The following is a 144,179-nucleotide window of genomic DNA, read 5'->3' as shown; positions in this document are numbered from 1 at the left end:
CTCAGGGCAACAGGACAGTGTTGCAGTATGCTCAGGCATTTAATGACCTGTGCCAGTATGCCGGGTATCATTGAGACACGGACGAGAAGAAGAGAGACAGGTTTAGTAGGGGGCTCAGCACTAAGCTCCGTGACCGTCTCAACACCGTCAGGGCCAACAACTATAATGAGTTGGTCAACATGGCCATCTCCCACGAGGACTGTATCACAGCTCGTCCGGCAGAAAAGAAGAGGAAGACCCCTGTGGCAGGACCTTCAGCTCAGCCACAACGTTTCAGGATTGTGTATGACACTCAGAACAGGGGGCCTCAGCAGCAGCAAGGGCGATGGGTGATCCGACCACAACAGCAGCAACAGGCACCCAACTGTACCCAGTTTCCAGCTCAGAGGAACAATCAACAGCAGCAGCAATATCGCCAGGCAAATGACAACAGGTGTTTCACATGCGGCAACACCGGACATTATGCCAAGAATTGCCCCAGGAACCAGCAGAGGCAGGGGCAGAATGTTAATCAGAATCAAGGCAAGAGACAGAAGGTGCAAGTGAGGCAAGGCCGGCTGAACTTCACCACTATGGCTGATATTCCAGAGGGGGCACCCGTCATGACTGGTATTTTTACGGTTTTGAATTATCCTGCCATTATTCTTTTTGATTCTGGTGCATCGTATAGTTTTATTAGTGCCAAATTTAGTGCCAAGTGTCAATTGCCTTTTCACCACACCAATGGGGGTATCACAATTTCAACACCAGGAGGCAGGGTTGCCACCTATCAAGTCAATAGACATGTGCCCATAAGGTTTGGTAGTCTAATAATTAAAACCACCCTCCTCATTTTGGGTTTGGATAGCGTGGATATCATATTGGGAACTGACTGGTTAACCAGGCATCAGGCAGTTATTGACATTGCAGCTAGGGCCATCGAGGTGCACTCACCAACTTGTGGTGAAACCACACTATATTTGCCCGACCAAGGTTGTACCCGTTCCTGTGCCTTCGTTATGCTAGAATCCCCAGTAGAAAAGATCCCAGTGGTCTGTGACTACCCAGATGTTTTTCCGGATGAGTTGCCGGGAATGCCACCTGATAGAGACATTGAGTTCGCCATTGAATTGCAACCCTGGACTGCTCCTATCTCCAAGAGACCCTATAGGATGCCTCCCGCGGAATTGGCAGAATTGAAAAAGCAACTGCAGGAGTTGTTGGACAAGGGGTTTATTCGTCCAAGTACTTCACCATGGGGATGTCCTGCTTTATTTGTGAAGAAAAAGGATGAGAGTTTGAGAATGTGTGTTGATTACCGCCCTCTCAATGTGGTGACTATCAAGAACAAATACCCACTGCCCCGCATTGATGTTTTGTTCGATCAGTTGGTGGGAGCCAAAGTGTTCTCCAAGATAGATCTTCGCTCGGGTTACCATCAGATCAAGATCCGTACCAGTGATATTCCCAAAACGGCTTTCTCAACCAGATATGGGCTTTATGAGTTTTTGGTAATGTCTTTTGGGCTGACAAATGCCCCGACTTATTTTATGTACATAATGAACTCAGTATTCATGCCAGAATTAGACAAGTTCGTGGTCGTTTTCATTGATGATATTCTGGTCTATTCCAAGAATGAAGACGAACATACTAAGCATCTGCACACCGTGCTTCAGCGACTGCGCGATCATCGTCTTTATGCTAAGTTGTCTAAATGTGAATTCTGGCTGAAGGAAATTAAATTTTTGGGTCACACAATTTCTCAGGATGGGATATCTGTTGATCCTGAGAAGGTACAAGAGGTGATGGATTGGAAACCCCCGACTACAGTGAGGAAGATTCGGAGTTTTCTGGGTTTGGCAGGGTATTATCGACGATTTATTCCGGATTTCTCCAGAATTGCCAAACCAATGACTGAACTATTAAAGAAGGGAGTCAAGTATAATTGGAGCCAAAAGTGCGAAGATGCTTTTCATACACTAAGGCAGCATTTGACAACAGCCCCAGTGCTGGCTCAACCTGATAACACCAAGCCCTTTGAAGTCTATTGTGATGCTTCCGGTACTGGATTGGGCTGTGTATTAATGCAAGATAACAGAGTAATTGCTTATGCCTCCCGAGCACTCAGACCCCATGAGCAGAACTACCCTACACATGATCTGGAGTTAGCAGCTGTGGTTCATGCTCTCAAGATATGGAGACACTACCTGATGGGAGCTCACTGCAACATTTACACGGATCACAAGAGCCTCAAATACATTTTCACTTAGGCAGATCTGAACATGAGGCAGAGGAGATGGTTAGAATTAATCAAGGACTATGATTTGGAGGTGCATTACCATCCTGGCAAAGCCAATGTCGTGGCAGATGCCTTGAGCAGAAAGGCCCAGTGCAATTGTATGAACATGGATGCAAGAGTTACCACCCTGTGTGATGAGTTGTGCAAATTGAACCTGGAGGTTGTTTCTTCGGGTGATTTAAATTATATCTCGGTGGAGCCCACACTGCAAGAGCAAATAGTCAGGGCACAGATTGAAGACAAGGGTGTGCAGGTTATCAAAGAAATGATCAAGCAGAAGGCGGAGAAATACAAGTGCTTCCGACAGGACAAGGGAATTCTATGGTTTGGAGATCGATTGGTTGTTCCCAAGGACCCTGAGCTCAGAAAGAAGATATTGGATGAAGCTCACCTTTCAAAATTCTCCATGCACCCTGGTAGCAACAAGATGTATCATGATCTCAGATCCTTATACTGGTGGACCAGGATGAAGAGGGAAATTGCCAAGTATATATCTGAGTGTGACACCTGCCAAAGGATTAAAGCCAGTCATTTGAAGGCAGCAGGCCCTTTGCAACCCCTTCCCATACCATCTTGGAAATGGGAGAACATTTGCATGGACTTTATCATGGGATTGCCCAATACCTCCCGGCACCATGATTCCATTTGGGTCATTGTGGACAGATTGACCAAGTCAGCTCATTTCTTGCCAGTACACACCACCCACAGGACAGAGAAGTATGCAGAAATCTACATTGACCAGATAGTCCGTTTGCATGGGATACCAAGGACTATAGTATAAGACAGAGGAGCACCATTTGTGGCACGATTTTGGGAACAATTGCAGGAATCACTTGGGACCCATGTAGTCCGAAGCTCAGCATACCATCCTCAAACAGATGGCCAGACAGAAAGGGTAAACCAGATTTTGGAAGACATGTTAAGGGCATGTGTGCTGCACTACGGAAAGGATTGGGACAAGTGTCTTTCTTTGGCAGAGTTTTCTTATAATAACAGCTACCAGTCCAGTCTAAAGATGGCACCTTTTGAAGCCTTGTATGGGAGAAGGTGTAGGACCCCGCTGAATTGGTCTCAAGCAGGAGAGAGGGAAATATTTGGGCCAGATTTAGTGCTTGAAGCAGAGGAAAAGGTCAGAGTTATTACAAAGAACTTAGAAGCTGCTCAGGCCAGGCAAAAGAGCTATTATGATAGGAGGCGGAAGCCTCTACAATTCGAAGTGGGAGATCATGTTTACCTTAAGGTGTCACCCACCAAGGGTGTCCAGAGATTTGGGATCAAGGGCAAGTTAGCTCCTCGCTACATTGGACCCTATGAGATCAAAGCAAGTTGTGGACCCGTGGCCTATCAATTGGGATTGCCACCTCACATGTCAGCTGTTCATGATGTGTTCCATGTATCTCAGCTGCGGAAATGTGTCCGCCTACCCACTAAAGTGCTACCTGAACCAGACATTGAGATAGAACCAGACTTGTCCTATCAAGAGTACCCCGTCAAGGTATTGGATCAGAAGGAGATATCAACACGGGCAAAGTCGATCAGAATGTATAAGGTTCAGTGGAGTCACCATTCAGTAGAAGAAGCTACATGGGAGACTGAGGATTTTCTACGCTCTCGCTTCCCCGACTTTCTGCCCAAAGGAGTCGGTACGTATCTTAAAACCCCACCCCCACCTGCCCTTTGAATACAATTATAAGAAAAACTTAGATAACAAGGATAGTCTAAGTGGTGGTTTTAACTTAAAAAGGGCTTCCTTCTAAAGTTGCAAAGAGAATGACATTCGAAGAGCAGTTAACAAGAGAAACTTGGATAAGGGAAGGGTAGCACACCAGCACACCTTCACGGCACCCCTCCAAGGGACTCTACCTAAAATCTCGGGACGAGATTCCTTTAAGGGGGGAGGGCCGTAACACCCCAGGTGTTACCTAGGTGTTGGCTTCTTCTTGGCACATATACCCATTATCACATGTGGTTAAAACTTGGAGGAGAGGGAGTGCTTAAGACCTTGGAAGCATGAGTGAGTTAAGAAATACCAAGGACCCAAGTATTACCCAAGCTTTTAGGCAATGATCACCTAGGGCAAAGGAGGATTGAACCTTGGACCCCCCCCCCTCTCTTAAAGCCTTTAGTTGAGAAAAAGATCAAGCAAATGCACATTTCATAAATTAAACCTTAACCAAAGTTTAAGAGTACCAAAATGTTTACAAAAGCCAGCAAAGGAACTTTACAAAAAGACCCCTATAAGACCCCTAAATCAGCCCCAAGTGGGGAACACTATGGAATCACCCCCATTCCCTCTAAGTCCAAAATCAGCCCTAATCTAGAGATCAGGGGTGTTCACCTAGCTAATGGCACCAAAACCCCAGGGTCTAAATAACAAAAAGGAGCCAAATTATCTAAGGAACCCCCTGGAAGAGTTTGAACCCAAGCCAAGACCGTTTGACACGAGATGGCACCTGTTTTGTCTCGGGTTGAACAGTGTAGACAGACAAGACTTGGCGCCACCATATCTTCTCAATCAGACCCGATCTTCCCTTGGAACTTACATGAACTAGGTAGCCCTAGGTGCAGGGAACAAATCTTACACAAGCCGTAGGGCGAGATTCGCACGTTTGGCTGCTTAGCAGGCGCAAGAACAAAGGCAGAAATCAACGGCCACGTGTTCGACGCGCTCTGGACTCGCCAGAGCACGCCCGACGCGCGCCCCGCGTGCCCCACGTCGCGCCAAAGCCAAGCCGGCGCCATGGCTCGCGCCCGCGCCTATAAAGCACCCAGGGACCTTGATCGTACCCCTCCGCACGCGCTCGACCTCACCGGAGCTCAAACCCACCGGCGTTTGCCCGTGCACGGCGTGTCCACGGCCGCCCGATCCCCCTGCCACCATAGACCGGCCAGCAGACCCCTTCCCAGCCCCGTCCAGCCCTCGGAGAAGACTGTGCACACCTCGGTGAAGCTCCCCGAGCGAGGAATCGAAGTTTGCTTCGCCGGAGAGGCCAGTCCACGGACGTCGGACTCCACCCGACCGCCGGCGAGCGTAGACCGGGTAATCCTCTGCTCCATTCTTTGATTCCTTGTGAACATAGCCTCTACGTCACCCCATGAAGCTCACTGTGCCGTTGGATTGAACTAGGTCGCTGTGGTTTGGCCGGCACACCCGCCGCCGACGAGAGCACCCGCCTGCGCACGTGGACCGGGCGATTCCGGCCACCCCCGCCGTCGAGCCGTACACCGTTGTGACCGCCAGAGCCTCCCAGAGCCAACCCCACCCCTCGCCGGACCTCTCTCGCCGCCGGTAAGCCGTGCCACCCTTTTATTTCCCGCGGGTACTGTTTAAACCTAGGGAGGGACCGTGGGGGAGAAGAAGAGAAAGCTAGGGGGTCTTGCACAATGTCAGTGACTCGGATGAATAGTAGTGCGGGGGTATAACTGAGAGAGTTAGTTTGGAAATAACCCGAGGACTTCGGTGCAAAGTGGTTTTCCAGGAAACCTTTTATTAAATCTAATTTAAAATTTAAACAGAACTTGAATAATTCATATCTTCTGTTTTATTCACCCAAATCAAGTCAAACCAATTTTGCCAAGTCTTAAATAATGTAAACTACCTAAGAAAAATATAAAACCCCTAAATGTTACACAAAACTTTAGGGTTATGATTTAATTATTGTTTTGGCCAAAAGCTAAATAATAGGAAGAGAAATAGTTGCACTATTTAACTGAGGTTAAGAAAATTTGGAGAAGTACATGACCACCTACTGACCTATTAAAAAATGATAAACCCCTTTGTCCACCCCATTAAGTTAGACTTTGCCATTTATTTTACATTATGCTTAAGGTTAAAGAAAATACGAAAGGTAAATTAAATAAAGAATCAGATAGCCCCCATATTTTTGTTAGTCTACTTATTCAGTATAGTTCACTAGAAAAATTTATTATACTCTGGTTTAGTACAAAGTAATTGGGATACCTTTTATTTTAAGAAAACAAGGAAAACTTAGAAAAACCCTAGAAAAATAACCCCAAGGTGAAAACACCCCAACCTTTGGGATAATTCATGTTTTGTTATGAAGAACATAGGAAAAATATGAAATCTGTTGTTTGACATTTTTCAAATAGCAATGCAGTAGAAAGTGCCTTTTTGGCATTAAACCTTAAAAAATCACAACTAAATAACCATCAATTAACTTTCTGTGATTTTTGGCACAGAAGCTTGTTATTACTGTTAGATGCCAACAAAATAACCCTTAGGACAGAACCCACCCATAGTTAAAAGTTATAGTACAAAGTGGCCCATTTACACAACTTTTGTTATTTTTGTCTAAAGCCTAGCCTTTTATTTTTGAACCTCAAATTCCTAGAACAGGCTATATTGACCAATGGCAACCCACTATAATTTTAACAGAATTTTTGGAAAAAGTTAAACCACTATTGTAGTTCAAACCCACACTAGAATTCATAATTAGAAAATGAAAAAGGGGAAATTGATAATAGAAACTTGTGTCACCCTAGCCCAACTAACAAAACCCTTTTTAAATTGCCCACTGAAATATGTAAGAAGAAAAAATACAAATCCACTATGCTTATCCTTACCAAAACCTAAACCTAGAATGATAAGTATAAACTACTAAAAGCCACGTATGACTAGAAACCCTAAGTTACTCATTAACTTAGTTTTTCTTCCTTTAGCATAATGTTGTTTAATCCTGCATAATCATGACATACATATTCATTGCATTTCGATAGACTGTAACCTCGCTGACGGAGAGTACGTCCTCGTGCCGGAGCAAGGAGCTGCTCAGGAGGTAGCCCCGGACCTAGCACCAGAGCCTGCAACAGAGGATCTGCCTGCCACTTCTTTAGAAGGCAAGCCCCGGTTTATGCATAACCTGTTATTTATGCTATTTTATTACACTTAATGATTGTAGGATTGATTGTGCACTTAGGTGTAGGAGTTATTTGAAACCCTAGTTGCATGATCTCAGGAATCCTTTTGAGATGATTACTAGTATGCTAGGTCGAGGTAGCTGCTTTATTAATTAGGATCTCGGTAGAAGTTGAGTGATTTTTCTAGCACTCGCGCGAGGTCAGGAAATTGGTTGAATCCACTTTCTTCTCATAATGATGCTGGTTGTGGACAACAATCCATGGGGATTGGTTGTCCACGAGATAAAAATTGGAATAAGGATTAAGGTGTGGTACCGTGAGTCAAGCGCTTGAACATACTAAGCACATACCGAGAAATATGGTAAATCGGTAAGCCTAGTACCTAATTGAACCTGGCAGTGGACTTTACCCCTCACGCGACCTGAGACGTGGTCTCCCATTCCGGTTATGGTGGGTACAAGTGCGGTCACTGCACGACGGCAGTCGGGGTCAGTGAGGCATTGTACGCCAAGGCGGTGAGCCCTGATCTGCTGACGGGGAATCGATGGGGACGGTTGATGTGCGTGGAGACGGAGTGCCCCTACACGTCGTGTGTTTAGGTTTACCTTGCAAGGTTTAAAAACTCGATTCGAATCGTCTGCTTCTCGCAGCTAATGAGACTGCTTGATCCATGCTGCTACATTGAGTAACAAGTGGAAATGTGATGAGTTGACATAAGATGTTGATTTCTAAATATGTTTGATACCATGTATGAGTAGATAGTACACATTTAGCCTTAAGAGAGTCACACTTAAACTTGACAAAGCTAAAATTTGATTTACCAACTAAGCTAGTGCTTTTGGCAACCAAACCCCACAGCCAAACTGCATGTCTAGAGGTAGAGGAGTAGACTCCTCACACTGGGTAAGTCTAGCTGAGTATTAGTATACTCATCCTTGCTTGTGGCATAATTTTTACAGGTTCTCTGGAGGACATGGTTGCTGGAGTGACTTGGCCGTCCATCTTGCCACCGGGTTGGACTGTTGAGTGGGACCCTGCCTCGGCTGAGGAGGAGCATGAGGAGTGATGGGACAGGCTTCCCCATCCCTCCATTTATTTATCGTTAGTTTTATTCCGCTGCATTTCGAACAATGATGACTACTTTTGCAAAACTCCGATGGTGATGTAATAATTTAATACTCCTTAATGTATGGTTTTATGCTTTATTGTATTTGCTCTGTGACTCACCATCGAGTGAGATTGTGGTACTTGATCCTGTCAGTGGCCTCGTCGGACTAGATCCGAGGTATTGACGGGTTATTCCCATTTAAGTGTGGTCTAGCCTCTAAGGTGGGACTTAGGCACTTAAGTCGGAATAATTCGGGCAGTTCCGCCACACTTAACTTCTGTCAAGCCGAAGATATAAATGTAATTTAATATCGTCAATGTTTGTTCAGGATTATATAATGAGAATATAGATAATCTAATGAATTAAATATGATTATTCATATTATTTATATGTCCCATATGTTCCTGCTTTTCATTACATATTGAGATGATGGAGGTATGTCCTTCATAACCTTCGTCTGAAGATCATTATATCCTAAGAGAGATAATGCTTCAAAGGACGAAGGTCTACAACGATTAACATTTGTGTTGCCTTGTTCTTAACTCGTAGCATTTGAGAACAAGTGACCAACAAGACCCCTGACTTTTAATTAAACAAAGATTTAGACCTAATTTTGTATTTTGAACTCCAAAATTGTTTATTTCATATCTTTTGCATATGAACTCCAAATTGAGTGATTCAAATTGCAAAATGTTCATAAGATTATTCCATGTCTATGTAAATTATAATCATTCACTATCTGCACATATTAATTTTATGCCTAGACTATAGGTTAGTTTAGGTAATGCTTTATTTATTAATAAGAAAAATAAAAAGGAAAACCCTAATGGTAAATACATGTTTAACCTTGTGAGATTAATAATATGTAATGTATGAGTCTATCCCTGGTATAATTTTTGTGTCTCATTAAAATAAGTGGAATTAAATTATGTAAACTATGGAGATAGATAATATTTAGGGAATCACAAACTTCTAAGTGTGTTAGTTCACCCTAGAAACTAAGTTTACCTTTTGAGTTTACACTGTTCTGTCAAACTTGTGTTGAATTGATTGTATATGTTTGGTGTATTGTTCATTTGTCTTTATCCAAATGAATTGTATGCATGATCGCTTTGTTTAGACAACTAGCAGCTCGTGGTTCCTGAGTGTGTTGTCGAAGATCTTCTTGAGCAACAACCTGGTGAACGCAAGTGTCCTCTGGCCCATTATGTCCTACGTACTTTATAATTCACTATCCCGCATTACTTTATTGAAACCTAAGGATTTACTAGTCTGTATTCACCTTATCCTTGTTTAACTTTTGGGTTATGATGGTTAGCTTTATGCTATTCCTTTACCTTAATCAATGAGCATGATGTGAACATATATGATACGATGATGTTATCCCTATGATGATCTTGTGATACTTTAGGGGACTCAGGCTATTTCCTGAGTACCTCTTTGTAAGGTCCTGTCCGTTGAGTGACCACCCGGGATAACAGTACAACCATGAGGGTGGAATGGGACACCCTTAGCTGAATAATTAGAGGAACTCGAGGTGTAGTCGGCTTCTCCATAGGGCCGTCAATGGGGTCCGGGCACAGAACTTGCTCTGTCGAGGCTAGTTGACGAGGTTCTTTCGATTTGGTTTTGTTAGTCACCCTTCCTGTGGGGAGAAGTATTGTGTTTATCAAACTATAGAAACCTAATGGGCAGCTATGACCTCTGGGGAATCTTTGTAAAGGCTACGTAGTGAAACCTTGCCTACTCACCTTGGTAGTGTTTGAGGGTTTGATCGACCCGAGGCAAAAAGGGATCACGACTCGTGGGTAAAGTGTGCAACCTCTGCAGAGTGTTAGAAACTGGTAGTATATCAGCCATGCTCACAATTAAGAGCAGCCTTAGGATCCTCTTTGATTAGAAGAACTTTGGATACTTTTATGATGATGATTAATATTGATGGTTATAATTCTAGTATCTGGTATTTCCTCTTGGAGGGAGTACTTTTGGGTAATAACTGGGTTTATTACTAAAACTTGGCTATATTATTAGTAATAACTACTTGACCAACTAAAAGCAACTGCTTAACCTTAACTCCACATACATCTAGTCCACTTTAGCCAAACGGGACATTTGCTGAGTTCGTTGATGTATACTCACCCTTGCTTTAAAAACCACCCCCACCCTAGGTTGTCCCCACTGTACTCAGTGCTCAGGAGGAGATGCAGGCAACATGGAGGACTTTGAGGATTTCCAGGACTACAACGAGTTATAGTTATGTTAGTGGCAAACCCCCAGTCAGCTGTCTGTGAAGGCCATATCTCTACGTTTCGTATTCCGCACTTTGATGGTATTAAAGGCAATGTTGTGTTAATAACTTTGTGCATGTCTTGGTCATCTTGATGTAATAAAGTACCTTTCCTCTATTTACTTTGAGCAATTTGTGATGATGTTCAATTATGTAATCGTTGTGTATGTGAGTTTCTGATCCTGGCACATACATGGTTCGCATTCGATTTACCTTCATAACCGGGTTAACAATCGATGACCTCGGTACACTGCCATGGTTCCCTCACCTAGCGGTGGTGCAGCTCCATCACGGCGCCACCGCCTGTCAGTCAGGTGGCCGCTGGAAAAAGTGCTAGCTAATCATTTGCTAGCGATGGACAAAGAATTGGTTTTATGTGCGATGCTCTGCAGGTGAAGCGTGCTCGCAAGCAAGTGCACTTAGCCCATTTCAGTTTGAAAGTTTCCCTCGCTTTGCAATCAAGGAGGGGGACCCCTACGATCGGGCCTTCAAACACACCGATATTATCTGCAGTGGCTGGGATTTGGTCGACAAATACGTGGCGTGGGGGATCTTTCCGCTTAGCCGAGGCTACACCATTGGTTCGGTTACTCACAGGGACTTCGAAATCTTTGAGAGGCAGATCTTGAGTCCTGCCTTTGCTATCAAGCTTGGGAAACATGCTCAAGATACGTTTGTGGCAGAGATTGAGTGGGAGATTGAGGAACTTGTCGGTCTTGTTTTTGAGCAGGAGATTGAGAGAGGGGTTGAGCTTCATCGAGGCCATTTGCGTTTGAATCGCGTGTTTAGCTAGATGGGGCTTTCCTACAGGGAGCAAATGTCGTGTACGAAGAGGTGACAAAAGATGTTAAGGGGCCCTACCCAATCACAAACGTCGGCGGTGACGCCGTCAACTTGCTCATTGGGTGCTGGCGCAGGGGAATGTTCCGTGGTCTTTATTGCGTATCTTGTGGAGACAAGTGATCCTAATGGATTGGTGCACAATAATGTGGCCGATATTGCGAAGGACTGTGTCAACCTCATTACCGGGTGTAAGATGGGGAAGGATCTAATTCCAATGAGAGTTGGTACTGGTAGTGCGAAAAGGTGGGTTGTGTGGGAGGCGACTGTGGTGTGCGGGTGCGAAGATGTTGAATTGGCACACATGATGCGGGAGTTACTTATGTTTCCTTACTCGAATAACATTCCGAGTGTGATTGCTGCAGCAATGGAGAAGAAGAAGAAGGCACCCTTGCCGATTTACGGAGTGGTCAACATGAAGGACTGGGGAGGAAGCTGAGCGTCGTTTCCACAGGGCTCTCAGACTCTTGGAGGTCTTCAAGAGAGGCAAAGACAGGGATGACCATTGAGGGAAAAGGGGCCGAGGAGATAGCCTCGAAGGGTGCCGGGGGCTCCGCGCTTGCATTGAGCATGGACGATTTCGACATGTCTAGTATGGAATTGGAGATGAAGTCGCCTCTGAAGATGGCTTCGCCAGTAGGATTTTTTTACTCTTGTGTGCGCATGTGCAGGGGAGGGGTTTATTGCATGGATGGCTCTGGGTCTTAATGTGTTGAGGAACGGGTCGTGGGGTGCTATGCACTCTAATATTGAGGCGGTGGGAGGGTCGACTGCTCGACTATTATGAGGGTGGTGCTTAGGGATTCGGCTTCACACCTTCACTCGGTAAGAGTCTTTGTGTATAGTTTGATGTTTTCAGGGTGTGCTTGGGGCTGACTTCGTACTTCTTTCAGTTTGCTGCTGTTGTCGATGCTCTAGCCCACTTGGTGGAAACACAGGAGGCGGGAGCTACGGTGAGGGCTGAGTGTTTGGCGGTTAAAGATGAACTTAAAGACAAGAAGCAGTAGGCGACCGAGTTTGAGCAGCAAGTGGAGTCTGCTGAAGCTGAGGTGGGCTTCCTAAAAAAGCAGCTTGATGAAGGGATGACCAAGCTGTCATTTTAGCGCCTTTGCTCAGCGGGCTTCGCTCAAAGCATTCAGATGCTTGCCCAAGATGTTTTCAATGATTTCGGTAGAGTGTACCAGGAGTTGGGGCGGCAATCCATCCGCTGGATATGGAAGGTGAAGGCCTCTTTAATCGCTGGGTGGCGTGGTTGAGGATAGAGACCATAGGGCTCTAGGCTATCATCGAGTTGATGACCTTTTCCGCCCTTATAACTTACGAGAGTGGATTCGTGTCGCTGATCTGCGAGGGTTGCGACCACATGGAGCGTTTGACCTCGGCTGAGTTTGAAGTGAGAGAGAACTTGTATGACAAGGTTAGCAAAGTGGCTGGTGTTGTGGCAGATGACATGCTCGAACGCATGTGGAGCCCCTTCGGTGCGAAGGCCGCCCGCAAGTGTTCTATAGCAAAGTTGGAGCAGGTAACGGTCTCCACGTTTTTTTGTGGTCGTATTTTTAACTTCTTGTGCAGGACAGGGTGGTGTATGAGGAGAAAGCCAAAACTATGTCTTTGAATGCTACTATTGCAAGGGCTAACTCTGGTGTAGGTGTAGTGGTGTTGCCGCTACCAGAAACCGCGATACCACTGCCTTCGCTGCCGTCCATGGGATCGGCTACTCTTGTGGTTGGAGTGCAAGCAATGGGGCCCCTGCCTAATGCTGCGTTTAATGAGAGCAAGGTGTAAATTTGTTGATAGGCTTTATTTGGCGTAATAGTGTAGCGAAAGCTGACTCATATTTTGCGAACAATGCTTTTGTGCAGGTTCCTCTATGGGGCCTACGCAAAGTGATTCTGCATTTGTATTGATCAAGGAAGAGGACCCGCTAGACAATGTATTGTGTGTTACTCCTTTGGCATGTAGGAGTCCCTCAGATTCAGATAATTCAAGCAATTGTTTCGATTCTCAGTTGTCGGTGGATGACGAAGATTTAGGTTCTTTTTACGGAAATGGATGAGTCGTCCGACAAGAACTAAGACTTTTTTGCCGCAATGGATGTCGCGGCTTTAGAGGCCTTCGGGGCAGCAGGGAGTGTTTCAGTTGAGTGTATGTCAAACTCGTGCTGGTGCCCCTGAGTGAGGGGCCCCCTCGCGATTGGAAGGTTCTGGTCCATCGACCCAAAGGAGAGGTGGGGGTCGATGCTTGGAATATCTCAATTTAGTTGATCCCTTGTCGGGAAAGGCTATGTGCATTAAGGCCAGTGAACTTGGTGATGTTGATTTGGGTCCCCGTCGAGTTTTCGAGGGGGGCTGTTAGTGGTAGTCATGCTTTTGATGTTGTGTCTGCCCTTGGGCTATTTAGTGAGGGCTGGGAGCTCGAGATCATGTTGCGTGAATATAGGGAGGCTGGTCTTATACCGAAGGAGGATCCCCCGAGTCCTTGATTGCGGGGCCTCGTGAATATGTAATGATGATTGTCAAGGCTAAGAGCAATTTGTACTGAATGTATTCTGGTAACGCTTGCGGTTGTCTCCGATAGACAAAAATAAAAGTGAAATCTTGCCCTCTCCCCCCTTTGCCGATTGGGGACAGGTGCCAACCTTAGAGTAGACTCATTTCTCTATGTTCATGGGCGCCCCCACGTCGCAGGTGTTATTTGGCTGTAATTCATTTCTGTGCTCCTAAGAGACTTCATACCTCTGATTATTGTTGTAAATGTTTTGTTTTGATCAAGGGTCGTCCGTGGGCATCTATTTTGCATGCAGAGGCATTTTTGCAATGATTTTATTTAGTATGGTGTGTGCATGGGGGTGTGTTCGTCGAGATTTTATTTAATATGGCGTCGTGTTAGTTGCACATTGGGTGTTTTCGCACCAGGAGGTGGCTTTTTGCGCCCGAAGGTGTCTTCGCCTAGATTTTATTTTAATCTGGTGTTGCCCTCTGGCGGCTTTTTTGCCTAGAGGTGTCGTCGCCTAGATTTTATTTAAATTTGGCATTGCCCTGAGCTGGTTTTGCACCTGGAGGCGGCATTTGAGCACTGAGGCATCTTTGCTTAGATTTTATTTTAATCTAGCATTGCCCTGAGCGGGTTTTGCACATGGCATTTTATTTTAATCTGGTGTTGCCCTGAGGCGGTTTTGCACCCAGAGGCGATTTTTTCACCCAGATCCATCTTGTCGCACACCGTGAACGGGCCCTACCTGTCGTGGCAGTGACTGCCTTTGGTGCTGACTGTTAGCTTTAAGGAGCCTTTAGGCCATGGCATTGGTTGGGGGATTTTCGCTACTTTATTACAAGGCTCCGCCTCATTTAAAACCTCGCCTTTGCTAACTTAACACGATGTATTTGAGAAGGTCTCACTACACCATGACACATTATTGCCCACAGACTGTCTGATGGTAATACACCTGAATAGCGTCACACAGTCTGCTGGCAATGAGTTTTGTTGACAGACAATGTGTGTCGCCAAAAGTCATGTCGGCAATAATCTTTACCGAGAGACATAGCAATACCAACTGACTATCTATCGGTAATGTGTTTGTTATTGCCGACAGACATGTCTTTCTCGTCGCACATATTTTTGGTGACGTAATTGTTGTATCAACAGCAACTGTGTCGCTAAAAGTCTATATGATGACAGATTGTTTGACGTTGTTCTTTGTGTCCGGTAAAAAAAATACATGCATACAAATATATTCTAATGAAACAATTAATAAACTGGTTACAATACACACTGTGAGGCAACTTGAATAATATGTAACTTAGAATATAAGAAATTTGATTACTAAAAGAGAGAGATCCATGACTTAGGATTCCCGCATATATTTGTTTGGAACATAATTTGTCTGATGAACATATAAATATAAGTAGTATACATGTTTTCTAAATTCCAAAGTGACCTTTCAGTTCTATTACATGCAAAAATCTCTAGATTTATCTAGCAAACTAAAATCTCTCCAGCAGTTGGGTGTTACCAACGGCCACCATACATGTGAATAATATTTTCTCACACACTTCAAGCATCAACTCCGATCATTTGTGCTTCCAGCACCTTTTCCTACAGCAGATATGAACAAAGTTTTCAGAGCTGAGAAAAAATAAGATGACATATAAGTGACACGGTAGGTACATTTGAACTTTTATAAACTGTAAATCCGAATTCATGTGTAACTTTGTTCTGGTCCTAAGTCCTATTGAATTAACACATTTTCTACAAGGACATAGAATTTTGTTTCCACCTATAGAATTGCTAAACGCAAATTCAATAAATCTAGCTACCCCATCTATGTAGACCTTCGTGTGCCTATAAATATTAGGTACAAAAACTATATGTTGGTCAAAGGTGATTACTACAAAATAATGGTTTATAGTACATTGTTAGAAATATACCTAGGTTCATTCATCCACCTTTTATCCATGTTGTACCTTAACAAATAATAAGATGAAATGTACCCTTATAGCTTCATAATGCAAGTGCAAAAAGGGTGGAAAAGAGGGAATCATTACTATTATCAAAGAAAAAAGTTGAATCAATTAGTTTCTATGTCGAAGGTTAACTTCCTTGTCCTTTGTTGCTTGGGATCAGGTTTGGTTGCCTGCTTGCCCTCGTTCAAGAGTTTGGATTGTTGACCGATGTGTTGGCGTTCAGGTAATGAACGTTTCACTGCCTGGGGACGAAGTCCCTTTCTATGTTCCGGGCCACTTGTTGGTCACCAAAAATTTTGATGACTTCGCTGGGACCTAGGATCTTCATGCATAGGTATAGTCCATGAATTACTGCTTCGAATGCGTTGATGGCCCCCTTCCCAAGATTGTGTTGTATGGGTAGGCCATGTCAATGACATTGAAGGTGATCTACTCTATTTGTACATTTGTGCTGGTGCCAAAGGATAGAGGCAAGGTAATTTTTCTGAGAGGTAAAGTGGCCTTGCCTCCGAACTCGAACAGGGGGTTGTCTGTCGACTTGAGCTGCTTTGGATTTATGCCCATTTTATTGAAGGCGTGGAAGAAAATGATGTCGGCTTGACTGCCATTATCCACAAGGGATTTGTGAATCTCCCAACCGACCACATTGCAGCTGACGACCATGGCATCATTGTGTGGGACGTTGTGGAGGTTGACATCGTTTGAGTCGAACATCAAAGGAACGTGCGACCATTTTGTCTGGATGGTCAGTCCGCTGATGGTGATGTGGTTGACACTTTGATAGTATCCTCTTCACTGTCTCCAAGTCTCGAAATTTGAGCTTGAGCCTCTGCTAAATACGTTTATGATGCCATGGACTGGAGGCTGGGGGTAGCCCTCCTCTACTTTTAGCGGTGAGGGTAACTACCTTTGCTAGTGGATTGGTTACGGAGGGGGTGGGGTAATAGTAGCCTTTCTAGTTGTGTTGGTAGTTGTTGGTAGTTTGGCTGGTACTGTTTGTACTGGTATGCTTCTTGCTGGTTGTACTGTGGTTGGAAAGTATGGGCTATAGTCTTCACTAGCTACTCTGGGTAATCCATTTTCCCTTTTTCTTCGTCCATTCTTTCTTTCACTTCTCTGTAAGCGCGATAGTCTTTGGTTGAGTACTGAAGCTTTCATGGAATATGCAATATGGCTTGTATTCGCGAGGTGGGCCTCATCCGCGCCCCCTTCCCCTTGGATCCTTGCCACATCTTAACGACTGGTAGCTTTGGTCTTAGTTGCGGTCAGTGTCTTCGGGCCACTGTTGGTGTTGGATGTTGTGAACCTGGGTCTGCGGCGAAGGCTATTGTGTTTGGGTCCATGGTTTGGAGTTCCTTGGATGTGGGGCATCCTTTGGCTTGCATTGCGCCTCAATCTCATCGAAGGTGCTCTAGTGCCGAAGCTTCTGCAATAATTGGCAGCATGTTGATAACCAATGGTTAAACATGTTTTTGAGGACCTTCAAAAGACGAAGGCCCTCAATAGTAGCCCCTTGCAGTATTAGTTTGTTTCTTTGTAACAAACTCAGACTGCGAAATGAACGAAGGCCTTATGCCGAAGGTCCGAAAAAACACCTTCCCTTCGCTAGGATACCGAAACTTTCTTAGTTGTGGGGGCCACTTTGTAGTGGTTTTCTTGTATATAAATATGAGGGTCATGATAAAACATTTGTTGTGCCATCGACTTACACTAGTTTTTTTCTAAGCCATTGCAATTGCATTCGTTTTCTAGCTTTGGTTCCTTGCTTTGTTAGAGCTGAGGTGGCCGAAGATAAAAGGAGCGAAGACCCCGCATTGGCTAGGTTTTACGAAGCTATGGAGAGAACCAATGTTGAAAAAATAATGAATGAGATTTTGGCTGAGCTATCTGAAGATTCTGGAGACAACGAGAATTTTGATGTTGATAGTGGAAATGATGATGCCGAAGATCGGCCATGGAGGCCAAGTCACGTGGTCTTCGGGAAATCTACCGTGAAGAAACGACATGTTGAAGCCATGAAGGGTAGGTTTTTTCATGACGTATATATAGTGAGAATCGGAGGTGAAAACATTGTTCCTCTTTGTAAGAAAGATGAGGTGGTGGTTTTTCAAAGCTTCATGAAGCTGGGCTGCGCTTCACTCTACACACGATGCTAGTTGAAGTCTTAAAAGGGTTTGAAATATTTCTTCATCACCTTACTCCTGAAGCTTTGATTAAAGTTGGAATCTTCCTCTAGGCAATAAGGAACCAAGGACTGGAACTAGATGCTGATTGCTTTTGCAATATTCATGAGTTGTCCTATGAGACGAAGGCCACTGGAAAAGAGCATTATCACAATAACTTTGGATGTTATACCTTCATGTACTAATCAGATGTCAGGTATCCCGTGCCAACCTTTTGGAAGAAATGGTCAAGGTCATGGATGAAACAATGGTTTTATGTGAAGAATGACTTGAGCCAGAGAAGTGATGTTAGGGATGTAATCCAGTGGCCCATCCGATCCTGCTTCAGAATAAAGAGGCAAGTTATTGTGAACACAGAAAAATCTCAAGCCTACCTGGCAGCGTTCAATGTTGTGTGCAGCTACTTCAGCACTAGGGACTTAGTGCAGGAGCACATAGCATTCAAGGTGTGCCCCCTAGCTGCCGACTGAGAAATGCCAAAGGATACTAGGGCTGGCTCGAGTCAAAGTGCCGAAAGAAGTAGTTTGATATATCTGAAGTATACTTATCGCTAGAGAAATCAATTTGGTGAGCCAAATGACGAATGGATTAATGCTATCGAAGCAACCAATGATGAATTGTTAGGGGCCTACACCAAAGCTGAGGACGAAGCTATGAATGTTGCCTTTGGTACCCGAGGAAGAAGATTAAACACGGTTTTCGTTGCCATTGGGTTTATTTACCCTGATTATTGTTTCCCTGCTCGAAAAAAGGGGCTAAAGAGAACTGAAGGCTTTTCTTGCTGCGTCGAAGCAGAAAAAAGTAAAGATTCTCACTCATTGTCCGATGTCATATTATGTGGAAAGGGCAACAGAACTGCCTGCCTTTCTAGTTACTAAAAGTATTTTGCCTTCGAAGGTAAAGGTTTTTACTTTTTAAATTCAACTTTGAACTTTCTTGCTAGCTTCATTATTAAACCTTTTGAATTTTCGGACAGGAGCAGGAGGATATCAAAAAATCATCTGCTAAAACATCTAAGGCTAACATGGAGCCGAAGATGCCAGAACTCCCGAAGGTACAAAAGCAGCCAGACAATATCTGCCCCGCAGGAACTCCTAGGAAGGGAAAGAGAATGGCCAATGTACTAGAAGCCGTTCTGAGACCTTCAAAGATGACACCATCTGTAGCTCTGAAGGTTTTTGTAATTTCCGAAGATGTAGTGGAGGAGCCAAAGATGGCTACTAATGCTGAGATTAGTGTTGGCTTGGAGGGAGCTGATCCCTTGGGATCCATCTTAGAATGACGTGATTATGATAAGCTGCAAGAAAAAGAAAATTTGTCAGCACCCGAAGCATCGTCACTTGAAGATCTTGAATATATTGTTCATCATGCTTCGGGGAAGAAATTAAGTGAAGAACAAATTGTCGAGGTGCAACACTATGCCCAAGACCTAAGATATCCTCGAAGCTCTCTAGTTTATGGAGGCAATGACGAAAATGACTATCTGTACTGCCTCCTAGATAATAAAGAGATAGATGTCTATCGTGAAATAATGGACAACATGGGTTATTCGAAGCTTGAGCTTGGATTATCTACCATGCCAAAGGATTAACTTGTCGGTTGCTTGGTGTACAATAACTTGAAGGTTTCCATATTTTATCTTTCTTTTTAGTTTACCAATTTAGCATAATGTTTTCTATAGTATTCATTATTTTTACTTTGTTAATATTAAGAACTTATCCTAAGTAAAGCTTTGAAAGCACAAAAAGATGCCAAGGACGAAAGTATCTGGATAGCCTTCGGAAATCTACGATCCGAAGTTATAGACCTTTGGCACCAAGCTATTGAAAAAGACAAAATCATTTTTCTTTAGTTCAAAAGCTGAAGAAGAGCCAAGCAAATTTGGCTAACTTTTTTAAGGAGGCTCGAAATCCTCGAAGATGGAAAAGAAAAAGAAGCTGATACAAAGCGCATAGCCAACTTAGAATATGCACTATCTACACAAGTGGAGCTTCATAAGTTCGAAGTGCTAAGATTAGAAAAGAAGCTTGATGAAATGAGCGAGAATTTTGAATGTGAGAAAGAAAAGCGTGAGATAGCTAAGGCTGAGTGGAATAGAGTCCATAAGAATGTTGACGAGCTTCGTCTATCAAAAGAAGAAGGTTTTTCTGTAGCTATGCAATGTTGTGATAAGCTGAAGAGTATGTTTGCTAAAGTTGGTGCATTCTCATATGACCAAAATTTTATTCGCGACGATCCCGAAGGGACAATTAGATGGATAGAGGGTGCAGTCGAGGCTTTTGACGAAGTCCTCACTGGTCGAGGTGATTAATGTGCCTACGTAGGGGCCCGCGGAGCACTGTCACTGCTTGAGAAAGCTGACTGCGAACATGCGAAGGATGTAATTCAACCGAATTTCGTAGTGTCAGCCGAATAGGTAAAAGAACCCTCTGTCGAAGCTATTAGTCTAGGAGGGAATTTTTATTCTGAAGTTTGGCTCAATGGTGGGAGGGAGATAGTAGATGAAGCTATCAGATGAGATGAAGAAGAGGTCATTCCAAATTCTGAATTCTTACTTTTCGCATTTGCGACTGTCACAACCGGATTTAAGGGGCAAACCCGGGCGTGAATAAAATGTGTGCTAGGATAAAGTCTCACACATATGATGACTCATGGTACAGAAACGAATGTCACATCTTTACTTAAATAATACGAGTTATGTACAAAATAACTAAATAATTGCATCATATGAAGACAACGATCCAGCAACCATAGTTGACCGGGAGACAACGGCCTAGGCCTCTCATGAACTCATTGAGGCATCCTTCATGCTCCTTTTCTTGTGGTACCTATCCTTGACATGAGAGGGATGTGAGTACAACAAGGATGAGCTCACATACGTTCATCGTTCAATAGGTTGTGGGGAATAATGTGCATGAGCTCACTTATAGAGGGCCCATGTGAAGTGTAAGGCTTACCAAAGGAGAAGGATAAAGCTAAGCGTTGCTTTTAAAGATGGTCAAAGTTTTATTAGTAATTACTAAGTATAAGTAAATACCAACCCAAATAAATAAGAGATCACAATTAATAATAACGCCCACAATACAATGCATATGACAAATTAAGTTTAGTTCCATAAATTACTCATGTGAGGCTCCGAGCTGCTCATGACCGTGAGCATGGCTGATATACCAGTTTTACACTCTGTAGAGGTTGCGCATCTTTACCCACGCGTCGTGTTACCCATTTGCCATGGGGTCATGAATCCATACACCTCTACCGAGGAGGCGAGGCGGGGTAGCAATATGAGGCATTTACAAAGTTCCAGTAGCTTCAGAAAACCCGCTACGAATTCTGAGAAGGGTGATATAGGAATCCCTCGTCTGAAAAGCCATCGCAGCATGATCGACCCGAGAACCTCCCTATACCACAGCTCCTCTACCGCCCTTGCCCCTTTTAGGTAAGTTAGTCCTCCACTAGCTTTCCTAATTAGTCACCAAGGGCGTCCCATACCACCCTTGTGGTAACACTGTTTTCCTGGGTGGTCGCTCCATGTTCCGATTAACATAATAATCTTATCATGAACAATAATTAAAACAATAGCAAAATTGGAACATGATCATAATATAACATTAATTTCCCGAAACCAGGTAGGGCAAAAGCAAATCTACCCAATAGTTCTTTTGTTTGCAAGGTGTGGGGTAAACAATACTAGGGAAACCTATTAGGTCCCATCAAATTAACTTGAGCATGTCCTAGTGATTAATAGGAATATTATTAGGTAAAGAAAATTGATCAAGGGCACAACTTGTCTTAGACTTGAGATCCCAGGTACCAAGTTAGTCTTCAAATTCTCGTGACCTCACCGCTATTCGTAGCAATACATACAAATAGACAAGAATCACATAAAAATAACAGTACACCTAACATGAGAACAAACAACGTAAAAATATTCTATGCGATGCTACGAGAGCATAGGTTCCGGAATCACTAAAATTGGAGTTATGGTTGAAAAGATATTGCTTTCTGAAGTTTTAGATGATTAAATAGTAAAAGTACAATCTATGTTAATTAATAATAGGTGAAATAATTATTGTAAAGAAGTAACTAATCCTAGTTATAACTTGATTAGAAGTCATATTTTAGTCAAATTACATATATACCCAGTTAACTGTGATAGATAATCTAGTCAACATAGGCTAAGCCAACTAGTTATCTATTTTTGAAAATATGTTATATGACAGTATAAGGTTACTAAAGTGTAGGTAAGATTATTATGAAGACAATTTGAATGGACTAAAATGGAGTTAGAATGGAGAAAATATGAATATCTAAGTTTTCCCATAATTTGTTTTTGTATTATACATTAATTTCCATATTTTTTTTATAAAGCAGGGGGGCTGTTTTGCAACTTCCATGGACCTATATGTAAGAGATTACCACATGTAACCAGTAAGATGTGTATATTTGATTGTAAAGTAGAATAAACCTCGTACCACCCCTGCTCTGTAAGACAAATAAGGAAATAAAGATGTGACGTGTTTCCGTTTCCATTACTTACCCTAGAACCTTAAATCTCGGGACAAGATTCTTTTATGGGGGGAAGGATGTAACACCCCTGGTGTTACTGGCACTAAAACTTGGGCATAACATCATGTGCATTCACATCTCATGTTGTTTGTTACACCAAGAATGCATTCACTAGGTAAAACTTGGGCATAACCTTAGGGTAGGGTACTTGACCCTGGAATTAGGGCCTATGGATGAAAGTGAAGCCAAAATGAGTAAAATGTCAAAAGCCATCAGGAATGTTCACAAGATATCAAATTTGATGTGCTTTAGTGGCACAAAAACCCTAGTGTGCCCAAACCCTAAAGACAAGCCCTAGAAAACCCTAATTGGAACCCTAGGGGGTAAATGTAAATTTTATGCACTTTTGGACAAAAGTGCAAATATCAAAGTGATAGAACACCACAAACCAAGTAACTTTCACATTGGAGAATTTTCAAGTTGAATGATGAAATTTGGACTTATTTGCAAAAGGGTCACATGAGCACTATATGACTAAGTCTAAAATTTAGTGTACTAAAGCAAACTTTGGAGCTCTATATCTCTAAATTCATAAGGAAATTGCCCTAAGTCAATGCATCAAACTTATATAGCTATGTTATGACTACAACTTTGGTTAAGTAATTAAGCATTGGTGTTGTACAAAAATAGGAGATAATTAGGCTTGAAGTTGGGATGTCAGTCAGCCCTTGGACTGAATTGTGATCACCAGTGAAGCTAGAGGAACTTTGAGATTGAATTCGAGTAGGATACAATGATTGATTGGGTATGGTTACTGTAACAAAATTAAAGTGGGATTATAGGACAACAACTTTGTTATGGATAGATTAACAAGTCGCCGCACAAAAATTGGAGAACTAAGCGCCTTGATTTGCTCTGTCAGAAATTCTGATGAAGATTACCATGGTACAGTAACTGAAAAAGATCTTCAGATTCATCGCACCTCGTCGCCGGTGACCCCCGCGCTCAGATTCACGCCGGCGCCGCGATTCGTGCCCTCTGTGGTGTGGATCACGATCGGCAGTAGAAAGATCTTCACCGTGGATGAGTTTGGAGCACTGTTCTGCCTAGACGTCGTACCCACTTGCCGGCGACGTGGCCGAGCGGCCGTCGCCGAGGTATACACCGTTAACCGCGATTGCGCCACGCCGTGACCCTTTCACCACGTCGTTGCCAGCCGAAATAGCTCACTAGTGACCGTCGTAGCTCTTCAGCCAGTGACTGCCACGGTAACCCGCGCAAGTGAACTTCCCCTATCTCCGGCCGCCAGCGCGCTTTCTTCAAATTGGACGCCACCGCCGATGGAGTCTATAAATTGCTGCCCCAATGAGCTCTGCTAGGATATTACACACCCAATGCACCAGCTCGCACCTCTGATCATCCGCCAGAGCCTCCCAATTTCACATTTCCCCCAAATCGGTCGGAACGCCACCGTGAAACATCTCACCGTGGCCAGTCGTCTACGGGTTAGTTCATGCTCTTCTGTATAATGTTCTAGCCTCCCTCATGTCTCCTATTGCTCGCAAACCCATTTGATTGAACTAGACCGCATTGAATCGCCTAGAACACCTTCGTTTGTCTCCGGTTTTCATCGTCGTCATGAACAGACAAAACCTGAGCCGGATTTGTGCAATTCATGGGGGAATTTGTGTCGCCGAGGGTGGAATTTGGTGTCGGCCAAGCTAGGGCTCTGGTCGTTCAGTGTCTTGGCCGGTACAGGTTCACTGGAAGGCGTGCTCACCGGTGATCACCATCGGGGACCCAAGTTTGCGAAGATAAGAAAGAAGAAGGGGCTCGGTGCATTTGTCAGTGAGACAGAGAATAGTAACTAGGGACTCTTTGATACACCCAGCCCAGGTGGGGTTGTCCGAGGCCCAACAAATTAGGGTTGCTCGGAGCCCAACAGTTCATTAAGCACACCCAACTCAGGGAAAGGCCCAATCGCCCCAAAAGACTAGTCCAATGAGGGAAGGGTGGCTCTCCCTTTTAAAGTGGCTTCCTCCTCCCAAGTTAAGCGAGGTGGGATAATTCTGAGGCTCACATGGTCTCTGTTCGACTACAATTGGGCCAACTGGGCCAATTGCGTCTTTGCCAACGGGTAAAAGTGGAGGATGTCCTCATCATTCCACCTTCTCAAAATGGGCCCTAGCTCTGATACCAGATGATACACCCAGCCCAGGTGGGGTTGGCCGAGGCCCAACAAATTAGGGTTGCCTAGAGCCCAACAGTTCATTAAGCACACCCAACTCAGGGAAAGGCCCAATTGCCCCAAAAGACTAGTCCAATGGGGGAAGGGTGGCTCTCCCTTTTAAAGTGGCTTCCTCCTCCCAGGTTAAGCGAGGTGGGATAATTCTGAGGCTCACACGGTCTCCGTCCTACTACAATTGGGCCAACTGGGCCAATTGCGTCTTTGCCAACGGGTAATAATGGAGGATGTCCTCATCAATCTTCATGAGATCTTCGAACAGTCGGGGTCCTCGGTACAAAATTGCCAGCGTGGGCGCGCGGGCGGGTGCGTTTCGCCTGGACGTGGGCCGACTCAGGCTGGTTTCAGCCCATCACTATTCATCATTTTCCCTTTTCTTTTTTTGCCAGACTTAGGGAATTTATAGGAAGTTATAGAAAAATGGTAAAATCAGGAGACCAATTTTACCGGACTCCTAAAATCCCCTAGTATTTAATAAAAATAGTTCCAAGATTTTTAGTCCCAACCATGAATTATTTAGCATTTAAGAAGGCCTAAACCTAGTCTTTTAGAATTTTATAAATTACTTGATTGCTCCAAAAAAACATAAAACTTTTTGGGTTAACTTAATATGATAATTGGAGTCCTTGGGTGAAGTTTGACATGTTTTGGACATTGTTTGATCCCAAAACCCTAGTTTCTTTGAATAAAACTACCTAACCCTACTAGGGTGTTAACCTAGAAGACCCTAGTAACTTAGGTATACCGTGAAGGAAAGTTGTATTCAAGATACAACTTGATGTATCACTAATATAACTGCATATTCATAACATCACATTAGCATTCATGTTTATATATGGTTATGTATAGAAAACAAAGAAGAAGTAAGTGTCGAAGAAGGAGAGAGTGCACCACCAACTGAGACTCCACCTACTGGGAATAGTTTTTATTTTGATATCTATGGAACAGATCCCGAATCCCCTACAAAACAAGGCAAGCCCCGGTGCATTTACCTTTCCTTGTGATTTTAAACTCTTTATCACTTGAATGATGCATTAGGTGATAGGAGTTGAGTGCTACACAATTGCTGCATTTCCTTCCTTGAAGTTGACTACCATTCCTTGATTACCTGTTTTGTTAAAAGGTTTCTAATGCTTAGTCTTGCTTCAGAAAAACAAAATGTTTTGTTTTAAGCAAAAGATGATGCTTTAGATGGACTGGGATGTTTTCAAAAATAAAATTTGATGGTGGATCCATCATGGCCGTGATGGGTTCAACATCGAAAAAGATGTACCTCCGCTAGGTACCATTTTGGGATTGAAAATGATAAAGACGAGATCGGGCGAGTGACTTGCACGAGAAGGAAGTCTCAGTGTAGTGTCTCCGTCTGAGTCGATTAAGGACCGTACCGATGTAGGCTTGATGATCGAGGACCTTTTAACTGGCCGCATGCCTCGTCATGGGTAAGCTTTACCTCGAGTAGACCAATACCAGAAAGGCCAACACGCAATGGGAGTGGAGAGATGGCGAGAGTAGCGTGTACCCACCGTGGAAAGAGGCTGGACAGTGGTGTATCTGTGCTCTCGGTTGGCATGAACCCGGTCTGGTCTTGAGAACCCCGGTGGCGAGTTGACATATGCAAGGGTTAAGTGCTACATATGTCGTGTGGTTGGAGATCCCCAGCTGGGTATAAATCGATTCGGATCGCCGTTACTTCTCGGACATGAAGACTTGGTCACTAACTTACACGTAGCATTCCAGTGAACTAAAGGGTTGATAAAAGACGGCTAGTATAGGCCAAGTGCTTGAACTAGGGTAGAAAGTACTCTAGATGGAGGTAACTTTACTTAAACTGATAAGTAAAAATAGATTTTTAAGGATCCACTATTAGTAAGCATTTCTGCAAACAGAGTCTTTGATTTTTGATTAGCCTTACCTTGACTCCCTCAAGCCAGCATATCCTTGAGAGTCTTTTTCTTTTGTCGGGTAAGACTTGCGAAAGTACACTCTGTACTCAGGGTTTTCGAAGCCATGTTGTTGTAGGTGAGGAAACAGTAGACTTTTTTTGTTTTTGTTCAAAGGTGGTACCCAAGGATGAGCCCCAGTAGTGAACTTGGTCGCGGGAGGATGTTGGCCTCCCACTTTAAAAACAATAAACTTTTGTACGGGAGGGTGTTTTGCCTCCCTGGTCTGTAATAATACTTTATGCACTCTTAATACCCTAGTATTGTAATAAGAATAATAATGTCTCTATATATTTGATGAATGTAAAATAAGTTATTGTAATTTGCTTTCGCTTATTCTTTCCTCCGATATGATGTAATATCTGCGTGAGTTGTGAAGCGCTCTTGGGCGAAATGATGAGGATACAGTTACCGAACTTGTCGAGTGATTATGTGCATCTACATAGTTGTCTAAGGTCCTTAGGACAAGGACAACTGTAGGTGGGCCTAATACCTTGGGAGGTTCCGTCACACCACATAAGGGGGACGACGGGTTTATTTGAACAAACCAGGGGAACTCTTATGCAAAAGTGCCTCGATCGAAGGGGTATCCTTCAATACTGGCTGGCCGATCATAATTCCTTGGCCAAGATTAGATCCTGAACCGAGATGCAATAAGGACCATGGGATCTAGGATCCACGACACAGATTTAACACTACTCTGTCTAATCTAGTTCGTTTTACTCGGATCAGACGGTGAGAAATTACTCGTCGGAGTTGTCGTTAGAGTTTGGGCGGGAGTCAAACTTCGACGAGTTGATCATGGAGGCTTATGGCTGCAAGCTTAACTGGTGGTGGGTTGTTGTGGCTTGGATGGCAGTGGTGCTACCGCGAGGCTATAGAGGAGATGAGTCTATGATTGATGGCTTGAGGTGTTATGGTGGCATGTATTTATATAGGCTGGGAGGTGGGTGGTTACATCATAGATCTAATCTAGTACTTATTTGTTACAATCCTATCCTATCTTTTAGGAACTTAAACAAACTCGACACTAAATCTGTTACATGACAGATCTAATCTAGTATTTATCTGTTACAATCCTATCCTATCTATTACGAACTCTAACAAACTCAAAACCAAATCTGTTACATGATTGATTTAATCTAGTACTTATTTTTATTACAACCCTATCCTATATGTTAGTGTTGGTGACTTGTTCTCAAATGCTAAGAGTTAAGAACAAGGCAACATGAAAAGTGTTAAGTGTTAAAGTCCTTCGTCCTTCGAAGCATTATGTCCCTTCGGGAAATAATGAGTTTCGGACGAAGGTCGTAAGAGACATACCTTCGTAAATATAATAGGTAATAACGAAAGACTCATATAAAGCATGAGATATAATATAAGCATCAACATGGAATCATTTCTATTTTATTAACATGGGAAAATAGAAATGATTTCAAATTACAAATGTACCTTCGGTCCTGAGAGAAGGTAAAAAGTACAGGCGTGACGCAAAAGCAAATGTAAAGTCAGCGTGAACAGTACGGGAGTACTGTTCATCTATTTATAGACGCGGGACGCAGCCCACGTAAAATTACATCCATGTCCATTACATTTGTTAACGGTTTATGGAAATCTATTGAGGACCCCGAAGTCTTTTCATCTTAAGGTCGGTTCCCCCTTGTGCCATCGCGCCGAAGCTTCCCTGCGTACAGCTTCGGCTGCCCCCGACCTTCGTCTGGCTCAGCCTTCGTCCTGGTCGTGCTCCATATCCATAATTCTGAATCCGAAAATACCTGTTCATATAATTCACTTGGAAAACATTGTCAAATCATGTTTTTGAGGACCTTCGGAGGACGAAGGCCCCCAACAGTAGCCCCTCGCAATATTAATTTGTAAATAATAAATTCAGATTGCGATATGGACGAAGGCCTTGAGCCGAAGGTCCGAAAAAACACCTTCCCTTTGCTAGAATAGCAACATTCACTGACAAGCGGGGCCTTTTAACTTTCAACGCCCTAGGCGTATAAATAAGAACACATCGTGAATTCATTTGGTACACACGCTTGCCTTTTGCTTCGGCCCACTAAAAATTTTTAGCTCTTGCTCATTGAGATTTGCTGGTCTTTTTGATTTCGAAGCTTCGGCCTCGGGAACAAATTTTTAGCGTTTCCGAAGATGTCTGAAGACAAGAAGATCCCTGCTGAGACGAAGCTGAGTCTCGAGGAGGAGAAGAATCTGGGGTTCCTGATAGCGATGGCAGAGACTAATACAGAGAAAATCACGAAGGAGATTCTCGAAGATTTGTCCGAAGATACTGATGACAGCGACAGCTATGATGTGGAAAGTGATGGGGAAGAGGCCGAAGATCGACCGTGGCGACCAAGTCACTCAGTTTTTGGGAAAACAACCATCAAGCAGAGTCACATTGATAATATGAGGGGGCGATACTTCCGAGACATATCTATTGTGAGAGCTGATGCCGGGGAAAAGACTTCTCCCACCCCTGAAGAAGATGAAGTTGTGATTTTCCGAAGCCTCCTCAAGGCTGGGCTTCGATTCCCCCTGAGCAATTTTGTTGTTGAGGTACTGAAAACATTCCAAATCTACCTTCATCAACTCACTCCCGAAGCTATTATAAGAATGGGGATTTTTGTCTGGGCTGTGAGAAGCCAAGGTTTGGAGCCAAACGCTAAAAGCTTCTGCAACATACACGAGTTATTGTACGAGACGAAGCCCTGGGGAAAGGAGCAATACCACAACAACTTTGGGTGCTACAGCTTCGGCGCCCGCTCCGGGTCAAGCTACCCTGTGCCAACCTTTCGGAAGAGGTGGCCCGGAGCCTGGATGTCTGAATGGTTTTATGTGAAAAATGATCTAACAGCGCAAAATAATGTCAAAAGTATCATTATGTACCCAATTTGGCAACGCTTCGGGCTTCGAAGGCCGAAGGTTGAAATGGATGAGGCAGCCGAAGAATGCCAAAGAGCCTTCGGCGCAGTCTGCTCCTTCATTGGGTCAAGGGACTTGGTCCAGGAGCACATTGCCTTCAGGGTATGGCCACTTACAGAAAAGTGGGAAATGCCGAAAGAAACCATCAAAGAGTCCGACGAAGGCGGACTAGTCAGATTAAAATACACATTCAAATATGCAGATAAATTTATTGAACCTGATGATGACTGGCTGAAAAGCATTGAAACATTAAGTGATGAATTACTTGGGGCATTCTCGAAGGCTGAAAATACTGCACTATCAGCAGCCTTCGGAGGCCGAAAAAAGAAGAGACTGAACCGAGTGTTTGATGCAATCGGGTTCTTCTACCCTGATTATTGCTATCCCATTCGAAGGCATAAGAGAAAAAACACAATCTCTGCAAAAGAAGAAGCTGCAGCTGCTCCTGGCGAGCCAGAACTAAAAAGGAAAAAGATAAAGGTTCTTACGCACCGGCCGCGTTATATTGAACCAGCTTCGGTGCCGGAGTTTACCGGGAAAACTTCTTCAGCCACCGAAGCTGAAAAACTAATCGAGCCAGCCTTGTTGCCAGAGATCGCAGAAACGGCCGAAATGCCACCAAAGATGGAATCAGAACACTCAAACATTTTGTTGCCAGAAACAAAAGAGAAAACCGAAGCGCCGCTCACAGAAAAAATTGAGGAGGTAAAAGAAGCAACTGAAGGCTTCAAAATATCAGAAGTTTTGAGTCCTACAGCAATCATTGGGACAGCAAAAAATGAAAAAGTGCCAGGTGCAACTCCGAAGAGAAAAAGAATGGCTAATGTGCTAGACGTATTGGAAACGATCAAATCTTCGAGCACACCTCCGAAGAAAGCTGCTGCTACTCCTGAAACAACAGCTGAAATCTCTGGTTCTACAGCTCCAGAGCAAGAGATTTCAGCCGAAGCTGGACCCTCAGAGCCCGCAAAAACTTTGGAAAGTGAGACAGAGAAAATAACAAAGCCAACTATTGAAGAATCTAGTGTTGTTGCCCCCGAAGCATCCCCCAAGACTCGTGATTATATTTTTCGTCATGCTTCGGGGAAAAAATTATCAGAAAAAGAAGAACAAGAGGCCCAGCATTATGCCCAAAAACTGAAATATCCGAAGGGAGCATTAATATTTAATGGCAGTGGAGAAGAAGACTTCTTGTACTGTCTTCCCGACAACAAGGAAATTTCTGTCTGTCGGGAGATAAGCAGAAGCTTCGGATTCCCAACTTTAGAAGATGGACTTTCGGTGCTATCAAAAAACGATCTGGCTGACAGCCTAGCTTATAACAGTTTAAAGGTATGATAAATGAAATCCTTGTATTTTTCCGTTCATTTAAACCCTCTGACACACACGCATATTCCTTTTTGCAGGGCTTGATTCTTAGCAATGCTCTCAGAGCCCAGAAAGATACTGAAGACGAAGGGTGTACTATAGCCCTGAGCAACCTTCGTTCCGAAGTAATTGAACTGAGGAACGAAGGTCTCGAAAAAGACAAAATATTATACTCATTGATAGATAAAATAAAGGAGGACGAAGCTGCTTTCAAAAGTCAGGCTGAAGCTCAGAAACGCGAAATTGAAGACCTTCGGAAACAACTGGCCAGAGCCACAGAGGAACGTATACTTGAAGAAACAAAGCGTGAACTCAGCGATCAATGGGCAGATCACCTAGAAGTGACTGTTGAAGAGCTTCGTTCATCCAAAAAAAGATGCTACAATAAATCTATAGACTGTGTTAAAAAATTAAAGGCTAGCTTCGCCAAGGTCGGCGCATTCTCAAGTGAAGAAAATTTTCTAAGGGGCAATCCCGAAAGTGTCATTGAATGGATTGACCACGAAGCTGAAGCCTTCGAAGAAATTTTAAATAGCCGAGGAGATATATGTGCCTTCTCTGGCGCCAGAGGGATTGCCACTATTTTAGAGAAGAAGGGCTGTGAACATGTGAAAATTTTAGCACAGTCCGAAGCCACCTTGTCGACTGAAGATATAAAAGATCCTTCAGCCGAAGCTAGCGCGGCTGGGGGAAAATTTTTCACCGACATCTGGGACAACGGTGGCCGAGAAATGGCAAGAGAAATTATTCAGAGAAGTGAAAAGGGCATCCATGATGCTAGAGAAGTGGCTAAGGCTGCTGAAAAGAGCACGGAGCCCGAAGGTCAATTAGGTACTAAATAATAGCTTCTACCGTGTTGTAATCTTTAGGCTTTTAAGATCTGTTTGCGATTTGTAATAGTAATGTAGTCGTGTCCTGCTTCAGATCCGACTAAAGCGCCTTCGGGCCCTCAGCCGAAGGGGGACGACGAAATTAAAAAGATGGCCGAAGATATTATGGACGAAGTCGTCAATCGGCTTCTGAATGAAGCTGCAGGAGTCGTTTTGAGAGAGGATTAAACATTTTTGTAAAAAACTTCGGAAATGTAATGTAATGTAACATTTTTGTAACCCCGAATGTAATATATCTATTTTTGCTACTCAATTCTTTACGATGCATGAAACTTTACACACGTACCGTTTTTGAGTTTGGCGAAAAAAACACCTTCCCTTCTTTTCATGCTTCGTGAAGAATATCCAAACTTCGTGAAAAAATTCTCCGAAGCTATACTTCCGAAGATGAAGATTGATTCTCTTTTCGACCATGATTTTCACTCTTTCAAATCATTCTTTCGAAAATCAATATTGTGTCCCCCTCTTGGGACCACGATTTTCACTCTTTCAAATCATACTTCCGAAGATCAATATCGTGTCCCCTTCTTGGGCCATATGCAACATGATGTATGATGCTTATGCTATGCAAAATGATGTAATGATGTTATGCTACGTAGATGACATTTGTTCCGAAAGATACACACATATCCCCACACAATATTTTTGTATCAGCACTGATTCTTCGCTGTAAGCTCTGCATTCCCTTAGGAACGTCTTTGGAGCTTCTTCGCCTCTTACTTAGGCGGTATAAGCTCTGCATTCCCTTAGGAACGTCTTTGGAGCTTCTTCGCCTTTTACTTAGGCGGTATAAGCTCTGCATTCCCTTAGGAACGTCTTTGGAGCTTCTTCGCCTTTTACTTAGGCGGTATCAGCGTTGACTTTTCGCTGTATGCTCTGCATTCCTTTTGGAACGACTTTGGAGCAGAAAACTTACGCTGCGCTCCCTTCGGAACGACTTTTTGTGACTTCGTCAGACTTACTCTGCGTTTCTTAGAACGACTTTTCGTTGCTTCAAAGGATTTTCGATAGTCCGAAGGTCCTTTTTATTGTCGCAAACCTGTGAAGAAAACATATTTTTCTTGTAGGAATCAACGAAACTAATTACATGAAAACAATGTCCTTTATTACAGAGAATAAAACTGAATGAAAAAGATTGCTATTAAGGTAGGATATTTGTCAATAGATGTGCTTTGATTCTGGCACGGTGCTGTTGACCGTGCGAGCTTCGGACTGTTCTCTGAAGTCCCTTTGATGTGGAGCATATTGGCTCCCTTCTGGCTGCTGACCTTGTTGCAACGGAGGTGGAGGCGGAGGCTGTTGCCAGGAAGCTGAAGGCTGACTTGCCGAAGCAGCAGAGACTACAGGATGATTGCCCACATATTCTGGGATGTAGGGCGAATGATACGAAGCTGTATGCATGACCTGCTTCGGCTGGGCTTGTTGTGCTGCTGCTTCAGCTATTTCCTTTTGCTTCTATATAGTAACATGGCACATCCTGGTAGTATGGCCTTTGTTCTCACCACAGAATAAGCAAAAGATTCTTCTTGGTTGATCGCCAAATCTTCCTCCGAAGCCCCTGGCGCCTCTGCCTCTTGGAGCTGGTGGTCGGAAGGAGCTTTGCTGTTGCCCCGAAGCCTGTGAGGAGTACTGTGGCCTTTGCTGCTGGCTCCCTTTATCATCATTTTGATTGGAATTATGAATTGATCTGACATGCCTCGGATAGAGTCTTCCTCCGAAGCCCCTGGTCATCTCAGAAAATCTGAAGGCCTCCTCCCTTCTTTGGCGAAAATCATTGTCAGCTCGAATATATTCATCCATCTTCTGGAGCAGCTTCTCCAGCGTTTGAGGAGGCTTCCTGGCGAAGTACTGAGCTGACGGACCTGGCCGAAGCCCCTTGATCATGGCCTCAATGACAATTTCATTGGGCACCGTTGGTGCCTGTGCCCTCAAACGCAAAAACCTTCGGACATATGCCTGAAGGTATTCTTCGGGGTCCTGAGTGCACTGGAACAGAGCCTGAGCAGTGACCGGCTTCGTCTGAAATCCTTGAAAGCTGGTTAACAACAAGTCCTTCAGCTTCTGCCATGAAGTGATCGTTCCTGGTCGAAGGGAGGAATACCAGGTTTGAGCAACACTTCTGACAGCCATAACGAAAGATTTGGCCATGACTGAAGCATTGCCACCGTACGAAGACACTGTTGCTTCGTAGCTCATCAAAAACTGCTTCGGATCAGAATGGCCATCAAATACGGGGAGCTGAGGCGGCTTGTAGGACGGAGGCCAAGGCGTAGCCTGCAACTCAGCGGACAAGGGAGAAGCATCATCAAAAACAAAATTCCCATGATGGAAATTGTCATACCAGTCATCTTCGTTGTGAAAGCCCTCCTGATGAAGGTCTTGATGCTGAGGCCTTCGGAGTTGCTCATCCTGAGCAAGATGACGAACTTCTTCAGAGGCTTCATCTATCTGCCTCTGCAGTTCAGCTAGCCTGGCCATCTTCTCCTTCCTGCGTTGAACCTGTTGCTGAAGGATTTCCAGATTCTGAATTTCCTGATCTAGATCATCCTCCGGATGTGTTGGACTGGTAGCCTTCCTCTTCTGGCTTCGTGCCTCTCTGAGAGAAAGGACATCTTGATTGGGGTCCAGCGGCTGCAGCGTGCCAGCCCCTGGTGCTGGAGCCTTCTTCGGCGGCATGACGAAGCTGATGCTTGCCGAAGGTGCCGAAAAACTCAAGAAGTGGAAGTGAGTTCACCGGAGGTGGGCGCCAATGTTGGTGACTTGTTCTCAAATGCTAAGAGTTAAGAACAAGGCAACATGAAAAGTGTTAAGTGTTAAAGTCCTTCGTCCTTCGAAGCATTATGTCCCTTCGGGAAATAATGAGTTTCGGACGAAGGTCGTAAGAGACATACCTTCGTAAATATAATAGGTAATAACGAAAGACTCATATAAAGCATGAGATATAATATAAGCATCAACATGGAATCATTTCTATTTTATTAACATGGGAAAATAGAAATGATTTCAAATTACAAATGTACCTTCGGTCCTGAGAGAAGGTAAAAAGTACAGGCGTGACGCAAAAGCAAATGTAAAGTCAGCGTGAACAGTACGGGAGTACTGTTCATCTATTTATAGACGCGGGACGCAGCCCACGTAAAATTACATCCATGTCCATTACATTTGTTAACGGTTTATGGAAATCTATTGAGGACCCCGAAGTCTTTTCATCTTAAGGTCGGTTCCCCCTTGTGCCATCGCGCCGAAGCTTCCCTGCGTACAGCTTCGGCTGCCCCCGACCTTCGTCTGGCTCAGCCTTCGTCCTGGTCGTGCTCCATATCCATAATTCTGAATCCGAAAATACCTGTTCATATAATTCACTTGGAAAACATTGTCAAATCATGTTTTTGAGGACCTTCGGAGGACGAAGGCCCCCAACAGTTAGGAACTCTAACAAACTCGAAACCAAATCCGTTGTGTAGGTGAGAAGTTTGGCCGGGCGGTTACAACAACTACGGTGGTTAGTTTGTTACGAATAGCAAGGGATGGCTGATGTCATGGATGATGAAACAGTGATGCAAGATCCGTCAAATGGCATAAAATAGAAGGAAAAACTCATGTGGGTTGTGTTCCTTAAGTGGCCGAATAGATAAGCCTTTTATTTGCTATTCTTTTTTCCTATTTTTTATTTCCAGATTTAATTATCCCAATTCAAATCTGATTTTAAATTTTGAAAACATATTTATATGCACAACCAAAACACCAACATGAATCTTTAGGGAAGATAGTCTCAATTCATAACTTATATGCTTGAAATTTTAAATCTTTAGGGAATTTTATTAATTCACCATGATACGATTTTGGAGTGTTACAGCGACCTACTGTCTGTGCTCATCTTACTCTTACGTTTTTCTCAAGCTCATTGGGCTAAGGAAGAAGCTAAGAAAGCTAAAGAGGCTGCAGAACTTGAACGGTGCATAGGTATGTGTTTTTACTTTTAAATTGTGTCCTCGTTATTCCTTACCTTCGTCATCTTGTCACTAAACAATTTCATTATGTAGCGGAACTTTCTCCACCACCTGAACCATTTGACCCTGAAGCAGATCCGTTGTTAAAGGGAATCCTTGATGAATTTAGGGTGGTAAACGCGGCAATAGACAAAACTGTCAACACACTACTAAACAAAGTTGCGGAGAAAGTTCTAAAGGAAGACGATTGAATTGTTGTAGAGTAATTTATGTGTAGAAACTATGTACAAACATTCTAAAGTTTGTGTGTTGCTCTATGTAAAAACAATTGTTCTCTATATATCATTGCATTATATATTATTTTTCTTTATGTAGCGTGAAATAAATGTACATACCGTTTTTTAGCCGAAGGCAAAAAACACCTTCCCTTCTTTTCACGCTTCGTAAAGAAAATCCCTTTTCAGCCGAAGGTCTTGTAATGTCATAAAATATATGTTACCGGAGTCAAAGCATTGGCCCCTTCTTTGTTCTATTGATGACGATTACTATTGAAGATGTAGTATTTTCCCCTTCTTTTCATCCTCCTATTTTTAGTCTATGATTTCTCAAGAAACATGTAATTAGCTTCGTAGCGAAGCTTCATCTATGGATGAAGGAGCAATTTCCCTTCTTTCGGTTAATGCAAGATGATATGATGCATGATGGTATGATGCATAATGATGTGATGATATGATGCAAAGATGCTTAGATTGATATGATGATAGAAAAAATTATAATAAAACTCTGCATCCCCTTAGGAATGACTTTGGAGCTTCTTCACATTTACTAGGTGGTATTTTAGCTCTGTATCCACTTAGGAACGACTTTGAGCTTCTTCACCTTTACTAGGTGGTATTTTAGCTCTACATCCCCTTAGGAATGACATTGGAGCTTCTTCACCTTTACTAGGTGGTATTTTAGCTCTGCATCCCCTTAGGAACAATTTTTGGAGCTTCTTCGCCTTTACTAGGTGGTATTTTAGCTCTGCATTCCCTTAGGAATGACTTTGTAGCTTCTTCAGTACTTTTTGTTACACTCAATGGTGTAAGCTCGGATTTATTATAGAGTGTCTAAGGATGTACCTTCTTAAAGTGTTTTTGAAGCAAAAATGTAAAGCAAAAGAAACAAAAATTACAATTGATATGATTCGGATTCTTGATCTAGCCCCTCTGGTGGTTTAGTAGATATGGTTGGATTCCCGAACAGTGTTGTTGACTGTTCAAGCTTCGAACTCTTCCCTCGCATTACGTTGTTGTTGATCCTGATATTGCCCTTATGGCTGCTGATTGTAAGACAAAGTTGGGACTAATGTGGGTGGTTGAGGTAAGGCCCACCTAGCAAGAGAGTGACTTGCTGAGGCAATTGAAGTTGTAGGCTATGGAAGTGGTTGTTGGTTGTGTACATACTCTAGGATGTATGGAGAGTAGTACGAAGAAGTATGAAGAACTTGCTTTGGCTGATTTTGCCAAGCTTTGTCCTCAGCTATTTCCTTCTGCTTTTGTATTGTGACTTGGCAAGTCCTTGTTGTGTATCCCTTATCCTCTCCACAGAACAGGCAAAATAGTCTTCTTCGCTGAGAGTTGTATCTTCCTCCGAAGCTTTGTCCTCCTCCGCCTCTTAGGGCTGGTGGTCTGAAGGAATTCTGGGGCATCCCTATTGATTGGGAGTTACTCTGCTGTCCTTGATTATGGTTGTTCTTGTCTTCACTTTGGCCTGGGTTGTGGATTGTTCTAACATGTCTTGGATAAAATCTTGCCCCAAAGCCCCATGTCATCTCAGAATATCAGTAAGCTTCCTCTCTTCTTTGCCGAAATTCATTATCAGCTTTGAAATACTCATCCATTTCTTGGAGAAGCTTCTCTATAGTCTAAGGGGGTTTCCTAGCAAAATACTTTGTCGTTGGACCTAGCCGAAGCCCCTTGATCATTGCTTCAATGACAATTTCATTTGGAATCGTTGGTGCTTGGGCTCTGAGCCGCAAAAACCTTCGGACGTAAGCCTGTAAATATTCCTCATGGCATTGTGTACACTAGAACAAGGCCTGAGCAGTTACCGGCTTCGTTTGAGACCCCTAAAAACTTGTGATCAACATGTCCTTCAATTTCTACCAAGATGTAATTATTCCTAGCCTGAGAGAGGAGTACCAAGTTTGAGCAACACTTCTGACCACCATGATGAAGGACTTGGCCATACCAGTTGTATTGCCACCATAAGATGATATGGTTGCTTCGTAGCTCATAAGAAATTGCTTTGAGTTAGAATGGCCATCGTACATGCGTAATTGGGGTGGCTTGTACGAAGGTGGCCATGGTACTGCCTGCAGCTCTGTAGCTAGAGGAGAAGCATCATCAAAAGCAATATTGTCATAGTTAAAATCTTCATACCATATACCTTTTTGGTTGTGGCCTTCCTGACGAAGGTCTCTTTGTTGTGGTCGATACCCTTGTTCAGCATCTTGTGCGATGTGTCGCATTTTCTTAGCTGCTTCATCGATCTTCTTTTGTAGCTTGGACAACCAAAGCATTTTCTCCCTTCTCTTCTCCACTTGTTGTTGTATGACTTAAAGGTTGTTGATCCTGATCTAGCTCCTCATCTTGTGGGGTTGGGCTAGCAGCCTTCCTTTTCTAGCTTTGGGCTTCTCGTAGAAGGATTCCGTTTGGATTGGTATCTAGAGGAGCAAGAACAGCCCTTGGCACTGTTGTCTTCTTCAACGGCATGACGAAGGTGGTCGTTGATGAGTTCACCGGAGTTGGGACAATGTTGGTCACTTGTTCTCAATTTCTATGCACAATCAAAAACAAGGCAACATAATGTTAAAAAGATAATCAACCTTCATCCTTAAGCAGTTATCCCTTCAATATAACTCCTTTGAAGACGAAGATTAAGACTTAAATGGATAAATCATGACTTAATTTCATAAATAAGTAAAAAATGTAAAGGAATTTTAACATTATAACTCATCTCAGATGTATTAATACCACATTTCTCCTCTTTCCTATAATGAATTTATAATTGTACCTTCAGCTCTACAGAATGAGTTAGAACGATGGTGCTCTAGAGAAAAGATTACACACAGTAATAATCCAACCCTTCAAATGGTACTTTATGTAGGGCATTGTTCATCTATTTATAGGGAATCGTACAACTTCGTACTTTACATTTACACCCACAAGGATTACACATAGGATTTATAAATAATACAAGGGCAACATTGTCTTTTGCTTTCAGCATTCAGGATGACACCTTCTCCTTGCATTGTCTCCCTGTGTTGTTATGACAAAGTTAGCTTCGTCGCCCCTCCATCATCCTACATCAAAGGTGCTCTGGTGCCGAAGCTTCTGCAATACTTGGCAACATGTTGATAACCAATAATTAAATGTTTTTGAGGACCTTCAAAAGACAAAGGCCCCAACAATCCTGATAGAGACAACGACTGTGGAAGCTCGGGCCACAGCACTGCACTTTCTGAGGAGCTGGAGCCAGAAGGATGGATCGCCCGACCCATCACCCATGACGCCGCCTGCGGTTGTCACTTTCACGACGCACTGGACACCTTGCTCTGTCAGGCTATGGATCGACACACCTAGTCGATCGAGTACCATTGTGTAGTCTACCAGCATAGTCGTGGGACGTACCCGAACCGCTAGGAGGCTACCTATTTGGTGCGCCATCTAGAGGATGATCTCCGGAGTGCAGAGGTCTGCTCAGAGCACTATTCTATCTCCGAGAGGGACACTAAAGAGGCAGCCATGCAGGATGATGCACGGTGTGCACTTTCAAAATATTGCTCATTGTTCAGCGAGGTGGCTGACAGCCTTAACCTGAAGTACTACCCCCATCGCTTGACTGATTGTACTGGAAGGGTGATTCTCTCACCTATAGGTGAAGGCAATCGTAGGTTGAACAACATAGTCAACCGACCACACTCTTGACGAGCTGAGTAGGGATCGTGCTGAGATCGCGGAGTTGTGGGCTTAACGTGTGGATCGCCGTCATCAGTAGGATAGTTCTCCCGCCCCCGCTGGGACTCAGCACCCGTACCACTCACCGCCATGAGGGTACCATGCTTACGACACTCCCGACTGCAGAACCAAGATAGATTTGGATCATTAGACCGCTAGCGTCGGATTTTGTAATAAATTCTTAAGTCAAGTGTCATAGTCTTAGTTAGTCTTAGTTAGTCAGGATAGTTTGCTTATCATGTGTGTTTCATGCTTATCATGGTAAACCTATGATAGATTTGGATCTTTGTAATGTGCGTCACCAAAATGTGGTTGTTCCCTGCAGTTTGGTTTAGTTAATAGTGTTAATAAAGTTAGTTATTTAGTTGGGCAACCTTTTACTTCTACTTTCCTCTTTATCTGAGAAGTTGTGTTTGGCTGTGTTGAGAATCAGTGAAGATGTTTGTTCATTCAATGTTGTGAAGATCTCTGTATGCCTTTTCTTATGCTGAAAGATTGCAAGATCAAATCTTATGTGTGAATGCCTTCCACAGATGTCTGACAACAGGCGTCGAGGAGGGAGGCGTACTCAGTAGGAGCAGCTTGCCCCGCAGGATGAGGCACCCCATTAATTGCCTCCACCGCCACCTCCAATGACAGTGGGGCAGATGTTCTTCATGCAGACCTAAGCAGTGCAAGCAATTAGGCAGACTCTAGCAGCCATGCAACAAGCACAACAGTGACCTCAACCTCAACAGCAGATGCAGATGCCTCAGATACCAAGGGACAAGCATGAAGAGTTCATGAGAGGTCATCCCCTGTCTTCGCCCAGTCTACCAACCCCTTGGACACACAGTGGAGCGGAAGCTGCACACCTCCTAATGCAATGACAGAGATAAGGTTCTGTATGGTCCCCGTCTGCTAATTAAAGCAGCTCAGTCCTGGTGGGAGTCATATTTCGCCACCCATGTCGACCCAAAAGCAATCACTTGGGAGGAATTTAGAGAAAATTTCCGTCGATATCTTGTTCCAGAGGGCCTGGTGGTAGTGAAGAAGTAGGAGTTCCTGACACTGAAGTAGGGACCCATGTTCGTCAGTGAGTATCGAGACATTTCTGCAGTTGTCTCACTATGCACCCAAAGATGTCAAGACTGATGCAAATAGGCAGTACCGATTCCTGAGAGGTTTGGTTGATCCCCTGCATTACCAGCTGATGAATGACACCTTCCCTACCTTCCAACATCTAATTGATAGAGCTATCATGACTGAAAGAAAAGTTGAGTAAATGTCACCTGAGAGAAAAGTTGAGATTGTCATAGAGCTTATGCTAGGCACTATCCCATTTCTAAGAGAGCCTACAGAGTGTCCGGACCATAATAGATGGAACTTAAGAAGCAGATGGACGAGTTGTTGAAGGTCTACATCAGACCCAACACCTTGCCTTGGGCCGCTCTAGTGTTGTTCGTAGAGAAGAAGGATGGTACGAAGAGGATGTGCATAGGTTATATAGCTTTGAATGAGATCACTATCAAGAACGAGTACCCCTTGCCCAGAATAGAAGATCTGTTCGATCATCTGAGAGGAGCCAGTTTATTCTCGAAGATAGATCTGAGGTCAAGTTACCATCATCTCAGAATCTGACCTTGCATTGTACCGAAGACAGCATTTTCCACCAAGTATGGGTTATATGAGTTCATAGTGATGTCATTTGGTCTGACAAATGTGCCAGCTTTCTTCATGTACCTGATGAATAGCATGTTCATGGATTATCTGGACAAGTTTGTGGTAGTGTTCATTGATGATATTCTCATATATTCTCATTGTGAGGAGGAGCATGTGGACCACTTGAGAAAGGTGTTTATATGCCAAGCTGAGTAAATATGAGTTCTGGATTCATGATGTCCTATTTTTGGGTCACATCATAAACAGAGATGGATTAGTTGTGGATCCAAAGAAGGTAGCAGACATTTTTAACTAGAAAGGACCGAAAGATATTCATGGAATCAAAAGTTTCATTGGAATGGCCAGATACTATCGGCGTTTCATTGAAGGTTTTTCAAAGATTCGAGACCAGTGACATCCTTGCTAGCAAATAAAGTTGAGTTTAAGTGGACCCAGAAGTGCCAAGAGGCCTTTGAAGCGCTGAAAGAGAAGTTGACTACAGCGCATGTCTTAGTTTTGCCCAATGTTCACAAGTCATTCTTAGTGTATTGTGATGCTTCCAACACTGACTTGGGATGTGTGCTAATGCAAGAAGGAAAAGTCATTGCGTATTCGTCCAGATAGCTAAAGGTTCATGAGAAGAATTATCCCAAGCATGACCTAGAATTAGCAGCAGTGGTCCATGTATTGAAGATATGGAGGCACTACCTATATGGACAAAAGTGTGATGTTTACACAAACCACAAGAGTCTAAAGTACATATTCATACAGTCAGAGTTGAATATGAGGCAACGAACATGGCTAGAGCTGATTAAAGACTATGAATTGGAGATACATTACCATCCGGGGAAAGCGAATGTGGTTGTAGATGCACTAAGTAGAAAAAGCCAAGTCATTATGATGGCTGCTCACCCAATGTCGTATGAGTTAGCCAAGGAGTATGCCAGACTGAGTCTTAGATTTCTGAACAACACCTAGGGAGTGACAGTTGAGATGGAACCCACCTTAGAGCGGGATATATGATTATATTAAACTATACTCGGTTATATATGTTAGAGGATGGAAGACCGTGAGTGGATGTACATGGGCCACGACTATAGGGGTCAGGTCACTAATGAATGGATTAGAAAGATCGAAGATTTCGTGGAACAAGCATTTGGCAAAGCTACTAAAGGAGCGAGTCTAGTCCCATGTCCGTGCAACAAATGTGCCAATAGGAAAAGAAAACAAAGAAGGCCATGGTAGAACATATTTGGAAGAATGGATTTACGCTAGACTATATTCGACACTTTTGGAAGATAAACCGAATGCGACCATGTATGTGCCAGGATCAGAAATTCACGTACACAACGATTACATAATTGGACATCATCACAAAATGCTCAAATAATAGCGAAAATAAGTATTACTTTATTACATCATGATGTCCAAAACATCCACATAGTCATTAATTTAAACATAAATCAAAGTGCTGAATGAAACGTAGTAAGATAAGGCCTTCACAGGCAGCCAATTGGGGATTTGTCACTAGTCTAGTTTAGAATTACTCGAAGTCTTGAAACACCTGAAAATCCTCCACATTTCCTTCATCTTCTCTTGAGCAATTATTGCAATAGGGACAACCTGGTGTTTGGTGTTTAAGCAAGGGTGAGTACACATCAACGTACTCAGCAAATGTCCCGTTTGGTTGAAGTGGACTAGATGTATGTGGGGTTAAGCTCAAAGCGGTTGCTTTTAGTTGGTCAGGTATTTGTCATTAGTCAAAGACAAGTTTTATCATAAAACCCAAGTTGATATTCCCAAAAGAAAGCACCTCCTCCAAGAAGAAAGTACCATATATCATAAGCATAGCCATCATCATTAAACCATCAACAAAAATGAATCCAGGGTATCTTTAATCAAAGAGAATCCCAAAGCTGCTCTTAACCGTGAGCACGGCTGATATACTAGTTTCTAACACTCTACAGAGGTTGCACACTTTACCCACGAGTCATGATCCTTTATTACCTCGGGTTGATCAAACCCTCAAACACTACTAAGGTGAGTTGGCAAGGTTTCACTATGTAGCCTTTACAAAGATTCTCCTGGTGTGTAGCCGCCTGTTAGGTTTTGCCAGTCGTATAAACATAGTACTCCTCACTAAGGTGGGTGACTTACAAAACCAAATCGAATGAACCTCGGCACCCACCCTTAGCAGTGCAAGCACTATGCCCCAGCCCTATTGATAGCACAATGGCGAAGCAAACTACACCCCAAGTTCCTCTAATTAATCAGCTAAGGGCGTCCCATAGCACCCTCATGGTTGAACTGTTGTCTCGGCTGATCTCTCAATGAACATGTCTTTACAGAGAGGTACTCGGGAAACAGTCAGAGTCCCCTAAAATGTCACAAGTTCATAATCATAATCATAATGAATCATAGTATCAAAGTAATTCTCATCATGTTCGTTGATTAGGGTAAAGCACTAACATGTAGCTGATTATAATAACCCAACCCAAAAAGGTAATCAAGGATAGGATAAATATAAAGCTAGCCAATCCTTAGGTTATTCATAGTATGCAGGATAGTGAATTATAAAATAAATATGACATAATAGCTCAGAGGACACTTGCCTTCACCAAACTGTTGCTGCTCATGGGCTTCTTCTGCAACTTCCTCGGCCTCCACGGACGGATTGTTATCTAAGCGAGTGTGAACACACATTCAACTTTCTTGAAACAGAAAGGAACAGTACACCATACTAGGGAAAAATATGTGCAATACAAAATAAAGCTCGCTTTTACGGTCACACGAGAAAAAGAAACACCGAGATATCGCATCTACATTATACAAATATGGAATAGAACATTTAATTCGACATACTTGCATCAATCGACATATATTAAATGTAATCTACAACTATCGCCTAGTTTAATTAATCTACTACACTAACATCTTTCAGTTAGATAAGTAATTTAAATAACATTAGCGACTCTAAGCTAGACGAATTAACGGCGTGAGACAAAATAAGCAACACGCGAAACAACAAGGCAGCACTCGCATGGCGTGGACCAACACGACACACGAGGACTAATAAATAGATAGCATGTTAAAACTAAACAATTATTAATAAAGAATATTTCAGCCAAGGTTAACCATGTTGGTGTTTATTATAAATGCGCAAATCGAAACTCTAAAATAGATTTAAATTAAAACGGTTTTCTAATAACCATCAAATGTTTGAATAAATTAAATAAAAGGTGTAATAGTATAGAATAGTACTTCGAACATGTATACAATTTTAATACGAATCTAACGCGACTTGAACGGAGTGAATTGGATTTAAAACGCAAGAGTTATCGCAGTTTTAAAATTCCCATGGGGTTTTTCGCAAAACACCATCTTCTTCCTCTCTCCTTCTCCTTCCTCTCACCATAGAAGGGGAGGAGAGGGAGAGGCCGACCGCGTGCAGGGGGGGCTGAGCTGGCCCCCCGCCGTCGCCGACGGGCAGAGGGGGGAAAAAGGCTGCGTCGAGTGGGTGTAAAGGAGGGGGAGGGGGCACCACCGCCAGGGGAGGAGAGGGAAGCGAGGGGGACGCGTTGCACGAATGGGAATCAGAGAAACAAGAAAACTCTATGTGCAACAATGGTGGAGAGCTCACAGGAAAAGACGACCTCGCTGGAGCTGGTGACAAATTCGCCGATTGATGACGAACCGTCGGTCGGATCGACGAATCGAAAGCACCGGGATGAAGCTCTCGACAAGACGAACGCAGCGGTACCCTCGGAGTCTTCCGATGACGCACAAATCAAAAGTAATTGTTCACCGGAGTTAGAACTGTCCCGAACTTCGGCGAGTAATTTTGGGAGTTTCAGATCTAAACTGGGGAAGGGGTTTCGAAATTGGGAAAGGGCTCGACGAGAGGATTTCAGCCATATATATATCTAGGGTTTTAGGTATTTTATTTTTCATAATTATCCCATTTTTAAAATTAAAGATAATTCCGAAAAATGATGAAATCGTTTTTAATGCCCAAAAAATATCTCGAAGGCTCAAAAAATTCTAGGAAAATTCCTAGACATGATTTGGCACCCAATGAACTCAAAAAACTTATTTAGAACTTTTGAAAAAGTTTTAAGTTCCTCAAATAAATAGATTTTGAATTTTGGAAAATAGAAAATATTCAAAAAAATATGAATATTTACTCGAAACACTACTTGCACTTAGAAACACTACGCAACAGCATGAATGCAACAACCATGACACTTCTAGGGCTCATGCCAACATAGAGCAAAAGAACTCGCCCCGAGATTTAGGATGTTACAGACCTATCCCGCTTAAAAGAATCTCGCCCCGAGATTCAAGGTTGGCTAGCAAAGAGTTCAGGATACTTGCCTTTCAGATCATCTTCGCGTTTCCAGGTTGCTTATTCTTCAGAGTGGTGACCCAATTTGACTTTGCACATTCTGGCGGTGTTTCTTCGGGTGACTCTGTCTGCTGTCTCCAGAATCTACGTTGGTTTCTCCTCATATGTTAGGTCTTCTTGGACTTCCCATCCTTCCACTAGCAACTGCTCCTTGGGTACTCGCAAACACTTCTTTAGCTGAAACACATGGAAAACATCATGCACCGCTGACAGATCTTCTGGTAAGCTGAGTTGGTATGCCACTTCTCCATGCCTTGCCTGAATCTATTATGTTCCAATATATCGTGGTGCTAACTTGCCCTTTACTTCCCTTCTAAGATTAGCTGGCGGATCTCACTGATCTTTTCATCATATTTCTTTCCAATAGGTGAGGATGGGTCCTAATACCACCCGCGGTTGTGTAGATGGGGTTAGTTTCCATACTCTACTCCAATTCGAGACGGAATTTCAGTAGCACCTCCCTGTTGTTCTCTGGATACACGTCCTGGCAGTGAGAGGGTACTATCTAGACAACAACACGTAGGTGACGCCGAAACTCTATCTTGGATCGGAGTAGAGCATGGAAACTAACTCCATCTACACAACTGCGGGCTATCCAAAAAAGGAGACAATTCGAAACATATACATTTATAGATATGCAAAGATCCACATATCTATATTGTATCTCTTTCGAACGGGAGAGGCCTAACTGGGTTACGTGATCGACGACCATGATGTAGAAATAGAGGTTATACCTAGGGTGGTGGTGAAGTTAGGCTAGCAATGTTGTGGCGGGTCGGTGTAGTGGCGACGTGACGCAGTGCAAACAGACCCACAACGGCTAGCAAGACGATCGTGTGGCCTAGGTACTCCGGCTTGGCTATGACGCTCTCTTCTCTGCAAAAAAAGAAACACAAGCATGTTAATAAAAAAATTCGACAGCACCTCCCCTGTACGTGGGGTTTTAAATCCTAAAGAATAACAACACGATGGCTGACATTCACATACACAGGATCTAAAGTAAACATCTATAATATATATAACTTGCATTTTGTTGAACATTAAATTTAATGGTCAAAGCTAGGAAAGGTTAACTTAGGAAAAACACAGTTTTCCAATTACAATGTTGATTTAGCCATAACAATAACAATACCACCTCCGATTCACAAGACCAATAACAATATGTAATTTTTCCATTACAATTTGATTAGTAGCCCAATTACAATGTTAATTTAAACATCTTAAAATCCACAATAACATACTCAAACTGTAATTTAGCCATTTAATCAACATATATAAGAGTTCAAATCCACAATAATAATCTAAACATGTAATTTAGTTCAATCAACTAACCGAGGGTGGGGATGGCCAGCGTGGTGGGCGTCGATAGCGGGGATGGCCGTGGAGGTGTTCGTCGGCGACAAAGATGGCCGGGGAGGTGACCAGCAGCAGGTGGCTGGAGATGGCAGCGGCGCTGGGCTAGCAAGGGCGAAGGCGCGGAGGGGATGGCTGCGGAGCCGCGGAGATGATGTCGGGGGCTGTCGTCGAAGGCTAGGAGCAAGGCTGGCGCGGTGGCCGGAGGTGGCAGGTCGGCCAGAGCTAAGGCGTGGTGGCGGCGCTGGCATCAAGTAGAGAAACAGTGAAGAGAAGACGGTCGGTTAGGGATATCTACACCGGATTTGCCGAGTGCCCGAGATCTGGCACTCGGCAAAGTTTTTTTAATTTAAAAATATACTTTGCTAGATGTCCTAGATCTGACACTCGACAAATATTACTTTGTCGAGTGCCCATTGACAAGAACTCGAAAAATATTCTTTTAATTATTTAAAAAATATTTTGTCGAGTGTCCCTTGTGAGACACTTGGCAAAGATTTTTTTTCCTTTTTTCACCAAACCTTTTCTACTATGTTCCTACACTATATAGACCTACATTTTCTATTTTAGCACAATTATCAAAGTGTTTGCTATAACTATTAGATTTAGTTTGTTTAATTGAATTTCTTCGAATTATTCAGATTTGAACTACAAGTCTCGAAAAATAAAAAATAGTGAACGCAAAAATGATATTCATAATATTTAGCACAAGTACAACATATTTCATGAACAAACCAGAATTTTCGAACACCATGCTCACGAAACATGACTAGTGAACTTGTGATCCAGTTGTTTTAAAATTGTATAAAACACAAACAACGTTAGAAAATCATGATACTTGTCAACATGTCATGATATCACATGTAGAGACTCTTATAAAAATTTGACATCGTTTCGTGAAAATTGTCACGCACTATGTGTAGAAACCTAGTCGGTCTTCATAGAAGTTTTATGATTTCATGTGAAGGTCGGCTAGGTTTCTACATATAGTGCATGAAAACTTTTATGAAACAATGTCAAATATTTATTAGTCTCTACATATAATATCAAGACCAACAAGTTTCATGATTTTTTGACTTTGTTTGAGTTTTATTCAATTTTAAAACAACTGGATCGCAAGTTTGAGGTCATATTTCGTGAGCATGGTATTCCAAAATTCCGGTCTATTCCTCAAATAGTTCGTAGCTTGTGCTAAATAACATGAATACCATTTTTGTATTCACTGTTTTCTATTTTTCGAGTGACTTGCAGTTCAAGTCTAAATTATTCAAAGAAATTATATTAAACGAACTAAATCTAATAGTTATAGCAAACACTTTGATAATTGTGCCAAATGGAACATGTAGGTCTGTATAGTGTAGGAACGTTGTACAAAAGGTTTGGTGAAAAAAATATATATACTTTGCCGAGTGTCAGGGAAAGACAATCGACGAATAACTAACTTGACGAGTGTCTACCAGAGGACACTCGGCAAAGAAGTTATTATGTCGAGTGTCAACTTCTGCACTCGGCATAGTAAACGACCGTCAACTATAGACGAACTGATGGTCCTTTGTCGAAGGTCACGTTTTGCCGAGCGTCATAATATGCTGAGAGTTTTGTGCTCGACAAAGGCGTTATGTGCCGAGTGTTGTCGTTCGCCGAGAGTGGCACTCAGCAAAGCATGTTTTGCCGAGTATCCGATAAATAGCACTTGGTGGAGATGGAGGCACTCGGCAAAGAGCCGGATTTCCGTAGTGGTTGCTAATGGATGGCACATAGGTCTATATTGGATGCAGACAAATGAGCAACTCCAAAAAAACTCTTCTTTTCTAAATTCCCCAACAACTTATTTAATTATTTACCCAAATATATGTAACACCCTAGGTGTTACTTAGAGTTTTCACTCAAGGTTACACAAGTAAGCCCATCATCACATGTGACTTAAGTTGGGAGAGTACACCAAACTTGGAACTCAAGATCCTAAGTAAGTGCAACCCATCTTAGAAGTCATACCTTGGCTTGTCATGCACATATAATGGGGAGAATTGCCCAAACCCTAATGCAAACCCCTTTGGACAACTAGAGCACTAGAAGTAAGTATAACCAAAAGGCTATGAAAACCACATGATCATGACTTGGGCCAATTATAAAAGATGTAGTACACTTAATACCCTACAAATGATAGTAAGAAAGTGACCCCAAAAAGATTTCAGAAAAACCCCCAAAAGGTTCACCAAAGGGTTCAGCATAAGAGAAAAATCAGAATTCTTCTAAGTCCAAAACCACCCCTTTTCCAAAGATCAAACATGTTCACCCTCATTCAAACTTCAAAACCACTTGACCCAATTGACAAAGTGGCGCCTAAAGACCCCTAGAACACCCTGGAAAAGTTTGAACCCAACCCTAAGTTGTTTGACATGACTTGGCACAAATTTTGTCTCGGTGTGGACAGCTCTGACAGAGCCGACTTCCCACCCCCGTATCTCTCTAACCCGACCACATCTCCCCTTGGAACTCACATGAACTAGGTATCCCTAGGTGCAGAGAAGAGATCTCTCAAAGGTCTTAGGGCAAGATTCGCACGTTTGGCTGCTCAGCAAGGGGTAGAAGAAGAGTAGAAACAAAGAGCCACGTGTTCGACGCGCTCTGAGCTCGCCAGAGCACGCCCGACGCCCGCCCCCGCGTGCCCCTCGTCACGCCAAGCTGAGCCAGCGCCGTTGCCCGCGCCCGCGCCTATAAAGCCACCAGGGACTTTGACCGTATTCCCCCACGCACGCTCGACCTCACCGGAGCACCAGATCACCGGCGTTGCCCCGCGCACGGCGTGCCCGTGGCCACCCGAACACCCGCCACCGTAGACCGGCCAGCAGAGCCTCTCCCAACCCCGTCCGACCCTCGGAGTAGACCCTGCGTGCCTCGGTGAAGCTCCTCGAGCAAGGAATCGAACTTTGCCTCGCTAGAGAAGCCAGTCCACGGTCGCCGGACTTCACCCGACCGCCGGTGAACGTAGACCGAGCTCCACGGTGAGTTGTTTTTCAATTCCTTGCACGAGTCGACTCATCAACACCCTGTGAAGCTCCCTGTGCCCTTGGATTGACCTATGTCGCCGTGGTTAGGCCGGAGCAATCGCCGCCGACAAGTTCACCCGCCTGCGCACGTGGACCGGTCGATTCCTGCCACCACCGCCGTCGAGCCGTACCTCGCTGTGACCGCAAGAACCTCCCGGAGCCAACCTCGCCCCTCGCCGGACCTCCCTCACCGTCGGTAAGCCGCGCCACCCTTTTTACTCCCACGGGTACTATTTAACTAAGGGGAGGGACCTCGGGGGAGAAGAAGTAAAGGCCAGGGGGTTTTGTGTACTGTCAGCGACTCAAGGGAATTGTGGCGCAGGGGTATAACTGAAGGGATTTGTTTTAAAAGAAGCCCAGGATCTTCGATGCAAGTGGATTTCTAGAAAACCTTTTTAATATTCTGATTTGAATGCAAACAGAACTTGAAAAATTCATAACTTCAGTTTTGTTCACCCAAATCGAATCAAACCAATTTTGCCAGATCCTAAATATTGTAACTACTTAGGAAAAATATAAAACCCCTAAGTGTTGTAGAAAACTTCAAAGTTTTGATTTAAATGATTATCTGGTCAAAAGCTAAAGGAGATAAGGAAAAATAGCTACACTATTAGACTGGGATTAAGAAAATTCAGAGAAGTACTTAATCACTTCCTAACCTGTTTAAAAATAATAAACCCCTCTGTACACCAAATTAAGGTAGAGTTTGCCATTTAAATCATTTTTAACTTAAAGTTAAAGAAAATATAAAAGGTAGTTTAAAATAAGAACCAGGGAGCACCCACATTTTTGTTAGCTCTCTCATTCAGTAAAGTTCACTAGAAAATTTTGTTAGACCCTTGTTTATTACAAAAGAAATGAGATATCTTTTATTTTAAGAAAACAAGGAAAACTTAGAAAAATAATCCTAAGGAGAAAACATCCCAAACCTTGGGATAACAAATGTTTTGTTATTATAAACATAGAAAAATTATGAGTTCTATTGTTTGACATTTTTTAAATAACAAGTTAGTTGTAAGTGTCTTTTTAGCATTAAACTTTAGAAAAGCATAACTAAATAGCCTTCTGTGATTTTTGGCACAGAAGCATATTATTACCTATAGATACCAGCAAAAATGACTCTTAGTGCAGAACCCACACCTAGATAAGAGTTGTAGTGCAAAGTGACCCCTTTGCCCCAACTTTTGTTATTTTTGTCCAGGGATTATTCTAATTTTTCTGGACCTCAAACTTATAGGACAGACTATAGTGACAAATAGTAACCCACTGTAATTTTTGCAGAATTTTTGGAAAAATTTAAATCACTGCTGTAGTTCAAACACACTCAAAAATCATAAATAGAAAATGAAAAGGGAATTTAATGGTGGAGACTATTGTTACCCTAACCAAACCAACAAAACCCTTTGAGTGCCTACTAAAACATTTAAGGGGCAATCCAAGTCTTAATCCATTATGCTTATCCCTAGGCAAAACCTCAAACCTAAATTGATAAGCATAAACCCCTAAGAGCCTCTTATAACAAAGAAACCCTAAGTTATTAACTAACTTGGTTTTTCTTCACTAGGCATAATTGTTAATAAATTTTACATATCATAGCATGCATATATCTTATTCATTGCATTCGATAGATTGTAACCTCGCGGACGGAGAATACATCCTCGTGCCGGAGCAAGCAGTTGCTCAGGTGGTAGCCCCGGATCCAGCACCAGAGCCTGCCCCAGAGGATCTGCCTGCCCCAGCTTTGGAAGGCAAGCCCCGGTTTTATGCATAACCAGTTCTATATATTATTTCACTACACTTAATGTTTGTAGGCTTGTATTGTGCACTTAAGTGTAGGAGTTGCCTGAAACCGTAGTTGCATTACCTCAGGATTTCCTTTTGAGCTAAATACTAGTATGCTAAGTCGAGTAGCTGCTTTATTAATTAGGGATCTCGGTAGAAGTCGAGTGATTTTCTAGCACTCGCGCGAGGTCAGGAATTGGTTGTATCCACTTTCATAGCATAATGATGTTGGCCTGTGGACAACAATCCATGGGGATTGGTTGTCTACAAGGTGGAAATTGGAATAAGGATTAAGGTGTGGTACCGTGAGTCAAGCGTTTGAACGTACTAAACATATGCCGAGAAATATGGTAAATCGGTAAGCCTAGTACCTGAGTGAACCTGCCCGCAGACTTTACTCCTCACGCGACCTGAGACGTGGTCTCCCATTCCGGTTATGGTGGGTACAAGTGCGGTCACTGCACGACGGCAGTAGGGGTCAGTGAGGCATTGTACGCCAAGGCGGTGAGCCCTGATCTGTTGCCAGGGAATCGATGGGGACGGTTGATGTGTGTGGGGACGGAGTGTCTCCCCACGTCGTTTGTTTAGGTTTACCTTGCAAGGTTTAAAAACTCGATTCGAATCGTCTACTTCTCGCAGCTAATGAGACTGCTAGATCCATGCTGCTACATTGAGTAACAAGTGGAAATGTGACGACTTGGCAAAAGTTGTTGATTGCTAAATGTTTGATACCATGTATGGTTAGATAGGTATACATTTAGTCTTAAGAGATTCACACTAAGACTTGACAAAGCTAAAACTTGATTTATAGACTCAGCTAGTGCTTTTGGCAACCAAACCCATCAGCCAAACAGCTGCATGTCTAGGGGTAGAGGAGTAGACTCCTCACACCTGGTAAGTCTAGCTGAGTATTAGTATACTCAGCCTTGCTTGTGGCATAATTTTACAGGTTCCCTGGAGGACATGGTTGCTGGAGTGACTTGGTCGTCCATCTTGCCACCGGGTTGGACAGTCGAGTGGGACCCTACCTCGGCTGAGGAGGAGCATGAGGAGTGATGGGACAGGCTTCCCCATCCCTCCGTTTATTTATCGTTAGTTTATTTTCCGCTGCATTCCGAACAATGAGTACTTCTTTTGCTAAAACTCCACTGATGATGTAATAACTTGATAATCCCTAATGTATGGTTTTATGCTTTATTGTATTTGCTCTGTGCCTCACCATCAAGTGAGTACGTGGTACTTGATCCTGTTAGTGGCCTCGTCGGACTAGATCCAAGGGATTGACGTGTTATTCCCATTTAAGTGTGGTCTAGCCTCTAAGGCGGGACTTAGGCACTTAAGTTGGAATAATTCGGGCAGTTCCGCCACAGCTGGTACCAGAGGTCGTACCACCACGGAGGAATCAATAAACTATAAATACCATCCTTTTTCAAAATAAAACTTAATAGAAACAAATGTTGGATAGATCGTAGGACAATCAGGATAGACCTAGGACGTGAAGCCTTAGGATGATAGAGGGGTAGCTAGGTGGCTAATTGAGTAAGCCCTACATGCTACTATAAGGGATGGGAGTTCTTCCCTAATCCCTCTAAATTGAAATAAGTTCGTTTAGGACGAGCATGCATGCATCCTTATTTAAACTACTTAATAATTGGGTAAGAACTTTAATACACAATCATGACAGATTAAGTACACCCAGTGCCATTGTCGTAGTTATAGAGAGGCTGAGTTGTGATCCCTTTTTATTTTATAGTTCTTTTTCTTTTACTTACGCCTAACCGTACACAGATGACTTCTCACGGATCCTCGAACGAAGGGAATGCACAGTCCCACACGGACGGACTTGCACGAGAGGGTTTCCCCCGTATCTTGTCGGAGGTACTTCAGGGAGCTGGTTACATGACGCCTCCCCAGTACGCGGTGCAACTGTTTGAGAAGCACCGAGTGCCTCGCTGTAGGGTGTGGATGACCCTAGAGCCTCATCCCTTACAGCCAGACTGGTGTTTGTTGGATTCTGAGTCTTTTGGATACAGGGCTAAGGATACTATCGAGGCGATTGCTCTTCACGGACTGACCACCTTCTGTGGATTTCACCCCTTGGAGCTGTCCACTCACCCCATTGGTTTATTCCTCATGGATAAGGAGGACGACCCAATGTGGAAGGACCGAGTGGAGCATGCCAAGGATATATGGGCTATCTACCCAGGTCAGACTGCTCACTTGAGAGTGCGGTGCATGAATGCCCTGTATCGTCTGCAAGTGATGCGAGGAGAGGCAATGGCCCATCTGATGGCATTGTTGGAGGCTACCAAGATCACCTTGGATAACAGAGAGGAACTTGTGGTAGACTTGTCCACTGAGATGGTGGAAAAAGACCTACAAGTGGAACAATTGTCAAATGAGATCCAAGAGCTTGAGAAGCTAGTGGGAACCAGGGAGAACACCATCGAGGTTCTCGAGGATCAGCTAATCAACACTCAGCAGCAGCTTGCGGAGGCTAACTAGCATCTGGATATGCACCACCAGGAGATCCAGGACATGGAGGCCAACGAGGATGTCGACATCGAGCGAGGGGAAGAGCCTGCCTCTAGCTTGGACACTGCTGGCTCAGGGAGACCACCTTCCCCCGAGTCGAGTGTTGCCTCGTTTGCTCACTAGGTCGCAGAGATAGAGTTAGAAGTCTGTGGCGGTAGAACTCCTCGAGGCTAGCTTAGCTTTTGCACCCCTATGGTACTAGGCTAGATAGAGTTGAGTCTTTTGAGTTACTGATGTAATTGTGGCAAACTCTTTTGGAAGTATGGATGATGAATGATGACAGCTTTAATTTAAGAAGAAAAGTTTATGCCATGTGGAATCTTTTATAAATTATGCAAGAATATGTATTGGTTTTACCCCTTTGACTCTTTCACCACGATTGAGCATTGAACCTCAGAAATATGATATTGAGAATATCCATGATTTTTCAGATGGCAGGAAGAGCGCCTCGTGGATAGAATGAGCGCATTCCTCCACCACCACCACCGCCTCCTACTCTGCAAGAGCTGATGGCTCAGCAGAACAAGATTCTGCGACAGTTGGCGCAGCGTCAGCCACCACCTCAGCATTATGGTGGTGGTGATAATCAGCGTCACCCGGCGGCAGCCACTTATCAAGAGTTCCTTAGTACCCAACCATCGTTGTTCACCAGGGCAGAGGAACCACTTGATGCTGATGTATGGCTGAGGGTAGTGGAATCCAAATTCCCGCTACTCCATGGAGTTTGTTCAGAGGTGACTAAGGTCAGGTTCGCCACCCAGCAGCTTCACAGACCCGCGCGGACATGGTGGGACCATTTCCTTGCTATGCAGCCAGTTGACCATGAGGTGGAATGGAGAGAGTTCAAGGCAGCTTTCAGGGGGCATCATATATCAGCAGGCATCATAGACCGCAAGCTCAATGAGTTTCTGGCACTCACTCAGGGGAACCGGACCGTGTTACAGTATGCTCAGGCCTTCAATGACCTGTGCCAGTATGTCGGGTATCATGCAGACACTGATGAGAAGAAGAGGGACAGATTCAGGAGGGAGCTCAACACTAAGCTCCGCGACCGTCACAACACAGTCAGGGCCAACAGCTACAATGAGTTAGTCAACATGGACATTTCTCAGGAGGATTGTATCACAGCCCGTCAGGCAGAGAAGAAGAGGAAGACCCCTGTAGCAGGACCTTCAGCTCAGCCACAGCGCTTCAGGATCGTGTCTGACACTCAGAATAGGGGACCTCAGCAGCAGCAAGGACGTTGGGTGATCCGACCACAGCAGCAGCAGCAGGCACCCAACCGCACTCAGTTTCTAGTTCAGAGGAACAATCAGCCGCAGCAGCAGTACCGTCAGACCAATGATAATAGGTGTTTCACTTGTGGTAACACCGGACATTATGCCAAGAATTGCCCCAGAAACCAGCAGAGGCAGGGACAGAATGCCAACCAGAACCAAGGCAAGAGGCAGAAGGTGCAAGTAAGGAAAGGCAGGCTGAACTTCACCACCATGGCTGACATTCTAGAGGGAGCACCCGTCATGGCTGGTATCTTTTCAGTTTTGAAATATCCTACAATTATTCTTTTTTATTCTGGTGCATCACATAGTTTTATCAGTACAAAATTTAGTGCCAAATGTCAGCTACCTTTCCATCACACAAATGGGGGTATTACAATTTCAACACCAGGAGGCAGGATTGCCACCTATCAAATCAACAAGAATGTGCTTATAAAGTTTGGTAGTCTGATAATCAAAACCAACCTCCTTATTTTGGGTTTGGATAGCGTGGATATCATATTGGGAACTGACTGGTTAACCAGACATCAGGCAGTGATTGATATTGCAGCAAGGGCCATTGAGATTCACTCCCCTACTTGTGGCGAGACTACTTTATATTTGCCTGAGCAGGGTTGTACCCGCTCTTGTGCATTCACCATGATAGAGTCCCCGGTTGAGAGAATCCCTGTGGTCTGTGACTACCCAGATGTCTTTCCTGACGAATTGCCAGGAATGCCACCCGACAGAGAGATAGAGTTCGCGATTGAATTGCAACCCGGGACTGCTCCTATATCCAAGAGACCCTATAGGATGCCTCCAGCGGAATTGGCGGAATTGAAAAAGCAACTGCAAGAGTTGTTGGACAAGGGGTTTATTCGCCTGAGTACTTCACCATGGGGATGTCCAGCCTTGTTTGTAAAGAAGAAGGATGAAAGTCTGAGAATGTGTGTCGATTACCGCCCTCTTAATGCGGTGACCATCAAGAACAAATACCCACTGCCCCGCATTGATGTTTTGTTTGATCAGTTGGTGGGAGCCAAAGTGTTCTCAAAGATAGACCTTCGCTCGGGCTACCATTAAATCAAGATCCTTGCCAGCGATATTCCCAAGACGGCCTTCTCTACCAGATATGGGCTTTATGAGTTTTTGGTGATGTCTTTTGGGCTGACCAATGCCCCGGCTTACTTCATGTATTTGATGAATTCAGTCTTTATGCCAGAACTGGACAAGTTTGTGGTGGTTTTCATTGATGACATTCTGGTGTATTCCAAAAATGAAGCCGAGCACACTAAGCATTTGCATACCTTACTTCAGAGACTGCGTGACCATCAGCTGTATGCTAAATTGTCCAAATGTGAATTCTGGCTGAAGGAGATAAAATTTTTGGGTCACACAATTTCTCAGGATGGGGTATCAGTTGATCCTGAAAAAGTGCAAGAAGTGATGAATTGGAAACCTCCTACCACAGTGCGGCAGATTCGAAGTTTTCTGGGTTTGGCAGGGTATTACCGGCGATTTATTCTGGATTTCTCCAGGATTGCCAAGCCGATGACTGAATTGTTGAAGAAAGGAGTAAAGTACGAATGGAGTCAGAAATGTGAGGATGCTTTTCATACACTGAGGCAGCACTTGACAACAGCACCAGTGCTAGCTCAACCTGATAGCACCAAGCCTTTTGAGGTTTATTGCGATGCTTCCGGTACTGGATTGGGATGTGTCTTAATGCAAGACAACAGAGTCATTGCTTATGCCTCCCGAGCACTCAGACCCCATGAGCAGAACTACCCCACATATGATCTGGAGTTAGCAGCTGTGGTTCATGCTCTCAAGATTTGGAGACATTACTTGATGGGAGCTCATTGTAATATTTACACTGATCATTAGAGTCTCAAATATATCTTCACCCAGGCTGATCTTAATATGAGGCAGAGAAGATGGTTAGAGCTAATCAAGGACTATGATTTGGAGGTGCATTACCATCCTGGCAAAGACAATGTTGTGGCAGATGCCTTAAGCAGGAAAGCCCAGTGCAATTGTATGAATATGGATGCAAGAATCACCACCCTATGTGATGAGTTGTGCAAGTTGAAAATAGAAGTCGTTTCCTCCGGTGCTTTAAGTTATATTTCAGTGGAGCCCACATTACAAGAGCAAATCGTCATGGCATAGATTGGAGACAAGGGTGTTCAAGTCATTAAGGAAATGATCAAACAAAAGGTGGATAAATACAAATGCTTCCGTCAGGACAGCAAAGGAATCCTATGGTTTGGAGACCGATTGGTTGTTCCCAAGAACCCTGAGCTCAGAAAGAAGATATTGGATGAAGCTCACCTTTCAAAATTCTCCATGCACCCCAGCAGTAACAAGATGTATCATGATCTCAGATCCTTATACTGGTGGACCAGAATGAAGAGGGAAATTGCTAAGTATATATTCGAATGTGACACCTGCCAGAGAGTCAAGGTCAGTCATTTGAAGGTAGCAGGCACTTTGCAACACCTTCCCATACCATCTTGGAAATGGGAGGATATTTGCATGGATTTTATCGTGGGATTGCCCAATACCTCCCAGCACCATGATTCCATTTGGGTCATTGTGGACAGATTGACCAAGACAACTCATTTCTTGCCGGTACACACCACCCACAGGACGGAAAAGTATGCCGAAATTTACATTGACCAGATAATTCGCTTGCATGGAATACCAAGGACTATAGTATCTGACAGAGGAGCACCATTCGTGGCACGATTTTGGGAGCAATTGTAGGAGTCACTCGGGACCCATGTAATAAGAAGCTCAGCATACCATCCTCAAACAGATGGCCAGACAGAAAGGGTGAATCAGATTTTGGAAGACATGTTGAGGGCATGTGTGCTACACTATGGAAAAAATTGGGACAAGTGTCTTTCATTGGCAAAGTTCTCTTATAATAACAGCTATCAGTCCAGTTTGATGATGGCACCTTTTGAAGCCTTGTATGGGAGAAGGTGTAGGACACCGCTAAATTGGTCACAAGCTGGAGAAAGGGAAATTTTTGGACCTGACCTGGTTCTTGAAGCAGAGAAGAAGGTCAGGGTCATTAAGAGAAATTTAGAGGCTGCTCAGGCCAGGCAGAAGAGTTATCATGACAAGAGGAGAAAGCCTCTACAGTTTGAAGTGGGAGACCATGTTTATCTTAAGGTGTCACCCACCAAAGGTGTTCAGAGATTTGGAATCAAGGGCAAGTTAGCTCCTCGCTACATTGGACCCTATGAGATCAAGGAAACTTGTGGGCTTGTAGCATATCAATTGAATTTGCCACCCCACATGTCAGCAGTTCATGATGTGTTTCACGTATCCCAGCTACAGAAATATGTCTGCTTACCCACTGAAGTGCTACCTGAATCGGAATTGGAGATAGAGTCGGATCTGTCCTACCAGGAGCACCCTGTCAAGGTATTGGATCAAAAGGAGAGATCAACACGGGCAAGGTCGATCATAATGTATAAGGTTCAGTGGAGTCACCATTCAGTAGAAGAGGCTACATGGGAGACTGAGGATTTTCTACGTTCTCGCTTCCCCGACTTTCTGCCCAAAGGAGTCAGTACGTAATCCAAAACCCCACCCCACCTGCCCTTTGAATTCAAATATAAGAAAAACTTAGATGTTAAAGGTGTTGTAAGCTTTAGAAATGACTCAAAAAGGACTTCCTTCTGAAGTCACAAAGAGAATGACATTCGAAGAGCAGTTAACTAGAGAAACTTGGATAAAGGAAGGAGCAACTCACCAGCACAACTTCATGGCACCACTCCAAAGGACTCTAACTAAAATCTCGGGGCGAGATTCCTTTAAGGGGGGAGGGCTGTAACACCCTAGGTGTTACTTAGAGTTTTCACTCAAGGTTACACAAGTAAACCCATCATCACATGTGACTTAAGTTGGGAGAGTACACCAAACTTGGAACTCAAGATCCTAAGTAAGTGCAACCCATCTTAGAAGTCATACCTTGGCTTGTCATGCACATATAATGGGGATAATTGCCCAAACCCTAATGCAAACCCCTTTGGACAATTGGAGCACTAGAAGTAAGTATGACCAAAAGGCTATGAAAACCACATGATCATGACTTGAGCCAATTATAAAAGATGTAGTACACTTAATACCCTACAAATGATAGTAAGAAAGTGACCCCAAAAAGATTTCAGAAAAAACCCAAAAGGTTCACCAAAGGGTTGAGCATAAGAGAAAAATCAGAATTCTTCTAAGTCCAAAACCACCCCTTTCCAAAGATCAAAGATGTTCACCCTCATTCAAACTTCAAAACCACTTGACCCAATTGACAAAGTGGCGCCTAAAGACCCCTAGAACACCCTGGAAAAGTTTGAACCCAACCCTAAGTCGTTTGACACGACTTGGCACAAGTTTTGTCTCGGTGTGGACAGCTCTGACATAGCCGACTTCCCACCCTCGTATCTCTCTAACCTGACCACATCTCCCCTTGGAACTCACATGAACTAGGTAGCCCTAGGTGTAGGGAAGAGATCTCTCAAAGGTCTTAGGGCAAGATTCGCACGTTTGGCTGCTCAGCAAGGGGTAGAAGAAGAGCAGAAACAAAGAGCCACATGTTCGACGCGCTCTAAGCTCGCCAGAGCACGCCTGACGCCTGCCCCGCGTCGCGCCAAGCCGAGCCAGCGCCGTTGCCCGTGCCCATGCCTATAAAGCCACCAGGGACTTCGACCGTATTCCCCCACGCGCGCTCGACCTCAATGGAGCACCAGATCACCGGCGTTGCCCCGCGCACGGCGTGCCCGCGGCCACCCGAACACCTGCCATCGTAGACCGGCCAGCAGAGCCTCTCCCAACTCCGTTCGACCCTCGGAGTAGACCCTGCGTGCCTCGGTGAAGCTCCCCGAGCAAGGAATCGAACTTTGCCTCGCCGGAGAAGCCAGTCCACGGTCGTCGGACTTCACCCGACCGCCGGTGAACGCAGACCGAGCTCCACGGTGAGTTGTTCTTCAATTACTTGCACGAGTCAACTCATCAACACCCTGTGAAGCTCCCCGTGCCCTTGGATTGACCTATGTCGCCGTGGTTAGGTCGGAGCACTCGCCGCCGACAAGTTCACCCGCCTGCGCACGTGGACCGGCCGATTCCGGCCACCACCGTCGTCGAGCCGTACCTCGCTGTGACCGCAAGAACCTTCCGGAGCCAACCCCACCTCTCGCCGGACCTCCCTCGCCGCCGGTAAGCCGCGCCGCCCTTTTTACTCCCGCGGGTACTATTTAACTAAGGGGAGGGACCTCGGGGGAGAAGAAGTAAAGGCCAGGGGGTTTTGTGCACTGTCAGCGACTCAAGGGAATAGTGGCGCAAGGGTATAACTGAAGGGATTTGTTTTAAAAAGAAGCCCAGGGTCTTCGATGCAAGTGGATTTCCAGAAAACCTTTTTAATATTCTGATTTAAATGCAAATAGAACTTCAAAAATTCATAACTTCAGTTTTGTTCACCTAAATCGAATCAAACCAATTTTGCCAGATCCTAAATATTGTAAACTACTTAGGAAAAATATAAAACCCCTAAGTGTTGCAGAAAACTTCAAAGTTTTGATTTAAATGATTATCTGATCAAAAGCTAAAGGAGATAAGGAAAAATAGCTACACTATTAGACTGGGATTAAGAAAATTCAGAGAGGTACTTAATCACTTCCTAACCTGTTTAAAAATAATAAACCCCTCTGTACACCAAATTAAGGTAGAGTTTGCCATTTAAATCATTTTTAGCTTAAAGTTAAAGAAAATATAAAAGGTAGTTTAAAATAAGAACCAGGGAGCACCCACATTTTTGTTAGCTCTCTCATTTAGTAAAGTTCACTAGAAAATTTTGTTAGACCCTTGTTTAGTACAAAAGAAATGAGATACCTTTTATTTTAAGAAAACAAGGAAAACTTAGAAAAACCCTAGAAAAATAATCCTAAGGAGAAAACACCCCAAACCTTGGGATAACAAATGTTTTGTTATTATAAACATAGAGAAATTATGAGTTCTGTTGTTTGACATTTTTCAAATAATAAGTTAGTTGTAAGTGCCTTTTTAGCATTAAACTTTAGAAAAGCATAACTAAATAACCACTAAGTAGCCTTCTGTGATTTTTGGCATAGAAGCATGTTATTACCTATAGATACCAGCAAAAATGACTCTTAGTGCACAACCCACACCTAGATAAGAGTTGTAATGCAAAGTGACCCCTTTGCCCCAACTTTTGTTATTTTTGTCCAGGGATTATTCTAATTTTTCTGGACCTCAAACTTATAGGATAGACTACAGTGACAAATAGTAACCCACTGTAATTTTTACAGAATTGTTGAAAAAATTTAAATCACTGTTGTAGTTCAAACACACTCAAAAATCATAAATAGAAAATGAAAAGGGAATTTAATGGTGGAGACTAATGTTACCCTAACCAAACCAACAAAACCCTTTGAGTGCATACTAAAACATTTAAGGGGCAATCCAAGTCTTAATCCATTATGCTTATCCCTAGGAAAAACCTCAAACCTAAATTGATAAGCATAAACCCCTAAGAGCCTCTTATAACAAAGAAACCCTAAGTTATTAACTAACTTGGTTTTTCTTCACTAGGCATAATTGTTAATAAATTTTACATATCATAGCATGCATATATCTTATTCATTGCATTCGATATATTGTAACCTCGAGGACGGAGAATACATCCTCGTGCCGGAGCAAGGAGTTGCTCAGGAGGTAGCCCCGGATCTAGCACCAGAGCCTGCCCTAGAGGATCTGCCTGCCCCAGCTTTGGAAGGCAAGCCCCAGCTTTACGCATAACCAGTTCTATATATTATTTCACTACACTTAATGTTTGTAGGCTTGTATTGTGCACTTAAGTGTAGGAATTGCCTGAAACCCTAGTTGCATTACCTCAGGATTTCCTTTTGAGCTGAATACTAGTATGCTAAGTCGAGTAGCTGCTTTATTAATTAGGGATCTCGGTAGAAGTCGAGTGATTTTCTAGCACTTGCGCGAGGTCAGGAATTGGTTGTATCCACTTTCATAGCATAATGATGTTGGCCTGTGGACAACAATCCATGGGTATTGGTTGTCTACAAGGTGGAAATTGGAATAAGGATTAAGGTGTGGTACCGTGAGTCAAGCGTTTGAACGTACTAAACATATGCCGAGAAATATGGTAAATCGGTAAGCCTAGTACCTGAGTGAACCTGCCCGCAGACTTTACTCCTCACGCGACCTGAGACGTGGTCTCTCATTCCGGTTATGGTGGATACAAGTGCGGTCACTGCACAATGGCAGTCGGGGTCAGTGAGGTATTGTACGCCAAGGCGGTGAGCCTTGATCTGTTGCCAGGGAATCGATGGGGACAGTTGATGTGTGTGGGGACGGAGTGCCTCGCCACGTCGTGTGTTTAGGTTTACCTTGCAAGGTTTAAAAACTCGATTCGAGTCGTCTGCTTCTCGCAGCTAATGAGACTGCTTGATCCATGCTGCTACATTGAGTAACAAGTGGAAATGTGACGACTTGGCAAAAGTTGTTGATTGCTAAATGTTTGATACCATGTATGGTTAGATAGGTATACATTTAGTCTTAAGAGAGTCACACTAAAACTTGACAAAGCTAAAACTTGATTTATAGACTCAGATAGTGCTTTTGGCAACCAAACCCCTCAGCCAAACAGCTGCATGTCTAGAGGTAGAGGAGTAGACTCCTCACACCGGGTAAGTCTAGCTGAGTATTAGTATACTCAGCTTTGCTTGTGGCATAATTTTACAGGTTCCCTAGAGGACGTGGTTGCTGGAGTGACTTGGTCGTCCATCTTGCCACCGGGTTGGACAGTCGAGTGGGACCCTACCTCGGCTGAGGAGGAGCATGAGGAGTGATGGGACAGGCTTCCGCATCCCTCCGTTTATTTATCGTTAGTTTATTTTCCGATGCATTCCGAACAATGAGTACTTCTTTTGCTAAAACTCCACTGATGATGTAATAACTTGATACTCCTTAATGTATGGTTTTATGCTTTATTGTATTTGCTCTGTGCCTCACCATCGAGTGAGTACGTGGTACTTGATCCTGTTAGTGGCCTCGTCGGACTAGATCCGAGGGATTGACGTGTTATTCCCATTTAAGTGTGGTCTAGCCTCTAAGGCGGGACTTAGGCACTTAAGTTGGAATAATTCGGTAAGTTCCGCCACAGCATAGTCATCTTATATTTTAGATTTCTCATTACCTAAAAAAACAAGAGTGACTTCGTAGGTTGTAAACAAGATATATAGATAAACTGTTGGAGAGTGAAAAGATATAGATGTTGATTTTTACACAAATAACTCACTAATTAACCATTTAAAGAGCTAGCTTTAGAAAGATTCTTGAAGATGCTTGCAATAGGCAGCGGTATCGATGTCCAAGATGACTACTTCAATATAAGGGGTGTTTGGTTCCTTTCGTTACCCTCCTAAACTAATTTTAGTTCAGAAAATTTCTATTTGAAAAGCCTCATTTAGTTATACTGTTTGATAATTTAAGAATTAAAAGTGATTAAATTTTAGTCACTAAACTTTAGGATGTGGGAATCAAACACCTCCTAAATCTGTATCTAGTATTCTCCCTGTTGTTTTTGTAAGGGGCAATCGAGAAGGAATAATTCAAAAAAGTCGACATGTCAAAATCAATATGTAATGAATATTTTGAGGAATAAAATTGATCCATTTTCAATATCTCCTAATCCATGTATGTAATGCAAAGGTGCAACTGATCCAGAAGAAGAAACCGACTGTAAAAAGCTTTGACAAAGTTGAATACCAAAATTGGCCACGGTTGGCCAAATAAAATCAATCTATATACGTACAAGCCTTCGTGTCAAAGAAACACACGCCGCCAAGCAAGTCCGGACATAAGAAGCATACATACGGCAGCGGCGGCGCGCTTTCGCGTAGCATTTATTTGGCGGCAGAGGTGGCCACGCACGCACGAGCCCGGCCTGCGCCATGCAAAGCGCACGTCTGTACTCATACCAATCACAAACATACAATACGTACGTACGCTGAAACGGCGGCGACAGGCCGGCAGATCTCCCAGCACAGCACTGGCCTGACGATCGAGCCCGCAGAAAAGAGCTAGCTTGCGTCGCCACGAAGACCATCAGGCTGCGGCGGCGTCGCGAACCTCGAAGACGTTCCGGGTCTTGACGACGACGTCGTACATGTGGACGAGCTTGAGGCGGGCGAAGTCACGGGGTACGGTGATGAGGTGCACGGTGGAGCGCTGGTGGAACTGCAGCAGGCAGGGGTCGTAGAGGTAGCGCTCCCAGCCGAGCTCGCGGAGCCGCCGCTCCAGCACTTCGTACGACGTCACCACCTCCCCGCTCGGCACGTGCACCAGCACCTTGTTCGGCCGCGACCCGCCGGCGCCGGCGCCGCTGGGCGGCTCGCTGTCCGCACGCCGCACGATCCCGTCCTCGAACACCCACACTCCCGACATCGTTTCTTTCTACCTACAGGAGCTCAAGATAGATGGATTATTATTGGATACACCAGGGAGCAGCAGGATGGTTATATGTACAGCGCGAAAGAGGGCTAAATGCTTACGTAAGCGGAGGGAACTGGGCCCACTTCTCGCCCACCTGTTCCATCGGCTAAGGTGGGTCCCGCCGGCTGACCATTCTCCTGAGGAAGGAGTTGATGTGGGCCCGTGGAATCGTCGGAAGCTTCCGACCCAAGGATGCGTCTGCGCCGCACGATCCAGGAACCGGAGCCGCCATTTTAATTAGGGACATTTACATTTCGTCCACTAGTCTGGACGCGCTGCTCAAATCTACCCCCGCCCAAATTCTCTAATCAGTTTTCCCCTCCCACCTCCACACTTTGCTCAGAAATCACCTCACGGCGCTATATTCTCCCGTCAAAGGCTCTTACAGGTGGACCCGACACCTTACAAGTGGGACCCGCTCCCCTTTCCCCTTTCCCCTGCTTCTCTTCCCAAATTGAAACGCACGCTCCCAGCTTCTCTTCCCAAATTGAAACGCACGCTCCCAGGTTCCCTGGCAGCGGCCCATCCATCGCCCTCCACCACTCAGCCGGCGAGCTCCTCGACGGCGCGCTCCTCGACGGCGCGCCCCGGCGAGCTCCTCGACGAGCTCCTCGACGGCGAGTCCCCGGCGAGCTCCTCGACGACGCGCCCCGCAGCCGCAGGAGCCGTTCGCCCGGGCCGCACGGCAGGCGGATCTCGGCCTCCGCGGGCGCTCCGGCGGGCGGTTCTCGGCCTCCGCGGTGTGCTCCAGCGGGCGGCTTCTACGCGGGACAACGCCCACTGCCAGGGACAACGCCCATTGCCAGGCGGATCTCGGCTTCAACACTCCCACTGGCAGGGACAACGCTCGGTCGTCCGGTGTGCTCCGGCTGACGGCTTCTACGCGGTTCTCGGCCTCAGCAGCATTACAACAGCACCATAATCACCTCACGACGCTCGGTCGTGGCCATCCTCGGCGGCGCCCTGCTCGCTGCATCCTCGGCGGCGCCCTGCTCGCTGCATCCTCGGCGGCGCCCTGCTCGCTGCTAGAGGTATGTAGCAATTTCAGACCCCCTGTTACTTGATGTTGGTGCTAGTTTAACGACTAAAATAATTTTGTTGTCAACTAGGATGGATTTAAATACATCTTTTGTGTTGAATGTGAGAAGAAAAACAAGCAGAAGGTTGGATGACAGTGGTAAAAAAGCATATGTTGGTTGTTATGAATTTCACGTGGGTGCTGATGTTACCTGGACTTTGGAACAGTTTAGCAAGGCTATATGTGATCAGCATGCTTGGAATGTTGATGATGAGGTACAATTCAGTTACTTTGACAAGTTTGAGAATAAATCTATGAAAATTAAGAGTGATTTGGATTTATCTCTGATGTTTGCTATGCATCTTGGAGAAAGGTCTGTTGTTGTCCAAAATGATGTGGTTATTGGAGGAAGGGCTAATCAGTCAATACGCTCTCAACCATCTTGTAGCCAAAGCCATCCAGTGTTGACACTGGACTATGATGTACCTGATGAGGTTGTTTATGATAATGAGGATGAGAGGTTGTATCCAAATTTGGTTAAAAGCCATCCAACATTATTACTAGATAACAGACCTGCACAATTTGTGGACACTGACCAAGAAGAGGAAGAGGAGAACATTGACATGGGGATGTCTGGGCATGAAGATGATGAGGACAGACCAGTGATCGATTATGACAAGGACAATCCTTCCCTAGCAGAAGGCACCATATTTCCATCGATGGTTGATTGTCGAAATGCACTCGCTACTTATTGCATTAAGGGTGAATATGACTTTGAAATTGATAAAAGTGAGCCAAGTAGGTTGAGAGTGCACTGCACATATGAAAGGTGTAGATGGAGGATGCATGCCTCAAAGATGCGAGATAGCACACTCATTCAGGTCAAAGTGAACCCTTTTCCTCACACATGTCCAAGTGTTGAAAGAAAAGAGACTTTGAAGATAGCTAAGAGCAGGTGGTGCGCTGATGTAATGTTGGATTGGGTGAGAGACAACCCATGTATTGGTCCAACTGCATTGATAAAGAAGATACATGAGAAGTATGGAATGAAGGTGCCTTACATGAGAGTGTTTTATGGTAAGGAAATGGCTCTAGACAAGATTTATGGTCCATGGAAGGATAGTTTTAAGTTGATGTACACTTTCAAAGCCGAAGTGGAGAAAGCATGTCCAGGAAGTGTTGTAGAGATTGACAAGCACACTGTGCAGTACAAAGTGAGGAAGATGATTATGGAGAAGGAATGCTTTAGAAGGGTTTTTGTTTCATTTAAGGCTTGTTGGAAGGGCTTTTTAGATGGTTGTAGACCATATTTAGCAGTGGATGCAACTGCTTTGAATGGAAGATTTAGAGGACAATTAGTAGCTGCTTGTGCCATTGATGCACACAATTGGCTCTTTCCAGTTGCATATGGGGTGCTAGAGGCTGAATCAGAAGAGAGCTGGAAATGGTTTCTACAGAATTTGCGAGTGGTTATAGGTATTCCACATGGATTGGTGATACACACAGATGCATGTAAGGGTCTAGAAACTGCAGTTGAGGAGGTGTTCCCTGGAGTGGAGCATAGGGAATGCATGCGTCACCTTGCAGCTAATTTTGGCAAGATCTTTAAAGGAAAGATGTATGATGACAACCTGTGGCCTGCATCACTAACCTACAGCCTCAAGAAGCATAATTATCACTTGAGCCAATTGCACGCAGCGAATCCAAAGGTGAAGGATTGGTTCAAAAAGAGTCATTCGAAGTTATGGATGCGAAGCAAATTCAATGAAGTATGTAAGGTAGAATATGTGAATAACAACCTTGCAGAGTCTTTCAATGCAAAAGTTAGAAAAATCAAAGGGCTTCATTTGGTGGAAATGTTGGACAAGATTAGGCAGATGCTTATGGAAAAGTTTGAGTTACGTCAGAGAATTTCAGCTGCAAAGTTTGTTGGCCACAAAATAATCCCTTCTGTGATGAAGAAATTGCTTACAAAAACAAGGGGTTTGAAGATGAAAATGATAAAGCGTACGCCATTTGAGGCAGAGGTGACAGCATACGACAGAGAAAAGAGGGAATGGAGGTACCCAGTGAACTTAGAGAAGAGGACATGTAGTTGTAGGCAATGGGAGATTACTGGCTTGCCATATATCCATGCCCTCTTCTTCATTACCTCTCTTCGTGGTCCAGCTGCTGAAATCGACCAATATGTGGATGATTACTTCTCTGTCACCAAGTTTAATGCAACATACGCTGATAATGTGCCTTGTATTGAGTCACAACACCAGTGGGACATAGTCGATCCAGGATTTGTGCTCCACGCTCCAGTACAGAGTAGAGCACCAGGGAGGCCAAGGAAGACTAGAATAAGATCAAGTGCAGAGGGCACTGGACTTGGCCCTAGGAGGCGGAAATGTAAAAGATGTGGAGAGTTCGGTCATTTTGCTAGCAAATGCAAAAATGCCGTGGATGCGGCTTTCGGAGAAGATCAACATTGGGGTGCAGAAAATTCAGAAGTGCCGCCATCCAATGTCATTGTAACCAGGGAAAATAGTCCCCCTACCATGCGCCGTCAAGCGCCACAAGCGCTGTCATTCAATGTCATTGTAACTAGGTAATGGTGGTATAATGTCGCTTATGTACTAGTCTTGAAATTGTTCTCATCGTTAACCTTTGGTTTGTTGAACAGGGAAAATAGTCCTCCTAGCATGCAAATTGAAGAAGTGCCACAAGCGCCGCCATTCAATGTCATTGTAACTAGGTAATGGTTGTATAATGTCGCTTATGTACTAGTCTTGAAATTGTTCTCATCGTTAACCTTTGGTTTGTTGAACAGGGAAAATAGTCCTGCTAGCATGCAAATTGAAGAAGTTCCACAAGGAGAAGAGAAGGAAGAGGAGGAAATCAGTCCACCTAAGGAGAAGAGAGGGAAGAGGAGGAAAAAGAGTAAAATTGAAGATAGTCCAGCAAATAACACAAGGAGCAAGCGACTTAACATAGCAAGGAAGACTAAGAGCATGAAACAACTTCTTATGTAGCATGGGTTGTATTCAGCTGTCACTTCTTCTAGTTATGCACTTCTTCTAGTTATGAACTGGTATCTTGCTGTAATGCTGCTGTAATGGTGCTGTAATGCTGCTGTTTATGAATAATGAACTGGTATCTTGTTGTAATGGTACTAGTCTTGAATTTCTTGTTGTTTATGAATTTCTGAACTGGTATCTTGCTGTTTATGAATTTCTGAACTGTTCTGAACTGAAACAGGCTGTGTTTCTGAAACAGGCGTAGTGGTCTGGCGTGTGTTTCTGAACTGAATCGCACTGCTTTCTGGTCACATAGCCATTTTCTGTCTCTTCAACAGAAACAGGCGTGTGGCGTAGTTGTCCGTCCAGAGGTGCAGTATACATTAGGTGCTGGGTTCGATTCCCCCTTCTCTCTTTTTTTTTTGCATTTTGTTGCATATATGAGACGTGGCCATTTTGTTGCACACTTTTGTCTATGTGTCTCAATTTTTTATCTCAAGCAACTAGGTCCAAATTATGACTCCCCGCCAAGTTTCACTATTTTTTGACAATATTTGGTATTTATTTATTTATTTTCGGTCCTAAAAGTCATTTAAACCATATAAACCAATAAATAATAAAAAAAGGTGGATTCTTTACATGAAGTAAGTCATAAATGATTAGATGAACTAATGGTTCACTTTTGAAGCAAAACAAAGGAAAAAGTAAGGAATATAGCTCAAAGAGTGACGTTGTAGTTGAATGTTATGAAACTTAGGGAGAGACGTGTCCATTTGTGAAGCACCTATTATTACACTTTTGCAAAACCTCATGGTCTTTTTATCTCAAGCAACTAGGTCCAAATTATGACTCCCCGCCAAGTTTCACTATTTTTTGACAATATTTGGTATTTATTTATTTATTTTCGGTCCTAAAAGTCATTTAAACCATATAAACCAATAAATAATAAAAAAAGGTGGATTCTTTACATGAAGTAAGTCATAAATGATTAGATGAACTAATGGTTCACTTTTGAAGCAAAACAAAGGAAAAAGTAAGGAATATAGCTCAAAGAGTGACGTTGTAGTTGAATGTTATGAAACTTAGGGAGAGACGTGTCCATTTGTGAAGCACCTATTATTACACTTTTGCAAAACCTCATGGTCTTTTTATCTCAAGCAACTACGTCCAAATTATGACTCCCCGCCAAGTTTCACTATTTTTTGACAATATTTGGTATTTATTTATTTATTTTCGGTCCTAAAAGTCATTTAAACCATATAAACCAATAAATAATAAAAAAAGGTGGATTCTTTACATGAAGTAAGTCATAAATGATTAGATGAACTAATGGTTCACTTTTGAAGCAAAACAAAGGAAAAAGTAAGGAATATAGCTCAAAGAGTGACGTTGTAGTTGAATGTTATGAAACTTAGGGAGAGACGTGTCCATTTGTGAAGCACCTATTATTACACTTTTGCAAAACCTCATGGTCTTTTTATCTCAAGCAACTAGGTCCAAATTATGACTCCCCGCCAAGTTTCACTATTTTTTGACAATATTTGGTATTTATTTATTTATTTTCGGTCCTAAAAGTCATTTAAACCATATAAACCAATAAATAATAAAAAAGGTGGATTCTTTACATGAAGTAAGGCATCAATGATTAGATGAACTAATGGTTCACCTTTTGACAATATTTGGTATTTATTTATTTAATTTTGGGCCTAAAAGGAATTTGGATGTGTAAGGTTATGTAATACCGTTTGCATGTGATACTCGAACATCTAACTTGTCTACTTGGTCACTGTGATATGGCTCTGGTTCGCAGTGCAGCGGGGCAGGTTCGAGCCCGGCGCCTGCACCTTTTTTTGTTTTTCAACTTTTTTCCCAGCCCGGCGCAAGCAGCCAGGACGCCGAGTATGCACCAGGGGAACGCGCAGTATGCGCCCGCAGAACCCAGCTCGTTCTGCTCTACGCCGAGGACCCCAGTTCTGTTCTCTTGGCTTGTGAAAAGGTTTGCCATTTTTGCTTGCTACGCTGAATCTGACATGTTCTTCTGGCCCAATTGCTATAATAAGTTTAACCAAATTTATATAGTAAAACAATAACATTTATGATACCTAAATAAATATTATTGAATTCTTCATTAGTTAGCTATTTGATGTCATAGTTCATCCATAGTGCTTACAACTTACTTCATCCATAGTTCATCCATAGTGCATAGAGCTTACAAATTTCTAGTGCTTACCACCTTGGTTCATAATAAAAAGTAAAACAACAAATATCATAAAAGCACAAATGACTAAAATGTAAATAATTTTGTTGAGGTTGCCATTTATCTTCATCAATTCAATTGCTAGAATGTCCAACTTCACAGACACATCTCCTTTATCTGCACCACATAACTCTGCTCCACAATTATTCACCATCAATTGCGTAGCACCTTGTTCTTGCTCAAAACTGGACCGTGTCTGTTTAGTCATACCACTCAAGCGCAACCATTCGATGTACTCATCCATCCACATAAAAAAGTTGCACTTCTTAAGGATCTAATATAACAACACAAAAACCACAGAATTAATCTAAAATCACATGACATAAAGGATGGATGATAAACTACGTAAACAAACAAGGGAAATGATCATGAACCTTGCCGGGTTGTGATTTGCTTTCGCACTTTACGAATTCTCTGCCGTAGTTGCCGTTTTCTGATTTTTTCGTCCTGAGCCTAACCAATGGCTCTGACCGGGTGCAATCAGGACACTGGACGAGAGGGACATGGTCGAAGCTGGGAAAACCTTGCAATCTGTTGGATGAGCTCGCACGCGACATTCTCTATGGATGCTCACACTAGGAGCCGACCGACGTTTGGGGCTTACTGGAGGATGCTGCCTGTCTGTGCGAGATTTTTTTCAATCAAAACACGATATATTTCAGATCCACCGGGAGTAAACCCGAGATATAAATTCATTTTTTTCATGATTAAAAGCTTCAATGGTAAAACTGCTAGCTGCTTGCGCCTACTCTGCTAGCTGCTTGCAAGTTAAATGGGGATGCAAAAATTGGTCTGTCAGATTTTCGTGTAGGAAAAATGCGGTCTTTGTACTAATAGCTGTTTTGGAGATTTAAATTTGAATTTGAGGACCCGAAGTTATGGTTAAGCTACCTCTCGAGAAGCTCGCCGGAGAAGCGCTCGCTCCGCGTCGAGCTCGCTTGCGGCTGGCTGCTCCCGGCCGTGCCCACCCCCGCGTCGAGCTCGCCCGCGTAGAAGCTGCCCGCCGGAGCACACCGCGGCGGCCGAGATCCGCCCGCCGAAGCGCCCGCGTAGAAGCCGTCAGCCGGAGCACACCGCGGCGGCCGAGATCCGCCAGCCGGAGCACACCGCGGCGGCCGAGATCCGCCCGCGTAGAAGCCGCCCGCCGGAGCACACGCGCAGGCCGAGATCCGCCCGCCGGAGCGCCCGCGGAGGCCGAGATCCGCCTGCCGTGCGGCCCGGGCGAACGGCTCCTGCGGCTGCGGGGCGCGCCGTCGAGCGCCGGGACCTGCCCGCGCACGGCAAGGATCTGCCCGCGCACGTCTGCGACCCGCGCCGTGCCGCGCCTGGACACCCTTGAACGCCGGTGATGGCCGCCTGGACACCCTTGCCGTGCCGCGCGCCGGAGAAGGGCACGTCGAGGAGCTCGCCGGGGACTCGCCGTCGAGGAGCTCGTCGAGGAGCTCGCCGGGGCGCGCCGTCGAGGAGCGCGCCGTCGAGGAGCTCGCCGGCTGAGTGGTGGAGGGCGATGGATGGGCCGCTGCCAGGGAACCTGGGAGCGTGCGTTTCAATTTGGGAAGAGAAGCTGGGAGCGTGCGTTTCAATTTGGGAAGAGAAGCAGGGGAAAGGGGAGCGGGTCCCACTTGTAAGGTGTCGGGTCCACCTGTAAGAGCCTTTGACGGGAGAATATAGCGCCGTGAGGTGATTTCTGAGCAAAGTGTGGAGGTGGGAGGGGAAAACTGATTAGAGAATTTGAGCGGGGGTAGATTTGAGCAGCGCGTCCAGACTAGTGGGCGAAATGTAAATGTCCCTTTTAATTAAGATTCCGTTCCTTTGCTTAGTGAAAGCACGGGCTAGTCTGAGCCGTCAGATGTGCTACCAGACGGTGACAGTTACCCGTGTGACTATGTTTCTCATGGTAAAGCATGCAGTCGGGGATTCTATGGTTGGGAGCTCGAAACTATGTTTCTCTTTGCCTTCCCACATGAGATAACAATTAAGGGTCGTCCGGTTCTGATTTTGCAGCTCGAAACTATTTCTACACCGATTAATTGTCTAATTTATATAATTTTTAATCATCTGAAACGATTCTTCACCTCATTCCGGGACAAACGAACATGTCTTAGAGTAGGCTCGCAACAAGGGTGAGGTGGATAAGTCGCACGGTGCTGCTTCTACCACTGCCAAAATTTGGCTATTTGTCGAATTCCAAATATATTGTCGAGTGTTTTTCGGCACTCTTTGCCGAGTGCCACGCAAAAAACTCTCGGTAAATGAAAACACTTGGCAAAGAAGTTTTTTGCCGAGTTTTTTATTTTTTACACTTGGCAAAGAGCTTATTTGCCGAGTGCCAAAAATATAACACTCGGCAAAGAGCTCTTTGCAGAATGCTTTTTTTCAACACTAGGCAAAGACAATTTAAAAATCATATTTTAAAGTGGTAAATTAATTCAAATGAAAAAGTTTTCAACTATAAATTTGTATAACTCATCATGATGTACAATTTATATTTTGAATATTTTTTTCTTACGACAAAATAAAAATAAATTTGTTCATAAAACCTATATATCTCTCATAGTTTATAAAACTACGAGAAAGATGTATAAGATTTGTGCATATTGTTAGAACCATCATTTGAGATGAATAAATGACCAAACAACAAAAATAAACTTTGTAGATCTTGAGAAGATATAGAATTTTGTAGTTGGCAACTTTTCATTTGAAGTCATCTTGTCAACGAAAACTACGTCTGAATTTAAAAAATTAAAAATTTGAATTTTGAAAATGACCTCGAAAGAAAAAACCACCAACATGAAAGTTGTATGTATTGAAGATTTATGAAACTTCGTAGTTGACAATGTTTTGGTTTGAAATCATCTTGTCATGCAAAACTATGTTTGAATTTTAAAATTTGAAATTTCTTAACTACCTCGGATGGAAAAATCACCAAAATAAAAGTTGTAGATCTTGAAACGTAATGAAATTTTGTAATTGACAATTTTTTTATTTGAAATCATCTTCTCATTGAAAAACTCGTGTGAAGTTTTCATATTTGAAATTAAAATTTTGTAAACGGCCTGGGATGTAGAAACTATCAAAATAGAACTTGTAGATCTCGAAAAGTTATGCAACTTTATAGATGGTTACACTCGGCAAAGAATACTTGGCAAATATTTTATCGGCAAAGGGTTCTTTGCCGAGTGTAAAATGTCCTTTGCCGAGTGTCTTAGACACTCGACAAAGAACGTGATTCCGGTAGTGTACCCAGTGGTGGTACCTAGGTTGCGACTTTGGATGGACTCAGCTAGTGGGCACATTCATAGTTAAGGTTAACTAAGGGTAGGTTTGGTTCAGCTTTTTGTGCAAATTCACTGTCAAGAATCTACAATCACAACCAACAAGGTACAAGAGTTCAATAGATTCATAAAAATCTACAAATCCTCTTATTCAATCGAGAATCTCCTTCTACCCTAGACTTTCCAGATTCCTATATCATCCATATTTTTGGAAATATTACCCAATCGCCAATGTTTATAAGATCAAATTATTTTATTTCCTATTCAAAGGCCCCTGCCCTACTCATTGCTCGACTCTCGCCAAACAACACCTCCGAGCAGTTGTTAGAGTTGTTGCCGCCTTCTTGCGTCCAACTCTATAGGTTAGCGACATGGTTTAGTCGTCCCTAAACCATTGTACCTCTTTCTCATAGACCTTCCAATGTTGCTCATCATCTAACATCCACACTGCACATCCATATCTTATGTTGTCCCATTCAGCATTGTCAATGCCCCCGGTACGAGTACCATATGCACTACAACAAGCTGGCCTACATGAAAGGGCGAGAAATGGACCCCCACCATCATAGAGGGTCATGTCAATAAGATCCAGTGGTAGGTATAAGGAATGTGTGGTGAAGACCCCTACCACACGGCTGTGTGGGAGGCCCTCCACCACATACATTAAGAATCCATCCTTCGGACACCTCCAATAGGTCATTGGGAGGCTCTGGTTGCACAATGTGGCCCTATTAGCACCTATCCCAAACAGGGTTCGATAACACCACGTGTCTAAAGGATCCCACTATATTCAGAGACCCTCCAGGAGGCCTCTTATGTCCACCTGCTCCACAAACCACAATGCGGTCTACGAGCACCATGTGTCCCAGGCTTTGGTGTGCCCCCATCCATGGCAAGGTCCGGGCACACCACGTGCCTTAGGGCCTCGAGACACCGTGGCAAAGAGGGGATCTAGACACGCCACATGGACTAGTTGCCCTCACCGTGGCTAGACAAGGAGTTGGTGCGGTCAAAGAATTTTTACTTCTGTGCGACAGGATAGGCATGACCATGCCCAAAGCATGTGTCATGCTAATTGTCAAACCTCGACATCTTGGATATGGCATCGGTGCGCCACTGTGGGTGCACGCACGGTCGACGTGCACCTCGACTGGCGATGACCATGACCATCCATGACAGACAAGTGACCTTGACTATCCGTGATGTCTAGGAGACGTTGCTACAGGGTCATGGAAAGACTTATACATTACAATATAATAAATGGAGTCAGACTGCTAGGATGACCCCATGCATCTTGTAACTCTCTCTCCCTTATTGTATAAAGGAAGCAGGCAACCGCTTTAGAGGCGGACCCTTCTCACCCACACACACACTTAGCCATTTCAATATCCAAGCAATACAAACTAGCCACCCTAAGGATGTAGAGTATTACGCTCCGAGAGCCCGAACCTCGCTAGATCATTGTCTCCATGTATCACCATCATTCCTACTCTACACCCTCACTTGTTTATCTGCGGATCTTTGAGTTACAATCAAGGCTCTGATATTGTAGTGATTCTCTAACCCTTACCGAACCTAAAAGGGGTCTTCCCTATACCCCCAACTGACACTTGTCGTTAGATGGCATGCTAGGTTGGGGGATTGGCTTGTCGTTGCAACACCAACATGGTGACCCATGAGCCCACTCTAGATATAGAGGTGTGTAGCGTCAACTTAGACATCGCCTCCCACTCTCCTGAGCTACATCCTCGTTGTGCCCGCGCTCAGACATCTAGGAGCCTACCTCCTATAGGCCCAACACCTCGGTCTCTGCCATAGTGGAGCTAGAATACTACTTCATAGCTGGGGGTGTGTCACTCAGATGCGATGGCATTCTGCCACATACCTCTTCATATGTAGGTCGTCTCATATGCCCCAAGCTCCGATGATCCAAAGCCAAGCTTCATGGCTAGGCAGCGGACGTCCCCTGTAGCAGCAGAAGTGGGCCCTTCCTACTCATTCGATAATATTCATTGTTGTCTTGACTTTGGAGAGCCCTAGCAGTTAGGCCCCCTTTCGATAGCATAAGCATAACTCCATAACTCCTCATGCTTAGCATAGGTCCGGACGTAGAGCAGCAGTGGTGACTTGATATCATTATCTTCATTTTCGTGGTGCAATACACTCATGAGGCGTTGTGCTGCTCCCACTCGTTGTCCCACACCCTAGCTACAAGGTTGAGGGTGCCCATAAGAGCTCAGATGCCCTAGCCTTCAGCAACCCTGACTAGTCGTGGGCACCACTCGGCCTTTGTCGTGTGCACGACAAGTTGTGTGCATCCTAGGACATGGATGTCGCCATAACTTGAAACCATGACTTACACAAAGAGGACAGGTATGGAGCACCCTCGTCTCCTAGGTACTACCCCCTTTAGCTGGGGGCACCACCTAGATTGGAGTTTAGAGAAAGCAACTCTTTATTTTATTAGAGCTATGTCAAGCTTCATGGCCCCCACAACTTTTGCCCACACATCCCCGAGAAGTATGATGGGTCCATCAACCCACCGAATTTCTCTTGATCTATAACACTACCATCCTCGGTATAGGAGGTAGTGAGGTGGTAATGGTCAACTACTTCCATCTGGTATTGGCTGGGTCTACCTGGTCATGGCTCATGAGCCTTACCATCAACTATATTAGTTTGTGGGAAGAATTCTATTGGCAATTCATAGCAAACTTCTACGATTCCTACCATCAACGTGGCACAGAGGGTAACAACAATGTTGTTCAGTAGTAGCCTAGGGAGATGTTGTGTGACTTCATCCAGCACATCAGCCAGCTAGGTTCACAACATCATCCTATGCATCACCCCTGCCTCTATCATCGTCGCCTTTAGGTAGGGTTTGTACGATGAGGAGAAGTAGATAAGTTGGCCACTAGCGATGTCCATGACGTTGCTAAACTCTGCTCCACGCGCCATCAATCCAGGCATCTATGGCAAAGGCCCAACATGTAGCCCTACCCACAACAAAAAGAAGGGCAACCAATACATCATTGCTTTAACTCCTAGCCTAGGTGGGGCCAAGGCAAGTGACAATGATAGGGGTCCACGCTAGGCCAAATAGTGGGGCCTCATGGCATTATGGGCCAAGTAGAAAGATTTCTGCACAACCCACAATTCTAACGACCACAACATTTTGGATCGTCGTGCCGTTTGGGAGCTGACAGAGCTCATCAAGCACTATTAGTGGTAGCATCCCTAGCAACCTTCCTACCGAGGATCTGCCTTAGGGGTAACCTGGCCCACAACAAAATGGTAATGTTGGCAATGATGAGGACCTCAACTTCCACGAAGCCTGTCGCATCATGATTGTCATCCACAGTGACGCAGCCAGCCCAACATCTAAGTAGGTTGTAAAGATGTTGCACTATGGCATAGTGGTCTAGCCCCCTTAGTGAGCGTCTACCCCTATCGTCTTCGACTCCTCGAACTGTCCCACCAACATGGTTAGGGCTAGAGTCCACTCGCTCATCGTCTCCCAAAACATCGACAATGTCAAGTTATGTGGGCTCCTCATGATGGCGTAGTGGTCCTAAACATTTTGTCCTTGCAAGCAATCGAGGGGATGCAGATCCCCTATAACAGGTTGACCCCTAGGTATCCCTTCCCATGGGTCACCATGGGTGGCATCTCATCAATGAGGTAGGTGACATTGCCCATCACCTTTGGCACCACCAACTATCACACACGGAGTATGTCACCTTCAATGTCGCTAGGCTCCACATGCCCTATAGCATGATCCTTAGGTGCACCATGCACTATAAGTTCATGGTAGCCATCCACTGTTTATCTTGTTGCGGTGACCTGACCAGATTTATAAGAGTTCAAGTATGCAAACCACTTGCCGCACAGTGATTACCTCACACTTGATCCCATATAAACCCAGGATCTACTGAAACCGCGAAGGATTTCAAAACTTTTCCTTCGTAACCAAGATCATAATGAACTGACAATCACTGCATCATGTGTTACAACATTCCACAGAGTTTTTAACGTAAATCGGAATATATAGAGTTATTACAATAAAGGAGGCACGTAGGCCCCAAATAACTCCAAGTAGCATTCACTGAAGTGACAAGTTTTTGCAGAAGCATTTATTTAGCTAGCACCCACAACACCTGTGGGGTTTGATAACACTGTGCCAACATTGGGTTGTCAGCCCACCAAAAGCATGAGACGAGAATCAAAAAAGTCTGCCCTAGGCTTAGTCATCTCCCGTAGCTAGGTATAAGCAGTGCTTGCAGTAGCCGTAGTACATCTGACCATCTGCAACAAATCATTGGGAATAGCACCCTGAGTATTGAAATGTACTGAGCTAGACTGACCCGTCCAAAACCAGAAAATAATAAAGTGAAAGACTCCAAGGAGTATGCAAGGCTATATCTGGAGTTAGCTCTTTGCTTTTCAGGAGTAACGGGAGTTATAGAAGTTCTTAATAACTTGAAGGGGGCATTTACCAGTTTAATTACTTCATTTTAGCAGGCCAAGATTAATACCTACTTTGCTGTGAACTAAGTTTTGATCCTGATTTTCTAAGTGATCCATACCTCACTTGAAGTATATCTAATTACCCATTTTGAGAATAACCAAGTTGAGAGTGTTGAATCTAGTTATCACATCAAACTATCCTATCCATTAGGCATAATTGGAATTAACACCGTTTCTTATCCATCGAACAAATCTTAATATGTAGTTCTTACTACGATGAGATAACTCAAGTCAAGTGCTCACTATCCAAGAGCGATGGCGATTCGAATCATTTCCTAACAAGACTGTGGGTACTCCTATCACAAATCGTACCCAAAGTACTTTGTGAGATACAATCACCATTGCACACATCCCAGTAGCAGCCTTGCTGCAAATCTCGGATTCCACAGGGGCCACCATAACCAGGGACCGCTCGACTACCAGAGGCTTAGGGCATACCATCCACCATGGGTCATCTCGCCGTGTCCCCGTCACTCCTCAACCACACCAGTAGGTGCACCGCAAGGTCAAATCCGGCTGGAATGGTGTTCTGGCTTCACAGTTGGAATGAGTTATCCGGCTAGCTAAGTGAATAGGCATAAATTCAACATGACTCGAGGGACCACAACGGTACGGTCCTTAATCGACACAGGCGGGTTCACTATGGCCCACATGGCACCCATAAGAGTCCGCCCGGTCTCATATTAAACCTTTAATATTCCGCATGGATATTACCCATAAACTTCTTCCGATCAAGCATAAGAAATCACCTAAATCTCGCAGGTGACAGGAAATCACCCGACTTCTACCGTCTAAGCAGGCTTAAGCATTAAAGAGTGTTTATTTAAATAGGCGGCAAGGACAAGATAACCAATAGATCAAGGTGAATGCAGCAATTGGTTTCAATCAACTCCTATACCTAATGCATCAATATAGGTAGGCAGTGCATAAATTAAAATATTATAAATATAGGAAGTTATATGCCGGGGCTCGCTTTTCTCGAAGGAACTGGGGCGGTGATCAGGACACTCCTAAGCTTCGGCTTCGGGTTCACCCCCTTCCACGAGAATCTCTGGCAGCTCCTCGATAATCTCCACTAGTACTTCCTCCTGCGATCCTGTATGATGTATGGATGCAGTATGAGGATACATGATGCTTCATGCGAGGGATGTATGATGTGTATGGATGCATGTGATGAATTAACGGCGCTCTGGTCGAATTGAGCACGTGAGTGTGTTCGGGTTGCATCCGTGATCGTGTCCGTGCGCTCAACACCACTAGAGCACGTCATCGCCGGCGAGTACGCGCAACTCCGGCAATGTATTCGCTCGGTGTGTGGCCAGGGACTTCAATCGTGAAGAAATAGAAGCATGGGGGCCTATTTGCGATTGTCAATGAGACATCGGAATAGGGTTCAGGGACTCTTTACCGATTATTCAAATGGCCAGGGATCTTTGCACAAAAATCGATCGTGCGGGCGCGAACGCGGGCTCGTTCCCCTGTTCGTGGGCCGACTCGGGCCAGATACGGCCCGTCACTATTCATTATTTCTTCTTTTCTTTTTACTGTCAGCTTGGGAAATTTGTAGAAAATAGTAGAAAATTAGTAAAATCATGAGACCAATTTTGCTAGATTCCTAAAATCAAGTAGTATTTAATAAAAATAATTCCAAGATTTTTATACCAAACCTGGAATTGTGTAGCATTTAAAGATGCTTAAACCAAGCCTTATAGAATTTTAGAAATAGTTTAGTAATTACAAAAATCATAAAACTTTTTAAGTAAGCTTAATATGATGATTATAACCCCTGAGTGAAGTTTGAAATGATTTGGACACTGTTTGATCAGAAACCCAATAACTAGCCTCATAGGGTTAATTATTTAATACTAATCCTAAAGGAATACCTAATTAGAAAACCTTAGTGATTAGTTTGTACCATGAATGAAAGTTGTATTCAAGATGAAACTTATTATATTTTTATTTTGTAACTGCATATTCATGACATAGCATAAGCATTCATGTACATGTATTATCATGTATAGAACACGAGGAAGAAACTGTAGTAGAAGAAGAGGTTGTCTCCCAGACTGAGAATCCTCCAGCGGAGAACAACTTTTACTTCGACATCAGTGGTGTGGAACCAAAACCTAATGCAACACAAGGCAAGCCCCGGTGCATTCTCCTTTTGCTTGTTGTTTTAAAATCTTTATCACCTTATTTGATGCATTAGGTGATAGGAGTTGTGTGCTAAACAGTTGATGCATTTCCTTCCTTAGAAATTGGTTACCATTCCTTGTTTGCCTATTTTAAACAAGTTTTCTAATGCTTAGTCTGCTATAGAAAAAAAAAGGTTTTGTTTTGCAATAGGTGATGCTTCACATGGGATGAGAACTTTTACAAAGAAAAGACTGATGATGGTGGATCCATAACGACCATGATGGGTTCAACATCCAAAAAGAATACCTCTGTCAGGTACCAAAATTTGGGTTTTAAATGATAAAGACGAGACCGAGCAGGTGACTTGCATGAGAAGGAAGTCTCGGTGTAGTGTCTCCGTCTGAGTTGCTTAAGGATCGAGCTGATGTAGCCTTGATGATCGAGGACCTTTTAACTGGCCATATGCCTCGTCATGGGTAAGCTTTGCCTCGGTCAGACCAATACCAGAAAGCCTACCACACAATGGGAGTGGAGAGATAGCGAGAGTAGCGTGTACCCTCCGTGGCAAGGGGCTGAACCATGGAGTATCTGTGCTCTCGGTTAGCGTGAACCCATTCTGGTCTTGAGAAACCCGGGTGCGAGTTGACATATGCAAGGGTTAAGTGCTACATATGTGGTGTGGTTGGAGATCCCCAGCTGGGTATTAATTGATTCGGATCCCCGTTACTTCTCGGACATGAAGACTTGGTCACTGCCCTACATGTAGCAACAAGTGAACTGAAGGGATGATAAAAGATGGCTAGTATAGGCCAAGTGCTTGATCTAGAATAGAAAGAAATCTAGATGCAGGTAACTACTTAACCTGGTAAATAAAAATGAATTTTAAGGATCCACTCATAGTAAGCTTTTCTGCAAAAGGAGTCTTTGAATCTTGCTAAGCTTTACCTTGATTCCTAAAGGCCAGCATATCCTTGAGAGTCTTTTTCCTTTAACGGGTAAGACTTGCGAAAGTACACTCCGTATTCAGGGTTTTCAAACCCATGTTGTTGTAGGTGATGAAACGGCTGAGTTCTGCTATTTCTGTTCCAAGGTGGTTCCCAAGCAGGAGGATGAAAACTAAGACTTATTTGGGAAAGGTGTTTTGCCTTCCTATGATGTAATAATAAGTTTACGCACTCAAGTACCCAGATATGTAATAACCAACTCTTTCTATATTTTACTTATGAATGTAAACTATGTTATTGTAATCCTTTTCGTTTACTCTGGTGATGTGTAATGTCTGTGTGATGGGTTAAGCGCTCTTGGCGATGTGATGGAGATACAAATAACCGAACTTGCAGAGTCATTGTGCACACCTGCATGACTTTTTGAGGTCCTTAGGACAAGGATATCTGTAAGTGGGCCTAATACCTTGGGAGGTTCTGTGACACCAGCCCCTCGACGGCGTCGTTCAGCCTCCGCATCTTGGTGGTGGCAAGCTCGGGCTCGTTGGGAAGAACATAACCCTTGCACACCCGCTCGAGATCGATCTCGTAGTGGGAGGCGACCATGACCAAGGCTCGCTTCACCCTGAGGTGTATGGCATCGCGGACCTCACCCCGCGCTTAGCCACTTAGGGCTTGCATGTGAGGTCGTGGGGATCCACTCCGAGGGACGTCTACCACGTCAAGGTCTCGGAAGAGGTCCACCACCGTGTCTTACAACTCCCTCAGCTCAGTCCCCTTTTGCTCCACAGTCCGGGACAATGTAACACCCTGAATTTGGGGGTACAAATATTCTTCTCTAATACCTACCAAATTCAGGTGTTACTCTTTTTCTCACCTCTATAGTTTTTTTCTATTCTCTTTAATAGAATTTTGGGTTAATTATGGGAGAGATGTATTATTTTCTTGGGAATATTTAAAACCTAGGGTAGATATGAATTTTTGCATCATGGTGAACTAAGATTATTCTTTTTGTTTGATGCACATGTTTGAATTATGTGAATTTGAATTATGGTTTGATTTGATTTGAATCCCTAGAGAAAATAAAAAGAAAAGCAATTGGAAATTTAGAAGAATATGGAAACCCATTTCAGCCCAAGCCGGCCCAAACGAGCCTAGCCAGCCCCGCGCGCGCCCGCATCCCCTAGACAGCCGGGCCCCGCTTGTTGGCGCCGCGCTCGCGCCCGCACGTCCTGCTCCCCACTCCCTTTGCTCGGTGGGGCCAACCTGTCAGCGCCAACTGCCCCTAGCTCGTGCGCGTCCCGTTCTCTCACTGGTCTGCGGGCCCCACCCGTCAGTTGTAACACCCCTGGTGTTACTGGCACTAAAACTTGAGCATGACATCATATGCTTTGGCATTTCATTTTGTTTGCCACACCTAGAATGCATTCACTATGTAAAATTTCAAAACATGTGTGATGTGGTGACTTGAAGTATACTTAACCCTAGGGTAGGGCGCTTAACCCTAGGATTAGAGCATGTGGGTGACAGTAAGCCAAATTGAGTGAAATCTCAAAAGTCATTGGAGTAACTCAAAAGAGATCAAGAGTATTGAATTTGAGTGGCACAAAAACCCTAGAGTGTTCAAAACCCTAAAAGAAACCCTAGAAAACCGTAAATTGTATCCTAGGGGGTAAATTCAAATTTTATACATTTTTGGACCAAAGTGCAAATATCAAAGTGATAAAACATCAAAAACTAAGTAACTTTTACATGGGAGGATTTTTCAAGTTATATGGAGCAAATTGGACTTAATTGCAAAAGGGAGGATTTTCAAGTCTGAAATTCAGTAAGATTGAGCCCACCTTAGAGCTTTGTATTTCAAAATTCATGAGGATTTTGCCCTGGGCCAATGCATTAAACTTGTAGAGCTATGAAAGGAGTACAACTTTGATTAAGTGACTAAGCACTAATGCTGTATGAAAATGGGAGAAAATTGGGTCTAGAGTTGGACTGTCAGTCATAAGAAAATTCTGAACCTAGCTTAGTAGTGGCGCTGGTCTGACTTTGGAAATAAATTAAGGATGATTCAGTGGGTTTAAGTCCAAGGTCACTGTGATGAAGTTGGAGGTTGTATATAGGAGCATAAGTTTGCTAAAGTGAGGTTGGGTTGTTGCTATATGAAAACAGAAGTAATAATTCCTTCAAGTAGCGTTGTCAGTTAGTCTGATGGGGAAAGAAATGCGATTACTGCATCTGATCATACTGAAGCTAGGGTTCAGTGTTATTGAGCCAACTTGGGCGTCATCGTGTGCTTAATCCATGGGGATTTTTGGTATGATTGTTATACTAAAGTGAAAGAACGTTGATTAATGCACCACTTTGATGCGGACCGATTTGCAAGTAACTACATGAATTAGGGTGCAATGTCTATCCGAATTCGGGCTAGCAGGCAAGATATCGACCTGGGTTTAGTGTACCTCGCCGGGGATAAGAACGCCATCGTTGCCGTGTTCACTGCTCGGACTTGCGGCCGTTGGTAAAAATCTTCCAGGATGTGGCGCATGTAACCATGAGGTGGCATCGTTCGACCAAAGCATTTCACCAGGGCGCTTGTCGTGGCCTTACCCACGCACGAGCTCGCCAGCGCACATGGAGATCTTTTGAATCCCGTTCGATTCCAGCCACCTCCCTATAAATTGAGCCCGAGCGCTACTTCTTCACTACCTTACGCACCTGAGGGCTTGCGCGACCCACTCAATTTCATGAAGAAACCTAGTTAAGCCGTTGGTTTCCCCTCGCCGTTCTCAGCTCCACCATGAAAGACCCCTCCGTGGCCAGGTCAAATTGAGCAAGCATTTCTTAAATTCTGTCCCGTTCGAGCTTCCTCCAATGCTAGGGGTACTCCTCGATCCATTTAATTTAACGTTGCTGCCTTTACCTCACTAGAACAGCCCTTCGACGCCGGAATACTCCGTGATCCGCCACCCCGACGCGGACCACCCTCTTTGTTCTTCGTCCCACCCATCCCACTGCTGTTCTGAGCTTCTGGTAAGTCCTTAGTGCTTGTAATGCCTATCAATTGAGTTTTGCCGCGCCGTGGCTTCGGGACCAAGCCCGTCGAACCTCGGAGTCCGCCATGAACCGAGTAACGTAGACCGTAGGCCATAATAATCTGATTGGTGGTGGGATGAGGGTTGGTTATGCCTAGGGAGGTAACCAGGGTGCTCGTCGCCTCGAAAGGGGGCTGTCGGCGGCGAGCTCCGATAGCGGTAGTCAGGTGTTCGACGTGGCGTCGTCGGGGGTCTTGCGGACATAAATAGACCCAAGAAGGGCTTAGATGTGAGTGTAAGTGACTCTTGTTAATAGTATCTGAGAGCACCTAGAGGGGGGTGAATAGGTGATCCTGTAAAAACTTAAACTTATAGCCACAAAACTTGGTTAAGTGTTAGCACAATGGAATTAAGTGGCTAAGGACTGAGCTCTTGTGAAACACAATGGTCACAAAGAAAACAAGCACAAGAGACACGATGATTTATCCCGTGGTTTGGCCAAGTATAACACTTGCCTACTCCACGTTGTGGCGTCCCAATGGACGAGGGTTGCACTCAACCCCTTTCAAGTGATCCAATGATCCACTTGAATACCACGGTTGTTTTCTTTCTTATACTCTTTCCTGTTTGCGAGGAATCTCCACAACTTGGAGTCTCTCGCCCTTACAACAAAGATCAAAGTGAAAGCACTAGAGTAAGGGAGGGAAGCACACACACAAATCCGCAGCAATACGCACACAAACAGCCAAGACTTGAGCTCGAATGAATCGCAACAAGTTCACCACTAGAACGGAGCTCAAATCACTAAGAAAGACAATCAAGTGCGCGGAGACGGAGTGTGGAAGATTTAGAATGCTCAAAGCATACTTGGGTGTCTCCTCCATGCGCCTAGGAGTCCCTTTTATAGCCCCAAGGCAGCTAGGAGCCGTTGGAGGCATTCTTGGAAGGCAATTCTTGCCTTCTGTCGGGTGGCGCACCGGACAGCCCGGTGCACCACCGGACATCCACTGTTTATTGTCCGGTGCGGATCTCCTTCCTAAAATGACATAGCCGACCGTTGCAGAACTGTAGCCGTTGGCGCACCGGACACTGTCAGGTGCCCCCAGCCGACCGTTGGCTCGGATTGCGCGGCCGACCGTTGCGCTGCGGCCGTTGGCTCACCAGATAGTCCGGTGCACCACCGGACAGTCCGGTGAATTATAGCCGTACACCGCCGACGAATTCCCGAGAGTGGCCAGTTCGCCAGAGCTGGCCTGGCGCACCGGACACTGTCCGATGCACCACCGGACAGTCCGGTGCACCCGGACTGAGCAGCAGTTGGCTGTACACAGCCAACTCTTTTCCAATCCTTTTCTTTTCTTGATTCTAGCACTTAGACAAATATATTAGTACACAAAAACCAATGTACTAAGTCTAGAAGCATACCTTCTTGTTGATTTGCACTTCATTCATCATTTGGCACATAATCACTCACTCAAAGTGTGTTGGGCACTTAATCACCAAAATATACTATAAGGCTTCGTTTGGGAACACCAACACCAGCCGGTTTCGACGGGACGGGTGGGCCACAGACAAAAAAAACACGCCCTCATTGTCTGCGCGTTTGGAAGCGCTGCATGCAGGTTTCCTTACCCCGCGCACCACCGGTTTGGACAGGGATAGGGCTCCACTCATTGGACCATCGGTTTTGTGTGCCCCCCACAGCCCCACGCCTATCTCTCTCTCGTCCTCACCTCTGCTTGTATCGGTTTGCCATTGGTGCACAAGCCAAACAGTTTCCAAATGGCCACAGGGCACCCAAAACCTACCGGACAGCACAGAGACAGGGACAATTATTTGCAGGTTTGCCCCGCCGGTGCTAAATGAGCAGGGTCACCTAATACCGTATTTTCCAAACGAGCCCTAAATGGCCCAAGGGCACATTTCCCTTTCAATCTCCCCCTTTTTGGTGATTTATGCCAACACATCAAAAAGCAACAAATAGAAGTGCAACATCAATGTAATTGAGAACAAAAATAGTCTTTGACAAGATTTGACATATTTGGATCGTTCTTTGCCACCACTTGGGTTGTTTTTGCAAATCAAATTCATTTTCTTATCTCTAAGTTAAACACTCATGTTTAGACACAAAAAGAGATAATCCAAGAGTAAAAATGATTAAGAGCCAAAAACTCCCCCTTTTCCCATAATCAAACATTCTCCCCACAAGGGACCAAATTTTGATAGTAAGAGTTATTTTGACAAATCAAAAGTCCTACTCTACTCTTTTTCAAAAATTTCACAAGTGGTAGCTGATCCATTTGCTTTGGCCTTATTTTCTCCCCCTTTGGCATTAAGCACCAAAACAGGATCAATCTTGGCCCTGTAACCTCATTGCCTCACCAAAATTGTCAATTAAGAGCAAAAAGGCAATAAGTGCATAGAGCTGAACTTGGAGTTAATTACCCTCTCATCGGAGTGCAGTGGAAGTCTTTCATGATCCAAGTCCACCTTTCCCTTTCAATCCACTTTTGAGACTCAAACAAGTAAACTCAAACACAGGGTTAGTCTCAAAGTGTCAAGTTGTAGCATGTCTCCCCCTAAATAAGTGCATCACTTGCAAATGGACGTGTGAGGTCCGGGGATCATGTGTACAACTTGAGCACCACAAATGAACAATATAGATTAAAATGCATAAATTACATGATCAAAGGCATAAAACACATGTATGCTATAGATCATTCCAAGTTACGCGAATCTAAAACATTTAGCTCACTACGCAACCTGCAAAAGGTCTTCTCATCTAAAGGCTTGATAAAGATATCGGCTAGCTGGTTCTCGGTGCTAACATAAAACACTTCGATATCCCCCTTTTGCTGGTGGTCTCTTAAAAAGTGATGTCGGATGTCTATGTGCTTTGTGCGGCTGTGTTCAACAGGATTGTCTGCCATGCGGATTGCACTCTCATTATCACATAGGAGTGGGACTTTGCTCAGATTGTAGCCAAAGTCCCAGAGGGTTTGCCTCATCCAGAGTAGTTGCGCGCAACACTGTCCTGCGGCAATGTACTCGGCCTCAGCGGTGGATAGGGCAATGGAAGTTTGTTTCTTAGAACTCCAAGACACCAGGGACCTTCCTAGGAATTGGCACGTCCCTGATGTACTCTTCCTATCAACCTTGCATCCAGCATAATCGGAGTCTGAGTATCCAATCAAGTCAAAGGTTGACCCCTTTGGATACCAGATCCCGAAGCAAGGCGTAGCAACTAAATATCTAAGTATTCGCTTAACGGCCACAAGGTGACACTCCCTTGGGTCGGATTGAAATCTAGCACACATGCATACGCTTAGCATAATATCCGGTCTACTAGCACATAAGTAAAGCAAGAAACCTATCATAGACCGGTATGCCTTTTGATCAACGGACTTACCTCCTTTGTTGAGGTCGACGTGTCCATCAGTTCCCATTGGTGTCTTTGCGGGCTTGGTGTCCTTCATCCCAAACCGCTTGATCAAGTCTTGTGTGTACTTCATTTGGGAGATGAAGGTGCCATCCTTGAGTTGCTTCACTTGGAACCCAAGGAAGTAGTTTAACTCGCCCATCATCGACATCTCGAATTTCTATGTCATCACCTTGCTAAACTCTTCACAAGACTTTTGGTTAGTAGAACCAAATATTATGTCATCAACATAAATTTGGCATACAAATAGATCACCATCACAAGTCTTAGTGAAAAGAGTTGGATCGGCTTTCCCAACCTTGAAAGCATTAGCAATTAGAAAATCTCTAAGGCATTCATGCCATGCTCTTGGGGCTTGCTTAAGTCCATAGAGCGCCTTAGAGAGCTTACACATGTGGTCGGGGTACCGTTCATCCTCAAAGCCAGGGGGTTGCTCCACGTACACCTCCTCCTTGATTGGCCCGTTGAGGAAAGCGCTCTTCACATCCATTTGAAACAACCTGAAAGAATAGTGAGTGGCATAGGCTAACAAAATGCGAATAGACTCTAGCCTAGCCACAGGAGCAAAAGTCTCCTCAAAGTCCAAACCTATGACTTGGGCATAACCTTTTGCCACAAGTCAAGCCTTGTTCCTTGTCACCACCCCGTGCTCGTCCTGTTTGTTGCGGAACACCCACTTGGTTCCCACAACGTTTTGCTTGGGACGTGGCACCAGGGTCCAAACTTCATTTTGCTTGAAGTTATTGAGCTCTTCCTGCATGGCCAACACCTAGTCCGGATCTAGCAAGGCCTCTTCTACCCTGAAAGGCTCAATAGAAGAGACAAACGAGTAATGCTCACAAAAATTAGCTAATCTAGAGCGAGTAGTTACTCCCTTGCTTATATCACCCAAAATCTGGTCGACGGGATGATTCCTTTGAATCGTCGCTCGGACTTGAGTTGGAGGGACCTGTGGTGCTTCTTCCTCCATAACTCGATCATCTTGTGCTCCCCCTTGATCACACGCCTCTTCTTGATGAACCCGTTCATCATCTTGAGTTGGGGGTGCACTATTGTTGAGGAAGACCGTTGATCTTGCTCTTTTTGTTCCTGTGGTCGCACATCTCCAATCGCCATGGTGCGTATTGCGGCCGATGGAACATCATCTTCATCTACATCATCAAGATCAACTTGCTCTCTTGGAGAGCCATTAGTTTCATCAAATACAACGTCGCTAGAGACTTCAACCAAACCCGATGATTTGTTGAAGACTCTATACGCCTTTGTATTTGAGTCATAACCTAACAAAAACCCTTCTACAGCTTTGGGAACAAATTTGGAATTTCTACCTTTCTTCACTAGAATATAACATTTACTCCCAAATACACGAAAGTATGATACGTTGGGTTTGTTATCGGTTAGAAGTTCGTACGACGTCTTCTTGAGGAGGCGATGAAGGTAGACCCGGTTTATGGCGTGGCAAGCCGTGTTCACAGCTTCCGACCAAAACCGCTCGGGCGTCTTGAATTCACCAAGCATCGTCCTCGCCATGTCTATGAGCGTCCTTTTCTTCCTCTCTACCACACCATTTTGCTGTGGTGTGTAGGGGGCGAAGAACTCGTGCTTGATTCCTTCCTCCTCAAGATACTCCTCCACTTGAAGGTTCTTGAACTCGGACCCGTTGTCGCTTCTTATATTTTTCACCTTGAGCTCAAATTCATTTTGAGCTCTCCTTAGGAAGCGCTTAAGGGTCCCTTGGGTTTCTGTTTTATCCTACAAAAAGATTACCCAAGTGAAGCGGGAAAAATCATCAACAATAACAAGACCATACTTACTTCCCCCGATGCTGAGGTAGGCGACGGGTCCGAAGAGGTCCATGTGAAGTAGCTCTAGAGGTCTTGATGTGGTCATCACATTCTTGCTGTGATGAGTACTTCCCACCTGTTTACCTGCTTGACAAGCTGCACAAGGTCTATCTTTTTCGAAAGTTACATTGGTTAGTCCTAACACATGTTCTCCCTTTAGAAGTTTATGAAGGTTCTTGATCCCAACATGTGCTAGACGGCGATGCCACAGCCAGCCCATGCTAGTCTTAGCAATTAAGCATGCATCTAGATCGGCCTCCTCCTTCAAAAAATCAACTAAATAAAGTTTGTCGTCTAGTACACCCTTAAAAGCTAATGAACCATCACTCCTTCTAAATACAGACACATCTACATTGGTAAATAAGCAATTGTAACCCATATTACATAATTGACTAACGGACAACAAGTTATACCCGAGCGATTCAACTAAGAACACATTAGATATGGAATGCTCGGATGAAATAGCTATTTTTCCTAGTCCTTTAACCTTGCCTTGATTCCCGTCTCCAAAGATGATCGAATCTTGGGAATCTTTGTTCTTGACATAGGAGGTGAACATCTTCTTCTCCCCTGTCATATGGTTTGTGCGTCTGCTGTCGATAATCCAGCTTGAGCCCCCGGATGCATAAACCTGCAAGACAAATTAGGCTTGGGTTTTAGGTACCCAACTCTTGTTGGGTCCTACAAGGTTAGTAACAATCGACTTAGGGACCCAAATGCAAGTCTTGTCTCCCTTGCATTTGGCCCCTAATTTTTACATGAGAGTACAAAATCAGTGTTGCGGGCATGAAAAATAGTAGCAGATTCATTTTGCATTTTCCTAGGCACATGATGAACAACATTGTTTCTAGGTATATTTCTACTATGCATAAAAGAAGAACTTGAAGAAATCATGGCATGTGAATCATAAGCATTATAACTCCTATTATAATGAGCATTCCTAGAAAATTTTCTATCATAAATAAATGCATGATTCTTTTGACTACTACTAGCCATAGGAGCCTTCCCTTTCTTCTTGTTGAGAATGGGAGCCCTTTGACTTGTTAAGTTCTTGACTTCCATTCGAAAGCCAAGCCCATCCTTAATTGAGGGATGTCTACCAATGGTGTAGGCATCCCTAGCAAATTTTAATTTGTCAAAGTCATCTTTACAAGTCTTAAGTTGGGCATCAAGACTTACCACTTCATCGTTTAATTTTGCAAAAGAAGTGAGGTGCTCAACACATGCATCAATATTGAAATCCTTACACCTATTACAAATCACAACGTGTTCTACACAAGGACTAGATTTATTAACTATTTCTAGCTTAGCATTTAAATCATCATTCAAAATCTTCAAGCTAGAATTAGATTCATTGCAAATAGATAACTCAGAGGATAGTAATTCATTCCTTTTAATCTCTAAGGCAAGAGACTTTTGAACACTAACAAATTTGTCATGTTCCTCATACAAAATGTCCTCTTGCCTCTCTAGCGGTCTATCTTTTTCATTTAATGCATCAATCAATTCATTAATCTTTTCTACTTTAGCTCTATCTAATCCTTTGAACAAGCTAGTGTAATCTACTTCATCATCACTAGAGTCCTCATCACTAGAAGTAGAGTACTTATGAGTTTCTCGAACGTTTACCTTCTTCTCCTTTGCCATTAGGCAAGTATGGCGCTCGTTGGGGAAGAGCGACGATTTGTTGAAGGCCGAGGCGGCGAGTCCTTCGTCGTTGGAGTCTGACGAAGAACAATCTGAGTCCCACTCTTTGCCAAGGTGTGCCTCGCCCTTCGCCTTCTTGTAGCTCTTTTGCTTCTCTTTCTTCCCGCCCTTTCCTTGTTCCTGGTCACTAGAGTTATCGGGACAATTTGCTATAAAATGACCAGTCTTACCGCACTTGAAGCAGGAGCGCTTTCCCTTTGCCTTGTTCTTGTTTGAGTACTCCTTGCGTCCTTTCAATGCGGTTTTGAAGCGCTTGATAATGAGGGCCATTTCATCCTCGTTTAGCCCGGCCGCCTCAACTTGCGCCACCTTGCTGGGTAGCGCCTCCCTGCTACTTGTTGCCTTGAGAGCAACCGTTTGAGGCTCGTAGATGAGCATTGGACCATTCAATGCCTCATCAACGTATCTTGCTTCCTTGATCATCATACGCCCGCTTACAAATTTTCCGAGTATTTCCTCGGGCGTCATCTTGGTGTACCTAGTATTTTCACGGATTGAGTTCACAAGATGACGATCAAGTACAGTGAAGGACCTGAGCATAAGTCGGACGACGTCGTGGTCTGTCCATCTCGTGCTTCAATAGCTCCTGATCTTGTTGACCAGGGTCTTGAGCCTGTTGTACATTTGGGTTGGCTCCTCCCCCCTGATCATTGTGAACCTTCCTAGTTCGCCTTCCACCAACTCCATCTTGGTGAGCATGGTGGCATCGTTCCCCTCATGAGAAATCTTGAGGGTGTCCCAAATTTGCTTGGCGTTATCCAAGCCGCTCACCTTGTGGTACTCGTCCCTGCACAAGGATGCTAGCAAAACAGTGGTAGCTTGGGCATTTTTATGGATTTGCTCATTAATGAAAACGGGGTTGTCAGTACTATCAAAACGCATTCTGTTTTCAACGATCTCCCAAATACTTGGATGGAGAGAGAATAGGTGACTACGCATTTTGTGACTCCAAAATGAGTAGTCTTCTCCATCAAAGTGCGGAGGTTTCCTAAGAGGAATAGAAAGTAAATGAGCATTGGAGTTAACCAGAATACGAGAATAATCGAAAGAGAAGTTTGAGTTAACCGATTTCTTTTTCTCGTCATCGTCGTCTCTTTGGGAAGAAGAAGAATCGTCGCTGTCGTAGTAGACTATCTTCTTGATACGCCTCTTCTTTTTCCCGTCCTTCTTCTTGTGACTCGAGCCAGAGTCAGTGGGCTTATCGTCTCTTGGCTCGTTGAAGATGGACTCCTTCTCCTTATCGTTGACCACCATCCCCTTTCCCTTAGGATCCATCTCTTTGGGCGATTAGTCCCTTTCGTGAAGAGAACGACTTCGATACCAATTGAGAGCACCTAGAGGAGGGTGAATAGGTGATCCTGTAAAAACTTAAACTTACAGCCACAAAACTTGGTTAAGTGTTAGCACAATGGAATTAAGTGGCTAAGGACCGAGCTCTTGTGAAACACAATGGTCACAAAGAAAACAAGCACAAGAGACAAGATGATTTATCCCGTGGTTCGGCCAAGTATAACACTTGCCTACTCCACGTTGTGGCGTCCCAATGGACGAGGGTTGCACTCAACCCCTTTCAAGTGATCCAATGATCCACTTGAATACCACGGTTGTTTTCTTTCTTATACTCTTTCCCGTTTGCGAGGAATCTCCACAACTTGGAGTCTCTCGCCCTTACAACAAAGATCAAAGTGAAAGCACTAGAGTAAGGAAGGGAAGCACACACACAAATCCGCAGCAATACGCACACACACAGCCATGACTTGAGCTCGAATGAATCGCAACAAGTTCACCACTAGAACAGAGCTCAAATCACTAAGAAAGACAATCAAGTGCGCAGAGACGGAGTGTGGAAGATTTAGAATGCTCAAAGACAATCAAGTGCGCCTAGGGGTCCCTTTTATAGCCCCAAGGCAGCTAGGAGCCGTTGGAGGCATTCTTGGAAGGCAATTCTTGCCTTCTGTCGGGTGGCGCACCGGACAGTCCGATGCACCACCGGACATCCACTATTTATTGTCCGGTGCGGATCTCCTTCCTAAAATGACACAGCCGACCGTTGCAGAACTGTAGCCGTTGGCGCACCGGGCACTGTCCGGTGCACACCGGACAGTCCGGTGCCCCCAGCCAACCGTTGGCTGGGGCCACGCGTCCCGTGCGGATTGCGCGGCCGATCGTTGCGCTGGCGGCCGTTGGCTCACCAGACAGTCCAGTGCACCACCGGACAGTCCGGTGAATTATAGCCGCGCCGTTGACACCCCTAGCCCACTTATCAGCCCGCGCTCGCACTCGGGATTGATCTCGGTCGTCGATCTATGATCGGATGGCAGAGAACGCCTCGTACCCCTTTGCGTGGTCTTTTTGTTAAAGAAACCCTCGGCTTTTTAGAAAATAACCCGCAGTCATGCGTTCTTGCATGCAAACCCTTGCTTTCTTGTAGAGAAGCCCCTAGAGTTTATTTTTATCACAGAAAATAGGTCTTATTTTGTATTTTGAATTCCAAAACTTGTTTATTTCATATATTTTGTATATGAACTCCATATTGGGTGGTTCAAATTGCAAAATGTTCATAAAAGTATTATCTACCTGTTTAAATTAGTATCTTTCACTGTCTGCGTGTCTTAATTTTATGTCTAGGTTGTAGGTGCATTTAGAGTAATGGTTTATTATTTAAAAGGAAATAAAAAGGAAAACACTAATGATAATTAAGTGATTAACTTTGTAAAGTTAATATCATGCAATATATGAATCTGGTGGTCACTTGTTCTCAAATGCTACGAGTTAAGAACAAGGCAACACAAATATTAATGGTTAAAGACCTTCGTCCTTTGAAGCATTATCTCCCTTAGGATTTAATGATCCTCAGACAAAGGGTATGAAGAACAAACCTTCATCATATCAACATGTGATAAAAAGCAGGAACATGAGGAACATATAAAGAGCATGAATGATAATATTAAATCATTAAATTATCTATCTTATCATTATATGGTCATGAAAAACATTAATAATATTGGTTTATATTTGTACCTTCGGCTTGACAAAAGGTAAGAATCCAAGAGTGACATGCAAGCGATTACAAATCAGCGTGAACAGTACAATGTTACTGTTCATCTATTTATAGGCACAGAGGACGCAGCCTGGGTAAAATTACATCCATGTCCTTGACATTTACTATTGACTAAGGAATAATCTGTCGAGGACTAAGCAGTCTTTTCCCCTTTAGGTCGGTTTTATTCTCCATCACCATCTTTGCGCTAAGTGAAGCTTCTCCATCCATAGCTTTGGAACTGATTCAACCTTCTTCCAGACCGCGCCTTTCATACCGTGCGCACCTTCATCTCAAAGCTGAAAGTTCCTGTAACAGTATTGTACTTGGAAAACATGTTAGTCATGTTTTTGAGGACCTTCGGAAGACGAAGGCCCCCAACAGTAGCCCCTCGCAGTATTAATTTGTTCATCTAACAAATTCATACTACGACGTGAACAAAGGCCTTTAGCCGAAGGTCCGAAAAGACACCTTCCCTTCGCTAGAATAGCGAAAGTCAATGACAAATGGGGCCTGCCAAGTTGCAATGCACTAGGCATATAAATAGAAACCCACATCGGCATCATTTGCTACGCCATTTCTGTTGCTTGCGTTATTTTCTCAAATTTTGAACTCTTGCTATCAGCTCTCGCTTGATTTTCGAGCTTCGTGATATAAACAAGTGCTTGTTCCATGTCTGAAGAGAAGGATGTCTGAGGAGAAGAAGATATCTGAGGAGGAGAATATGTTTGAGGAGATGAAAATTGTGGACCCTTTTCTTGCTGGGTTTTACGAATCTATGGCAAAAACAAATATAGAGAAGATCACAAAGGAAATAATGGCGGATTTGTCTGAAGATTCTGATGATAGCGATGACTATGATGTGGAAAGTGGGGATGAAGATTCTGAAGTCCGGCCCTAGTGGCCAAGCCATACCATCTTCGGAAAGTCGACCATTAAACAAAGTCAAATTGCCGCCATGAAGGGAAGATACTTTCGTGACATGTCTATTGTGAGGGTTGGAGGGGACAGCACCGCCCCTGCTCCTGAAGAAAATGAAGTTGTTGTCTACATAAGCTTTATGAAGGCGGGTCTTCGGTTCCCATTAAGCAAATTTTTGGTTGAAGTGTTGAAGATATTTCAGATCTTTCTTCATCAACTTACTCCCGAAGCTATAATCAGAATGGGTTTGTTTGTTTGGGCTGTGAGAAGCCAAGGGCTGGAACCGAGCGCAAAGTGTTTTTGCAATATGCACGAACTGATGTACGAGACGAAGGCTACTGGCAAAGAGCAGTATCACAACAACTTCGGTTGTTATGGATTCATTGCTCGTTCTAATGCAAGCTATCCGGTTCCAACATTTCGGAAAAGGTGGCCCGGGGCCTGGATGGAGGAATGGTTTTATATCAGAAATGATCTGGTTAAAAGGGAATACATAAAGGGGATTATCCAATGGCCCATCTGGTCTCGCTTCGGCCTTCGAAGGTCGACCGTTGTGATTGATAATGATGCCAAAGCATGTCAAAAGGCTTTCAGCAATGTTTGTGCTTTCATTAGTACAAGAGACCTGATACAAGAGCACATAGCCTACAGGGTATGGCCACTTGTGGATAACTGGGAGATGCCGAAGGAGACTGCTGCCGGGTCCAGCCAAGGTGGATTGATTCGTTTGAAATATACCTTTAGATACAGAGACCGGTTTGACAAACCAAATGCGACTGGCTAAAATGTATTGAGGCTACTAGCGACGAGTTGCTTGGGGCATATACTAGAGCCGAAGATGATGCTTTGTCCTCAGCCTTCGGGGGTCGGGGCAAGAAAAAGGTGAACAGGGTTTTTGATGCAATTGGTTTTATATATATCCTGATTATGTTATCCCTTGCGAAAGCAAAGAAAAAAGAGGAAAACTACCACTTCGGCCATCTCTGTTGTGCCGAAGGGCAAGAAAATCAAGGTTTTGACCCACCGGCCACGAAATATTGAAACGACCATACTGCCTGAATTTGGTGAAGGAACCTCTTCCGCTGCCGAAGCGGAACAAGTTGTTCCCGCTGTTCGGAGTGCTGAAGGATCGGTTGTAGTGCCGAAGGTGCCTATAGTCGAGTCAGCCGAAGCCAAAGATGGTGTAGCCAAAGAGCCAGAGTTGGAAAAAAACAATAATGCTGCCAGAAATTCTGAGCCCACCTGTAGAGGCAGAACTGCCGAAGGTGACAAAGGCTCCCGCCACAACTCCCAAGAGGAGAATGGCCAGCGTGCTAGACGCTGTTATGGAAACCACAAAGGCATTAACTCATGCCCCTACGTAGAAAGTTGCCGAAGCTGCTACAGCCCAGGCTGAAGCCGAAGCTGGGCCTTCAGTGCCTACTAAGACGAAGCCTGCCGCGACTGAGGATAAGGCTGAGCAAGAATCTCCAAATGTCGGCATGGCAACGGGGCAGGACGCGACGGAAAAAGCTAAATCTCCTGCTCCCGAAGCACCATCCGAAGATCTTGACTATATTATCCGACATGCTTCAGGGAAAAGATTATCCGAAGAAGAAATTTTAGAAGCCAAACACTATGCCCGGGAACTAAAATATCCGAAGGGGGCCTTAGTGTTCAACGGCACGGACGAAGATGATTTCTTGTACTATCTCCCGAACAACAAAGAGATATCCGTCAGCCGGGAGATGGCCAAAAGTATGGGATTTCCGAAGCTCGAAGCTGGCCTCTCCGCCATGTCGAAGGATGACCTTGCGGACAGCCTCGCATACAACAGTATGAAGGTACAGAAGCTGAGAACTTTAAAGTTTATGGACTTGGAAATGAAGTCTTTCATCTTCGTGCTAATTCTTTCTTTTTTTCTTGCAGGGCTTAATCCTTAGCAACGCCTTGAGGGCGCAAAAGAATGCAGAAGACGAAAGCTCACTATAGCTCTCAGCAACCTTCGATCAGAGGTAATTAAGCTGAGAAACGAAGCCTTGGAGAAGGACAAAATTTTAATTTCATTGGTGAGTAAAGTGAAGGAAGATGAAGCGAAATACAACGCTCAGGCCAAAGCTCATAAAGCCGAGGTTGAAGACCTTCAGAAAAAGCTCGCCGAAGCTAATGAGAATTTTGCACTTGCAAAAGTCAGTGAAGAAATTAGTGAATGGTCAAAAGCTAGGCTAGAGAAAAATGTTGAGGAGCTTCGCGAATCCAAGGAAAGGTGCTTCGAAAAGTCCTTGGATTGCGTGAAAAAATTAAAAAGCAGCTTTGCAAAAGTAGGTGCTTATTCGTCTGAAGAGAACTTTATTCGAGGCGACCCCGAAGGCGTCATTGATTGGATAAGCAGGGAAGCCGAAGCCTTTAAAGAAATCCTAAACGATTGCGGGGATATTTGTGCTTTTTCTGGTGCTCGAGGTATTGCGGCAATTCTGGAGAAGGCTGGTTGCGATCACGTTAAAACTACAACCCAGGATGAGGCTGCCTTCTCCACAAATGACACAAAAGACCCTTCGGCTGAAGCTACTTTGGTGGGTGGAAAATTTTATTCTGATGTCTGGGTGAACGGTGGCCAGGAATTGGCCAACGAAATTATAAAGAAAAATGAAAAGTAAACCCATGAAGCCCGAGAAGAAGCTAGACAAACCGAAGAAGCTGCTGAACGCGAAAGGCGCATAGGTATTGTTTGTGAATTTTAGCTTTGGCTCTTATTTTCTGGTTTTGAACTAACGGTTTGCCTACTACAGCTGAACTGTCACCGCTGCCCGAGCCGTACAACCCCCTAGCCAATCCAGTCATGAAAGAAGCACTGGATATAATGAGCATTGCTAACTCCATCATCTACGAAGTCATCGACAAGCTGCTGAACGAAGTTGCAGTGAAAATACTTAAGGAAGATTAAACTTTATTGTAATGATACTATGTAACATTTGGTGTATTGAACAATTAATCAGACATGTAAATTGTTGTAATATATTTCTTCGTGATGCATGAAATTTACGCACCTACCGTTTTTTAGCCTTCGGCGAAAAAACACCTTCCCTTCTTTTCATGCTTCGTAAAGAAAGAAGCACCTTCTATGGCAAGTCTGAAAACTGTATTTCCCGAAGTTTGCTTCATGCCTCTACCCCTTGGGGCTGGTGGCCTGAAAGAGCTTTGTTGTTGCCCTGAAGATTGGGAGCTGTGTTGTGGCCTTTGAGGCTGGCTTCCTCTGTCATCACTTATGCCTGAATTATGGATTGATCTGACATGCCTGAGGTGGATTCTTCCTCCGAAGCCCCTGGTCATCTCAGAAAACCTGTAGGCTTCTTCCCTTCTCTGGCAGAAATCATTATCAGCCTGGATGTATTCATCCATCTTCTGAAGAAGCGTCTCCAGGGTTTGTGGGGGCTTCCTTGCAAAATACTGAGCCATAGGTCCTGGCCGAAGCCCTTTGATCATGGCCTCAATGACAATTTCATTAGGCACTATAGGCGCTTGTGCTCTCAGACGCAGGAACCTTCGGACATACGCCTGAAGGTACTCCTCATGGTCTTGTGTGCACTGAAACAAAGCCTGAGCAGTGTCTGGCTTCGTCTGAAATCCTTGGAAGCTAGTGATTAGCATGTCTTTAAGCTTCTGCCATGATGTGATTGTCCCTGGCTGAAGAGAAGAATATCAGGTTTGTGCGACACTTTTGACTGCCATGAACAAGGATTTCGCCATGATTGCAGCGTTGCCTCCATAAGAAGATATAGTTGCGTCATAGCTCATGAGAAACTGCTTCAGGTCTGAGTGCCCATCATACATAGGGAGCTGGGGTGGCTTGTATGATGGGGGCCATGGGGTAGCCTGCAATTCTACTGCTAGAGGAGACGCATCATCAAAAGCAAAATTGCCATGATGGAAATCATCATACCATTCGTCATCATTGTAGGAGTTGTCTTGACGAAGCTCTCTGTGTTGAGGTCGTTGGTCTTGGTCATCTTGGATGAGATGACACATTTCCTCAGCGGCCTCATCAATCTTCTTTTGAAGATCGGCGAGACGAAGCATCTTTTCTTTTTTCCTCTAGACCTGTTGATGAATGGCTTCTAGGTCCCTGATTTCTTGGTCCAACTCCTCCTCCTGAGGTGTCGGACTGGTAGCCTTCCTTTTTGGCTCCTAGCTTCGCGTAATGTGTCCTGATTGACGTCCAGTGGCTGCAGTCCAGCCCCTAGCCCTGAAGACTTCTTCGGCGGCATTACAAAGGTCACAGGTTGCCGAAGGTGGTCAAATGAGTTCACCGGAGGTGGGCGCCAATGTTGATCACTTGTTCTCAAATGCTACGAGTTAAGAACAAGGCAACACAAATATTAATGGTTAAAGACCTTCGTCCTTCGAAGCATTATCTCCCTTAGGATTTAATGATCTTCAGACGAAGGGTATGAAGGACAAACCTTCATCATATCAACATGTGATAAAAAGCAGGAACATGAGGAACATATAAAGAGCATGAATGATAATATTAAATCATTAAATTATCTATCTTCTCATTATATGGTCATTAACAACATTAATAATATTGGTTTATATTTGTACCTTCGGCTTGACAGAAGGTAAGAATCCAAGAGTGACGTGCGAGCAATTACAAATCAGCGTGAATAGTACGGTGTTATTGTTCATCTATTTATAGGCACAGGACGTAGCCTGGATAAAATTACATGCATGTCCTTGACATTTACTATTGACTAAGGAATAATTTGTCGAGGACTAAGCAGTCTTTTCCCCTTTAGGTCGGTTTCATTATCCATCACCGTCTTTGCGTCAAACCGAAGCTTCTCCATCCATAGCTTCGGAACTGATTCAACCTTCTTCCAGACCGCGCCTTTCATATCATGCGCACCTTCATCTCAAAGCCGAAAGTTCCTATAACAGTATTGTACATGGAAAACATGTTAGTCGTGTTTTTGAGGACCTTCGGAAGACGAAGGCCCCCAACAGAATCCATCCCTAGAGTAATTTTAATAATACATTAAGATAACTATAGTAAGTAATATAGTCCACTGAGATAGGCAGTAGTTAGAGAACCACAAACCTCTAGGTGTATTAGTCTACCCTAGAACCTAGATTCCACTTTTGTGTTTATACTTTTTTATTGAACTTGTGTTCACTTGATTGCACATGGTTGGTGTACTGTTCCTTTATCATTTCCCAAATGTGTTGAATGAATGATTGATTTGCGTAGATAACGAGCAGTCCGTGGTTCCTGGGTGTGTTGCCGGAGACTTCCCTGAGCAGCAACCTGGTGAAGGCAAATGTCCTTTGACCCATTATGTCCTACTTATTTATTAATTCATTGTCCCTCATTACATAATTAAAACATAAGGATTAACTAGCTTTGTATTTACCTTGTCCTTGATTACCTTTTAGGTTATTATGGTTAGCTTCATGCTATTTCTTTACTTTAAATCAACAAACATGATGAGAATATTTATGATACGATGATGTTACCTTGATAATGATGATGAAATGTGATACTTTAGGGGACTCAGGCTATTTCCTAAGTACCTCTTCGTAAGGACTTGTTCGTTGAGAGACCACCTGGAATAACAGTACAACCATGAGGGTGGAATGGGTCACCCTTAGCTGAATAATTAGAGGAACTTGAGGTGTAGTTGGCTTCGCCGTCGTACCGTCAATGGGGTCCGGGTACAGTACTTGCTCTGTCAAGGCTGGTTGCCAAGGTTCTTTCGATTTGGTTTTGTTAGTCACCCTTCCTTTGGGGAGAGGTACTGTGTTTATCAAACTGGAGAAACCTAACGGGTGTCTATAACCTCTGGGGAATCTTTGTAAAGGCTACATAGTGAAACTTTGAGAATTCACCTTGGTAGTGTTTGAGGGTTTGATCGACCCGAGGCAAAAAGGGATCACGACTCGTGGGTAAAGTGTGCAACCTCTGCAGAGTGTTAGAAACTGGTATATTAGTCGTGCTCATGATTAAGAGCAGCCTTGGGATCCTCTTTGATTAGAGTAACTTTGGATACTTTTATGATAATGATTAATGGTAATGATTATAACTATGGTCTCTGGTATTTCCTCTTGGAGGGAGTACTTTTGGGTAATAACTTGGGTTTAATACTAAAACTTGACTTTTCTACTAATAATAAATACTTGACCAACTAAAAGCAACTGCTTTGCCTTAACCCCACATACAACTAGTCCACTTTAGTCAAACAGGACATTTGGTGAGTACGTTGATGTGTACTCACCCTTGCTTTAAAACCACCCAACCCCAGGTTGTCCCCATTGCAATCAGTGCTCTGGAGGAGATGAAGGCAACATGGAGGACTTTCAGGAGTTTCAGGACTACGATGAGTTCTAGTTGTGTTTAGTGGCAAACCCCCAGTTAGTTGCATGTGAAGGCCTTATCTTCTACATTTCATATCCGCACTTTGATTATGTTAATGACTATGTTAAGTTAATGACTTTGTGGATGTCTTGGATATCTTGATGTAATAAAGTATTATTTCCACTATTTATTTTGAGCAATGTGTGATTATGTCCAACTATGTAATCGCTGTGTATGTGAGTTTATAATCCTAGCACGTACATGGTTCTCATTCGATTTATCTTCCATAACCTGGTGTGACATAAGTCGTATCAAAGCCTTGCTGACTGTAGGACCGCTAACCTAGACTAGAATGGTCGCCCTAAGGACTATAGACCCTTATTCTCACCTTGACCTTTGGTATCACTTCAAAAGTTGGTCATCTTGACCAATTCTATGTTGTACTTTTATCTCACTTCAAAAGTTGTGGCTAGGAAAAAAAGTCTGAACCCAAAAAGCGAAACGAAGCTTCGGCGAAATACCTCCTATTCGGGCATTCAGGGCTTGGCCCTCGGACCGTTCGTCCTCCAGGGACTTGGAGAGGCAGTCGACATGGAGGGAAGCCTCGTCCTGCTCCATCGTCACCGCCTGAAGGCTCTCCTTCACCTGCCGCAGCTCCTCCTCGCGACGGTCTGCCTCCGCATTCTGGCTGCGAAATTCATCCCTCAGCCGACGGACCTCCTCGCGGTCGGCCGCACCCACTTCCTTCAACCCCTCGCACCGAGACGTCAGGTCTGCCACTAGAACGCTGCTCCATGCCAGCTGCTCGTTGGACCAAAGCAGCGCGACCTGATGGTGCTGCAGCATAGCCCAGACATCCCATTCACGGTGAATGAAGATGGACTTGGACATCGACCTTGTCAACAGCTCCTATGGGAGGAGCAAAACTCTCGTCATCATGTTGTCAAGGGACAAAGAAATCCTACAACAAAAGGAACAATGCCCTTACCTAGATCACCGCCATCATCTCGGTCCATAGCTCCCCGCTCCTCGATGTCATCGAGGATGAAGTACGGACCGCCCTTGGTGGACATCCATGCCAGGGTCGGCCCTCCCCATATCGAGGGGTCCGGCGTGGAGCGGACAAGGTCACCTCTAGCCCTTGAGAGAGGGGGCTCGATGACAATTTTGTCGCCGAGCAGTCCCACACCAAGTACCATCCTCGGCGGCTCCGAGGAACCGGCCTCCTCGGCGAACTCCGCCTCCAAGCTCGGCGCAACTTCGGGGGTGTTGGGGATGGCGCATAAGAGGTCGGAGACCATGGGCAACGCCACGCTCGGCAAAGCACCACCTGCACCTGCCTCATCCTTGGAGGAAACTATGATGGCCTCCGTCGGTGATGCGGGGCGCGCGGGAGACACCTCCGCCGTGGTCGTGTCGGGCTCGACCGACACCAGAGGAGCGGGCACTGCCACCTCAGCGCCCCCTGAGGTGTCTCCTGGGTAGAAGGGGGTAGGACGAGGCCCCCACAGACGACCCGACGCTGCGCTTCACCGCCTTGGTGGCAGTAAAGATCGGCGCGTTGGCTCGACGTTTGGAGCTAAGAAAAAAAGAGTCAGAGAAAAAGCCTTATACGCAAGACGTTCTCGTATTTCGATAACTTACCAAGAGATAGGCATGGCGGAAGGCCTCGGCCTCTGACTCCCTGAACCTTTCTGCCCCGCCACAGACATAGGCAGCGGGGAGGTGGCCCTCTCTTCTACAAACCCCGACGCAGGGGCCGGGGTGGAACGATGGTCGGGGCCACTACAGGCCCTAAAACGACTGCATGAGGGGGTGATGGGCCCCTCCTCCGTGTTCCTCGCAGAGGGTGGCCGCTGAGGGGTTCCGGTATGTGCACTCGCAGGCGCCACACCATCTTCCTCGGGGAGGGGGGCGACTTCCCCCTCCATGTCCCCCTCCTCTTCCACCGAGGCAGGGACGGGGGTAGGCTCGACTGATGCCCGTGCCCGGGGCAGGGACACTACCGGCCAGTGTGCGGATGCGATCGCGTCGCCAGAGGGGTCCACCGAGGTCGGCACGGACCCAGGCTCAGCCTTGGGGCTGAAGCCCATGCGGACCTCCATCCCCTCATCATCGTCGTCGCCCTCCTCCTCCTTAGTGCTGGGAGAGGCCTCAAGCGGAAGCCCCTCCCTCGCTCGCGCTCTGCAGCTCTTCTCCAGTGAATTGCGGGCCAGCGTCTTCTTGCAAGCTCGCCTCTTCTCCTCGTCCTTCTTCTTCGCCTCGGCCTCTAGCCGACGCACCTCCCTAGCAGTCGCGTCCTTCGGGACCGAGGTTCGGGCGGTCCAGAAGCCCCGCAGCCCCTGTAGAGGAGATGAGGAGGTAAGCCAAGATGAGGGAAAACCGAAAACATGGACAAAAATAGGGGACTCACCAGGGACACGTAGCCCTGCTCGGGGCGCATCGGCACCACGTCGGAGTAATCCGCCTTCCCCATGGTTCCCTTCACCCGCTGAAGGAGTTCGTCGGTGGGGAGGGCAGCCGAGGCCATCCGAGAGCTTTCCACGGAGGCCTCGTATGTCATCTCGTCGAGGCGGAGCCAACGGTTGGTCAGCGGCAGAACCTGCCGTCGGTGGAAGGCCATGACTACTCCGGTCGCGGTGAGACCGCAATCCCGAAGCTTCCGCAGGGCCTGCAGCAGCGACTTCTGGTGGGCCTGGAGCTCCCGAGACAGGCCCCACCTCCACGCTCCTCCGCTCTGAGGACGACGTGATGCGTGAACGCCGACAGCCGTCCGTCGTCGTTGCGGAGGTAGAACCACAAACTCTGCCATCCCTATTCGACGAGGTGAGGGTGGCAGGGATGTACAGCTACGCCCGACTGAGCTCAGCTGAAGCGTGCAGCCGCCGGCTCGGACAGCGTGGCACACCATCCTCACCTTGTTGGGGAGAGAGAAGGGCTCCGCACGGAAGAGGTAGAGCCATAGGTCCCAATGGGGCTCGATCCCCAAGTACCCCTCGCAGACGGCGGTGAAGATGGCCGCCTGGGCGATGGAGTTGGGGTTGAATTTGTGCAACTCCACCCCCATAGTAGTGCGGTAGAACCCGCATAAAGTGGCTCGCCGGAACTCCAAACCCCGTTCATGGAATGAGGTGAAGCTCACTATGTAGCCTGCGAGCGGATTCAGCATCTGCTCATCGCCCCGCGCAAACCACGTGGAGCGGGAGCGGAGTAGGCCGGCCTCAACCAGCGCCTCCAAATCCTCGTCGGTGATGGAGGAGATGGGCCATGGATCGCGAGGAGGAAGAACGCTAATCTTCTCAGCCATCGGGGAGGTGGAAGAAAACGTGGAGAAGGTGAAAGGCTCTTTTTTGCAAAAGGCAAAAATGACGTATGGAAGCAGGAAGGCTAGAGCGACAGAGGTAACGGTACGAAGCCTCCGTCTTGGTCGACTTTATATAGGGACAGGCGAAGCCACCAAGGAGCAAATTGTAACGGCTGGGGCCGGATGATGATCGTTTTGAATCCTGCGCGCATGCGCGCCACAAACAGTCGGCTGACCGACAGGACGTCCCCTCACATTAAATGGACATGCCTCCTCCGAGAAATAATGCACTAAACGTTGTTTCATATCCTGCCTCAAAAGATACGCCCTTCACCCTCTGCCTCTCCGCCCTTTATCCTCTCAGCAGTTAACCGGAAGAAGGCGTCTTCTGCCTTGGGCATCTCGTCTTGGGAGGAAAAAAGGCAAGGAAGAATACTGTTCAGAGGTTCGAAGGTTCGGCCCTCGGCAAGGTTCACGAAAACCGCCTCAGGACCCCAAGGGCTCTGAGCCCAATACTGATCAGGGGTTCGAAGGTTGGCCCCTCGGAAGGGCTCCATATCAGCTCAGAGCACAGAGTCAGGGATGATTGTGGGTACGCCCGTACAAGGCCCTAGCTCGGGTTGCGACCCGAGGTACCTTAAGACATATCCGAGACCCCCTGGAGCGATTCGTGACGGTATCCCAACGTAGGGAGGCATCGAGCCCTCAGACCTCATCAAACAGGTTCAAGACCAGAAAAATCACCTGCATGTATCTTTTGGGGCGTATCTCTGGACCACTAGTCGACTCTAATCGAAAGGAGCTCGGACTACCCGATAACAGCTCAAAGGAAACGTCCTGCTCGTCGCCCATCGAGGGTAGCATGACGCATTCCCCCCCCCCCTTCCTCCTCGCGGAGAGGTGACGAAGGGGCGTATGAACCAAAAGTCGAGACCTCCCTCGATCGACCTCTTGCCCCATGCAAAGGCTCAGGGGCTGTCCTCACAAACCACGCCAAAGGTTCAAACAGACCGACCGAAGATCAAACGGGACCTATCAAGATAAAAAGCCCCTGAAGGGATGGCTCGTCCCCAAAGGGAACACCCGCATTTAATGCGCCTACCTACCCCACGCCGCGGCAAAAGGGAGCATAGTGGCTAAAAAGACAGCAATCGCATCTGGGCGCAACGACATGATTATGTCTCCATTACAGTGTGTGCACACCGTCTGGCATCGCACGATGGGACACCTAATACGACAGGAAAAGCAGATTGGCCTTCGGGCGCAAATCTCCGCCTCGCCCGACGCCGAGTCTGGCCTTCGTGCAACTTCTCCGCCTCGCCCGACGCCGAGTCTAACCTTCGAGAGATTTCTCCGCCTCACCCGATGCTGAGTTCGACCTCAGGTGAGTTCTGCGCCTCGCCCGAGCTCGGCCTCGGCCACCTAATCCACTGCGAATCACGCGGGTGGCCACTCCACCAACTGTGGCACACATCAAGGGATGGCTCATTCAACACCTCAGGAAGACTTTCGCCTCGCCTGAGCGTGGCTCTGACCTCGATAAACGCAATAGGGAATCACAACATCATCACACGCAAGGACGATGACACACCCCATAAGCAGGCTTTTTACCCATATCGAACCCTGTTACAACAACTACGATATGGGTATCCCCTTCCCTGAGGGGCTCGGACGTATGGCCAACCCCTCGGCCTCTGCCTTGGCTCTCAGCGGGAAACCAGCGGGCACAAGTCAACAATGCAGTGCACCGTCACGTCGGCTTGCAAGGCTCCAAGACATCTCTCCTTTGAATACAATGACACCGGGCTTCACTGCAGACATCCCCTTCATGTATAAATAGGATAGTAGAGTTCCCCTAGAGAGACATTCAGGACACACAGACGAACACTCAGTTCTCCACTCAGTCTTTGATATTGGCGCTTGCCTCAATCAGTTCTAGGGATTTGGGGACTTCTCCTCTCCCATCGTGCTTGTAATCCGTACTACAGGCACCTCGGTGTGAGTAATATAAGCCTCATCCCCCTCTACTGGAAGTAGGGCTTTCCAAGTCCCGAACCAGGATAAATCACTTGCGTTAACTCCCACACCATCTAGACTCTGGCCACGTGGTATTATTTACTAGTTGGTTAGGACCCTAATCCAAACACCGACACTATCAATAGTAAACATGATTCCTTAGTTTTTCCCTTTCCTTTCCTTTTATACAAAATTGCAATGGAGCAATTGACGGAACCCATGTACCTATCGCCATTGCATAAGATAAGGCTCCTCCTTACAGAAATAGGAAAGGGTCACCTTCACAAAACGTGATGTTAGCTTGTCACTTTGATCTGAATTTTATATTTATTTCATGTGGGTGGGAGGGCTCAGCCTAAGATGCAGGGGTCCTTCTATCCGCTATCAGCAAAGGGTTCGGTGTGCTAGAAGGCAAATTTTATCTTGTGCATGGTGGGTATGCAAATACATCATCCTTTATTGCCCCATACCAAGAACTTAGGTGTCACAAGCTAGTTATGTAAACTACAAAGAGCTATTCAACCATCGGCATGCCATTCTTCGCAACCACATCGAAAGAGCCATTGGTGTTTTGAAGAAAAGGTTTCCAATTCTCAAAGTTGGCACATTTCATCCTATCCAAAATCAAATCAAGATAGCAGCAGCAGTTGTTGCTTTTCACAACATAATTATAGGGCAAAACAGTGAGGAAGGTTGGCTTGACCACCAACCAGATCATATATATCTCCAAGCCAGTATGTTGAACCCATAGGGAGACAACAACTACCCCAATGATATGGACTCAAGTGATGGAAGTAACCGGAGAGATTAGATTGCTCTCCAAATGTGGGATGCCTACAATAGTTAGTGTAGGATCTCTTATATTTATGATATAGTAATAAAGACTTATGTTTTATTATGTAGTAGTAAATACTTATGTTTTATTATGTAGTAGTAAATCCTTATGTTTAATATGTTTTGTTGGGAAATATAGCCATGGCAAAGAATGTTTCTAGGGCAGCTTGAACATAAGGACAACCCAAAGTTCAAAAGTCAAAATGGTTGGACTGTAGAGGGATGGAACACTATCACAAACATGCTCAATGAGAGGTATCATCTTGCCCATTATTCCAAACAGCAAATGCAAGACAAAGATAAGGAGCTTAAATCTCATTACAAAAAAGTAGGAGATTCAAGGAAAGAAAGTGGGGTGGGTTGGAATGATTCCCTATATATGATAGTGGCTGAGCCAGAACTTTGGGAAAAGCTCATCCTTGTAAGTCATTTCCTCAATATTGAATATGTTTTCTTAATATTTCACATGTAAGCTCGTCTTTGTGATTTCATCTTGCACATATAGGCTCACCCAAAGGTAGCGAAGTACGAAAAGAAGCCATTTCCATTGTACTGCTCTTTGGAAGCCCTGCACAAAGGTATTTTTACTCATAACTTTTATCTTTTTACTACTTATTAGAAGGTATTTTTACTCATGTTCTCTCTTTTTAGGTAGTGTGGCTACAGGAGATTTAAATTTCACATCCACTCAGCAAATGCCACCACCTTCTGTCATTCCTGTTGGTCCTCTTGCTGTCCCTCCTGGTGGCCCTCTTGCTGCCCCTCTTGCTGCCCATCCAGGTGGCCCTCTGATTGCCCCTTCTGTTATCCCTCATTCAGATAGGAGTATCTCTGAACAAAGCCACTCTCCCTTGCACCCCCACACAAACCCATTCTCCATGGAATGGCAAGAAATATCTTATGAAGCTCAATCAAGACATGTAAAAGGTGGAAATGGGAGAAAGCGCAAGCAAAGCCAAATGGGAGCAGCTATTGAAAGTTTTGTGGATTTTAAGAGGAGCGCCACATCCAAAACGCTCAAAGGTATTGAAGAAGTGTTTATGGAAAAGTGTCTAGACAAGTTGGATAGAATTGATGGGCTCACGGATGAGGATAGATCATATGCAATGGAGGTCTTTGAATCTGCGATCAACAGAGAGGTGTTTATGAAGTCAAAAAACCATAATGCTAGATTACTTTGGTTGAAGAGGAAAATTAGGCAAGTTATAATTCTTAGTTTCTAAGCAACTGAAATTTGATTATATGATTATTGCTGATTATTTTTCTCCATAGTGCTTGTAGAGCGCTCGCTACTATCATGTGATGTGAGTTGAATGTGGCAATGACGAGATGGGCGTACAGGTATTCACTGCATTACAAACTTCACTATTCTTATCTACTGCTAGTAGTTGCTGATGGTTACTTCTAGTTGCTAGTAGCTGCTGATGGTTACTGCTAACTGTTAGTAGGTTATGAAGAGATGGTTACTGCTGACTTCTAGTAGCTGCTACTGCTAGTATCAATGTTTTCCTATCTTGTTGTTGCTAGTAGCTGCTCTGTCAATTACTTGTTGTTACTGCTAGTATCAATTACTGCTAGTATCAATTGTTTTTGCTAGTATCAATTACTTGTTGTTATTGCTAGTAGCTTTTAGTATCAATTAATTGTTGATTACTGCTAGTATCAATTAATAGTTGATCTATCAATTACTTGTTGATTTTAATACAGTTGCAACTATAATTTGGTAGCTTTAAATTATGGTTCCTATCTTGCCTTTTACCAATTTATTTATCCTGCTTTTCTCTTGTTTGTTTTATATTGAAGCAAGTGCCTTATCTGTGAAAACAGTGTTTCCTTTTGATCATATGCTATCGATGAGGGTTTTCTTAGTTGCTATACATCACAGCTATATTGCCTTTTACCTATTTATTTATTTCTTCATCTAGCTATGAGTTGTGAGAGTGAGTGCTTTGGATGTTGTTCTTATTAAAACTTCTGAATTTTCTTTGACCAAACAGTAGGTTTTAACAACATTGTTGGTGTTGTCTAGCTATGGTATGACAAGGATAAAACATTCGAAAAGTATTCATGAACTAAAATGCTACCCAAACTCAAAACTGATTCCTTTTGATCCTAAACAACTTTTCTATTTTCGTAGTACTATTATCTGACCTTTCATTTAACCTATACCAAGAATTTGCAATCGTCTATATCTATATATATATAATCTGCTTTTGTATTTCACATTTACTTCACATCTAGTCTTTCTAAGATAATGTTCATTGTGTATATACTAAATTGATTCATTTTAACTACTAACCCCTACTGCTATATATTGTTTAACCACACTACTATGTTATGCTACTAGCATTGAACTATATCATTGTGTAACCATAAAACTAAAATATGTGCCAATTGGTGTTACTTGCAGTGTGTTAAGTGGATGCAACACATGAAGCCGACATGGAGAAGAAAGCTGGCATGAAACTAAAACACATTAAGTTGACATGTGGCATGAGTGTTTTAGATGTCTTATTCTACTACCAAACTTCCTAATACTCCATTTTTATATTATATATTCTATCTATATGCGTGAATGAAGATGATGATACTATGTGATATGATGATGGATTGATTAGCTTCGTTGGATATTAGATGGTATTCAAACTGAACTTTGCGTGAACCATATGTGCTTCGTATTTTTTGCATTTTTACTAATGTTTTATTATTCATGAGTTTTCGAAAGATTTCTTGTTTTCTTTGATTTTTTCTAATTTTTTATGTATTTTTTGTTCAAGAGGGGCATTTAGCTTATTGCTTCCCAAACAATGTTAAATAAGTACACCGAGAGGAGAGTACACCGAAGAGGAGAGTACACCGAAGAGGGGAGATTCTATCCGAAAATAAGGTGACATCTAAAATCCATGGATTGGTTTCCAAAGGATTTTTCTCTCCTCACTGCCAAACTAGTCATGTCGGTGAAGCTTTTTCTTCCATCCCCGTCGTTGTCGAGGAATTTATCCCATGGAAATCTGTCGATGCACCAGTGGATGGTCCAGGAGGAAAAGACAGTAATTTCAACGGGGCAGAGTAGCTGTTGTGAAAGCGATTAAAAAAGTAGGAACTAGGTTTTTTTTCTTTATCAACAACGGAACTACAGTGAAGCTGCTAACAGATGGATTTGTTACAACCAAGCGCTTCCGTATGCAGAAAAGGAGGCCTCAATCTTCATGAAACCAAAAGGTATATGCAGCTTGACACGGCATCAGCTTAGTTACACACATAAAGGTATAAATAATTCACTGCAAAGTAAAATCATACAAGAACAAAAATAATGTCAGAAAAACTAGACAGTGAAGGTGCGCGTCTGTTCAAATACGCGAACATACCTTTGTCATGCTTTCTGAATTTTTACAACTGTGCTCCAGCGTGCTCGAATCTATCTCCTGTCACAGAATTCGAGCAAATGCGAAGCTCTTTTATACGACATAATTATAAAAACATTGATTTTGCTAGATTGCTAGAAACATTTCAGTCACGTTCACAATTAAAAAGGTACAGCCAGTACCGAAGACTCCCACATGACTGGATCTCGAGAACTAATAAACTAAGCCTTGTTTGTTTGCACCAATCCAGATCTAGATTAACATGGATTAAAATTAAATCTATTTCACAATCCATGCCCCAAAATAATCCAAGCCTACTCAGATTTTTTTTATTCAGTTAAACCCATCATGGATTATAACCCAAGGGTTTGGTAATTTTTTAAATTATGTAACACATGGATTATATCCATAGCTCATTAGATATGAAACAAATCTATGAAAATAATGTACAAATTTATATTAGAATCCATGATTCAAAAGAATAACTAGCTTTGAGTGATACATGGATTAAATGATGAATTTAATCCCACCATGGGATTAGGTATAAGGTATGAATCCACTCAATCCAGACCCAGATTAAATCTATGGTGGGGTTTAATCCCTTGCAACCGAGTAAGACCTAAGGTAAGTTTTTCCCCACATATGCAGAGACTTTTTTGAACCCACGATAAGTAACTCAATAAACCGAGGTAAGTTTTTCCCCACATGCAGAAAGACTTTTTTGAACCCACGATAAGTAACTCAATAAACCAACTGACTCAATAAGACAGCTCTCACCACTACAGAAAACCTATCCTTCTTCAGTCATATTCATAATAATGAATATATTATAGTACAGAATATTCTGAATAAAAGAACAATGGTGATAATAACCTTACTGACTACACAACCTAGCACTCACATACATTTTGCAATTACGCTGTTTCAAACCCACACGACTTCAGGATACAAGTGGAGACTCTAGAGTGCACCAGGCCTTCCCTTCAGTCTAAGAATTGGCAATGCCACACACACAAAAAGCAACTTAAAACATTTTAGCATTGCCAAATCCTTGTACGACAATGGCATCAACTGCCACTCTAATGGAATGCTTGGTTTGGTGAATCAAACCATTTTCGATTGGGTGATGTATCATAAACTTGTTTACTATTTTTTCTCAAATACGTAGGAGAGCTATGTATCATTACGTGAGCTACGTATCATTACGTTAACAAGGAAGAAGAGCTAAAACTCCCAAAGGAGCCTAGACGCCACAAGAAATAACTGGAATGAAAAGGGAAGAGCAAAAATGACGACAACAATGACCCAGCTAAACACAAGCCACCATATTATCTAGTAGCGGCCTCTAAGTAAGCTAACCCACTAGCACCAGCTACACACCAGAGATTAGCCTCTTCAGAAATCTGCTTAAGAATAAGCTGCACATTGAGAACAGCTACATTGAACACTCACTATGGTGAGTTCCACAGGGACCAGGCGACCAAAATAATTACTGAATTCAGCCCTATTTTAGTTGCTAAGGCAACAAATCTGGAATGCCCATCCACCAGACTGGGGGGACCTTGTCATCAGAGTGGAGAGTAGAAAGGCTTTCATGCTTTCTGCCAATAAGCCAATTGGAGGTTATGTCGCTCCAAGCTACAAGTTGAGGACAACTCTTCTTGTGCAAGAGAGGACACGTGTGGAGAGAATGTTGCAGCCCATGAAGGAAACTTTGAGCTCTAAAGGTGTGAGTATTATTTCAGATGGATGGTCAGATGCTCTTGAATTTCTTGGCTGTTACAGAAGATAGCCCAATGTTTCTTAGAGCGATCACCACTGAAGGAATATCCAAGACCGAGCATATTTCAGAGAAGATGTTAGCAGTAATTGATGATGTTGGGGCACAAAATGTTGTGCAAGTGATCACTGACAACGCTGCCAATTGCAGAGCTGCTGGCATCAAAGTTGAGCAGAAGCACCCTCATTTTTTGGATCCCTTGTGTTGTGCATACTTTGAATCTTGCTTTAAGGAACATATGTGCTCCTAGGGAAATTGAAGATGTGCTTTATACTGAATTCTAGTGGATTCACGAAGTCATTGGAGATGCCAGCATGATTAAAAATTTCATCATGAATCACTCCATGAGGTTGTCTATGTTCAATGAGGAAAGGAAAGTGAAATTCATTGCCATTGCTGACACAAAATTTGCCTCTGCTATTGTGATGTTGAAGAGATTTATTGCTATAAAAGATGCTCTTTCAGTGATGGTAGTGAGTGAAAAGTGCAGTGCGCCAGTGCCTATAGGAAAGATAATCCTCGTCAAGCTCGATTTGTCAAGGAGAAGATTGAATGATCTGTGGTGGTATAAAAATGAGCTATTTTCTTAGTTTCATTGAGCCTATCTATGCTATGATACGGGAAGATGATACTGACAAGCCATGCCTCTATTTGATATGAGATGTGGGACACAATGATAGAGAAGGTGAAGAGCGTGATCTATCGTCATGAAATGAAAGAACCACATGAATAATCTATCTTCTACTCAGCTGTGCATGACATCTTGGTGAGTCGATGGACAAAAAGCAACACGCCCTTGCATTGCTTGGCACACTCACTAAGCCTAGTGGTGTGATGATTTTAGACATCATTGAAATTTAATTCTGTATCAGGCTTAGTTTCTTTGTTATGCTTTCTCCGGTAAACTGGTGATCCGAGATACTGTTGCTTTCTTAAAGGCAGAGGTTTTCCTCTTTTCAAAATAAAAAAAGAACACATGCCTGCCAGAGAGGAATCAGAGATATTGATCCAACCAAAACAAACAAGACTGACAAACTACAAACAGAAGAACAAGAAACTAAAGTGTGGGATAACCTGTCCGGTCCTCTCAAAATAGTCGTTGAGCGCCCACTGGTACTTGGACTGGTCCAGCCCGAACCATCTCGAGATGTGCTTGTCCAACCTCGAGTGTGCTAAACCAGGAAAATATTTTGCTCACAGATCAAAATTCAAAGTCACAAACATTAAAATAAAATAAATCAGAGCGTTGAACAAGGATTCTCTTCCACATCACCTTTTTGCACGTGTGCAACCGCGTCCCAGAAGAACGCTAGCAGCGATCCGTCCGACCCTGCCGACACCTTCGCGAACTGCAACGGCGGCACCTGAACGGATGGCAAGGAGCCGGAAGAGAGGTTTGGTGCCTGCAGCGACGTTGAGAGAGACTTGACGGGCTGCGGCGGTACCTGGACAAGTGGGGGTCGGGAGAGCTTCTCCGCGGGAAGAGGTGGAGACACCGTTTTGACAAGCGGCGGCGGTACCTGGACCAGCGAGGGTCGGGAGAGCTTCTCCGCATGAAGTGGCGGAGAGACCGTCTTGACAAGTGGCGGCGTGGAGACCGAAACCGAATAAATAGGCGTGGGCGGAGGGGCCATCTGCGCCGGCGGCGATTCAGGGGATTCCTCGGCGCGGGGACTCGTCGGGGGCGTAGAGAACTCGGACCTCGGGCTCTCGGGCTCCGCCGGTGGCGTGACGAACACCATTAGGTTGCCCGACTTGCGGATCACCGGCGGCGAGTGCGGGACGGAGGCCATCGCCGGAGCTGGAGCTGGAGCTGAGAGCTACGGAGGAGGAGCTAGGGTTTGGGAGAAGCGAGCGCTAGTGCGAGAGGAGTGAGACGGCGAGTGAGAGGCCATTGCCGACGGGTAGGAATGAACATTTCGAGCATCTATTCTTTTTCTCTGTCCGCTTTTTCGGAAGTTTAATTTTTGTGTGCTCGAAATAAATCAGAGGGCTGTTGTTCCTGTAGAAAAAAAATGAGGTTCTAAATTTTACGTCATAAAATTTAAATACCAAATCGAATTAGAACTGAGCTCTATTTCTATACAGTTTTAAACTAAAGTTAATAAAAGGCTTAAACTATTTGAGGAAACATTCCAATCATAATCCAGCAGCAGGTGTTTTCATCCAAAAGTGACGTGTGCAGAGCTGCATACATCTGATCTATTTGGTTGTACACTTAGGGCTAATTTGAATAGCAAGGAGATTCCTCCCCATAAATGTAAGGTCCATATTTTCTATATATACTACTTATTAAGAAGGTAGTAGTCTGCCGTTCTGTCATCTCCCGTTCCGCGTGCAGAAAAAAAAAATCAAACCATAGCTGCTCAAGGATCGAACCTTAGATCTATTGAGCAGAATGTCTAGCCTTCCACTCTCTAGCCAACGTGACTCATATTGAATTGCGTATAACTTTAACTAAGACGTCTTTTGTGTTCAACCCGCCGTCCACTCTATATGCTCACTAAGTCTAGAAAAACATTTATAGCTTGGCCTCTGATCTTTCTGAAATTTGGGACGCAATCCAGGAAATAAAGAAAATAGGGAAAATGAGTTTAGAAATTGATTTTTAGTTTAAAAATAATTGCAGAAACCCATTTAATTCATGGAAATTTCATATTAAATCCAAATGAGTGCATTCCAATTTCTATAATTCTATAATATTATTTTTTATCACATAATACCTCTGTTTTGTCATGAAAACAACAATAAAATTGATTTCCTAATTAATCCTATATCAAATACATAGAAACTTTGGAAATTCGTAACTTCCCCATTTTAATTCCAAATTGAACCGTTCTAGTTGTGTTAGTCTCGTATGAATATTTACTACGCAGTAACAACATTGATTATATCATGTTTCATACTTTTATAATTAGATATTTATTTATCCTATGTTAATTGGGTTAATCTATGTCTATTGGATTAATTTATTTAATATATTAATATAGTATTCTGACTTTATGGTTATACGATGTTTGACCATTAGTCTTGCAAACACACACATTTACCTTTTTGTTTAAACAAAAGTGTATGGTGGTACGTGTCCGATGACTAACGATGTACGAGGGAATTTCTTTCGGTATGTGTGAAACGTGCTCTCTAATAATGAGACCATGCAAATCGTGACATATATCGAAGTCTGCATGATACTGATGGTTGCAATGTAGTGGTGAAATAGATAGATTATAAATAACAAAATTTATGTATGGTCAGAATCACAAATTGATTATGAAACATTTTCTCATAACGGTATAACACATATTTTGTATATAAGTTATCGTAGTATACTGGTATTATATATTCCCGTTGCAACGCACGAGCATTCAGCTATGATTCATATAGGCATATAGAAACAGTAATCTCTACTAACTATTAAGAACTTACTGTAGACTGCCCCTGCCTCCCTACGCCCGCCCACCCGCACGCCGCAAACCTGCAAACCCCGCCGCGACCAAAGCGAACCGTCCTCCCGCCCGCACACCGCAAGCCCGCAAATTCCGCCGCGACCATGGCGAACCGCCCTCCCGCCTGCCCTACCGCCCGCACGCCGCAATCCCGCCCACCCGACGCATGCCGCACGCCCACCTAGCGTGATCCGTGGAACCCTGCAGCCGCCCCCGAACCAGCCCAAAGCGAGACCGAAGGGGCACGAGCGCCACCGCCTTGATCCCGCTCGCTCCTCCCCAGATGTCCTCGCCATTGTCGCCGCCATGCCCGGATTCGCACCCTGCTCGCCCAGATCCGACCGCGACTTTGATTTCCCAACCGACGCAGGAGCGGTGGGTCTGACCGGCCACGACCCATCTTCTCATGGGCGCTTGCTGGTGTGGTTTGCTGATCAAAATGGGGATGGTGGCAGGCTCACACAACCGCAACGAGTTCGTCATGATCCGCCATGACGGCGATGCGCCGGCCCCGGTACATCTAGCCAATCCAGTGCCGCCCTCGCTGCCTGCTTCAGATTCAGTTTCTAGCGACTCATGTCGTGCGCGCGCGTCTGTCGCTGGATCTGGGTCGAGGTGTTAGTCTTTAGTCTAACGCTTGGGGTTTGCCCCTCAAATGTGGTCGCTTCTGCGTGTCTCTACTCGTAGATTTTGCCTATCCATTTCAGCGATGCTTTCGTTGCGCCGTGTAAGTCACCAGATCAGACATGTCCTTGAAAGGGAAATGTGCCCTTGGGCCATTTCTAAGTATTTTGGTGATTTAGTATCCAACACAAGTACCTAAATGTTAAATGGTGGACAAAGTACAAATCAAGTATAAAGGTATGTTTCTAAGACTTAGTATATTGTTTTGGAGACTAATGTAGTATGTCTAAGTGCTGGAAACAGAAAAAATCTGGTTGGAATTAAAGGTGGCTTTGTTTAGTCGAAGTCAGCTCAGTCTGGGTGCACCGGACTGTCCGGTGGTGCACCGGACAGTGTCCGGTGCGCCAGGCTGACTAAGGCGAACTTGCTGCTCTCGGGAAATCATCGGCGACGTACAGCTATAAATCACCGGACTGTCCGGTGGTGCACCGGACTGTCCGGTGAGCCAACGGTCAGCCAGGCCAACGGTCGGCCGCGGAATCCGCGCGCGACGTGTGGCATGTGCCAACGGTCGGAAGGGGCACCGGACTGTCCGGTGCACCAACGGCTCCAAGACTGCAACGGTCGGCTTCGCCAAATAAGGAAAGAGATCCGCATCGGACAGTGTCCGGTGGTGCACCGGACTGTCCGGTGCGCCAGGCGACAGAAGGCAAGAATTGCCTTCCTGGAATGCTCTCAACGGCTCCTAGCTGCCTTGGGGCTATAAAAGGGACCCCTAGGCACATGGAGGAACACACCAAGCATTCTCTAAGCATTCCTAAGCACCAAGACTTCGATTCCGCGCATTTGATTCTTTGTGATAGCAACTAGTGCTCCATTTGAGTTGTGAACTCGCCGGGTTGTGTTGTGAGCTCTTGTTGTGACTTGTGTGCGTGTTGGTACTCTGATTTCGTGTCTTGTGTGCGTTGCTCATCCCTCCCTTACTTCGTGCTTCTTTGTGAACATCAAAGTGTAAGGGCGAGAGGCTCCAAGTTGTGGAGATTCCTCGCAAACGGGATATAATAAACAAAGCAAAACATCGTGGTATTCAAGTGGGTCTTTGGACCGCTTGAGAGGGGTTGATTGCAACCCTCGTCCATTGGGACGCCACAACGTGGAGTAGGCAAGTGTTGGACTTGGCCGAACCACGGGATAAACCACTGTGCCATCTCTGTGTTGATCTCTTTGTGGTCATCGTGTTGTGCAAGTTCTCCTCTCTAGCCACTTGGCTTAATTGTGCTAACTCCTAATCAAGTTTTGTGAATTAAGTTTCAAGTGTTTTACAGGATCACCTATTCACCCCCCCCCCCTCTAGGTGCTCTCAATTGGTATCAGAGTTGTTCTCTTCAAGAAAGGGACTAATCGCCCGAAGAGATGGATCCTAAGGGCAAGGGGATGGTGGTCAATGATAAGGAGAAGGAGTCCTTCGTCAATGATCCAAAGGAGGACAAGCCTACTGACTCGGGCTCAAGCCACAAAAGAAAAGATGGGAGGAAGAAGAAAACTAGGCGCATCAAAGAGATAGTCTACTACGACAGCGACGAATCCTCTTCTTCCCAAAAGGACGACGACAACGACTACGAGAAAAAGAAGACGGTTAATTCAAACTTCTCTTTTGATTATTCTCGTATTCCTCAAAGTACCAATGCTCATTTACTCTCCATTCCACTTGGTAAACCTCCTCATTTTGATGGAGAGGACTACGGATTTTGGAGTCACAAAATGCGTAGTCACTTGTTCTCTCTCCATCCTAGTATATGGGAGATAGTAGAGAGTGGAATGAAATTTGATAGCTCGGATAGTCCTTTGTTTATCAATGAATAGATTCATAAAAATGCACAAGCTACTACTGTGTTGTTAGCCTCATTGTGCAGGGATGAGTACCATAAGGTGAGCGGTTTGGACAATGGCAAGCAGATCTGGGACACCCTCAAGATCTCACATGAGGGGAACGACGTCACCATGCTCACCAAGATGGAGTTGGTGGAGGGCGAACTCGGGAGATTCGCAATGATAAGGGGGGAGGAGCCAACCCAAACGTACAACAGGCTCAAGACCCTTGTCAACAAGATAAGGAGCTATGGAAGCACGCGATGGACGGACCACGACGTCGTCCGCCTAATGCTAAGGTCCTTTACTGTACTTGATCCACATCTGGTAAACAATATTCGTGAAAATCCTAGGTACACCAAGATGTCGCCCGAAGAAATCCTTGGGAAATTTGTAAGCGAGCGGATGATGATCAAGGAGGCGAGATACGTGGATGATGCATTGAATGGTCCAATCCACGAGCCTCAAACCATTGCTCTCAAAGCGACAAGGAGCAAGGAGGCACTACCTAGCAAGGTGGCGCAAGTTGAGGCGGCTGGGCTTAATGAGGAAGAAATGGCCCTTATCATCAAGCGGTTCAAGACGGCGCTAAATGGTCGCAAGGAGCACCCCAACAAGAACAAGACGAAGGGGAAGCGCTCCTGCTTCAAATGTGGTAAGATTGGTCACTTTATCGCTAATTGTCCCGATAATGATAGTGACCAGGAAAAGAAGAGTGGAAAGTGGGAAAAGAAGAAGAACTACAAGAAGGCGAAGGGCGAGGCACATCTTGGAAAGGAGTGGGATTCGGATTGCTCCTCGTCCGACTCCGACAACTAAGGACTCGCCGCCACCGCCTTCAACAAGGCATCCCTCTTCCCCAACGAGCATCACACATGTCTCATGGCAAAGGAGAAGAAGGTATGTACTCGAAACAATACTACTTATGCTTCTTCAAGCGAGGATGAGTCTAGTGATGATGATGAAACAGACTATTCATGCTTATTCAAGGGCTTAGATAGAACTAAGATTAATAAGATTAATAAATTGATTGATGCTTTGAATGATAAGAATAGATTACTAGAAAAACAAGAGGACCTTTTATATGAAGAGCATGATAAATTTGTTAGTGCACAAAATTCTCTTGCTCTAGAAGTTAAAAGGAATGAAATGCTTTCTTGTGAACTATCTACTTGTCATGAAACCATTTCTACTTTAAAAGGTGTTAATGATGATTTAAATGCTAAACTAGAAGTAGTAAATAAATCTAACTCTTGTGTAGAACATGTTATGATTTGCAATAGGTGCAAAGATTTTAATGTTGATGCTTGTAGTGAACACCTAGTTTGCATTTCTAAATTAAATGATGAAGTGGCTAGTCTTGATGCCCAACTTAAGACTAACAAGAGTGAATTTGACAAGCTAAAATTTGCAAGGTGTTGGGGGCCTTCGGTTTACGAAGGTCCTCAAAAACAGGATTTAACAGTATTTCTGGAGTATAATGTGTGAACAGGTATCTTCGGACTCGAGTCGGTATCACAGTAGGAGAAGCCCAAAATAATACGAAGGTTGATACAGCGCCGAAGATGTGAGCGGGAAAGCTTCGACGTGGTAGCAGAAAATGAAACCGACTTAAAGATGAAAAGGCTATTCAGACCTCGGTGGATTACTATAGAATTATTATCAAATGTAAAGGGCATGAATGTAATTTTGTATGGGCTGTGTCCCGTGCCTATAAATAGGTGAACAGTACCCCCGTACTGTTCACGATGATTTGGCATTTGCTTTTGCGTCACACTTGTACTTTCATCTCCTTCCAAGATGAAGGTACATTTGTAATTCGATGTCATTTCTGTTCCTTCATAATAATAATGCAAAAATAAGTTAATGACACATATATGATTATCTATGTTATCCTTCATATTCCTTATGATTCATTCTTCGCTATTATATGCTGTGTTTATGAAGGTACGTCCTTCATAACCTTCGTCCGAAGATCATTATATCCTAAGGGAAATAATGCTTCGAAGGACGAAGGACTTTATCGGTTAACATTTTCTGTGTTGCCTTGTTCTTAACTCATAGCATTTGAGAACAAGTCCCCAACATTGGCGCCCACCTCCGGTGAACTCACTTCCACTCTTTGAGTTTTTTGAACACCTTCGGCGATCATAAACCTTCGCTATGGCGCCGAAGAAAGCTTCAGCAACTGGGGCTGCAGCTCTGCAACCGCTGGACCACAATCAGGAGACAGTCTCCCTTCGGGAGGCCCGAAGCCAGAAAAGGAAGGCTGTTAGCCCGACACCGCCAGAGGATGAGATAGATCAAGAAATCAGAGACATGGAGATGCTTCATCAACAGGTGCAGAGGAAGAAAGAAAAGATGGCCAGGCTAGCTGAACTGCAAAGGCAGATAGACGAAGCCTCTGAAGAAGTTCGTCATCTTACTCAGGATGAGCAACACCGAAGGCCTCAGCACCAAGACCTTCATGAGGAGGGTTTCCTCAACGAAGATGACTGGTATGACAATTTCCATCATGGGAATTTTGTTTTCGATGATGCTTCTCCTCTGTCCGCTGAGCTGCAGGCTACACCTTGGCCTTCATCCTACAAGCCGCCTCAGCTTCCCATATTCGATGGCCACTCAGACCCGAAGCAGTTTTTGATGAGCTACGAAGCAACAGTATCTTCGTATGGTGGCAATGCTGCAGTCATGGCCAAATCTTTTGTTATGGCTGTCAGGAGTGTTGCTCAAACCTGGTATTCTTCCCTTCGACCAGGAACGATCACTTCATGGCAAAAGCTGAAGGATTTGTTGTTAACCAGCTTTCAAGGGTTTCAGACGAAGTCGGTCACTGCTCAAGCTCTATTCCAGTGCACCCAGGATCACGAAGAATACCTTCAGGCGTACGTCCGGAGGTTCTTGCGTTTGAGAGCACATGCACCAACAGTGCCCAACGAAATTGTTATTGAGGCCATGATCAAGGGGCTTCGGCCAGGACCTTCAGCTCAGTACTTTGCTAGGAAGCCTCCTCAAACTTTGGAGAAGCTGCTCCAAAAGATGGACGAGTATATTCGAGCCGATAATGATTTTCATCAAAGAAGGGAGGAGGCTTTCAGGTTTTCTGAAATGACCAGGGGCTTCGGAGGGAGGTTCTATCCGAGGCACGTTAGATCAATTCACAACTCTACTCAAAATGATGATAGGGGGAGCCAGCAGCAAAGGCCACAGTGCTCCTCACAGGCTTCGGGGCAACAGCAAGGCTCCTTCCGACCACCAGCTCCGAGAGGCAGAGGTGCCAGGGGCTTCGGCGGAAGATTTGGCGATCAACCAAGAAGAATTTTTTGCTTGTTCTGTGGTGAGAACAAAGGCCATACCACCAGGATGTGCCATGTTACCATCCAGAAGCAAAAGGAAATAGCCGAAGCTGCAGCACAACAGGCTCAGCCGAAGCAGGTCATGCACACTGCTTCGTATCATTCGCCTTACATCCCAGAATATGTAGGCAACCACCCTGCAGTTTATGTTGCTTCGGCGAGTCAACCTCAAGCTTCCTGGCAACAGCCTCCGCCTCCACCACCGCTGCAACAAGGCTAGCATCCAGAAGGGAGCCAATATGCTCCACACCAAAGGGACTTCAGAGAACAGTTCGAAGCTCGCACAGTCAACAGCACTGTGCCAGAGTCAAAGCACATCTATTGACAAATATCCTACCTTGATAGCAGTATTTTTCATTCAGTTTTATTTTCTGTGTAATAAAGGACATTGTTTAGATTTCATGTAATAGTTTCGTTGTTTGCCACAAGGAAAATATATTTTCTCCACAGGCTTAAGTTGTTGAAGCTTAAAGATTTGCGATAACAAAGAGGACCTTCGAATTATCAAAAATTCTTCGAAGCAACAAAAAGTCGTTCTAAGGAACGCAGAGTAAGTTTGCCGAAGTCACAAAAAGCCGTTCCAAAGGGAGCGCAGTGTAAGTTTTCTGCTCCAAAGTCGTTCCAAAGGGAATGCAGAGCTTACAGCGAAAAGTCAACGCTGATACCGCCTAAGTAAAAGGCGAAGCGCGAAAAGTCAACGCGAATACCGCTAAAAGTAAAAGGCGAAGAAGCTCCTAAGGGAGGCTTACAGCGAAAAATAAACGCTGATTCCGCTGAAGTAAAAGGCGAAGAAGCTCCTAAGGGAGGCTTATAGCAAAAAGTCAATACTGATTCAAAAAGATTATGTGTTTTATCGCAGGGATGTGTGTGTACCTTCGGAATAAACATCATTTTACATAACATAACATCATCGCATCATTTCGCATAGCATAAGTATCATACATCATGCTGCATATGGCACAAGAGGGGGACACAATATCGATCTTCAGAAGAATATTTTGAAAAAGGGGAAAATCATGCTAAGTTGCAAGGAGATACACTATCTTCGGAAGTGTAGCTTCAGAAAATATCTTCACGAAGCGTGGACATTATTCATCAGAATACTACGGATATTGTTCTTCTTCACGAAGCATGAAAAGAAGGGAAGGTGTTTTTTCGTCAAAGACTCAAAAACGGTACGTATGTAAAATTTCATGCATCGTAAAGAATTGAACAATAAAAACAGGTATATTATATTCAGGGCTACAAGATGTTACACATGTTACATTTCAGAAGTTTTTACAATAGTACTTAATCTTCTCTCAGAACAACTTCTGCAGCTTCGTTCAGGAGCCGATTAACAACTTCATCCATGATGGCTTCAGCCATCTTTTTAATTTCGTCATCTCCTTTCGGGTGAGGGCCCGGAGACGCTTTAGTAAGATCTGAAGGAGGACAGGATACGGCTACATTGCTATTACAAATTGCGAACGAAGTTTAAAACCAAAAATTACAACACAATAAAAACCATTAGTTAATACCTATTTGCCCTTCGGGCTCTAAGCTTTTTTCAGCAGCCTTAGCTACTTCTCTAGCGTCGTGAATGCCCTTCTCGCTTTTCTGGATAATTTCTCGAGCCATTTCTCGACCACCATTATCCCAGACATCGGTGAAAAATTTTCCACCAACCATGCTAGCTTCGGCTGAAGGATCTCTCGCATCTTCGAAGGACAAGGTAGCTTCGGATTGCGCTAAAATTTTTACATGATCGCAGCCCTTTTTCTCCAAAATGGTGGCAATCCCCCTGGCACCCGAGAAAGCACATATGTCTCCGCGGCTATTTAGAATTTCCTCGAAGGCCTCAACTTCGTGATTAATCCATTCGATGGGACCTTCGGGGTTGCCTCTTGCAAAGTTTTCTTCGCTCGAGAATGCGCCGACGCTGGCGAAGCTAGCTTTCAACTTCTTAACACACTCCATAGATTTGTTATAACATCTTTTCTTGGACGAACGAAGCTCTTCAACAGTTCCCTCTAAATGATTTGCCCATTGGTCGCTGAGTTCTCGCTTCGTTTCTTCAAGTATGTGTTCCTCTTTGGCTCTGGCCAGTTGTTTTCGAAGATCTTCAATTTCACGCTTCTGAGCCTCAGCTTGACCTTTAAAAGTAGTTTCTTCTTCCTTTATTTTATTTATCAATGAATGTAATATTTTATCTTTTTCGAGACCTTCGTTCCTCAGTTCAATTACTTCGGAACGAAGGTTGCTCAGGGCTATAGCGCACCCTTCGTCTTCGGCATCTTTTTGGGCCCTGAGGGCATTGCTAAGTATCAGACCCTGCAAAGAAAAATGTGTGTGCGTCAATAGATTTAAGCAAATGAAAAATTTTGGTCTCAACAAAAAATACAAAGATCCCATTTGTTGCACCTTTAAGCTATTATATGCCAGGCTGTCGGCCAGATCGTTTTTCGACAGCACCGAGAGTCCGTCTTCTAGTGTTGGGTATCCGAAGCTCTTGCTCATCTCCCGACAGACAGAAATCTCCTTGCTGTCAGGGAGACAATACAAAAAGTCTTCTTCTCCACTGCCATTGAATATTAACGCCCTCTTCGGATACTTCAGTTTTTGGGCGTAAAGCTGGGCCTCTTGCTTTTCTTTTTCTGATAATTTTTCCCCGAAGCATGACGAACAATATAATCAAGGACCTTGGGGGATGCTTCGGGGGCAATAGCACTGATTTCTTCAACAAGAATTGGCTCCGTTATTTTTTCTTCCTCGGTTTCCAAGGATTTTACCTTCGTGGGCTCTGAGGGCCCAGCTTCAGCTTCAGTTTCTTGCTCTGGAGCCTTAGTATCAGAAATTTCAGTTTTCGCTTCGGGAATGGCAACAATCTTCTTCGGAGGTGTGCTTGAGGATTTAATTGTTTCCAGAACATCTAGCACATTGACCATTCTCTTTCTTTTCGGAGTCACCGCTGGCACCTTTTTGATTTTTTATTATCTCAACATTTGCTGAAGGACTTAAAACTTCTGATATTTTTGATCCCTCATTTGGTCCTTTTACTTCTTGTTGGGGACCTTCGGCATACGAAGGTCCTCAAAAACAGGATTTAACAGTATTTCTGGAAGAATAATGTGTGAGCAGGTACCTTCGGACTCATGACGGTATCACGGCAGAAGAAGACCAGGACAATACGAAGGTCTGGATACAACGCCGAAGATGTTAGCAGGAAAGCTTCGGCGTGGTTGCAGAAAATGAAACCGACTTAAAGATGAAAAGGCTATTCAAGCCTCGATGGATTACTATAGAGTTATTATCAAATGTAAGGGGCATGAATGTAATTTTGTATGGACTGTGTCCCGTGCCTATAAATAGGTGAACAGGACTCCCGTACTGTTCACGCTGACTTGGCTTTCGCTTTTTGCGTCACACTTGTATTGTCATTTCCTTCCGATTGAAGGTACACTTATAACTCAATAATATTTTTGTTCATGTTCAATAATAATAAACGATTGTTCATGTCTTCTTTTACATTCTTTATATTTTATCCTTCATCATTGTTTGATGAATTTATGAAGGTATGTCTTTCATGACCTTCGTCCGCAAGTCATTACATCCTAAGGGAAATAATGCTTCGGAGGACGAAGGACTTTAACGATTAACATTTTTTATGTTGCCTTGTTCTTAACTCTTAGCACTTGAGAACAAGTCGTCAACATTGGCGCCCACCTCCGGTGAACTCACTTCCATTTCTTGAGCTTTTTAACACCTTCGGCAAGCATCACCTTCGTCATGCCGCCGAAGAAGGCTTCAGCACCAGGGGCTGGCACGCTGCAGCCGCTGGACCCCAATCAAGACGTCCTTTCTCTTAGAGAGGCACGAAGCCAGAAGAGGAAGGCTACCAGTCCAACACCTCCGGAGGATGATCTAGATCAGGAGATTCAAAATCTGGAAATCCTTCAGCAGCAGGTTCAACGCAAGAAGGAGAAGATGGCCAGGCTAGCTGAACTGCAGAGGCAGATAGACGAAGCCTCTGAAGAAGTTCGTCATCTTGCTCAGGATGAGCAACACAGAAGGCCTCAGCATCAAGACCTTCATCAGGAGGGCTTTCCCAACGAAGATGACTGGTATGACAATTTCCATCATGGGAATTTTGTTTTTGATGATGCTTCTCCCCTGTCCGCTGAGCTGCAGGCTACACCTTGGCCCCCGTCCTACAAGCCGCCTCAGCTCCCCGTATTCGATGGCCATTCAGACCCGAAGCAGTTTTTGATGAGCTACGAAGCAACAGTGTCTTCGTATGGTGGCAATGCTTCAGTCATGGCCAAATCTTTCGTTATGGCTGTCAGGAGTGTTGCTCAAACCTGGTATTCCTCCCTTCGACCAGGAACGATCACTTCATGGCAGAAGCTGAAGGACTTGTTGTTAACTAGCTTTCAAGGGTTTCAGACGAAGCCGGTCACTGCTCAGGCTCTCTTCCAATGTACCCAGGATCATGAAGAGTACCTTCAGGCATATGTTCGAAGGTTTCTACGATTGAGAGCACAGGCGCCAACAGTGCCCAATGAGATTGTCATTGAGGCTATGATCAAGGGGCTTCGGCCAGGGCCGTCAGCACAGTATTTTGCCAGGAAGCCACCACAAACACTGGAAAAGCTGCTCCAGAAGATGGACGAATACATTCGAGCTGACAATGACTTTCGTCAAAGAAGGGAGGAGGCTTTCAGGTTTTCTGAAATGACCAGGGGCTTCGGAGGGAGGTTTTACCCGAGGCATGTGAGATCAATTCACAATTCTACACAAAATGATGACAGAGGAAGCCAACAGCAAAGGCCACAATGCTCCTCACAGGCTTCTGGACAACAGCAAAGCTCCTTCCGACCACCAGCTCCAAGAGGCAGAGGCGCCAGGGGCTTCGGAGGAAGATTTGGCGATCAACCGAGAAGAATCTTTTGCTTATTCTGCGGTGAGAACAAAGGCCATACTACCAGGATGTGCCATGTTACTATTCAGAAGCAAAAGGAAATAGCTGAAGCAGCAGCACAACAGGCTCAGCCGAAGCAGGTCCTGCATACAGCTTCGTATCATTCGCCCTACATCCCAGAATATGTGGGTAATCATCCTGCAGTTTCTGTTGCTTCGGCAAGCCAGCCTCAAGCTTCCTGGCAACAGCCTCCGCCTCCACCTCCGTTGCAGCAAGGCCAGCAGCCAGAAGGGAGCCAGTATACCACACACCAGAGGGATTTCAGAGAGCAGTCCGAAGCTCGTACAGTCAATAGCACTGTGCCAGAGTCTAAGCACATCTATTGACGAATATCCTACCTTGATAGCAATCTTTTTCATTCAGTTTTATTTTCAGTAATAAAGGACATTGTTTAGGTTTCGTGTAATTAGTTTCGTTGATTCCTACAAAAAATATGTTGTTTTCTCCACAGGCTTAAATTGATCGAAGGCTTGTGATAATAAAAAGGACCTTCGGACTATCGAAAATTCTTCGAAGCAACAAAAAGTCGTTCTAAGGAACGCAGAGTAAGTCTGACGAAGTCACAAAAAGTCGTTCCGAAGGGAGCGCAGTGTAAGTTTTCTGCTCCAAAGTCGTTCCAAAAGGAATGCAGAGCATACAGCGAAAAGTCAACGCTGATACCGCCTAAGTAAAAGGCGAAGAAGCTCCAAAGACGTTCCTAAGGGAATGCAGAGCTTACAGCGAAAAGTCAACGCTGATTCCGCTGAAGTAAAAGGCGAAGAAGCTCCTAAGGGAGGCTTATAGCGAAAAGTTAACGCTGATTCACAAAAAGATTGTTTTATCGCGCAGATATGCGTGTACCTTCGGACTATCACTTTATATAGCATAACATCATCACATCATTTTTGCATAACATAAGCATCATACATCATACTGCATGTGGCATAAGAAAGAGATATGATATCAATCTTCGGGAAAACACTTTGAGAAAAAGGGCAAATCATGCCAAGTCACAAGGAGAAACAATATTGATCTCTGAAGCATAGCTTTAAAGAATGTTTCTACGAAGCTTCAACACTTTTCAGGATACTTCGGATATTGTTATGGTAAATGGTAATTCTTCTTCACGAAGCATGAAAAGAAGGGAAGGTGTTTTTTCGCCAAAGACTCAAAAACGGTACGTATATAAAGTTTCATGCATCGTAAAGAATTGAGTCATAAAGAAAAATAAAACAAATATATTACATACAGGATTACAAGATATTACACATGTTACATTTAAAATGTTTTTACAATAACATTTAGTCTTCCCTAAGTACCACTTCTGCAGCCTCGTTCAACAGCCGATTGACGACTTCGTCCATAATATCTTCGGCCATCTTTTTAATTTCGTCGTCCCCCTTCGGCTGAGGGTCCGAAGGCGCTTTAGTCGGATCTGAAGTAGGACACGGCTACATTGCTATTACAAATCGCAAACAGATCTTAAAGCCTAAAGATTACAACACGATAAAAACTATTATTTAGTACCTAATTGACCTTCGGCTTCTGCTCTCTTGTCAGCAGCCTCAGCTACTTCTCTAGCATCGTGTATGCCCTTCTCACTTCTTCGAATAATTTCTCCAGCCATTTCTCGGCCACCATTATCCCAGATATCGGTAAAAAACTTTCCACCAATTATGCTAGCTTCGGCCGAAGGATCTCTTGTATCTTCAAAGGACAAGGCAGTTTCGGACTGTGCTAGAATTTTTACATGTTCGCAGCCCTTCTTCTCTAAGATGGTGGCAATCCCTCTGGCGCCAGAGAAGGCACATATATCTCCTCGGCTATTCAAAATTTCTTCGAAGGCTTCAGCTTCGTGGTCAATCCATTCAATAACACCTTCGGGATTGCCTCTCGAAAAGTTTTCCTCACTTGAGAATGCGCCGACTTTGGCGAAGCTAGCCTTTAATTTCTTAACGCAATCTATAGATTTGTTGTAGCATCTCTTTTTGGACGAACGAAGCTCTTCAACAGTCACTTCTAGGTGATCTGCCCATTGATCGCTCAGTTCACGCTTTGTCTCTTCAAGTACGCGTTCTTCCTTGGCTCTGGCCAGTTGTTTCCGAAGGTCTTCAATTTCACGCTTCTGAGCTTCAGCTTGACTTTTAAAAGTAGCTTCGTCTTCCTTTATTTTATTTATCAATGAGTATAATATTTTATCTTTTTCAAGACCTTCGTTCCTTAGTTCAATTACTTCGGAACGAAGGTTGCTCAGGGCTATAGTACATCCTTCGTCCTCAGCATCTTTCTGTGCCCTGAGGGCATTGCTGAGTATCAGGCCCTGCAAACAGGAATATGTCTGTGTCAATAGTTTTAAACAAACGAAAAATTTTGAACTCAACAAAAAATACAAGAATTCAATTTGTCGCACCTTTAAACTGTTGTAAGCTAGGCTGTCAGCCAGATCGTTCTTTGACAGCACCGAAAGTCCGTCTTCTAAAGTTGGGAATCCGAAGCTTCTGCTCATCTCCCGACAGACAGAAATTTCCTTGCTGTCGGGGAGACAATACAAGAAATCTTCTTCTCCACTGCCATTAAATATCAACGCCCCCTTTGGATATTTCAACTTTTGGGCATAGTGCTGGGCCTCTTGTTCTTCTTTTTCTGATAATTTTTTCCCCGAAGCATGACGAAAAATATAATCATGAATTTTGGGGGATGCTTCGGGGGTACCAACACCAGTTTCTTCAACAAAAGTTGGCTTTGTTATTTTTTCTGCCTCACTTTCCAAGGCTTTTGCCTTTGCGGGCTCTGAGGGCCCAGCTTCGGCTTCAATTTCTTGCTCTGGAGCTGTAGAACCAGAAATTTCAGCTATTGTTTCAGAAGTAACAGCAGCCTTCTTCGGAGGTGTGCTCGAAGATATGATCGTTTCCAGTACATCTAGCACATTAGCCATTCTCTTTCTCTTCGGAGTTACGGCTGGCACTTTTTCATTTTTTGCTGTCCCAATAATTGCTGTAGGACTCAAAACTTCTGATGTTTTGGAGCCCTCAGTTGCTTCTTTTCCCTCTTCAATTTTTTTCTGTGGACGGCGCTTCGGCCTTCTCTTTTGTTTCTGACAACAAAATCTTTGATTGCTCCAATTTTGTCTTCGTTGGCACTTCGGTCGTTTCTGCGACTTCTGGTAGTAAAGTTGGCTCGGTTGGTTTTTCAGCTTCGGATGCCGAAGAAGTTTTTCCGGTAAACTCGGGCACCGAAGCTGGTTCAATGTAGCGCGGCCGATGCGTAAGAACCTTTATCTTCTTCCTTTCCGGTTCTGGCTCGCTAGGAGCAGCTACAGTTTCTTCTTTTGCAGAGGTTGTGTTTTTTCTCTTCTGCCTTCGAATGGGATAGCAATAGTCAGGGTAGACAAACCCGATGGCATCAAATACCCGATTCAGCCTCTTCTTTTTTCGGCCTCCGAAGGCTGCTGACATTGCAGTATCTTCGGCCTTCGAGTAGGTCCCAAGCAGCTCATCACTTAAATTGTCAATGCTTTTCAACCACTCATCATCTGGCTCAATAAATTTATCTCCAAACTTAAAAGTGTACTTAAACCTGATAAGTCCACCTTCGTCGGCCTCTTTAATGGTTTCTTGTGGCATTTCCCACTTCTCCGCAAGCGGCCACACCCTGAAGGCGATGTGCTCTTGTACTAAGTCCCTTGTTCCTATAAAAGAACAGACGACACCGAAGGCTCTTTGGCATTCTTCGGCGGCTTCATTCATTTCAACCTTCGGCCTGCGAAGGCCGAAGCTTTGCCAAATAGGACGCATAATTATACCCTTGATGTCTTCTCGTGCTTTCAGATCATTTTTTACATAGAACCATTCTGTCATCCAGCCGCTGGGCCATTTCTTCCGAAAAGTTGGCACGGGGCAGCTTGACCCAGACCGAGAAGCAAAACTGTAGCAGCCAAAGTTATTGTGATACTGTTCCTTACCCCAAGGTATTGTCTCGTATGATAACTCGTGCATATTGCAGAAACTTTTTGCATCAGGCTTCAGACCTTGGCTTCGCACAGCCCATACGAAGATATTCAGCCTTATGATTGCCTCGGGGGTAAGTTGGTGAAGGTAGACTTCGAAGATTTTTAGCACCTCCACGACGAAGCTGCTCAAGGGAAATCGCAGCCCAGCCTTCAAAAAGCTTCGGAACACTACGACTTCATTTTCTTCAGGGTCTGGGCAGGTCTTCTCCCCTTCGTCGGCCCTCACAACGGACAGATCCCGGAAATACCTTCCTTTCATGTTAACAAGATGATTCTCTTTGATAGTTGATTTACCATAAACTGAATGGCTTGGTCGCCAGGGACGATCTTCGGAGTCTTCGCCACCGCTGTCTACATCATAACTTTCACTCTCACCAGTATCTTCAGACAGACCTTCCAGAATCTCCTTGGTGATTTTCTCTGTGTTGGTCTTTGACATCGCTATAAGAAACCCCAGGTTCTTCTCTTCATCAAGACTCAGCTTCATCTCAGCAGCAGCCTTCTTAGCAGCTTCAGACATCTTCGGAAACGCTAAAAAACTGTTTTCAAATCCGAAGCTTCAAAGCTAAAAATTGAGTGAGCGGGAGTGGTTGGCCAGAAAATGTGTCAAATGAGTTCGCGGTATGGCCGTATTTATACGCCAAGAGCGTTGAAAATTCAAAGACCCCACTTGTCAGTGAATGTTGCTATTCTAGCAAAGGGAAGGTGTTTTTTCGGACCTTCGGTGTAAAACCTTCGTCCTTGTCGCAATCTAAATTCGTTATTTTAAACAAATTGATATTGCGAGGGGCTACTGTTGGGGACCTTCGGCATACGAAGGTCCTCAAAAACAGGATTTAACAGTATTTCTGGAAGAATAATGTGTGAGCAGGTACCTTCGGACTCATGACGGTATCACGGCAGAAGAAGACCAGGACAATACGAAGGTCTGGATACAACGCCGAAGATGTTAGCAGGAAAGCTTCGGCGTGGTTGCAGAAAATGAAACCGACTTAAAGATGAAAAGGCTATTCAAGCCTCGATGGATTACTATAGAGTTATTATCAAATGTAAGGGGCATGAATGTAATTTTGTATGGACTGTGTCCCGTGCCTATAAATAGGTGAACAGGACTCCCGTACTGTTCACGCTGACTTGGCTTTCGCTTTTTGCGTCACACTTGTATTGTCATTTCCTTCCGATTGAAGGTACACTTATAACTCAATAATATTTTTGTTCATGTTCAATAATAATAAACGATTGTTCATGTCTTCTTTTACATTCTTTATATTTTATCCTTCATCATTGTTTGATGAATTTATGAAGGTATGTCTTTCATGACCTTCGTCCGCAAGTCATTACATCCTAAGGGAAATAATGCTTCGGAGGACGAAGGACTTTAACGATTAACATTTTTTATGTTGCCTTGTTCTTAACTCTTAGCACTTGAGAACAAGTCGTCAACACTTCTTCTATTTTTTCTGTCGATGGCGCTTCGGCCATCTCTTTGGTTTCTGATAACAAAATCCTTGGTTCTTCCGATTCTATCCTTGTTGGCGCTTCGGCCATTCCTGCGACTTCTGGCAGCAAGGTTGGCTTGGTTGGCTTTTCAGCTTCGGTGGCCGAAGAAGTCTCTCCGGTGAACTCAGATACCGAGGCTGGTTCAATATAGCGTGGCCGATGCGTGAGGACCTTTATCCTTTTTCTTTTCGGTTCTGGCTCGCTAGGAGCAGTTGCAGCTTCTTCTTTCGCAGAGGTTGTGTTTTTTATTTTCTGCCCTCGAATGGGATAACGATAGTCAGGGTAGACAAAACCGATTGCGTCAAACACCCGGTTCAGTCTTTTCTTTTTTCGGCCTCCGAAGGCTGCTGACAATGCAGTATCTTCAGCCTTCGAGTAAACCCCAAGCAGCTCATCACTTAAATTTTCAATGCTTTTTAGCCAGTCATCATCTGGCTCAACGAATTTATCTCCAAACTTGAAAGTATACTTCAGCCTGATAAGGCCACCTTCGTCAGCCTCCTTTATGGTCTCTTGCGGCATTTCCCATTTTTCCGCAAGCGGCCATACTCTGAAGGCAATATGCTCTTGGACCAAATCTCTCGTTCCAATAAAAGAACAAATAACTCCGAAGGCTCTCTGGCATTCTTCGGCAGCTTCGTTCATTTCAACCTTCGGCCTCCGCAGGCCGAAGCTTTGCCAAATAGGGCGCATAACTATACCTTTGATATCTTCTCGTGCTTTCAGGTCATTCTTCACATAAAACCATTCTGTCATCCAGTCGCCGGGCCATCTCTTCCGAAAGGTTGGCACGGGACAGCTTGACCCAGACCGAGAAACGAAATTGTAGCAGCCAAAATTATTGTGATACTATTCCTTACCCCAAGGTTTTGTCTCGTATGATAATTCGTGTATGTTACAGAAACTTTTCGCATCAGGTTCCAGACCTTGGCTTCTCACGGCCCATACGAAGATATTCAGCCTTATAATTGCTTCGGGGGTAAGTTGATGAAGATAGACTTCAAACATTTTCAGCACCTCTACGACAAAGCTGCTCAGGGGAAATCGTAGTCCAGCTTTCAAAAAGCTTCGGAACACTACGACTTCATTTTCCTCAGGAGTCGGGCAAGTTTTCTCTCCTTCGTCGACCCTCACAATGGATAAATCCCGGAAGTATCTTCCCCTCATGTTGACAAGATGATTTTCTTTGATACCTGATTTGCCAAAAACTGAATGGCTTGGTCGCCAGGGGCGATCTTCGGAGTCTTCACCACCACTATCCACATCATAACTATCGCTGTCATCAGTATCTTCAGACAAACCTTCTAAAATCTCTTTGGTGATTTTTTCTGTGTTGGTCTTCGACATTGCTATAAGAAACCCCAGGTTCTTCTCTTCGTCAAGACTCAGCTTCATCTCAGCAGCAGCCTTCTTATCTTCAGACATCTTCGGAAACACTAAAAAACTGTTTTCAAAGCCGAAGCTTCAAAACTTAAAGCTAAGCAAATCTTGGTGCGCAAGAGCTAAAAATTGAGTGAGCGGGAGCAGATGGCAAGAGAGCGTGCCAAATGAGCTTGCAGTATGATCTTATTTATACGCCCAGTGCGTTGAAAATTGAAAGACCCCGCCTGTCAGTGAATGTTGCTATTCTAGCAAAGGGAAGGTGTTTTTTCGGACCATCGGCTTAAAGCCTTCGTCCATGTCGAAATCTAAATTTATTATTTTAAACAAATTAACATTGCGAGGGGCTACTGTTGGGGGCCTTCGGCTTACGAAGGTCCTCAAAAACAGGATTTAACAGTATTTCTGGAGTATAATGTGTGAACAGGTATCTTCGGACTCGAGTCGGTATCACAGTAGGAGAAGCCCAAAATAATACGAAGGTTGATACAGCGCCGAAGATGTGAGCGGGAAAGCTTCGGTGTGGTAGCAGAAAATGAAACCGACTTAAAGATGAAAAGGCTATTCAGACCTCGGTGGATTACTATAGAATTATTATCAAATGTAAAGGGCATGAATGTAATTTTGTATGGGCTGTGTCCCGTGCCTATAAATAGGTGAACAGTACCCCCGTACTGTTCACGCTGATTTGGCATTTGCTTTTGCGTCACACTTGTACTTTCATCTCCTTCCAAGCTGAAGGTACATTTGTAATTCGATGTCATTTCTGTTCCTTCATAATAATAATGCAAAAATAAGTTAATGACACATATATGATTATCTATGTTATCCTTCATATTCCTTATGATTCATTCTTCGCTATTATATGCTGTGTTTATGAAGGTACGTCCTTCATAACCTTCGTCCGAAGATCATTATATCCTAAGGGAAATAATGCTTCGAAGGACGAAGGACTTTATCGGTTAACATTTTCTGTGTTGCCTTGTTCTTAACTCATAGCATTTGAGAACAAGTCCCCAACACAAGGGATGCCTACACGATTGGTAGACATCCCTCAATTAAGGATGGTCTTGGCTTCAAGAGGGAAGTCAAGAACTTAACAAGCCATAAGGCTTCCATCTCCACCAAGGAGAAAGGGAAGGCCCCTATGGTTAGAAGTGCTCAAAAGAACCATGCCTTCATGTATCATGATAGGAGACATTCTAGAAATGTTTATAGAAGTTATGATGCTTTTGATTCTCATGCCATGGTTGCTTCTAGTTCTTCTATTATGCATGATAGAAATTTAGCTAGGAGAAATGTTATTAATCACATGCCTAGAAGAAATGTTGTTCATGTTTCTAGGAAAATAATAAATGAACCTTCTACAATTTATCATGCTTGCAATGCTTCATTTGCGATTTGTAGAAAGGATAGGAAAGTGATTGCTAGGAAACTAGGGGCAAAATGCAAGGGAGATAAAACTTGCATTTGGGTCCCTAAGGATATTGTCACTAACCTTGTAGGACCCAACAAGAGTTGGGTCCCTAAGGATATTGTCACTAACTTGCAGGTTTATGCATCCGGGGGATCAAGCTGGATTATCGACAGCGGATGCACAAACCACATGACGGGGGAGAAGAAGATGTTCACCTCCTACGTCAAGAATAAAGATTCCCAAGATTCAATCATATTCGGTGACGGGAATCAAGGCAAGGTTAAAGGCTTAGGAAAGATTGCAATCTCAAATGAGCACTCTATTTCTAATGTATTCTTAGTAGAGTCGCTTGGATATAATTTGTTATCCGTAAGTCAATTATGTAATATGGGATATAATTGTCTATTCACAAATGTAGATGTGTCTGTCTTTAGAAGAAGTGATGGTTCATTAGCTTTTAAGGGTGTATTAGACGGAAAACTCTATTTAGTTGATTTTGCAAAAGAGGAGGCCGGTCTAGATGCATGATTAATTGCTAAGACTAGCATGGGCTGGCTGTGGCATCACCACTTAGCACATGTGGGGATGAAGAACCTTCACAAGCTTCTAAAGGGAGGAACACGTAATAGGTCTAACTAATGTTACTTTCGAAAAAGATAGACCTTGTGCAGCTTGTCAAGCAGGGAAACAGGTGGGAAGCTCTCATCATGCCAAAAATGTGATGACAACATCAAGACCCCTGGAGTTACTTCATATGGACCTCTTCGGACCCGTCGCCTATCTAAGCATAGGAGGAAGTAAGTATGGTCTTGTTATAGTTGATGATTTTTCCCGCTTCACTTGGGTATTCTTTTTGCAGGATAAATCTGAAACCCAAAGGACCCTCAAGCGCTTCCTAAGGAGAGCTCAAAATGAGTTTGAGCTCAAGGTGAAGAAGATAAGGAGCGACAATGGGTCCGAATTCAAGAACCTTCAAGTGGAGGAGTATCTTGAGGAGGAAGGAATCAAGCATGAGTTCTCCGCTCCATACACACCATAGCAAAATGGTGTGGTAGAGAGGAAGAACAGGACGCTTATAGACATGGCGAGGACGATGCTTGGAGAGTTCAAGACCCCCGAGCGCTTTTGGTCGGAAGCCATGAACACGGCTTGCCACGCCATTAACCGGGTCTACCTTCATCGCCTCCTCAAGAAGATTTCGTATGAGCTACTAACCGGTAACAAACCCAATGTTTCGTATTTCCGAGTTTTTGGGAGTAAATGCTACATTCTAGTGAAGAAGGGTAGGAATTCCAAATTTGCTCCCAAAGCTGTAGAAGGGTTTTTGTTAGGTTATGACTCAAATACAAAGGCGTATAGAGTCTTCAAAAAATCATCGGGTTTAGTTGAAGTCTCTAGCGATGTTGTATTTGATGAAACTAATGGCTCTCCAAGAGTGCAAGTTGTTGATCTTGATGATGTAGATGAAGAAGACGTTCCAACGGCCGCAATGCGCACCATGGCGATTGGAGATGTGAGGCCACTGGAACAAAAGGAGCAAGATCAACCTTCTTCCTCAACAATGGTGCATCCCCCAACTCAAGGTGATGATCAGGTTCATCAAGAAGAGGCGTGTGATCAAGGGGAACACAAGATTATCATGTAATGGAGGAAGAAGCACAACCGGCACCTCCAACCCAAGTTCGAGCGACGATTCAAAGGAATCATCCCGTCGACCAAATATTGGGTGACATAAGCAAGGGAGTAACTACTCGCTCTAGATTAGTTAATTTTTGTGAGCATTACTCCTTTGTCTCTTCTATTGAGCCTTTCAGGGTAGAGGAGGCCTTGCTAGATCCGGACTAGGTGTTGGCCATGCAAGAGGATCTCAATAACTTCAAGAGAAATGAAGTTTGGACACTGGTGCCTCGTCCCAAGCAAAATGTTGTGGGAACAAAGTGGGTGTTCCGCAACAAACAATACGAGCACGGGGTGGTGACAAGGAACAAGGCACGACTTGTGGCAAAAGGTTATGCCAAAGTCGCAGGTTTGGACTTTGAGGAGATTTTTGCTCCTGTGGCTAGGCTTGAGTCCATTCGTATATTGCTAGCATATGCCGCTCACCATTCTTTCAGGTTGTTCCAAATGGATGTGAAGAGCGCCTTCCTCAACGGGCCAATCAAGGAAGAGGTGTACGTGGAGCAACCCCCTAGCTTCGAGGATGAACGGTACCCCGACCACGTGTGTAAGCTCTCTAAGGCGCTCTATGGACTTAAGCAAGCCCCAAGAGCATGGTATGAATGCCTTAGAGACTTTTTTATTGCTAATGCTTTCAAGGTTGGGAAAGTCGATCCAACTCTTTTTACTAAGACTTGTGATGGTGATCTTTTTGTGTGCCAAATTTATGTCGATGACATAATATTTGGTTCTACTAACCAAAAGTCTTGTGAAGAGTTTAGCAGGGTGATGACTCAAAAGTTTGAGATGTCGATGATGGGCGAGCTAAGATATTTCCTTGGGTTCCAAGTGAAGCAACTCAAGGATGGAACCTTCATCTCCCAAACGAAGTACACGCAAGACTTGATCAAGCGGTTTGGGATGAAGGACGCCAAGCCCGCAAAGACTCCAATGGGAACCGACGGACACACCGACCTCAACAAACGAGATAAGTCTGTTGATCAAAAGGCATACCGGTCTATGATAGGGTCTTTACTTTATTTATGTGCTAGTAGACCGGATATTATGCTTAGCATATGCATGTGTGCTAGATTTCAATCTGATCCAAGGGAGTGTCACTTAGTGGCCGTGAAGCGAATTCTTAGATATTTAGTCGCTACGCCTTGCTTCGGGATCTGGTATCCAAAGGGGTCTACCTTTGACTTAATAGGATATTCAGACTCTGATTATGCTGGATGTAAGGTCGATAGGAAGAGTACATCAGGGACGTGCCAATTCTTAGGAAGGTCCCTGGTGTCGTGGAGTTCTAAGAAACAAACCTCCGTTGCCCTATCCACCGCTGAGGCCGAGTACGTTGCCGCAGGACAGTGTTGCGCGCAACTACTTTGGATGAGGCAAACCCTCAGGGACTTTGGCTACAATCTGAGCAAAGTCCCACTCCTATGTGATAATGAGAGTGCTATCCGCATGGCGGATAATCCTGTTGAACACAGCCGCACAAAGCACATAGACATCCGGCATCACTTTTTGAGAGACCACCAGCAAAAGGGAGATATCGAAGTGTTTTATATTAGCACCGAGAACCAGCTAGCCGATATCTTTACCAGGCCTCTAGATGAGAAGACCTTTTGCAGGCTGCGTAGTGAGCTAAATGTCTTAGATTCGTGGAACTTGGATTGATGTGTTGCATACATGTGTCTTATGCTTTGATCATGTTTTCTTATGCATTTTGTTGTTTATTTATGGTGCTCAAGTTGTACTCATGATCCCCGGACCTCACAAGTCCATTTGCAAGTGATGCACTTATTTAGGGGGAGGCATGCTACAACTTGACCCTTTGAGACTAACTGTGTGCTTGAGTTTACCTGATTTAGTCTCAAAGGTGGATTGAAAGGGAAAGGTGAACTTGGACCATGCAAGACTTCCACTGCACTCCGATGAGAGGGTAATTCACTCCAAGTTCATCTCCATATTCTTATTGCCTTTGTACTCTTATTTGAAGATTTTGGTGAGGCAATGAGGTTTAAGGGCCAAAAATTGATCTCGTTTTGGTGCTTGATGCCAAAGGGGGAGAAAATAAGGCCAAAGCAAGAAATGGATCAGCTACCACTTGAGAATTTTGAAAAAGTAGAGTTAGAGTTTTTGTTTGTCAAAATACTCTTGTTTGTCTCTTATTGTCAAAAATTGGTCTCTTGTGGGGAGAATGGTTGATTATGGGAAATAGGGGGAGTTTTTGAATCAGTAATCAATTTCTCTTGGAATATCTTTTTCTATGCCTCAACAAGTGAATTTGACTTAGAGATAGGAAATTGAGTTTGATTTGCAAAAACAAACCAAGTGGTGGCAAAGAATGATTCATATATGCCAAAGTTGAATCTAAATAATCTTGAGTTCTTATTTGAATTGATTTTGCACTTGTTCTACTTGCTTTGTGTTGTGTTGGCATAAATCACCAGAAAGGGGGAGATTGAAAGGGAAATGTGCCCTTGGGCCATTTCTAAATATTTTGGTGATTTAGTGTCCAACACAAGTACCTAAGTGTTAAATGGTGGACAAAGTACAAATCAAGTATAAAGGTATGTTTCTAAGACTTAGTATATTGTTTTGGAGACTAATGTAGTATGTCTAAGTGCTAGAAACAGAAAAAATCTGGTTGGAATTAAAGGTGGCTTTGTTCAGTCGAAGTCAGCTCAATCTGGGTGCACCGGACTGTCCGGTGGTGCACCGGACAGTGTCCGGTGCGCCAGGCTGACTCAGGCGAACTTGCTGCTCTCGGGAAATCGTCAGCGACATACAACTATAAATCACCGGACTGTCCGGTGGTGCACCGGACTGTCCGGTGAGCCAACGGTCAGCCAGGTCAACGGTCGGCCGCGGAATCCGCGCGCGACGCGTGGCATGTGCCAACGGTCGGATGGGGCACCGGACAGTGTCCGGTGCGCCAATGGCTCCAAGACTGCAACGGTCGGCTTCGCCAAATAAGGAAAGAGATCCGCACCGGACAGTGTCCGGTGGTGCACCGGACTGTTCGGTGTGCCAGGCGACAGAAGGCAAGAATTGCCTTACTGGAATGCTCTCAACGGCTCCTAGCTGCCTTGGGGCTATAAAAGGGACCCCTAGGCACATGGAGGAGCACACCAAGCATTCTCTAAGCATTCCTAAGCACCAAGACTTTGATTCCGCGCATTTGATTCTTTGTGATAGCAACTAGAGCTCCATTTGAGTTGTGAACTCGTCGGGTTGTGTTGTGAGCTCTTGTTGTGACTTGTGTGCGTGTTGGTACTCTGATTTCGTGTCTTGTGTGTGTTGCTCATCCCTCCCTTACTCTGTGCTTCTTTGTGAACATCAAAGTGTAAGGGCGAGAGGCTCCAAGTTGTGGAGATTCCTCGCAAACGGGATATAGTAAACAAAGCAAAACATCGTGGTATTCAAGTGGGTCTTTGGACCGCTTGAGAGGGGTTGATTGCAACCCTCGTCCATTGGGACGCCACAACGTGGAGTAGGCAAGTGTTGGACTTGGCCGAACCACGGGATAAACCACTGTGCCATCTCTGTGTTGATCTCTTTGTGGTCATCGTGTTGTGCAAGTTCTCCTCTCTAGCCACTTGGCTTAATTGTGCTAACTCCTAATCAAGTTTTGTGAATTAAGTTTCAAGTGTTTTACAGGATCACTTATTCACCCCCCTCTAGGTGCTCTCAGTCCTCCTGGCAATTTCTGAACTGTTCGTGCTCGGTCCAATTCTTCGAACAGTTGCCAAATCGGCAATAGGTAATGATATACTGTTCATGTTTCGCTGTCTTGGAGATCCAGTGAAATGGAGCCTCAGATTGTTTAGATCCCTGTGTTTACCCATGCCTCAACAATTCCTTGTCATAATTACCATGGACCGACGGTGAATTAGATCCTTCTTTGCCCTGCTGCAGCGTGCCTTTGTTTATGACTACTACACCATTGAATTAGTTCATCTTATGTAAATTCGAAATTACCTTCCTGGCATTTTGATCTTAGACTCGACTTCAAGACTAATAGACACTTGATCGCAGGTTGATTTTTACAGTCTGTTGCTCACCAGTAAAGTGCATGAGTCACTGAGGTGTCCTCTAATGCTGAATTTCTGATTGCATGTGTGCGAACTTTGTCGTTATCTCTCTAATGCAGGCTAAGCCCACAAAGAGTGCGAATGGGCAGGTCTGCCAGATTTGTGGTGACTCTATAGGTGTTTCAGCCACTGGCGATGTCTTTATTGCCTGCAATGAGTGTGCCTTCCCTGTCTGCCGCCCATGCTATGAGTATGAGCACGAGGGGAACCAATGCTGCCCCCAGTGCAAGACTAGATACAAGAGACAAAAATGTTGGTTTCCCGGCAACTTCTTTGAGTGTGTGTAACTTGTATGAAGCTAGCATGACAGAGTTCACATCACATGCTTACTTTACGTGAATAAAAGGTTCCAGGCTTGCAGCATAGTGAATATGCCTTATGATAATGACATTCGACAGCCTAGATTAAGCCATCTACTTCATTTTATTCTCTATAACAGTAATTAACGAATTCTTCTTACTTCCTCTGCACCTACAACTACGACGGTAAGCGACCACACCCCTCATTCCAAGATGAATCTGACACGCAATCTTGTGCTCATGGTCGTCATGCGCCGTTTTTTCTGTTTCGTCAGGGGACTACAAGGACAAGGATGGTGTCAAGGGCCTGTGCGTCGTGGGCGCCATCAACAACTGTACCTCCCAGCTCCCCACCTATGGGAGATCTTCTCCCCCATAATGTAATGTCGCTACTCTGCTACTCGTATGTGCATGCTCCAATTCTGCAAAGTTTTGGACAATTTGTCATTAACAGTCATGAACGTTGCTTTTCTGCAGTGCAGATAATATAACACAAGCGCTCATGTTACTCTCGCACTTCATCAGAGACATACACTAGGTAGTACAAACCGCAAGCAAGGTTTGATGTGCTCTATTTGGTGTGTTTGATCAGATCAACAATGTGGCTGATCGCTCATGCTACTGATTGCTAACACAACTACTACCTGTACTCCATAGCCACTTCACTCCGACAAAGGAGGGAACATCGTCGACTTCCACTGGTACGCAAGGAAGACTATTTTACACTATGTACGTACGTCGAATACTGGATATCATCAGTCATGATCTTGAAATCTATAGGAACCTGGATGCTAGGGCATGCTCTGTTTTGTTCACTAATTGGCCGGTTTGGAACGCCAGCATCATCTAGCCGACTAAAGACGACTTCTATGGAGACAGCGTAGCCGGTTACATCGACACACTAAAGAAAAACATAATGATATGGAACTAGGATAAGAGTTTTCTATAGATAGAGAGAAAGAGAGAAGCTAAATGTTAATTATTCAGACCTTTATTCGCTCGGTAGCACAGAGAATGGTCGGAGAAGTGTCCAGCTGGGAAGCATGCGGCAAGAACCAGACTGTATGTCCAGATATGTATATATGCTTTGCTTCACATTCATATTTTTTGTGCTTGGGCATTTAATTGATCTTTGTATGTTGTTGCATCGAGTGTTTTTTCGTTGATTAATACAGTAATTTTCATAATTTTCTTTATGTTTCAAATCCTTCGTAAAGTAAGATTACTCTCTGAGTTTTTGACTGGTTATAAATAAATATCGCAAGATATGTATCTGAGAACATCATTGCATCATGCCACTAGGCATACAAGGGTGTTGAGGAAGACACAACCCTAGAAGGTACTACTAATACTAGCACATTACTTTTTTAATTAAGGTAATG

At 44.3% G+C, this 144,179-nt stretch overlaps 4 protein-coding genes and 2 pseudogenes across 7 annotated transcripts; 3 read left to right on the top strand and 3 right to left on the bottom strand.

Annotated features, from left to right (window-relative positions):
* Positions 1 to 64,701: 64,701 nt before the first annotated feature.
* Positions 64,702 to 65,431, bottom strand: LOC100281643 (flowering promoting factor-like 1). The gene has a single exon (NM_001154562.2). The coding sequence runs from the start codon at positions 65,380 to 65,382 to the stop codon at positions 65,044 to 65,046; it is 339 nt and encodes a 112-aa protein (NP_001148034.1). The 5' UTR covers positions 65,383 to 65,431; the 3' UTR covers positions 64,702 to 65,043.
* An 18-nt stretch (positions 65,432 to 65,449) lies between these two features.
* On the top strand, positions 65,450 to 66,453 carry LOC111590851 (uncharacterized; annotated as a pseudogene).
* Positions 66,454 to 66,540: 87 nt separating this feature from the next.
* On the top strand, positions 66,541 to 69,631 carry LOC111590850 (uncharacterized). The gene is made up of 3 exons (XM_023301743.2): positions 66,541 to 69,041; positions 69,117 to 69,188; positions 69,264 to 69,631. The coding sequence occupies exons 1-3, from the start codon at positions 66,541 to 66,543 to the stop codon at positions 69,463 to 69,465; spliced, it is 2,775 nt and encodes a 924-aa protein (XP_023157511.1). The 3' UTR covers positions 69,466 to 69,631.
* A 1,947-nt stretch (positions 69,632 to 71,578) lies between these two features.
* LOC103648789 (mucin-1-like) lies at positions 71,579 to 103,794 on the bottom strand (annotated as a pseudogene).
* Positions 103,795 to 109,208: 5,414 nt separating this feature from the next.
* On the top strand, positions 109,209 to 111,492 carry LOC103648788 (uncharacterized). The gene is made up of 4 exons (XM_008673192.1): positions 109,209 to 109,478; positions 109,563 to 109,635; positions 109,709 to 110,255; positions 111,468 to 111,492. Exons 1-4 carry the CDS (start codon positions 109,209 to 109,211, stop codon positions 111,490 to 111,492), a joined length of 915 nt encoding a protein of 304 aa, XP_008671414.1.
* Positions 111,493 to 111,845: 353 nt separating this feature from the next.
* Positions 111,846 to 116,179, bottom strand: LOC100283688 (actin associated protein). 4 transcript variants are annotated; one of them, XM_008669826.4, is made up of 5 exons: positions 115,723 to 116,151; positions 115,476 to 115,605; positions 115,277 to 115,374; positions 112,426 to 112,482; positions 111,901 to 112,338 (listed from the first exon to the last, which is right to left on the bottom strand). In XM_008669826.4, exons 1-5 carry the CDS (start codon positions 115,993 to 115,995, stop codon positions 112,336 to 112,338), a joined length of 561 nt encoding a protein of 186 aa, XP_008668048.1. In that variant the 5' UTR covers positions 115,996 to 116,151; the 3' UTR covers positions 111,901 to 112,335.
* Between the last annotated feature and the right edge of the window lie 28,000 nt (positions 116,180 to 144,179).

This window comes from Zea mays, chromosome 2 (assembly GCF_902167145.1).
Source record: "Zea mays cultivar B73 chromosome 2, Zm-B73-REFERENCE-NAM-5.0, whole genome shotgun sequence".
In the NCBI taxonomy this organism is placed as follows: domain Eukaryota; kingdom Viridiplantae; phylum Streptophyta; class Magnoliopsida; order Poales; family Poaceae; genus Zea; species Zea mays.
The sequence above is the reverse complement of the archived record's forward strand: the minus strand, read 5'-3'. Positions and strand labels throughout refer to the sequence as shown.

What these genes read in the sequence shown, in the direction of transcription:
- LOC100281643 (NM_001154562.2), bottom strand. Translation starts at nt 65,382, where the DNA reads ATGTCGGGAGTGTGGGTGTTCGAGGACGGGATCGTGCGGCGTGCGGAC.
- LOC103648788 (XM_008673192.1), top strand. Translation starts at nt 109,209, where the DNA reads ATGTTTCTAGGGCAGCTTGAACATAAGGACAACCCAAAGTTCAAAAGT. An exon ending in TTTGGGAAAAGCTCATCCTT is followed by an intron (nt 109,479 to 109,562) that starts GTAAGTCATTTC and finishes TTGCACATATAG; the next exon opens with GCTCACCCAAAGGTAGCGAA. An exon ending in TGGTTGAAGAGGAAAATTAG is followed by an intron (nt 110,256 to 111,467) that starts GCAAGTTATAAT and finishes TGTTACTTGCAG; the next exon opens with TGTGTTAAGTGGATGCAACA.
- LOC100283688 (XM_023301526.2), bottom strand. Translation starts at nt 115,995, where the DNA reads ATGGCCTCCGTCCCGCACTCGCCGCCGGTGATCCGCAAGTCGGGCAAC. An exon ending in GGTTGCACACGTGCAAAAAG is followed by an intron (nt 115,375 to 115,475) that starts GTGATGTGGAAG and finishes TTCCTGGTTTAG; the next exon opens with CACACTCGAGGTTGGACAAG. An exon ending in ATTTTGAGAGGACCGGACAG is followed by an intron (nt 112,483 to 115,276) that starts GTTATCCCACAC and finishes ATTCTGTGACAG; the next exon opens with GAGATAGATTCGAGCACGCT.
- LOC111590850 (XM_023301743.2), top strand. Translation starts at nt 66,541, where the DNA reads ATGGATTTAAATACATCTTTTGTGTTGAATGTGAGAAGAAAAACAAGC. An exon ending in TTCAATGTCATTGTAACTAG is followed by an intron (nt 69,042 to 69,116) that starts GTAATGGTGGTA and finishes TTTGTTGAACAG; the next exon opens with GGAAAATAGTCCTCCTAGCA. An exon ending in TTCAATGTCATTGTAACTAG is followed by an intron (nt 69,189 to 69,263) that starts GTAATGGTTGTA and finishes TTTGTTGAACAG; the next exon opens with GGAAAATAGTCCTGCTAGCA.